This window comes from Glycine soja, chromosome 16, assembly GCF_004193775.1.
Source record: "Glycine soja cultivar W05 chromosome 16, ASM419377v2, whole genome shotgun sequence".
NCBI classification, from domain to species: domain Eukaryota; kingdom Viridiplantae; phylum Streptophyta; class Magnoliopsida; order Fabales; family Fabaceae; genus Glycine; species Glycine soja.
In genome coordinates this window covers 28,941,729-29,080,782 of record NC_041017.1, presented here as the reverse complement: position 1 = coordinate 29,080,782, position 139,054 = coordinate 28,941,729, and the positions used below count along the sequence as shown (strand labels likewise).

Below are 139,054 nucleotides of genomic sequence, written 5' to 3'. Positions count from 1 at the left end.
CCCAACCAAGTTCCCTCCTTTGCTGTGTTGAACTCGGCTGATCAAACATTTGTTATAATTTTTTTTTTCTGTTTTAACGAAGATAGAAAAAATATTATGTGCGCTAATCTAAAAGGCTAAATCTTACATGGAAAGCAAATGAGAAATTAAAACGCATATGAAAGAGAATTGAATTGTGTTTCAAACCATGCATTAATTGAAAGTTACATCTAGTTAAAAAACTTAACTAGTTTAAATCATTTATCGTCTATTACTATTATATTATGGTTTAAATGAAAACTTATATATGAACACATTTAATTCAAGCTTAATATATAGAATCACAATTCAAGCCCTCCCTCAATTAGTGGAAGAGATAGAGGGGGGGAAAAATATTAGTAGAGAATATTTTTAATAATTTAATTACATCTATTCAATTAGGATTGCGGTTAGTCCTTCATAAGTATCAAAGATTTTGTTAACAGTCGGTTCAAGTCGATAAAAAAAAGTCGGTTCAAATACATGACATAGAACCTTGCAAACTCAAGTATAATTGCATAAGACTTTCCAAACTAAAAAATTTAAGTATTTTTTTAACATACTCTTCAGATTATACACATTGATCTTCCGATACTTATAAATAAAAACTAGAAAACAATAAACATTATTGTTATTTTTGGAGGCTTTTTGGTGAGCTACAATAATAGCTATAATAAATGAATCTCTCAAAGAATAACTAGTCAATTAAGGCTGTACAATGAATAAAAGAGGAAACTGAATGTGAGTTGAGAAAGAAAAGTGAATGCAGTTTGTGTAAGCAGTAAAATTTACTTTTCTTTCTTTGCCGTTACAAACTCTTGACAAATGTTGGTCATATTTGCTTGGTGCAATGACTAAATTTTTAAATGTTGTCTCATGTATTTAATATAGATGATGCTTTTTAAATGCTTGATAACCAATGCAACACTTATAAGATTTATCCCATTTTTCTTTTCGCGTTGTTTTATCTTAAGAATATGACACACTTAAATACTATTTCCTCTGTTACATAATAAATAATAATTGTTGTAATTTTTTTTCCAAAATAATTATTATTTTAGTTTTTCAATATAATATTTTTTAATTTTTTATTAATATCCCTTATAATACCAATGATAGGAAACAATATAATGATAAAATCAATTTTGTAAGATTGTTATTTTCTTTCATTTATTTATTAATTTTTCTTGGTCTATGTAAAAAAATTAAGAACATAATAAATATTGTGTAATGGAGAAATTAAGTATTAGCTAATTTTTCTTTAAATTAATCTAATTATCATATATTAATTTGTTTTCTTCAAAATCAAAGGGTTAGACAATCATAGTCCTAACGTTTTATGTTAACCATGTTGATTGCAAATTATTCATGCTAAACATTATTTTTTTAATCTTAAATTAATCAACTTTAATTCAGGGGTGGAAACAAATTTAGACCAAGCTATTCATTTCCTTAAATAGGTCTAGTTCCTTACATATAAAATGTAAATCTACCTTATTTACATGATACGTGTCATTTTTCAAGGTTTAACATTGCTTCTTTTTTTTTTTTTGACAAATTAATATTGCTTTTTTAAAAGCTTGACTTGATGAAAGATCTTTTTAAATGCCTACCGTATAATAACATTTATAAATAGACTAACTAGCCTATCCCTAAGTAAGCCAACATTACTCAGAATGGGTTAATAAATAAGCCCATAAAAAGGCCAATATTATAATATAAGTATGTTAAAAGTAAAATTATATATAAATTAAATATATGTTTAAAAAATATTATTATTAAAATTTTAAATAAATACATAGCTCATTTCATCTAGACCTTTTTCAAAAGTTTAAAGCTCAACATGACAACATGTTTAATTAAATAAGCTCTCTAAAAAAACCTGACCTTTTAGTCTAGTAAGTTAAGTTTGATCTTAAATAACCGATGTCAAAGGCGCATCTTAGGCTGTCTAACTGATGTTTACCCTTGCCTAGAGTAAATAGTGCATGATGAACCATAATTGAAATAGTCCATGTTGTAATCACTATTCATGTTTGGTTATAGAAAACGAGTGTTATTAACAGGTTGCTTAAATTAAGATATTGGTGAAGAAACATTTGTCATTAGATGTTAAATATTTTTTAACTACTACTAATTAAAAGGAAAGAAATAAAATATTTATGTAGTATAATAAATATATTGATAAAAAAACTAATATAATAAATATTTTCCTTTAGATTAAATATTTTCTAAGAACGCACTCGTAATGCAAAAGATCATTTATGGATATAATGAATATAGAGGCAACCAATTAAAAGACCAAAATGTATTAAAATTATAGATAAAGTTTGTTATAGAATCCATGTTAATATTATTATAAGAGTAGTAGTGTTATATTCTTTTACAATATTATTGTAATACTTTACAGTTATATACTAACTAGTGGACTTAGCATAGTGGTTAAAGAAATAATAATAAAAATATTTTATTGAGAATCTAAGTATTTATTAATGTAAAAATAATTTAACACTTACTCTTTTAATTAAGTAATTAAAAGCTTTTGTAGTAAGTCCTTACTTCATAAAATGAGTATTACATGAAAGGTAAATTAAATATATTAAATAAACTATTTTAAAATATTTTATTCTTTTAATTTCTTTAGAAGAACACGCTAGATATAAAAAAAATCCTCTATAGTACTATTTCTATTTTGTATTAGGTCTCATTATAGTTTATTCTTATTAACACGGTGGTTAAGCAAAAATTACTGTGACTAACGGTTGCATAAAAAAAATGAGAATTTGAAAAAAAGAAGAGAAAAAGGTTCGATGACAATTTGGTGGCGCTGTGTTCCCCTGTATGAACGCATATTTATTTAAGGCAACATGATTATTATTTTCATGGAAATTCGATCTGGTTGCCTCTTTTTCACCGGTCCAAATCTCTACCTCAAAATAACTAATCACCCCCACTGTTTTATTAGTTAATTGTGACACACAAGACATAATCACGGATTAGAATCATCCCAAAAACAATTTTTTAAACTAAATGATCCATAAGTAATCAATGTTCTTAATTAATTATTTTTCAAATATACGAATATGTATATATATATATATATATAATGCAAATTATTTTTATTTCAAACGATATTTTGTAATTGATTTTCAAACATTTAATAGTTAATTTAATCTGTTATTGTGGATAACACTTTTGCTTTGATTTAAAATTCTTCAAAACGAACTAATTAATCTTAAAAATAATTTTAAAAAACACTACTAAAAATAAGATAATGTGAAATGTGAAATATTTGCGAGGAACAGTGAGGTAAATTGTGTGATAAGGATTAAGCAGGGGGACAGCGGAATTTTTATTTTAATGGAAGCGAAAACCATGAATTAATGGACACAAAAGGGGCAATGTGTCACGAAAAGCAGCGGGTTTTCCGGTGCAAAGGACGAGGGAACGCAGAATGCTGTTTCTTCGACACGTGGCATCGATCTCAGCCGTTGAAGGAACATGGGAAGAAGATCGCAGCACCGGTGGAGATGCCATGACATTACATTCATTCCGTTGCAATTGCATTGTTGAAGAGAGAGAGTACTACTTGCTTCTTGCTTACTGTGCAGTGTAATGTAGTGGTTTTGTCATTATGCCAAGTTAAACACGCAGGCTTCAGACACAAAAGGAGAAACTGCTCAGAACTAAAAAAAGAGCTCATAAACTCTGCAGAAAAATCAGAGAGAGAAAGAGAAAGAGAGTGAGTTAGTATTTATTAAATTGAAGGAAGCATCAGAAGGTTGCAGAGAGAAAGAGAGGGGCATGGCGGCGCTTGCAGTGCAGCGATAGCTGTAAATAACTGTGGTACTGTTGGTGCTGTGCTATGCTATGCTATTGCTATGTTCTCTTTTTTATTATTATTATTAATGCATAAATACACATGCCAGTAGTATATAATAATGCATGTATATTCACAAACGCTGAATTAGGAGAGTGACCAAAGAAAGAATTGAAACCGCGATTAACGCTGCGCGACACTGTTCGACGCCTGTCCTTAACCAACGAAGCTTCAATTACCCTTTCCCCAACCACAACGGCTAAACCATAACGAGATATAACAACACCAACACTACACCCAAAACACACTCTTTTTTGAAAAGAAAAAAACAACTTTAATTAAATAAAATAAAATAAAATCTGTTTTTGTTTTTTTTTTTTTTTTTTTTGTGTGTGTGAGAGCTTGTATTTTGTGTTTGATTTCTGTTTGTGGTTTTTGCTTGTATTTTTTCTGGAGACAACCCTATTGATGACTCTAGTTGCCATTACACAACACAAAATCCAACAGAACTACAGTGTTCATAATTTTTTCTCAACATAAATTCTACAAGCTCTAGCTAGCTGCTGCTGCTGCTGTTGTTCTTGTGCTCGTCCTCGTCTCACTCCCAAATCCCAATTCTAAACCCCACGCCTCATTCAAAGCTCAAAACCCAGAGAATTAATTCAACCAATAGTTACAACTTACAATTACTTCTTTATTTATTTTTTAATTTTCTTTCTTCTTCTTCTCTTTCTTTTGTTATTTTTTTTACATGCTTGCTTCTTTCTTCTTGTTTTTCTTCTTCTCAATATCCTACAACACACAGCGATCGAGTTTTCTGATATGGATTTTGGGCTACAATTGAAACCCGGGTCAGGTCCACAACAATGGCGGGGTTATTCTCATTAGGTGGAGGAGGGCGAGGAGGCGATAACCAAGAAGAAAACAACAACCAAAGCAGCGAGATTCCACCAGCGGAGACCCTATTCTGGTACAGCAAAAACGACGACGTTTCATCCTATCACCGAGGGTTTGAGCTATGGAACCAGCATCAGGAGCACCAGCACCATCACCACGCGATGCATCATCCACATGCGCGTCCACTCCTGCAGCGAGATCTTTACTCCTCCGGAGTGGGACCCAGCCGCGGCGGCATCTCCGATGATCACTCGTCGTCGAGATCGGCGGCGTTCGTGGCGATGCGCGCAGCCGGGGCCGAGGGAGGAGGAATAAGCTGTCAGGATTGCGGCAACCAGGCCAAAAAAGACTGCCCTCACATGCGGTGCAGGACGTGCTGCAAGAGCCGCGGCTATGACTGCCAAACCCATGTGAAAAGCACATGGGTTCCGGCTTCTAAACGCCGTGAGCGCCAACAGCAGCTCATGGCGTTACATCAGCAACAGCAAGAACAACAACAACAGAGAGACATCTCCAAGCGGCCGAGGGATTCTCGTTTGTCCTCGTCAGGTACATAATGACACACACTACTACTCACTCATAAATACATACATACATACATTACACTCCCAGTGCCTTTTTTGTTTTTGTCTTTGTCTTTGTTTGTTCACAGTGATGCACAGAAGAACTCGCAGTTTCTGTGTGATTGAGTGATGAATGAGAGTGGGGAAATAAAGGAAAGGAAAGGAAAAGAAAGGAAAAGGAAGAGAATCTTTAGCCAGGGAAATTCTCTGAAAAGATATCGAGGGACTGCTGAGAAAGTTTTGGAAGTATACCTGCAAACAATGGAACCGTATCGATTGCGTGTTAACCAAAATCCACCATTTTCATATATCAGCTTTTCTTTCTTTCTCTTTCTTTTTCTATTTTTTTTTTCTCTCTCCCTCTCCCTCTGACCCTTTCCCTTTCAATAAAACACTGTTATTTAGTAGCCCTGACGAATGGATTGACAGCAAGAAATTGTTTAATTTTTCCCTCCTCTTTCTTTGCACATTCTCTCTCTCGCTTCCACGCACTGCCATTCATCTCCACCACTTTCTTTCTTTGTTGATAATCAGATCACAAGAATCTAGTTTTTCATTTTTTTTCAGTAAAAAGCTTTTTTTTATATATATATATTTAAACCATGTAACTAACTCATAGTTCTTTATTTTTTTTCTTCATCTTTGTTTTTTTCTAAGGGTTAGAGGAAGAAGGGCATTTTCCTTCTGTGGTTAGTTCTCCAGCGGAATTCAGATGCGTGAGGGTTAGCTGCGTGGAGGACTCTGATGATAGATACGCATACCAAACCGCTGTGAGCATTGGAGGACATGTGTTCAAAGGAATCCTCTATGACTATGGTCCTGAGAATAGTAACAACAACAACAGTAATAATAATAGTAATAATTACATGGCTGGAGAAACCTCTGCTGTTGCTGCAACAGCTCAGCCCTTGAACCTTGCTGCTGCTGCTTCTTCAGCTGCACTTATTGATCCTTCGTCTTTGTATTCAGCTCCGGCTAACGCATTCATGGCTGGTAGTGGTACGCAATTCTTCCCTCACACAAGATCTTGAAAAAGGAAAAAAAAAAACAAAGAAAACGGGGATTGCGTGTTGGTTGTGTCTCACTCTCTCACAGTTCTTCTCTTTCACACCAACTTTGTGTTTCTAGTAGCATTTGATGATGATATTGTTGTTGTTGATGAGAATGAGGCCTTGTGGTAAATTTGACACTCATATTTTGAAGTGGGAGAGGAAAAAGAAAAGACAGGAGAGAAAAATATATATATATGGATGGATGTTTATTTTTATTTTTTTTGTGCAAATTATTAATGCTTAGTTCAAAGATAGATCATTCTTCTCCATGTTGAAAAACTAGCTCTAAAGTTTACTTGTTTCTTAGCTTTGTACGATATAAGGACACATCTGGTTCTAATGTTGTAGTTTGGTGTAGAGTGTGTCTTCTTTTGTTTGATCAGTTGTTGCATTATTATTATTATTATTATTTATTTCTTTATAAATCTTTTCGAGCCCCTCTTTCGTGTTGAATTATATATATATATACACACACACACTTTGTTTCCGGTGGATTTTGAACCTGGAAACTGTTTTTTTTTTCCTGTTTATATACCTATCTGCTATAGCTGGTTTGAAATTTAACTAGAAAACAAATTTTTTATCTTTATTTGGATTGGAAGTCTAACCCTCAAAGAATTAAAACTTGTTTAGTTCCTTCATATTTTGGATGGGGCGGGTGGAACCATGCACGAGCATATTCCAGTTTAAAAGGTGAAAGATCTCTCTCTCTTTTCCCTCTTCCCATGTGATGATACTGTAAATTCCATTATCTCACCCTTGCTCAGATCGTGACGTTGAATTTAAAATGGGGAATATTGCTTATCATTGTGCTCATATTTAATGCACATGCAGGAAAACTATACGTATATAGGGGAACACTGCATTTTATGTGTAAGGAATACAGCTTATGGCATAACCATATACTAGAGTATATATGTTGTTGATAAAAGGAAAAACTAAAACAAGTAAAACAAATATGCAAACTAAGATTTCTGAACTTTCCTTAAGCTTCTCATATGATCAATGCAGCATGCTCTCTCATCATGAATGACCCCAGTTATTTCCCATAAATCGATTTGGTTGTAAAATCTTTGAAATTTTGATATATACATTGTATAGACTCAATTATATAATGTATATAGATAATAACAACTGACACCAAAGTCAAAGTTTGTAAGAAATATTGTGAACCATACATTGTACTTTATCTGTATGAATATTTCATTTTGAGCAATTATTGTTATACAAATGAATTTTTATAACCATCATATAAAAAGAAAGAGAAGAGAGAGATGCCTAAAATATAATAAGTGATGTAACGAAGAAAAAAAATGTTATAAAAAAAATTCATGATATAAATATTTTTTAAGAATCATGCAGATTATAAATTTAGGGATTGACTGCTTGCGATAACTATGATGGAAAAATGGTTATATATATATATACATGGACAGTATGCATTCACTCTTAGGCACTTGTCTCTGCCCACTGCTAATGAAGAGCAAAAGCATAGATACATGTTAGATAGCCCAGCTGGCACAAATAATTGTGTATACTTCTAAATTTATCCCCAGTTGATCTATTAGAAGTTTCTGTTAGGATTTGACTAGTTATCATTATCATATAGGACTTACATTTCGTGGATTTGACACTTCATGTTGCATTTTTGGTCTTTTTGTTGGTTTTATATTAAAGATTAAAGTTTGAAAACTGTTTCTATATGTACGAGTTTTCAGCACTAGATCTACATTTTCATTTATATAAACTTGTTAAAAACTAAAAATAAATAATGGTTTCTCAAAAGAGGTTCATCAGCATGATGATGTCAGCACATATTATATATATTGGATTATATTATATTGTAGAATGATTGCTTCCATGTCTGTATGCAGAAGAGTGTGATCTAATAAAAGAATCTATCCGTTCGGATATTATCGTGCTTGCACTGTGATTTTATGGTGACTAGCTGGTTTTAGGTATATAGCCCTCATAAAGTTAATTTAGATGATAACGCGTTGAGAATTTCTTTGCAGCATAAAACATTGTTTTTCAATAGAAGGGCACGAGGCAATTTATTAGTATTGTATTATATTATATTATGCATTTTATCCAAGACAATCTTCGAACAATTTTCCATTTAATTAAATAATAATTTGCGTTTGTCTGCTTTCAAATACAGAATATTAATTTCCCCTTAGTCATGTGATGAAATTCCTACTGTCGTCATTCTTTTCTCTTCTATGATATTCTTGTGATTTTGAAGCCCATATAACCTAGGAGTCATGCTTTATCTCTCATTCACATGGTCCTATCCAAATTGTGAGGTCTGAGTTTTTATTAGTCAGAAGAATTTCATAACATAAATCACTCAGTTATTAACCATATGAAAAAATATATTTTGAAAACCAAATATTAGTATACACCTAGTACCTAGTGAGAGAAAGAGAAAAGAAAAAAATATATAAATATAATTGATAATATGATATGATAAGAAAAAATAAATAAAGAAAAATAAAAATTGACTAGATAATAAAAGGATGTAAAAATATCTAATCATACTATATAAAGTTAGTATAGTGTGCAGATCTAGCTTGCAGAGTTCTGAACATAAATATCTCAAAAATTGTTGCAAATTTGTCAATTCCCTATTTATATCACTACATATAAGTACATTCGAACAAAGTTAGGAAAATATATTTATATGATAGTTTATTTTTCTTTTTAACTTTCAAGAAAAGTACTTTTTTCCAAAAAGTTATCTGTTAAACAAATGTTTTAGACATTATTTTATGATTTATAAGTGCATTATTTAGTTGTCTGTCTCTTCTTATTCTTGCATCTGTTAACGCAATATTGTGTACAAAGTACGCTATTCGTGCTAGCTCCTCCAGTTAAACAAGCTGACAACCTAACCTAATATCACTAAAACTAGTTAGAGTTGTATTTGTCAACATCATCTAACTGAACGTTAGGTGCTTTTTAGCGAAAGTGTAATTCTATCTCAGAAATATACTGGCAGATTCATTTATTCATTCATGCCACCACGTTGTGTGTGTTGGCTAGGAAATACATGCTTTAATAATTTCTACAGTTGCTATTCAGAGATGCTACAACTTGGTGTTTACATTCAGTTTTTTGCTTTCCAAATTTTCTAGATTTTTTTTTCTTGTTAGAATTAATGGTTACACAGATGAAACCTTAACGTGGGTGCATGATGGTGGTGTTTTCATGTGGGGTGGTTCCATCTTTCCCAAGGTGAAAAAACACTCATATATTGGGAACAAAATTGGAGCCCCAGGAAACTAATAACAATTTCTGGGTTTTATTTTTTTTCCTTCCCAATGAAATTATTGAAAGCACTTTACCAATTTACCAGAGAAGTGGATGATGCTGACGATCACCATGTTCTCTCTGCTTTTAATAATTCGATTTCTATTCTTGCTACCGGCAAAGAGTAGTGTATTAACATTACTCTGGACTTGTTGGTGCTTGTTCTACGTTTGAAAAAGATGAAATTAACGTGAATTTACTTGCTCCTTTTGGACTTTCTATACTATTTATATTTGCTACGTGGCTTTGCTTCAGAAATTATTTTCTCTGATTCATTGTCTTTAATTGAACACTAGCATCCTCAAGTTGAGTAAGCCCTTATTTTTGTAAAGATAATATAAATATTAGTCATTTTAATTCTTATTTTATCTTAAATTTTAAATCCTAAAGCTTGGTTCATCTCATAAATTCTTTTCTATTATAGTCTTTAAAAAATTAAAGTCAACGATATTTTATAAAATAAAGTGGAAACTTTATAAAGTCAAAGTGATTGACATGTAATACTCTAGCTAATAAGGGTTTACTCTTATTAAAACTATTGCATCGGAGATTTGAAGGAGTGCATGCACACGTTTGATTTCATTGACATTGCTGGACCCCTGGCTCTGAAACTCTTAATAACGAATAATAGCTCACGGGTGTTGCTATCAGGTCAAACAGCAGCCTAGTTGTAGTGACAGTTTAAATTCTGATTGGTGCAAGCAAGACCTCTTTCATAGATGGGGTGCTTTGCTATTGCGGTCAAACAAGGTTTGGGCCATATTGATTAAATTTTTCATAAATACTCTTACAGAATTTTTGTTTTTATGTACTTCAAAGTTTAAAGAAGTTAGTTGAAGAAACTCCAATAAAAAAATTAATGCAAGTTGATTTTAACTTACAAGAAAAACTCAATTTATTTTATTTATTTATAAATGTCTATAGAAAAATTATTTAAATAAAGAATAATATTAACCGTGTTCTAAGCACATTATTTAATTTAATAAATTAAAAGTACAAAATTTATTAAAATGTGAAAAATTATGTTATTCATAATTTTTTTTCTTTATTATAATTTTTATAATAAATATTTTTTTAATTCTTTAATCGGTTAGGGCAGTGGTTAATAAAACCTTTAAAGAAAACCTTTGTGGTATATATATGAAGCTCAGGAATTAGGATTTGCTGACGGCGGAAACTCAAGGCTATAACTGTCTGAAACTTCACAGTTCGATCACATGTACCAAAAATAATGGCATTATAGTCTAAGAAAGAGAACTGTTTCAGATTAAAATAAGTATATATAGTGTTTATTACATATGTTATTGTGTAGGTTGATTTTGAAATTAACCATAGTAAATTAATGCAGTGGTCTGACGAGTCGCATAGGTAATTAAAAGAACATTATTATTAGGGCATGTAGCATAACAGAGAGCAAAGGTTGGAAGCTGGCATTCGTGAATGGGCTAAGCCCAGCATATATAATATAATTGTACGTTAGTTTCTGCAGTGTTGGCATAATGGTTTGTTGTGAGGGTGGTCCCAACAATGCCGTGTACACACAAATAGGGTTTCTGCCTTTAGCTCAGATCAGAGACAGACCAGGAAGAGCAGTGTCTGTCTTTGTGTCGGTGTCTACCTATCTATCTCTGAGGGTGTAACCCCAAGTGCGTGATGATGAAGAAAACAAGGTTGGTGTTCTCAGTTAGTATTAGTGAGCCGTGCACGTACCACTCAAGTGAGATCAACTTAAAGGGATATTGATGAAAAAAAATAAAAATCCAAAGTACCTCAAATTCTATGATAAACTCACCTAATTTGATATATGCGCATTAACATGAAAACATGCTATTTAAAGGTAAACTTATAAAGATTTATAATAATTCATATATCCTATTCAACTAACTAAGTTAAATTCCTTTAACATTATTAAAATAATTTAAATAAAATATTAAATTTAAATCTTATATGTCATTATTATCTGTAAACTAAATAAAAAAATTTATCTAAAGGTGTATATAATAACTCTTGATATTAGAATAAACATAACTCCAAACCCAAAATATTTTAAGTTCAAATATCAACTTGTTTTCTATAAATGCATTGAGCCCCAAGACTTTTTCTAGCTACTTTAAATTGGGATACCATCACTTTCTCCTAAATTTTAATCTACCAAAAACTTAACTCCAAAATAAATTTATGCATTTATTAACTAATACATATATAGTTATATATATATATAGTTATATACTTATAAGGTTAAATATCACTTTTGATTTATTATTTTTTATTAGATGTATTAAACTTTAAAAAATTTATTTTGATGGTAGTGATATTTCTCCTTGCAGTCGCAACAACAATTATGGAAGCCATCAAAGAAAGAGAGAATCACATATCTAAAATTTTTGAGAAAAGAGAAAAGAGAATGGAGAAGCTCTGAAAGGAATATTGTTACTATTATCGTTTTGTGTGATTATAGTTTATGAGGATTTGAGCGAGGGGTTGAAGCAAAGAAAATTAACGGGATTGCGGGAATGAAAAAGGGGTGTCTCTGGGTGGGACAAGAGATAAAAGAAAGCTATCATTGGTTTCAAACTAATGGGAAAAATTGACTCAATTCAAACTTTATTTTAATGTAATGTCGGTTTTGTATAACCGCCTCCAAATAAGTGTCATTGTCTTGCACTTTCTTTTTTTTTTGTATTGTAGAGACAATCTTACTTGAATAGGATAGAATCATTATAAATGACAAAAAAATTTCTCTAATTATTTAACGCAAGCGTATATATAAAACTCAAACTTAAGACTATTGATTAAATTAAAATAATTTTGCACTAATTTATTCACATGCTTCGTGGTATACATAAATATATGCTAATGATGCCTTATTAATAAATTAACTAAATGATTAATTGAATGTATATATAAATTTGAAATTTGCAACGCCCAACCTTGTTTAATTAATTTGACATATAGGAATCTTTGTCTCGAGTGCTTGAACTATTGTAAAGATTATTACAATTCATAAATAGAGAATTTTTCAAATTCTGCTATTTGTTCAATAAATCATGGTCACAAGAGCATTGTTTGCATCAAAAGTATCAAAAGAAAAGATTATGCTTCCTTAAAAATAGGAAGCAAAGTTGTACAAAAGTTTGGAATTCAAAATGCATAGTGGAAATTTGTTGGAGGTTACAAATCATGGCTAGAAAAAATGAGTAGCAATTGCAAGGCATGATCTAATAGGAGAGTTTACCACAACTTTATAAATTGTCCATTAACTTTAAGATGTATCTGATTTCTTAGTCTATAAATAAGTCCTGTACTTCAAATTTTAGAAAGACTTAATAACAAACCAAAATATTAATATGACATATACGGATGGTTAAATAGAAATCTTTTTATTACAACAAAACCTTTTGTTGCTAAAAGAGGATGATAGTAGTCGAGATTGGGGACCTAACCTAAGGGCAGACATCCATAACTCCGATGGAGCAGGATGATCCAAGTACCTCTGCGATGGCAGCACTGACACGGAGTGAAGAATTCCGACAATTATGGAAAAAATTAATCCTAGCATTAATTACCGTGATTACACAACATTAAATACAAATGAAGAGAATCACATTAGACAATTAGAATTCATGACTGAGCTATTCATGAATTCAAAACGGATACCCCTAACATTCATGCAACAATCAACACCAAAAACAGATACTATTAGTGATCCCATGAATGTGGAATCAAATGCCAATGATGATGATTATAGGAGATAAAAAGCGACGATTATCTAAAATGAGGATTCAACCTTTATTATTGCAAAATTATCTTCAAACGTCTTTAACCTTTCAATCTCATTTCCATGCTCAAACCCTAATCATATTCTTCCACACCCCATCCTTCCAATACCTAGCTCTCCAAAACCTACTGTCCCAAACGCGACCAACCTACCCAAAAGTCAACCCCTCACAAATAACCTAAACATTCCTAACCTTATCACCCAAACCACTCCAAACACGTCCACACAACTATCTCCTCACCTAAACCTATTCTCACAAACCAGAACCCTAACCTTGAAATCCAAAGTTAAAACATTCATTTTTTATTGGTGGACTCTGGAAGCCTGGAAGCCAGGCCCACTAGGGTCAATGAGTCTTAAACTCGAGCATAGTTCCTATTCTCAGGGATCTTCTTCGAGCATACCACCTTGATATTATTTTCCTCTGCGAAACCCTTGTTCGTTTTACTCGTATTAAAGGGATCAGAGTGCAATTGGGTTTTGATTCTTGTTTCTTCGTTGATTGTATTAGGAGGGGAGGAGTTATGGCCCTCATCTAGAAAAAATCCTTTGACTATCAACTCATCAATTTCTCCCAAAATTGCATTAATGTCTGAGCCCTCCAACCAAGCTTCGCAGTCTAGAGACTATCTGGTTTCTATGGATATCCAAAAAGAGAGAGAAGAATAGAGTCTTAGGACCTTTTGAGATCCTCAACTACCGATACATCTCTTCTTTAGTGCATTTTTAGGGATTTCAATGATTTACCGTCAAACAATGAAAAAATTAGATTAGTAGAACATCCAAATTGGCTCATCAATGACTTTCGTGAAGTTGTTAGTGATTGTAACCTCCATGACCTTCCTATTGAAGGTTATCAATATACTTGGGCTAGAAGAAAAGGAAAGCATGTTGAAATTCAAGAAAAGCTAGACAAAGGCCTTGCTACAATAGATTGGATAGACCTTTTCCCAAATTTTAAGCTTATAAACGAGATTGCAACAAAATCTGACCATTCTCCCATCCTTATATGTCTTAACACTGCTCATAGGAGAAGGTATAAAAGTCATTTCAAATTTGAAAATTCATTGCTCTTAGAACCTGAGTTACAAGATCCTGTTCAAAAAGGATGGTCCAAAAATTCGTTTGACAAGCTTTTAGCAAAATTTCAAAACTGTTTTGATGAAATGAACTCTTGGGGTAGGAAAATTAGGTGCTAATACTATGATCAAATTGAAGATTGTAGAAAGAAATTGGAGGCTATTCGTGAAAATGATGATGATATAGCAAAAAAGTATCATGAGACGAATCAGAAGCTAAAGTAATTGATAGCCCAAAAAGAAGCTTACCGAAGACAAAGAGCAAAAATGTTTTGGCTAAAGGATGGTGATCTCAACTCCACATTCTTCCACAATGCTGCAAATACAAGCAAGAAATCTAATTTTATTTCCTCTCTTGTTGGGGAAAATGGTGATGTGGTATATAACCATAATGATACGTGTGAAATTGCAATTTCTTATTTCAATAATTCGTTTTAATAGAAACATCTTTATAATTATCTTTTTCCTATTATCAGAAACATCCCTGTCTCTACTTCCACTTATGATAATGACTCCAGTCTATCCCTTTTTACTATTGATGAATTCAAAGATGCTTTTTTTTCCCAGATGAATTCAGACAAATCAAACGGCCTAAATGGTCTTAACCCTACTTTTTCCAAGAAATTTTGGCATCTATGTGGTGCTGAAATTTTCCAAAGTGGGACCACTTAGCAACTAGTGTCTTTCCTCCCCAATTAAATAGAACTGCCATTGATCTCATCCCAAAAATCACAAACCCTACTTCCATGAAAGACTCTAGACCCATTTCTTTGTGCAATGTCCTTTACAAGATCATCTCAAAAGTTTTGGCCAACTAACTAAAACCTCTTCTTCCCAAATGTATTTCCAATGAACAAGCTACTTTTGTTGAAAATAGATCCATCCTTGAGAATGTTTTCTTGGCCTCTGAAATTATTCATCACATGAGATGCAAGAAAAAAAGGAGATTCGAGGGAAGTTGCTCTGAAAATTGACATAAGCAAAACTTTTGATTGTGTTGACTATAATTATTTGCTTAGTGTCTTGAGAAAAATGGGATTCCATAAAAAATGGGTCGGTTGAATGAGTATGTGCCTAAAAATGTTCAATATTCCATTCTTGTAAATGGTGATCAATTAGGACAAATTTCTCTAGGGAGACAACTTAGGCAGGGGGACCCAATGTCTTCCTACCTTTTTATTTTATGTAGTGAGGGTATTTTCGTCTCTTATAAAACGGTGTGAATAGAGGGAACATTTATGTAGTGAAAATGTGTAAAGATACTTTAGCCCTCGTATATTTGATTACGACTATTTTTTTTTTGTTTTGCAAGGCAGATGAAAAAGAGACAAATACACTAAAGGAGATCCTTGACATGTATGGAAAATTTTCTAGTCAATCTATCAATTATAAAAAATTAGAATATTTTTTTTCAACAACACCAAGCAGCATATCAGGAACAACATTCCATCCTTTTTGGGTGTCACTCAAAGCATAGGTACAGGAAAATATTTGGGTGTTCCATCAATCATTGATAGAAGGAAGAAAGCAATTTTTGGTTTTCTAAAAGATTGGCTTTGGAAACGCATCAATTATTGGACCACAAAAAAATCTCTCAAAGGAGGGTAAAGAAACTCATAAAATCAACTCCTCAATCAATTCCTTCTTATTGTATGAGTGTGTTTTTATTTTCGTCTACACTTCAAGATGACCTGGAAAAACAATGATGAATTCCTTTTGGTGGGAAACTAACAACCAATCATCAAAAGGAATCCACTCGTTCAACTGGGAAAAGCTTTCTATGAAAAAAGAATTTGGAGGCTTAGGATTCAGACACTTGCATGCTTTTAATGTTACTAGGAAAGTAAGATTGGAGATTGATAACCAAGCATGATACTACTTTTGCAAAAAGTGTTCAAAGCAAAATATTTTTCATCAATGGAATTTTCTAGAGGCTCAACTTGGACATAATCCTAATTATATTTGGTGTTATTGTATCCATGTTTTAAGGGTGGTGGTAAGACAAAGCATGAAATGGTAAATTTGTAAATGTTTGGACTCAACCTTAGCTGCCAAATAAAGCCACTCCTTTTCTTATGTCTCCTATTGTTTCAGGTCTGGAAAATTTAACAGTAGAAAATCTTATCAACAATGACCGTCAAGAATGGAACAAGCAACTAATAGAGAACATCTTCTATGAGGAGGACGCTGCCAATATTCCGAAGTCTTGTTTGGAGCCATACAAATGATGGAGCATACACTGTTAGAAGCTAGCTCATATCACAACATAATGGAAGGTATCCTTGAAACAAATCACTTGAAGGTCCCAGGAAATTGGCTTGAAATCTAGAAGCTCAAAGTTCCCCTGAAGGTCAAACATTTCTTATGGAGAGTCTTGAGGTCCTGGCTACCAACTCGTGAAAGGTTGAAACATAAAGGTAGCATTTGTCCTCTGAATGCGTTTTCTGCCCAAATGATTTCGAAAACTCTTGGCACATTTTTGTTAGCTGTCGAAAAGCAAAGGAGATATGGCAGCAAGCTGGTCTCTGGAAGATCATAGATACTCAAATGCAATTGGCCGAAAGTTTCAATGAACTAGTCTTCAAGCTCCTGCAACAGTCCCATGAACACATAAAATTACGTTTTGCTACAACCCCGTGGTGTCTTTGGAACAGAAGAAATGAGAAATTGTGGGATCACTCAGAAAAACCTCCACTTATCTAAGTTGCATCATCTATGCAATATCTTTCAGGATAGCTATATCTGTCAGGATCCAACCAAAATTCAACTGCACCAGGAAACCGCTCCAAACGAAAGCTGGGTACCTCCACCGCAAGGCCACATAAAATGTAACATAGATGTAACACTTTTCAAGGATATAAACAGCTTTGGCATTGGCTTGTGTTTCAGGAATCATTATGGAGACTTCATAGTAGCAAAGAAAGCTCTCTTCGCAGGCATCCCCAAGGTCATTGAAGCAGAATCTTGGGCCCATTATCAAGCTATACAGCTACTATAGACCTCCATCTCAGCAATGTCCATTTCGAGGTGGACTCCAAAACAGTGGCGAAAATGTTCAATAACAGACGTACATCAGGGAATCATTTTCAAACAATCATTGATAAATGTCGTCTCTCTTTCAATTTCATTTTAAACTCAAGGGTGGGTTTTGAAGGGAACAAATCATGTAACTCATTCTTTAGCTACAGCTTCAAGGTTCAATGCTGGCAGCCAATTTTTCAATTATATTTCTAATTGTATTCATGCATTACTTATGAATGAAAAATCTTAGCCTTGTTTTCCTAAAAAAAAAAAAATGTTATCTGAGTAATGTTAATTTCATTTCTCATTAACCTTAAACTCTCAATGTCTTTTCAATTATTTAATTGAGGGATAAATGACCACTTACATATCTAAAAGTATAAAGTGGAAATAATTTAGCCTTTCAAAAACAAAATTCTAATTTTGTTCAAGAATAGGTGAAAAATAATTACGTGACTTTACATTAGTATTAAATTTATGTGGACTTTTGGTTATTAAATTTTAAATTCAAGAAGTGACAATGATCATGCTCACTTTAGCATACTTCTACGCTCGAATGCAAAGAAATGAAATGATAATTTGTATACATTTTACGCTCAAATTTATATATACATTGGTAACAAAAAAATTATTAATTAAATACTAAAAGGTTAAATTTGATTCCAGCATTTTAAAAGGTTCAATTTAGTCATTAAATCATTTTAAAATGAACCAATTTAGTCCTTTCCTCCAACTTCATCCCTTAAAGGATTTGTAGAGCACAATTTTTTTTTCAAAAATATACTTTACTAATTAATTTAAAATTAATGGTGCAAGCAAAAGTCAAACTTATCATTTTGTGTTACTAGCATGATGCTCTAATCAACTCAATTAATAGACCAATTATGTTATAAAATAAATAATATTACTATATATAACACTAAAATTTTTAATGTATATTTAATGCATATGTAAATTTAAATAATAAATTTTGTAACAATTAATTTTGATATAACTCATGAATTAGCTCATCCTTATGTTTTTTTATAAATAAAAAACATTTAATTTTAAAAAAATTAATTTATTAATAAAATAAAAAAGTATTAGGCGACAGCAACAAAAGTACAAAGCCAAAAGTGAAAAAGAAATATAAATTGTTTATTTTTTTTAAAATAATGATAAATATAGTAACAATTAAAAACCACCATCATTCATAAATAAAAGCCACTAAAATTCACTATCCTAACCGCATAAACTTAATTGGACAGTAAGGACCAAATTGATACGTTCTAAAATAATTTGAGAATTAAATTAAACCTTTTAAAAATTTAATGTCAAATTGAAACTGTTAATATAATTTGGGGATCAAATTAATAATTAAGCTTAATAATTGTCCAAAAATTAAGAAAAGTACAAGTCACAATTAGCTAACAATGTAAAAAAAGCTCTATACTAACGCGTTCTAATTAACTTGCATTCTAACATACGTGACAAAGAATGTGATTGCCATTTCGTCACAATAAAAATCATATCAGAATAATAAATTGTTCTTCATATTTTTGCAATTACTTTTAAAATCAATTCAGAATTATAACTTGCATTAGATGAATTTTTGTCAATCAGTATTTCGATAATAAAATGAGGTCCTCTTTGCTCTTCGAAACCTCTTTTCCACAAGGACATTATTTGATCCGATTTCTTTGACAATAATAGCAGAAATTTTTAACCTAAAAGACAACTTTACAAATTAGAGGTTGATAAACAAATTCAAGAGCTTTTAATAACATCAAAAGAAAAAATAAGTTTCCATAGATTCAGTTAATAGCAACTTTAAATAGAGAGTTTCCTCTAATTACTTGAATCAGTTCTACTATATGTGCAAAGTCTAGTATGCCTTTTCTTCCGAACCAGCCAGAGTGAGTTGTTCTAACAGAGGTGAACGAACATATACAAAACAGGTGTTCTAACTGGTAGGTGCATTCATTTACATTGTAAAGATTCTATGGGCATAACTTTGCCCCTACATGTTTGGTTGTAGTTTGGTCGTTTAGCCCTCCTGAGTACCCCAAAAAAAAAAAAAAACAGGTGCTTTTACACTCGGACATTACTTGAAAGGTAATCAACTTGTCTCTCATTGATGATATGATGCTTGCATAACGTAATTATCATCCCTTAACACTCTTCGCCTTCCTCTTAGTCTCTAAGAGTGAAGATAGAAGATCACATTTCTTCTTGATTTGTTTCAATTCCTCCTCTAAGTCCACAACCTATTTTACATCAGCAGCACTAAAAACAAATTAGAACACAACGACTATTTTAATCAAAATCATCAAACTTTGTTATTTGACTGATATTACCGTCTGTTTCAATTCTGTCTCCTTTTCCCTGTACTCCTCACACCTGCAGAAAAGGGTTTCAGTGGGATCGCATTTGATAATATAACGGGTAAACAAGAAGCAGCCCAGGCATCTCAAGCATATATATACACCAAAGTGATTGTCATGTTAACCTTGCATTGCCAAAAGTTTGTAAGAATTATACAAAGGTCTGCATGTCATGTCATAAGTATTAATGATTATTATTTGGAGCGTATTGAATAGTAAAATTAAGATATTGCAATGAAGTAGAAAATCTTGGATTTGAGCGAAATTTCAGGTATAAGATAGCAGGATATAAATATCCTATCCAACAAAGTATTAAAGTTGAGAACCATGCTATTCCTGAATCCTGGTATACAAAATTAGGAATGTTCTGATGTAAACCATTGTCAACGGAACCTAACCCATATACATGCAAAATTATTGAAGAGAATAATAAACAAGTAGAGTACAAGAGATTACATCCAAAAACAAAAAATAAGAAGATAACAGAACCAAGGTGGCTAAAAATTACACATCCTTGTCACAGTAGGTCAATATGCTTTTGTTTAATGTACAACAAACGGATCACAGGGAAAATGGTTGATCAAGCATTACATTGAAGGAAAAAGTATAACTAGTATACAGATGAAAATGACAAATAGTTAATTTGTCTTAAAGGCAATTAAAAAAAACGATTTACCTCTCGAAAAGTTTTATGTTTTCTGCACAGATTTCATCAGGAGATACAGACACTGGAGTTTCTAGCATCGTACCCTGTGAGAAAAAATACACGCTCAAGAACCCCAAATTGTTGCATACTTAAGAAAATAAAATAGAAATATTTTGTTCAATGGCTGCATAGTCAATGGTGTTTCTTGTGTACCATTCAACTGGTGCATACAAACCATACAGTCCTAATAGTAAAAAGATAGTGCCGAGCAGAAGTGTTACTGTTGATGATGAGAGCAAAGGTTGAGTTGGGAGACTATAACCGGAAAGTAATAAAGTGACTACCAATTCTACTTGATATGCAATCTAAAAATTGTGCAGAAACAATTCAGATTCAGTCACAGTCCTCAGATAACTAGACAACCACCTAGATGTTCAAAGACTGTACATCTATTCCTGATTTTACAATGACTGAAGGGGAACATGGTGCATCTAGCTCTAACAGAACTAGTGTCTCTTGAGCAATCAATCAAGGAATATGAACGCAAAGCAGCAATGGAGGAAGAATTAAGGGCTATGGAAGAACCACAGATGAGAGCCAGCCATATTGATATTACCTCGCAACAAAAGGTCTATTGGAGTGAAATGGGTCTACAGAGTGAAGGTAATATCAAGTGGAGAAGCTGCAAATTGCAAGGCTAAGCTGATTGCAAAGGGGTTCTTGCAAAACGTTGGTTCAGATAACAGTGAAGTGATTGCACCTGTGGCCAGAATTGAAACCATCAAACTAGAGGTTGCTACAGCCCTATTTAGAGGCTGGTCATAACATCAATTTGATGTAAATCAACCTCCTTGATTTTGAAGTGACACTGACTGGACAAGAAAACAAGGTGTAAATTAAAGAAGGCTTTTCCTATTGGGTTTCAACAAGTGTAGAGCAAATATGGAGTATATGAGAGCTACTGCAGGCGATCCAATAGTTGTTTGCATGTAGATGACTTACTGGTTACTAGGAGTAATGTAATGAGTTTAAAAGGAGAATAATGTTGGAGTTTTAAATGACTGATCTTGGATTATTATCCTATTTTTTGCACAAGGAATTTGTCACTACAAGTGATGGAATTTATATGCATTAAAAGAGGTATACAACTTACACTGAAAAGATTTCACATGTTGGATTGAAAATTCTACTCAAACACCATTGTGGTACGAAGTTGGAGAAACAAGGGACAAGTTGGTAAACGCAACCTTGTGCAAGCTGATTGTTGCTCCTTGAGATTTTTGTTTAGCAGCAGGTCTGACATAGCTTATAGAGTAGGGTTAATTAGTAGACTTATGAATCATCCAAGGCTGTCTCACTTGCTTGCAGCTAAGAGGATACTAAGATATGTGAAAGGATTTTGGGACTATGGGTTCTCAAACCATGGCAAAAATGTTTCTGGTGAAATATTTGGTAACTATGACTCAGTGATGATAAAATTAACAGAAAGAGTACAGCAAGGTATGTGTTTCAGATGTGTGGAGCATTTATTTCATGGTGTTCAAAGGAGTTGGTGGTGGGACTGTTCTCATGTGAGAATACGTTGAAGCCTCAATGAGAGCTTGTCAAGCCTTGTGGCTTGAGAACTTGATGTCAGAAATGAAGATTAGAAGGGAAGAGCCTTTGAAAATGCCAATAAACAAGCAATAAAGTCAACTATAAGCTTAGCTAAGCACCCTTTTGCTCATGGAAGGAGCAAGAATATTGAAACAAAATTCCACTTCCTCAAAAAGGGAAGTTGGAGTTGAAAAATTGCAATACCAATGAGTAGTTGGCTGATTTTTAACAAAATCTCTTAATACTGATCGATTCAAGCTAATAAGAGACACCATAGGGGTGCTGTCTATTGCTAATCTAAATTACACGGAAGTGTTGTATATAATTCAGTTAGTGGTTATATGTTAGTGAATTGTTAACAAACTACTTGTAAATGTGTACCATAAATAGTGATGCTCTGTATATGTGATAAAAAGAAGTAAGAAATAAAATTTTCTATTCAATACCATATCTCTTATCTTGTTCTCTCTCTTTTCTTCTCTGTTCATGTAAGTGATCTCATTCATTCTGAGTATATGCTCTAACAAATAATGATCATATTTCATTCCACATACAGAAGCAAGTATGATTTCAGGCCATACATCAGAAAAATACAATCTTTTGCAGATTACGACAATGACTTACAAGCTGCTCACGACTCGAACCTTGCATGCCAATCACTGCAAGACCCACAATTGGCTGACTCAGGTCGCTTTGATGCTCAGCTACCAAGCTAGTATCCTGTTGATCAGCAAGCAACTGATTCTGTGGATTAATTGAATGTTGAGCTGATTTTCGAATGTGGGCTTCTTTTACTACATTTTTTTGTGACTTGAAATTTAGTGGCTGATATCCAATCAAGTGACAGTGATCTCTCCTGTTTAGTCCAAAACAAATTTCACCAAATCAAACCCTGTCAACCCCATAATGTTGATGTTATGGAAAAGATGTATCAGGAAGCACTAATCAACTTTTCATTTGAAACAAAAATTAATTACAGGTAATTGCACAAAAATAATGCAGCAGAGGACAATGCTTCTGCTAATCTATATTTACTATGATTCTCATTCTAGCAAATTCTGTTTGCCTTTATGCTTGAAACTTGTGGCCAGTAAGTATAAATAAGGATCTACAATGGCAAATATAATCAACTTTCACGGCTAACTTAATCCACTGTGTTCTTTTAATGTATAGGGGCCCTGTTGTGAAGCAAAAGTAGCTACCCACTTATTGGAATGCATACAGCTTCCGGCTGCAGTTATTTACTTTTAAAGAAATTGCAACTTGAACTAAAGAGTAAAACTCCAAGGAATATTAATAGAAAATCAAAATCGAAAGCATCAATTGCAATCATCTTTTCAAATAAAACCAGAGTCGATAAGCTTGTTAGCTAACACATGAACAATCATTAGGACAATTTATTGATGGGTGCAAGTGAATTAAGAAATTAAGAAATATACAGCATTAAGGAGAAGATCCACGATCGTTTTTAGGAATTGACTCGTATGAAGGCTCGTCAGCTGTGAACTGAACTCAGATCTACCACGCTCAACACTAAATTGGTGTCAGAAATCTTACTATGAGTCAAACCCTAGCAGATTTGCTTGCTTCGGTTGGAGATCCAATTAAACCTCAAGAACACATTGATGTGATTTTTGAAGATTTGCCTCTGGAGTATGACTCAGTTATTTTGGTGATTGAAAGCAAATTCAAACCATTGCTGATTGAAGAGGTTGAAGCTCTTCTCCTTCCGCATCATCTCAACAAATACCACAAAAAGCTGGTCTCTAAGTCCACGACTAATAATCTCACCGAAGCGGTGAATACATCTTCATTGTCGCCGTCGCAGTCCAATTCCTCTATATTGCTCAACTTCATGGATCTCAGAGTTCTGAGATTGATACTTCTAGCTATGGATTTCATGGTTCAGGACATGGAGGTTTTTGCAGTGCCTGCAATGGTCGTGGTGGCCAATATTCCAATATCCAATGCCAAGTCTGCTTCAAGTAAAATACAACCCATTTATTCTAGGTATTTGCGGTATTTGCGTGGAGGCTAATAAGAGACAGACTGCCGACAAGACAAAATTTGCGGAGGAGACAAGTACAGCTCACAGATATACTATGTCCTTTCTTCAAAATTCAAGAGGAGGGTGCATCCCATTTATTCTTCCACTGCAGTAAAATACAACCCATTTGGTGGGAAACTATGACATGGCTGCACATTAAAGGTGTTTTCCCATTAAGTTCAAAGCAGCATTTCCTTCAACATTTGGGTGTTCAAGCTGCCGGAGTAAGGATTAACAGATGGCAATACTGGTGGTTAGCATTAACATGGTCCATTTGGAAGCTTAGAAACAGCATAGTGTTTTCTAATGCAACTTTCAATGCTAATAAACTGTTTGAAGATGCAACATTCCTACTTTGGTCTTGGCTTAGGAGTTTTGAGAAAGATTTCACAGTCCATTTTAATCAATGGTCAAGTAGCTTTACACAAAGTTTTATGTATCATCAGAGGATTGCATAGTTACGGGCCTAATACATGTAAATTTCATATGCAAACTGTATCCATAGATTGGTTCCCTTTCAGAATATGAATGTCTGATTGTGGAACCATTTGTATGGTACTTTTATGTATTATCAGTACCTCTGGTACTCCATTCTATATCTATAATACTATCTTTGCTGATAAAAAAAAAAAGTCTGCTTCAAGTATGGGCATATTGCTATGAATTGTTATCATTGATTTGATCAAGCCTATCAACCTACAATGCCTCAGTCTTTCCAAGGCTTTCAGAGTTTTCAAAATTTCAACAATAATTCACCATTTCCTCCAAACAATTATACACTGCCAAACCAGCTAATGTCTCCAACTTTGCCTCTCTTTCCTGTAATCTGCAACATACTCAGCCATGCCCTCAGTTCCAACATCAACCTAGTGCTATGATCACTGATGCCACTCTAGTCTCCTATGGTGCTTGGTGCCTCCTTCCATGTTAATGGTGATTCTCAAAATATCCCAGCAGCTGAGTCCATTGGAAGGTCCAGGTCAGATATTCATTGGTAATGGCCAAGGTTTGGCTATTCATTCTTTGGGTTCCTCTCAATTTACTTTTCTAAACTCATGAGAGTGAAGAGGAGGGGGGGTGGGGTGAATATTGTACTTAGAGCAGTCTATTACTGCATCTCTTGGGTGTTAGTGAGCGAGTGATCTTGACAGCTGTCTTAAGCTTAGAGGTAGTTAGTTAGTTGTAACTAACCTCTGTATAAATACCTATCAGTTGTACAGTTACTATTGGGAATGAAATCATTTTTCAATTCTTCTTCTCTAAACTCTCACTGAATCATTAACAATGTCAAATATCCATATAAAGAAATTCAACACTAAAGTATGTACAAAATTCGTAGAAACCAAAAAATATAATTCTACAACAAAATAAAAGAAAACTGTTCAAGACAAACTATGTAATACAGTAACAAACCAGTAATCCATTGTCATTTGTTTCAGCTTGTTTTCCAACCGAATGAACAGCACCGATCTCTCAAAATCCTGCTTGTCATGCGCTGGTTCTATGAAATTGGCTTCAAGAACCCCTAAATATGTACCAGTAAATTAAAAAACCTGGGAAGGAGTAAAGCATATGCAGAGAAAATGTGTAGAAGAAGAATAAAATTATACCAACAACACAACGCCCTTTTGAAGAACCATCAGCTACTACTTTCCAAAAGGGCTGCAGCCTCACAAAAAGGTTAACCACATCAGAATTATAATTGGGAGCAAATAATACATTTAGAAACAAATTCCTATTGCACTACTACCAATAAAGCAATGTGTAGGTCCCTAAACTTCCATGTTTCAATTGACATTCTAAATGTTCAAATTAGAGTTTTAGAGAGGGGGGAGAGGAGATCAAAGAGATCGAACACACCAAGTTTGTAGACATGACTTTATGTAATGTGTTACAATATGATGCAATACATAAAAAACTAACCTTATTTCTATTATCAATACTAGATCATAATTAATAGGCTTAAATATGTTTCTCGTTTCTGTGAGTCAGAGTTTTTTTCATTTTTTGGTGCCTGTAAGTTCATTTTTTTAATTTTAGTTCTCCTATATGATATTTTGCTCATTTTTTATTCCTGTAAGTTTACATTTTTTCAATTTTGATTCTTGTAAGATTCTAATTTTTTCATTTATAGTTCCCATAAGTTTGCGCTTACAGGGACCAAATTGGAAAACACAAACTTATAGGGACTAAAATGAGCAAAATATCTTGCAGGGATCAAAATTGAAAAAGCGCAAACTTACAAGAACTAAAATTAGAAAAATAAACTTTCAGAGACCAAATATGAAAAAATGCTAACTTACAAGGACCAAACACATATTTAAGCCTAAATAATAAACCAAACTAAATAAGGAAACAAATTATGAGATAGTAAGGAAATATAGAAACTAATCCTAGGAAATAAAAAGAAATATGGAAAGTAATCCTAAAAGATAATCTAAAATACTCTAAATTATTCTAAAATATAAGGGATGGAAAGTAATCCTAAAAGATAATCTAAAAAACTACATATATCTTCCCTATTTTTATGTGCTGACCATACACATAGTTCTCTTAAAAATAACAAAGCAACGTGCAAGGGAGTAGGTGTAACTTTTCAATTGAGAAGGGTATAAATGTATTAAGCACCAACCTCAAGGGAGGTAAATGTAATTATTATCCCTTATATTTTAGAATAATTTAGAGTATTTTAGATTATCTTTTAGGATTACTTTCCATATTTCTTTTTATTTCCTAGGATTAGTTTCTATATTTCCTTACTATCTCATAATTTGTTTCCTTATTTAGTTTGGTTTATTATTTAGGCTTAAATATGTGTTTGGTCCTAAAAGATAATCTAAAATACTCTAAATTATTCTAAAATAATAAATAAAATAAGCGGCAGGTAAAAAATTCAGTAAAAAAAAGGTGCAAGTGTAATTAGCACTCAATTCAAGGGAGAGGTCAATGTAATTATCCCTAAGTACAATTAAAATAAGATTGGATATTTTTCATATATTACACTCCCCCTCAAGCTGAAGCTTATTAATCTTTATGTTTGATACAAATAAACCCTTTAAATATATGGCTCACCAGATATGGATGGAATTATCAACATGCAAGAGAGGTTGTTGGCATGAGTCACCACTGAGATAGGGGAAATTACCATTAGCATGTATCACAACAGGAGGATGGAAGAATAATGAATTACAGCCAATTCATTATAAATATTGATGAAAAGAAGTCCCCGAAGTGATCATTTGATGAAAAGAAAACATTACGACAAACATTGGATGGTTTGCAATGGAAATAATGACATATTTGGTTTTATGCCAGGGAGATCTACAAGAGAGTCTTACATATGTTTTTCGTTGACTTGGAAAAAGCTTATGACCGTATCTGATACCTCTAGATGGGATAAGCCCTTCAAGGTTTATCAGCAAAGGCCCAAATCCAATTAAGTGTTAGCAGCACTGGCGTTTATGCCTGAAGGGTAGAAGGGGAAATTGTAATTAGCTTGGTTAGTAAGTGGGGGGCGGTGTGTGCATTATGTTATAAAGGATACTGTAATAATCATTGGGGATCATCTTTGGGATCAGTTAGGGGAATTTGGAGCAGAGAGGTTCTCTCTCTTGCTTGGGGGAGCCTTGGCTCTCAGTTATCTCTCACTTCTTTCTTTCTTTTCTATCATTCTTACCTTGTTTTGCAGGCACCATTGATACAAAACGTATCAGTATCCCAAGAGATATGTTCTGGAAGACTTTGGAGAAAAAAGGTGTGCTCATGGCTTATATCCGAACCATTCAAGACATGTATGAAGGGCTACTAGAGTGAGAATTCCAAGAGGTGAAACTAAGGACTTTCCTATTGGGATAGGATTACATCAAGGTTCAGCCTTAAGTCCTTACTTGTTTAACCTAGTCTTGGATGTGCTTATCAAGGACATACAAAAGGTTATCCCTAATAGCATGCATTTTGCTGATGATACAGTCTAAAGGCAGACTTTGACAACAAAAGGTTTTTGCTTAAATAGGAGTAGGACAGAGTATATGCAATGCAATTTTAGCAATAGACAAGAGGATTTTGGCTCAAAAGTAAAATTGGGAGAGGATGTCATACCACAGGTTTCAAAGTTTAAATATCTGGGATCAATCATACAAGATGATGGTGAAATTGATGAGGATGTCACACATAGGATACAAGCAGGATAGCAAGCATCAAGGTTTATTTGTGATCGCAAAGCACCAACCATACTCAAAAGCAAGTTTTATGGTACAATTATATGTCTAACTATAGTATATGGTTGTAAATGTTGGGCTTTAAAGGGAAACATGAGAGAAAAGCGGGAGTAGTAGAAATGAGAATGTTAAGATGAATGTATGATCATATAAGAAAAGATAGAATACGAAATGACGTTATATGAGAAAAGGTGGTTTGGGCGAAGGCCACAAGAGGCGCCAGTTAGAAGAGTAGACCGTAAGATTTTTAGCCTGGAGAAAAGGAGAAGAGGGTGACTGAAAAGGATGTTGGAGGAAATAATCAAGGGAGATCTTAGACTTAATAATATTTTTGAAACTTTGCTTTTTAACCGTGTCAAACGGCGTCGTGTGATTCATGTAGCCGACCTCACATAGTGGGATAAGGCTTTGTTGTAGTTGTTGTAGCTTATATGGCATGTACTATATATTTTAAATTCTCAAAAAAGGATAAAAATTACACAAAATTCAAGGCATTCATAATTAACAATAAAAAGTCATGGGCACCTTAAGCAAAACCCACAAGTTAATACAAAGTTAAATCAAATACAAGCTTCCTAGTTGTTGCCCTAACTAATAACAAGTGGCAACAGTTGTCACAAAAATAGTCAGCCAAACAAGCCCTAGTGTTTCAAGGGCTTTAGTGAAATGAAGAGATAGTGCCACTATCCCGTCCTCTGAAGCCACTATTTCATTTACAACGGACACCACACTTTGCTTTGCTATGGCAGCACCTCTGCTACATGGCGATAGGCGCTATTTAAAACCCTATCCAAGATATATCAAATTATTTCAGGAAAAAAATAAGATACTATTGAATACTTCTCATATTCTAACACCGAATAATCAAAGTTTTTTTAGGAAAAAAATTGAAAAAAAAAAAGAAGCTAAAATAGAAAATGAGATTCAATTGTCTTAGAATGTGGGTTTTGGGCCTAACTCAATCCCAAAAACTAACTCAAAGGCTAAGGGTTGTCCCCCACTTATATACTCTATCTTGACATTAACTCTCTAATATGGGACGGATTTTTCCCAATATACCCTCTCACACCCAGCACTTTGGAGCTTGGTACATGGATAATATGGTTTGTGGCCCGCTTAATGAATCTAGCATAGGCTCTAACTCTGATACCATCTCAGAAAGTGAGTTTAGGCCTAACTCAATCTCAAAAGCTAACTCAAAGGGTGAGGGTGCCCCCCAGTTATATATTTGAGCCTAATTCAACCCCTAAAGTTAGCTCAAAGGGTAAGTGCAACAGTTATTCAACTACTCACACTAAGTAGTTATAGATATTTTGTTCTGTTATGACAGCTGTTATGATAGTTGTCTTAACATCTAAGTCTATATAAAGTCATTAATATACTCTTTACTTGGTTAATGAAAATCCCTATTTACATCTACTTAGAAATATATTAAATTGCACATGGAAATTCAATATTGAGCATTTCACACATTTATATCTAAAACTGGTGGTTTGCTGAATGAGAATATAAACAAAATGAAGATACTTGAAAAACCAACTGAAATAAACATTATTTGAGATAAGACATTTCAAGCATTCATTACATACCTTGATTAGGCGATTTTTGTGGTACACATTAAATCCAGTAACCTTAATTTCTGCAGCCTCCTTTATAAATCCAATGGTTGTCTTTGTCTCCGCTATAGCCTATAACATACCAAATTCATTAGTTTGAAAATCTAAGAAAAAAATCATATTCAAATGTCCACGAGTGATGATTGAATAAACAGTTATTTATAAAACATTATCTCTTTTTGTGATACTGATACGGAAGAAAATCAATAGAAGAAAGAAAAAGATACACTCAAGAAATGAAGGGGAAAACAAGGAAAAAAATGCAAATCTTCAAGGGTCTGCTTTTCCTAATCCTTTCAGCCTTCTCTCTCTGTCAACTTATCAAATATCCATTATCCTCCACTCTTGCTGTAATGCTAGTCTCCCACACACTCAGCAGATTTTGATAACCATCTATCACATATAAATCTAACACTCCCCCTCAAGCTGAAACATATAAATTGTATGCTCCAAGCTTGGAACTTATGAACTAGATTCGAGGCCCTCTCTAAGATTTGGTCAAATTATCTGCATGCTGATCATTTGAGCTGACAAATTGAGTACTAATCTCCTTAGACAGAAGCTTTTATTTGACAAAATGACAGTCAATTTCTATAGGTTTAGTTCTTTCATGAAACACGGGATTAGAAGCAATACGGAGAGCTACCTCAATACAACTTCATTTGTTTGACTTCACAAAACTTCAACTCTTGAAGTTCTTTTATACATACTAACTCACAAGTGGTTGTGGCCATAGCTCTATATTCTGCTTCTGCACTAGACCGAGCAAATGGTGTTTTGCTTCTTACTCTTACAAGAGATAATATTGCCTCCAATGGTTACACAATATCCGGTAGTACCTTCTGTCTATGGAGCATCCAGCTCAATCAGCATAACAATACCCAGAGAGTTGGGTATTTCCTTTATCCTCATATAACAATTCTTGTCCTGGAGCTTTTTTAATATAATTGAGAATGCGAATCACAACATTCCAATGACCAACATGAGGAGCCTGCATGAATTGACTAACCACACTGACCGCAAAAGAGATGTCAGGTCTTGTAATTGTGAGATAAATGAGCTTTCCAACCAGTGTTTTATATCTTTCTGAATTCGACTATGGTTCACCTTGATAAGGTGCTGATTGAATAAACATTGTTATTTATAAAACATTAACTCTTTTTGCGATACTGATAAATCAATAAAAGAAAGAAAAAGATACATTCAAGAAATGAAGGGGAAAACAGGGAAAAAAATGCAAATCTTCAAGGGTCTACTTTTCCTAATCCTTTCAGCCTTCTCTCTCTGTCAACTTATCAAATATCCATTATCCTCCACTCTTGCATGAATTGACTAACCACACTAACCGCAAAAGAGATGTCAGGTCTTGTAATTGTGAAATAAATGAGCTTTCCAACCAGTCTTTTATATCTTTCTGAATCCGACTATGGTTCACCTTGATCTGTCATTAACTTTTGATTTGGGTCCATAAGACTATTAATGGGTTTACAATTAGTCATGCCTGTTTCTTCTAAAATATCAAGAGTATACTTCCTTTGTGAGACCACAATGCCTTCCTTTGACTGAGCTACCTCAATACCAAGAAAGTATTTAAGACTTCCAAGGTCTTTAGTCTGAAAATGACTAGACAAGTACTTTTTTAGTTGAGAAATTTTAGTTGTATCATTTCCTATGATAACTATGTCATCCACATAGACAACAATATAGACACATTTCCCAAGAGATGTATGGCAATAAAAAATTGAATTATCTACTTCACTTAGTTTCAGCCCAAGACTTTGAATAAATTTTCCAAACCAAGCTCATGGAGATTGCTTGGGCTCGTAGAGGGACCGCCAAAGCTTACAAACTAGACCAGACTCCCCCTGAGCAACAAATCCAGGCGGTTGCTCCTTGTAAATTTCCTCATCTAGTAACCATGAAGAAAGGCATTTTTAATATCCAGCTAATATAGGGGCCAATGAACCAATAGCAGCCACGGAAAAGAAGAGCCAAGTAGTAGTGATTTTGGACATGAGAGAAAGTATCACCATAGTGAAGACCCTATATCTGGATGTATCCTTTGGCCACTAATCGAGCCTTAAGACAACCAACTTCACCATTAGGACCAACTTTAATAGCATATACCCATCTACAACCAACCGCCTTCTTCCTAGGAGGAAAAGGAACCAACTCTCATGTACCACTATGTTCAAGAGCCTGCATTTCAACAATCATGACTTGTTGCCGTTCAGGATGGTCAAAAGAAGATAAAGAGGAAACAAAAGAGAAATATATAAGAGATAAATGATGATAACTCAGAAAATCATAAATAGGATGAGGATTTCGAGTAGACCGAATACCTTTCCTAAGAGCAATGGACCACCCTAAGTCATCATCATGAGGAGGTCATGAAGGACAAGGATTCATCGTAGGGGAAGCTAATGGAGAAGGACATGAATCAGAAGACTCTTCATGTAATGTAAGACTAGTTCCTTATGCCTTGTGTTGGGATATCAAAAGAGGTGATGAAGATAACTCGACTAGACGATTGGTTGGAGGGAGAGAATGATTGATGTGAAACCTTGCTTGGCACTGAGTAGTTGCCAAAACCTTGTGACGGACCGAAATTAGGCTTTGTCAATGGAGCTTGGGTGATGTTAATCGCCAACGAGTTAGCAAGCTTCTTGCGAAACTTTTGCAATTGAGACTCAAGCGCAAGTAGCAATGCTTCAACCTCTTCGATAGGAAAGGTTCAAACTTGCTCTCGATGACAGTGATCACAAAGCTATAATCTTGTGGAAGTTCTTCAAGAATCACATCAATGTGTTCTTGGAGTGATATCAGATCTCCAACAGAGGCAAAAGCATCAACTAAAGTTTTGATGCGAAGGAGAAACTCAAGCATGGTGTTATCTTCAAGATTCGTTGTGCGCAACTCTGTTTGAAGCTATCGAGCCTTCCTGCGGGTTTGTTTATGAAATACTCATGAATTTTCTCCCGAACTTGATAAAAGTGATTATTTCCAAGAACACGAGATAAAATTGACAAAGAGAGCATCGATTGAAGCCATGTCAATAGGACTTGATATTGTCGTTCCCAAACACAATATGCATGGTTTTCATTTCTTGCTTCATAATCAGCCTTCGTGAGAATTTTGCGGAAGTCAAAGGATTTGCAACAAATCTCTGAAGCCGATGAGATTTGACCACCAGTTATACTTGTTGCCTCCATAGCAGAAAGTTTGAATCATCAAGTTTCTCGAGGATTGGATGGAAAGAGGGAGAGGAAGAGGAGGGAACAAAATTGGATTAAGTTGTGGAAGAATTGGTTTCAGCCATTGTTGATTGCTTTGAAGCTCTGGATCGTCATTGAGCTCTAGATACCATAATAGAATAACTAGATAAGAACAAAGAAAAAGATCTCTTGATATTATTTCCCACTTAATCAAGAAGTACAGTTAGGTGTATACAGTGTCCTGTTGTTTCAATGATAGTTGGCACTAGCTTAACTACTTAATAACTAAACTAACTAACCAAGGTTGAAGTTGAGTAACTTCACCTTTACAATATACTCTAATAGTTTTGGTTGTCATATACATGTTCTTCATACCAATAATGCTAAAGAATACTTTTATACACCATTTACTACTTTCATGAATGAAAATGGCATATTGCATCAATCTTCTTGCATTGTCCCTCCAAAACAAAATGGAGTTGTTTAGCTTAAAAATTGTCATCTTATGGAGGTTGTCTGAGCCCTATTGTTTGTGACAAAGCTTCAGAATTTTTTTGGATAGATGCAGTCCTTAATGCTACATATTAATTTTTTGTATGTCATCTTTTGTATTAAATGTTGAAATTCCCATTGTTTCCTTTTTCCTTATCAATCTCTGTTCCCCTTACCCCATAAAATATTTGGTTGAACATGTTTTGTGTATGATGGTTGTCCCCAAGTAATCAAGTTGGACTCAAAGTCATTGAAATGTGTGTTCTCATGTTACTCTAGGACCCATAAAGGGTATTGTTGCTTTCCTTCGGACCTTGGTTGACACCTCATTTTTGCATGTGACTTTTGTTGAAGATTTTCATTTTTTGTAGAGTTTGAATCCTTTGTGCCTATGTATGAGTCGGGTGATTCTCTCTTAAATTACAATCTTATCGACTTTGTTCCTCTGACTCCTCTTGATACAGATTTCCAGTTCTTTGAGTAGACATTCTTGTCATCCCAAACAGATGTCACTTGAAGGTCCACCAGAGGATACTCAACCTCTATTAGTACCTCTCCAGCTTCTGCAAATACTCAACAGATGTCACATTTGTAAATGTACTTATCCTATTTCTTCAAATGTCTTTTGCTCATTTGTCACACACCTCTAAGTCTTTTGTTGTTGACCTAGATTCTATTTCTATCCCTAAATATCTTTCAGATGCCCTTAGTCATGGTGGCTCAAGACAAGAAATGGAGGAGAATATGATGGCTCCTGAGAAATGAAATTTAGAATTTTATTTCCCACCCTGCAAGGAAGCAAGCTATTCGTTGCAAGTGGGTTTATACTATCAAGATGAACCCTAATGGCTTTGTGGCCCGTTTAAAGGCTCACCAATTGGAAATGCCTACTATTGAGGTTGAAGGTTGGGAGCAATAGAGAATCAAAGGACGCTACACAAAGAGGCATCAATTTGCTTCCAACAAGCTCGACCTTCGGAAGGGATGTCCATAGCCAAAGTGGTCGGCATGACCTTAACCACAGAACCATGGTTGGTCAATAGCTGCCCAGATACTTTAACCGACTAATCCTCTCAGCTTTCACATGGGAATAGAGGTATGTTCGTAAATGTCATTGCTAAGCCAAGATCCAAAGGGGTGTCACTGGAAGCACGAAAAGGCAGCCAAACAATGGCAACGGTTGTCAGAGGTAGATGAGTGTTAGGGAGAAATCATCGACAAGTGGATTTGTCGAAAAAATGCACGCGCTGAAAAAAGAGGGTGTATGGTGGTGTGTCTACCAATGAAGGGCAGCACGTCCAACGACAACAGGCAGTAGGTCAAGTGGCATAGGGGTTACTAGAGTACGACAACTCCAATCTCAGAGTCGTGATGGAGAAAAGATGGCATGGCAACGGCCAAATAAGTTTAGTGGGAACATTGAGACGAGCACTATGTGCTTGGGGAAAAAGGCACCCATTGTTTGAGAAAGAAAGACGGAGAATCAAACCCTAAAACACTTCCAGATACCGTATAAGATTTACAGGAATTGTGTGTTATTCCACATGTGCTGATTTTATTTACAATTAGAGAATGAAAAATAATTAAGCATACTATGAATAAGAGTCACTACAAATGAGCCATACAATACTTTCCAACTTTCCCTATATACAATAAATCAAATCAGATCTCTAACATTCTCCAAACTCATTTTCAAACTTAAAGACTTGGGGACCTTTTAGTACTCCTTGGGTATCGAAGTTATCAACTCAAAGAAAGGGATATTCCCATCACAAAAAAAAAGTATGTTTTGGACCTGTTGAATAAGATTGGTTTAGCGGGAGTCAAACCACGTGAAGCCCGTATTGAGTCAAGAGTCAAGCTAATAGTAGATGGAGTTCCATTCTCTAATCCACTGAGATACAAATGAATGGTGGGAAAGTTGAACTATCACTGTTACCAAGCCTAATATTGCCTTTCTAGTAAGAGTTGTAAGTCAATTGATGTCTTCTTCGGCTAACACACAATGGGAGGTACTTATCCGCATTGTTAAGTACTTGAAGAAAGCTCCAAACCAGGGGATTGTATATCAAGATCATGGACATATGCAAGTGGGGGCTTTCTCTGATGTGGATTGGGCAATGTCTCCTACAGTCCGTAAATCTACCACATGCTACTATGTATTTCTTGGAGGTAATTTGATCTCTTGGACGAGATCTAGTGTAGAGGCAGAACATAGGGTTATGGCTCAAAAGATTTGGGAGTTGATATGGGTGACAAATTTTGGAGATGGGATTTGCTAATATTTGTCCTATGAAACTGTGGTGTGACAACCAAGCTACCATATATATCATATCAAATTCAATCTTTCATGAAAGAACAAAGCATGTTGAGGTAGATTGTCACTTCATTCGAGAGAAGGTCCAATAGAATCTTATATCTACCTCTTATGTCAAGACATGCGACCAAATAGCAGATGGGTTTGCAAAAGCTTTGAATGGGTGAAGCATGATTTTATTTAAAACAAGCTGAACATGATTATTTATACTCTAGCTTAAGGGAGAGTGTTAAGAATTGTTAAGAATAAAAGGGTTTTACCATGTATACGGACTTCCCCAATGTGCTTGTATATATTTAACCTAGTAATATAAAGACGAGGGTAGCTACACATGTAGAATACTTAATTACAGCTTACTTTCTCTTCCTTAAGCTATGAATATTCTCCAAAATTCCACCTTACCCGTGTGAGACATTATGCTACTTCTTTTCTTGGTCCTTCTCTACATACTATAGTATTAGGAGGTTTATCAAAATTTAAAAAATATTATCAGATAAAATATTGCAAGTTTAACATATAAAAACCACTCTGCTGGTTATTGATTACAATTTCTTTATTTAATACTTGGAGCATAAGATCCACACAAACAGGTTTTATGTCAAGCAGACTTATATTCATGTATATCCATACTATGCAGAAAATGTAGCAAGTTTCATGGAAGTGCCATATAAAAAATTGCTTTCAACAATTTTTAATTGCTACTCCACATCATGGATCTAACCTCATTTGTTGCCATGGCTAGCTGAGGCTTATATGGAATTACTTTTGAATATATTAAATCGTCCGCAATGTTAAATTGATCCACAAGTTTCCCCCTTAGTATGATTGAGAAGTTAGAAAATTTTCTAAGGTACAACATCGAAACATATGCCTGAAACATTTAAAGGAGCAATCAGAAAACAAGATAAAAATTAGCAAACGGAAACAATAAATACAATTGAAATCTAAAGTATTACCCGTAAAGAAAAACGAAGGCGGTAAGAAATATGTGACTGAAGCTGAACAGTTTTTTTCCTCAAATTTTTCTCAGCTCCATGGTTGGCCTCATCTCTCAGCATAATATCCTATGCAAAAGACCAATGAAGATCATGACTGCTATCACAGATACACTAATGTGCTTGCTACATCATATACACTATAATAGATAAGCCAACCGCACTGATTATCTTAAACAAGACTTGTGACAGGAGCAGAAAATTGACCAAATATGATAGTTGGTACGAAGCAATTTGTAAGCATTGACATAGGTGACTAAGATGTAACAAAATAGTTCACAATAACAAATGAACAAAAAACGTGTTGAAATTGTAACTAATAGAGGTTATTTCTTTCATAGTCTATTAATATTCAGTTAGTTGTAACAGTGTAACTGACGGTTGAGTCAGCAGTCAGTCCTTAGTAGTCTATAATAATACCTATACATTCTCAACAATGAATCATTTATCAATTTCAAAAATCCTTTTTTCAGATCTTTCTCTCTTGAAACCCTATCTCTATTTCTACTAGGGTACCATGAGTTGCTGAGATCCTCGCCAATTTACCGTTGAATCCTGAAACTTGTGTAACTAGTGAAAACTTAACATACTACGAGCAATAGTATTGAAAGGGTTTACAGTATGTGTCTTGGATGTGACCACACTTAGTCTTTATTTATAGTAAGCAAATAGAATTAGTATTGATTACATAATACATAGGATCCACTAAAAATGAGTAATAAGGATGAAATCCCTACTTGCTTTCTAATAATAAATTAGAGAATAAAACGTAATCTCAAATAGAATACTATATCTCTAATATCCCCTCTGCTAATTCAAAGCGAGTGAATGGTAGAAAGCAGATCATAGAGAAATTACAACTAGCAGAAAACCGAGACTAATTTATTGTGAAAATGAAATTTATAAAATTGATATAAGAGAATTTGAGAGACCTGTACTCTCCTACTTTTCCAATAATTTTTTATTGCCCCATCCTCCATACAATTCCATTTTTTATTCCCTTTGTCCCAATCTAACTAACCAATGTTAGTTATTAGTTACAACAATCATAGTAGTTAGTATCATGATTTGCAATACGATCCATACAATACAATATAATATGAGTCACGAAGTTGGAAATACGAATTATTGAACAACTCATTTTTGTGCCTATATCACAGAGCAAATCGCACGAATTGGTATGAAATTGTAAGAATCACAATTTGTTTTTGAATCGCATGATTCTTGGGACACAGGTCAGGACACCTTGTCGTCCAAGGGCCATCACATCACACCAGGCAGCCACAGCTGGTGTGGCAATTTTTTAAGCCAAAATCACCAAAAAAAAAAGGCCATTGGGGTAGGCAAATCACACAGCACTGTAGATCTACAGCTTTTGTTCCACTCATGGTTGTATTTGCTGCTAGTGGATCGAGAAGAGAGATGACCCCCTTCACAGCCCTAAACCTAAACGACAAGGTACTTTGGTTTTTTTATGTTAGGCACTTTTCTGTTTTAGTTCCAAGACAAAGATGTGTTTCAACTTTTGACTGTCAATTATCTATTGAACCCTTTTATTCATAAGATTTTCCAATCTCTTTTAATCAAAATATAGAGGAAAAAAAATAAAAAATAAAATCAAGAATCATTATAAATTTATAATCAATAAAGATAATTTCAAATCAAGATTTTTGGAAACTAATAAAAATTATTTTGAAGCTTATAAGACATTTTGTTATTTGACTTCATAATGTTAATATGTGTGTATATATATATAGTATTTGTTTCTTTATGTTAATTGCTCTTAAAGTTATTTTTTTAGTTATTAATCATGAATTTATGCTTCTATATGTCTTTTATGAATATGTATATATTGTCAATGGAATTGATTAGCAGAATATTTGTTATTATTGACACAGATTTGTTGGTCATTCAAAACAACAGATCTTACATGATTATATAGCTGTAATTATCTCCTTAATTAGTTATTCCAGGTATAGGATAGCATTTTTTTGCAGATTGACTTGACTATTTAATGCACAGATGTAGAAATCAAATTATATGAGCACTATTTAATGTAAAATTCTCCACAGGAGAACACAATTTTTCATCTGCAATTTTCTTAGTCTAATATATATGTTATGTTTTATTATTGTCTGTGAATCTTAAGATTCACATTAAGATTCATGATACGATACAATTCAATTAGCAATTCGGAAAATGGCCATTCCAATTCATGATTTGCACCTTGATTCAACTACCATGGTAAATAATACCAGGCCTAGGCCCATTTTCTTAATCCTTCTTAGATATACCTTTTTAATAGGAAGTTGCTTTCAATCAATACCTCCTATAAGAACCACCTTGTCCTCAAGGTAGAGCGAAGAAAGATTTGCTTAAGTGTTGCTACTGGTTCCCATCTACTTTTGCATGCTGGTAGGTTCTGCCAATGAATGAGTACCTCTACCACTGATGTTTCTTCTCATTAGAATATGCTGTCAATCAACTGTGAAAACAGTTCTATAAACTAATTGTAAGGGCTGTTAGCTTTTGCTAACAGCACCTATCTTAGAGTTGGTTAGAATCAGTTAAGAGTTAGTTAGGTTCTGTTAGTTAGTTACAATCTGTTACAACAACAAAACAGAGGTCTATCTATACTTCTTTTGTAACCTTCTGTAATTAACTTTGATAATCAATAAAATCAACTTTTTGTTCAACAAGTTTTCTCTTCCTTCTCTCTCAGTTTGTTCAACATGGTATCTAGAGCCATTTTTTCGAATTCCTAGTTCCTTCGCAAGGTCCAATGTTTTGTGTTCATGGCTTCTACTCCTTCCAGTTCAGTTCCTCAATCATTTCCCAACTTTGTGCCTGAAAAACTTGATGATTCCAACTATCTTCACTGGCGTCAACACGATGAACCGGTTATTAAATCACACAGATTGCAACGTTTCGTGGTTATCCGATTATTCCTTCTCATTATCTCACAGAGGATGATCGTGTTGTTGATCGTACCAACCCTGATTTTGAAGCCTGGGAGGTCCAAGATCAAACACTCTTGGTATGGCTGCAGTCAACTCTTTCTAAATCAGTATTGTCGCGTGTTCTTGGTTCAAATCATTCATATCAGGTTTGGGATAAAATTCATGAGCATTTTAGCCTTCACACAAAAACTCGAGCACGACAGCTCCGCACTGCTATGAGAGCAGTTACTCTTGACGGCAAACAATTGAGGAGTACTTGCAAAAAATCAAAGGGTTCATGGATGAACTTGCTGGTGTTGGTGTCCCAATTCGTCACAAGGAATATGCTGACGCGTTACTTGAAGGACTGCCCTCAGATTACACGTCGGTGGTTTCTGTTATCGAAAGCAAAAAGCGAACTCCGTCTCTCGCAGAGATTGAAGCGTTGCTCTACGGACATGAAACTCAACTCATGCGCTACAACAAAGAAGCGCAAGTGATGAACTCTACTTCGAAAAACTACACGCAAGGCTGTTTGTATCCAAACGCCTATAAAACTGGTAATTCTGGAGGTTCTCGCGGTGCGTATGGTCGTGGTGGTTGTCGTGGTGCCTTTCCCGACCATGGCGTGGGTCGTGGTGGTGGTAGCTCCAGCCGAGGTCGTGGTGGTGGACGATTTGCAAATTTTCAATGTCAAATCTGTCTTAAATTTGGACACACGGCTAATGTTTGCCATTTTCAGTCTGATGTGACCTTCCATCCTCATGAATCTTTAGCCTTCATTGATCCCACTACATTACAGCCTATCTGATATCTATTGGTTCAATCGGAACCTCAAACACCTGGGTTAATCCAAATTCTAAGAATCCTGGTCCAAATCATAGTCAACCCAGTGCCAACCTTTCAAGGGAATGGACAAGCTGGTACCATCTGGATTCCAAATTCTAGAGCCAGTTTTCATGTGACTAGAGACTCACAAAATATTAAACAACTCATCCACTTTGATGGACCAAATCAGATATTCATAGGCAATGGTGAAGGTTTAAGTATTTCTAACATCGGTTCATCATTTATATCTCCTAATGATGTTGGCATAACCTTTAAACTTTTACAAGTTACTACATGTTCCTTCAATTTCGAAAAATTTGTTAAAAGTGTTAGTCAATTTGTCAAAGATAACTTTGTTTTCTTTAAATTTCACCCTCATGTGTGTCTTGTAAAATCTCAGGAGACCAATAAGATCCTTCTTAAAGGAGTTGTTGGTGTTGATGGACTTTACTCTTTTCATAATCTCAAGCTTAAAGATAGTCCTTCACTGCTGATGTGCATCTGCTGTTTCAAGTGTTGCCTCTCCTAGTTCAGCTCTCACTATTAATAATAATAGTTTTACTGTAATGTCTGATTTTGTTTCTTCTTCTCTCAGTATTGCTAATCTCTGGCATGCTAGGGCATCCTATTGACCATGTAACGAAACTTGTTCTCACTAATTGTAATATTTCTTCATCAAATAAAAATTCCACAAGATTTTATGCTTCTTGTTGTATGGGTAAATCTCATAGATTACTTTCTCATACTTCTACTTCTGTTTATTCTCCTTTAGAGCTCATTTTTACAGATTTGTGGGGACCTTCTCATATTACCTCATATTCTGGTTATAAATATTATGTGGGGACCTTCTCATATTACCTCATATTCTGGTTATAAATATTATGTCTCTTTCATTGATGCTTTCTCTAGGTATACTTGGATATATCCTATAAAGTCCAAAGCTGAAACCATGTCTATTTTTCAAACTTTCAAGTCCATGGTTAAACTACAGCTTAACCTCAAAATTAAAAGTTTCCAGTCTTGGGGAGGTGAATATAGACCCTTTTTCTACACTTCTAGTCCCTTTTGGCATTTCTCCCAGACTTACCTATCCTCACACTAATCATCAGAATGGTGTGGTTGAGAGAGAGAATAGACATATAATTGATTTGGGTCTCACATTGTTGCATCATGCATCTTTACCTTTGCAATTTTGGGATTATGCTTTTACTACATTTGTTTATCTCATTAACAGGCTTCCCACTACTTCTCTAAAACTTGTCACTCCCTTTGTTTTTTTTTTTTGGAAGGCATAAAATATAATATATTATTGAAATAATCAAAGCAGTACAAGGGGTACTGAATGAAAAGGAAATACAAAGCACCTTTGGTGCTGCCTCCCGAAAGAAAACCCAAACTAGCCCATCAGGAAAGACATCTCTACATAGGTTAACCAAAGGATTCCGATATGTTGGAGGACCAATGGTTGAAACTAGTGTTGAAGCCTTTCTCTCTAGCTTTTAGCCAAGACCAAACTAAAAACATAGCCTCTTCCATGACTTTAGAGGAATCAAAAGGGTTTCCTTGAAAGATCAGGATATTCCTATGGTGCCATATAGTACTAGTTAGAGCCACCCACCACCCACACCATCTGCTATGGTTTAAATTAGCTCCAAACCCTTCACAAAATTGTGCTAAATGGCTTGCTGGGGAAACTGGAAGAGGTCCTACAGCCTGGATCCATCTCATGGATTCCCACCACAGGGGCATTGTCCTTTTGCAATGAAAAAGGAGGTGACCCACTTCCTCCTGCACTTGACCACAGAGAGGGCAACCAGCATCTTGGATAAGCACATTTCTTCTTAATAAATTACCCTTAGTGGGTAACCTGTCCTTGAGGAGCCTCCAAGTGAAGACTGCTGCCCATGGGGGGATTTCCATCTTCCATATTAATTTGAAATTCCTGACATCTAAACCTGGGGCATTGGTGTTCAGCATTAGTCTATAAGCTGACTTGGTGGAATACACACCACTAGATTCCGCTTTCCACATCATAGTGTCCTTCACATATTTCTGAATAGAGATAGAAGTAATATCCTCCATAAAGTTCACTGCCAAATCATTTTCATGGTCAAATAGATTCCTCCTCCACTTGAAGTCCCATCTCCAACTATCTTCAGAGAAGGTCCCCATCTTTGAAATGAGACTGTGTTGCTGTCTACTGATCATAAAAAGTGGATTATACTTTTGCTGAAGAGTGCATTCTTCCCCTAACCATCTGTCTGTCCAGAAATGAATTCTATCACCCCCACCAACCTTCCAAGCCATGTTTTGATGAAAGATGTTGTGGTCAGACTGATGATAAATCTTTCTCAGGTCCCTCCACCAATATGAACATCCCCTTTTATCTCTGCCCAACTGAAACTCTTTCCAACCTCCATATTTGGAGTTAATGATTCTAGCCCATAACTGCTGCTGGTCAGAAGCTAAGGCCCATATCCATTAGCCCAGCAAAGCTTCATTGAATTTAGATATTTCTTTAATCCCCAAACCTCCTTCATCCTTAGGTAGGCAAATAACCTCCCATTTTACCCAGGGAAGTTTCTTTTAGTCCTTATCTCCCCCCCACAAAAAGTTTCTTTGCAATGCTACCAATCTATGAGCTACCTTTTGGGGAATTTTGAAGAAGGATAGGAGATATATTGGTAAAGCATAGAGGACCGAATTGATTAGAGTCACCTTCCCTGCCATGGATATATTCTTCTGTGCCCACTTGGATAATTTGGATTCTCATTTACTGATCAGAGGCTCCCACACCAACCTGCTTGAGGGTTTAGCCCCAATAGGGATACCCAAATAACAGAAAGGGGTTTCCAGTTGCCTACAGTTCAGGATTTGGGCAGCCTGACTTACCCAATTGACCCTACCTCCTATAATCCCAAACTGACTTTTAGCATAATTAATCTTCAGACCTGAGGTCAATTCAAATCCTCTGAGCATAGCCTTCAAAACAACAACATTCTCCCAAGCAGCCTCTCCCACAAATACTGTGTCATCTGCATACTGCAAAATATTAGTGGGTTCCTTTTTCTTTCCAACCATGTAACTTCTATATAAATTTTTCTAAACTGCTTCCCTCATCAATCTTGTGATGCCTTCTCCAACTATGTTGAAAAGCAAGGGGGCTAAAGGATCCCCTTGCCTCAAGCCTCTAGTAGGAGCAAACTCCTTTGTAGGGATGCCATTAACAAGAATTGATATGGTTGCTGAATTGAGGCTGGCAGAAATCCATTGTCTTCATTTGGGACAAAAGCCCATGAGACTGAGTCATAGGCCTTTTCAAAATCCACCTTGAAGACCATAACTGGCCTTTTGCTTCTACAAGCTTCCTTAATCACCTCATTGAGAATTAGTATGCCATGAAGGATGTGTCTGTCTTTGATGAAGGCTGTCTGTCTCTCATCAATAAGGACAGATATAACATGCCTCAATCTGTTTGCTAATAACTTAGCTATCACCTTGTACATACACTCAATCAAGGAGATTGGTCTGTAATCATCAAAGGACTAAGGGTGTTTAACTTTGGGAATTAGAGCCAAAAAGGAAGCATTATTGCCTCTAGGGAAGCTTCCATGCACATGAAATTCATCTACAAATCTTCTGAAATCAGTTTTCAACACTCCCCAAAATTCTTTAATGAAATTGAAGTTAAATCCATCAGGTCCAGGACATTTGTTCCCACCACAGCTCCACACTGCTTCTTTGATCTCATGATCCGAGAAAGGAGCAATCAATTCCTCCCTCTGCCTCTGGTTAATTGAAGAGAATTGTACTCCATCAAGGGTGGGTCTGAAAAACTGTTGTTCAGTGAATCTGTTGAGGAAAAAATTCACAGCTTCATTCTTAACTTCATTGGGTTCTGGATCCATACACCATGAATGAGAATTCCTTGAAGACCATTATAATGTCTTCTGAAATTTATGACTTTATGGAAATAAGCTGAGTTTCTGTCCCCTTCTTTTAACCACTTAGCTCTAGATTTCTGCCTTAAAAGAGATTCATAGGCATTTGAGGCCTCCCACAACTCTTGCTGCAAATCTCTCTTAGCCTTAATTTCATCCTCGGATAGACTTCTATTAGATGCTAGATCCTCCACTTCATTTAGCTTCTTCTGGATTTTGTGAATCCCCTTATCATTTATGAACCCATAATCTTTACTCCACTGCCTTATGACCTCTTTCAAGTACTTCAGCTTATTTTTGAGAACAACTCCCCCCCAGCCCCCCTGCTGAGCACTACTCCAAGCCTCCCTCACCACTCTTTGATAACCTTTTTGATGTATCCACCAATCAGCTACCCTAAAAGGCTTAGGGCCCCAATCCAGCATCTTAGTTTGCAAAATGGTTGGGCAATGATCAGAAAAGTCCCTTGGGAGGACATGTTGACAGCTGTCAGGCCAATTAGACATCCACTGGTCTGAAACCAGGAATCTATCAAGCCTGCTCTTCACACTTCCATTAGGCCTAATGCAGGTGAAGCTACTACCAACACATTTAATCTCCTGGAGCTCCATCTCTGATATCCATTGGTTGAAATCTGAGATACCCGAGGGATCAGCAATTCGATTAGAGGAACTAATTCTTTCCTCTTGGCTTCTAATACTGTTAAAATCCCCCAAAAAGCACCAGGCACCAGGGGGATTAGAAGCTCTAAGCTGTTTCAGATCATCCCAAAGAACTCTCTTCCTAGCAAGGTCACAAGGGGCATAAACATTCACGAGGAACATCCTCTGATTATTATTAAGCCACCTACCTTCAAGCATTAGAAAGTTTCTACCTTTCTCCCTCCTTTCCACCTCATAAACAGAATTATTCCATAGACATAGTAACCCACCAGCAGCCTGTACTGAAGGGACATTGTCCCAAGATGCATATGAATCTCCCCATATGGACTGACATATTCCTTTATTAAAGCTCTCTTTTTTAGTTTCTTGGATACAAACAATATCCACCTTATGTTTTGAGATGATCCTTCAAATAGCTGTCCATTTAATCCCCCTCCCCAAACCTCTAGAATTGTAAGAAAGAATGATCATATTATCTGTTTTTTAATTCCCATCTCAGTTGTCACCATATTGTCTCTTTTATCCATGTCTAGCATAATCTCCTTGATCTTCATATCATCACCCCCGAAACTCAGGCCCATTTCTCTTACTAAAGCACACTTCTTTTCTATTTTATCCCCTTGAATTGTTGGCATGCAATCCGTTTTTGGAACTGGATCTGATTCCACACTTGGTCCTTGAAGATATTGGGCCTTTCCATTACTTAGCAGCACCTCCTTTCTTCTAACATATACCTTTGTGGCTGACTTAATTGGGCCCTTTAGCTTCTGGCCCATTTCCCCTGTATCTTCCATTACATCTTGTTGACCAGATTGTAAGTTGACTGTGCATTTCTTCAATGTAGGCATGTCAGTCCTATGTGGTTGGTCATCCTCAAAAGGCCGAACCTCCTCCTTGTCCCCCTCCCCTCTGTAACTATGTCTGAGCTTCCCATATTATCCATATAAAGTTGTCCCGTCTGCCCCTCCTCTACTCCTTTTATTTTCTCGGGTGATTTTGCTATTTGCATGCTAGCCCAATTTTGTCTTTCCCCCTTAGTAATAAAAGCATTACCATTGTGGGTAATGTGACCGTTATGGGGTTCGGAACTCACACCACAAGAGGCGCCTGGGTATCTCCCTCCATTGACCACCTTGGAATGGTCCTCGTCATCCGTGTCATTGGTGGACCGGTCCGAAGGGGAACGACCAAGGGATTTTACCCAATGGTCACGGCGAGCTTGGGACGAACGGAGATTGTTCCAGTGGTTAGGAAAACCATCGTCCATGTCGTCAAAGCCACCGTCGCTGTCGTCAGTGCCGGAGTTGTGCCCAGGAGTTTCGTCGCCGGGGAAAACTGAGGTGTTTGGCTGAGTCGAAATTGGTGATGGAGGGAACCAGCTATTGTTTCGGTAGCTCTTCGTTTGCGCGCCCATGCTGCTCGTATCCTCCACCACAATGAGCTCATAATCCTCCCCGTAATGGTGGTCCAGACATTCTCCTGGAAGCCCAATCTCCGATTTGTCCGGATGAGAATTCGTGCTACGTCCATCCGTTTGTGTTCCTCCACGTACTCATCGACCTCCACCGTCTCACCGATATCCTCCAACACCTTCTGCATATATTATGGTTTCCACACGACCGGCGGGAGACCCCATAGAAGGACCCACGTGAGCCTATGATTTGGTCTGATGTCCGGAAACCATTTCTGAAGCTGCGTTATGGGTGTAGATCCATTCTTCAACTCTTGGTTTATGTTTTTATTTATTTGTTGGGAATATATTTACTTGTAACAAGCTAAGAGCTTAATAGCTTCAGCTTGAGGGGGAGGTTGAAAATCATAATATTATATTCTGATTTTATTAATAATAGCAATTTATAGAAACATAATCTTTAATTTAGAAGAAACAAATTATCCTCTATATATGTGTAAATCCTAAAGAATTTATATTTAGATAGATTAATGTAATTCACCTATATAAGCATGCATCCGTTGTGTACTTAGTCACACGGTTTTCTGTCCATTTGTTTTGGAACATGCCTTTCCTACTCAAACCTTGCCATTTTTCAAGAAATACTAACCAACATATTTGAATATTTCCTCCATCAATAAAGAATATCTCAAAATGCATTTCCAAAACAAACCTGCAAAGGAAAAAGTTCATATAACAGTGAAGAAATACAACATACCTCAGCATCATCATCAAAACTCAATTCATATATCCCTTCATCATTCAACCACAAATTGTATATTACAACTTTGGTTCCATGTGATCCTATATCATCAAACTGAAAAGTATAAACAAACTGGTCAATGAAAGGAGTCCACAACTTACCAACTTTTTAAGTGTAGAAAGAAGAGTTATCAATGGCTCTCTACAATACACTCAACTTATTGCATACATCATTTGGAGGTGGTTTGCATGCTAGTGTTAGATTACGGTATTATAATGAGAATTGATGTTAGCATAACAGAAAAGGTTAAGAATATATATAGACCTCAGTAATGGTAAATTATTTCTCTTCCTAAAATGGAAAAAAAAATCTGCTTTTAACTTGTTACTTCAACAAACCTCATGGACATGCATAAGAACGAAATTCCACAACTAATGTCAGAATGTGAGCTATGAACCTAACTCAACCCTACAAAATCAGTTTGTAAGGTAACAATTGTTCCCCAACTATATAGTCTATCTTAACACTATCTTTAGTCAACGCGGGACTTCAACATGTCCCCCTTTTCACACGACTACCTATCATGTAGGACTTTCAACACACCCCTATATCAAGGGGTGACCATAATTTAAGTGGTTTTTTTCAACACCCTCCCTACATGACAAACACAGGATGCCCATCAATGGTCTAGGAAAGGTTCTGATACCATGTTAGATTTCATCTTAAAATCAATTAACATTAAGTGAAATTGTCCAACACATATATAAAAGTGTTTACAGAAGTTGTGTTTTTATCATACGCACACTGATTTATTTATAATCATATGTAGTAGTACAAGATAAATAAGAAAACAAAGGATAATGAAAATCCCTACATATTTGAACAGATATACCCAAATTCCCTATTTACATTCAATCATATCAAATCATATATTTAACATTCCCCCTCAAACTGGGGCATATATGTCATATCCACCAAGCTTGTTACAAATATAATCAATACGAGACTGCTTGAGAGATTTAGTGAACACATCCATTAGTTGGTCACTAGAGCTGACAAAGACAGTGGTGATTTCTCCTGAGAGTACTTTCTCTCACAAAATGACAAACTATCTCTATGTGTTTAGTCCATTCATGGAAGACTAGATTGGATGAATGTGAAGAGCAGCTTGATTATCACAAATAAGCTTAGTGTCCTAGGTGTCTCCAAATTGTTGTTGCAAGAGAAGTTGTCGTAACCATGTAATTTCACTTGCAGCTGCAGCCATGGCACGGTATTCAGCTTCAACACTGGATCTAGCAACTGCATTTTACTTCTTGCTTCTCCATGAAATCAAGTCACCTCCAACAAGAACACAATAGCCAGAGGTAGATCTTCTATCTGATGGTGATCCTGCCCAATCAGCATTAGAGTAACAGAATTTTGGAATTGCCTTTGTCCTCATAAAATAGTTTGCGACCCAGTGCATTCTTGATATTGGAGGATGCACATGACAGCATGCCAATGACTATCACAAAGGGCATTGAGGAATTGGCTTACCACACTTACGGCAAATGGGATGCCTAGCCTGGTGGTTGAACTATAAGAGGTCATCGGAGAATGGGTCACCAAAAAATAGTGTCACACGCCAAAATGGAGGAAGCGCATGAAATGCATGTGCCAGAAAGGAATCGTGTGTGGAAGCACGTGTGACAGTTTCCGAGGGTGCTCTAGGCACTGTTGCGGTCACCGAAGGTGGGATAAGATGGTCAGAGGTCCCACGTCAAAAAAGGAGCAACGATGGCTTTGCCAAACAATGACAGAGAGCGTGGCACTGTTCACAGCGGGGCTGTGTGCAAGAAGCGAAAGGGAGTAAAGAACCCTAATCTATTGATACCATATTGAAGTGTTTACAAAAGTTGTGTTATCATACTCATAGTGATTTATTTATAATCATAGGTACAAGATAATTAAGGAAACAAAGGATAATGAAATCCATACATATATAGATATACCTAAATTTCCTATTTACATTCAATCATATCAAATCATATATTTAACAAGATATATAAGTTGCACCCCGAGAATTCAAGCGATGTTAGGATATAAGGAGAAGGGAGAGCTGGTTAAGATAGACTATTAATGAGCAAGTTAGTTAGAGGGATTTATTAGATATAAATAGGAGAAAAAGGATAAGAGAGAGAAAGAAGGAAAAAGATTTGTTGTCATTGTAAATTGAGCATTAGCTCTTTCTGAAACGAGAAATCCTTTCGAAGGAAAAACCCTCGGTGGAGAGTTTTGTCTCCTATTTTCTATTCTTTTCATACTAGTCAATAAAATTCTTTCTTTTCTTTTTCATTTCAATTCTTGGTTCCTAATAATTGGTCCGACCTGCTAGATCTCTTCAAGGGAGAGCCAGTGTCAGAGATGGAGGAAGCACAAATTTGGTCTAAAAAGGTGGAGCTTCTAGCATTCATGGGGATATACCCAATCAGTTGGATTGCTACGGCTGAAAAATTCTGAGGTACAAGAAATTCCTTCATTCCATAAGTTGTAGTATGCATTCATAAGCATGGAGGGTGTTGCGACACATTGGTTCTACATTTGGAGCCAAAAGAACCTAGATTCAGATTGGTTCTACATTTTCCACAGCTTCGATCAAAAGATTCGTAGATCGCTATGATAACCCACATCAAAAAAGATTGAGTATCTCGAAGCAAGAAGACAAAATTGAGACGAAAACCCACATAAAAAAAAGGGAGACTTCCATAGAGTTCTTGAAAGAGAGAACCAGATGTTGAAACACATGTTGCGCAAGATATTGAATGAAGTGATTGATCCTTATTCGACTTAGCAAGACATAAATAGCATGGAGGAAAGTGGCTCTGAATGCAGTGAAGCAAAGGCTAGTTCTTGGACACGAAAGGTGGAACTACCCACCTTTGATGGAAGCACAAAACAGAGAACTAACTTGAAGGGTAGCAGTTTTGAGTGTGATGATGATCCATTGCAATTCTTAAAATCAAAAAATAGAAGTAAAGAAGGTTCAGTAATCAAGAACCATGCACTTTGTGGTGGAGAAGAAACCAACAATGATGAAGCAAAATTAGCAAGAGAAACAACAAATGGAAAAGTTATGATGAAGGAAGAAGTTGATCCTTTGATCAAGAAGGAGAAACACAAGGAAAATAGAGTGAAGAATATGGGTTGCAAAAACCATTTTCTTGATAACCCTATACCAAAGTTGATCAAGAAGGAAATCGAAGCTGGTGATGCAGCTAAGCCTCATTCTTTTCAAGATTCAGATTTCCATAAAAAGATTGTTAAGAAGAAACGTAAATTATGTTGGACCAAAATTCGATCATGAAGGTGGTTGGAACATCAATGGAGTAGGAATCTTGGAATGTCAACTTGTTAGGTAAGCCTTTAGCATTAAACTTTGTTGTGTCTATGGATGACAACTCACAATGAGGCAAGGCAGAAGGGTTGTACAGAGGCAGTCATGATGATTCAAGTTATACGGCGTCCACCCTTGTCCCCACCACAACCGAAGCTGTCGGACCTGAGTTTGCATAAAGTGGTCAGCGGCTGAATCCCCATGGAGGGACACCAAAGAGGCAAATCTTGTTAGTGTTAATGATTCATTTCTGAAGGATGAGAAAGAGGAAGGGGAAGTTTTTGGAATTCTACAAAGCAGGTCCAACTTTTTACATATTTGGTCATGCTCAAATGGGCTGTAGAAATGAGATTCATAAAAGAGGAGCAGAAACTTGGAGTTCAAACAAGGTGATAAGATTTATACTGCTAAACTTGGATGCATGTGAAGCTGATGACATGTTAATAGAGAAAAGGTGAAAAAAGATTGCAGAAGTACTCATGGAGGTCCAAATTAATCAGAATTTGCTTTCATCCTGACCTCCACTGAAGCCACCAAACTCAACCCTACATGCAAGGGCAGTGGGTCATTCCCAGCTAAGCCACAATGGGTGATGATGTCTTCCGGCAATTGAGAAAACTTGAGGAAATGTGTCATTTCAGTGTACAATTCCAATTTTCAAATTTCAACTTTGAGGACAAGGTTGATTTTTAGGAGAGATGTATTGTTAGGGTATAAGGAGAAGGGAGTTAGTTGAGATAGACTATTAATGAGTTAGTTAGAAAGGTTTATTAGATATAAATAAGGAAAAAAGGATAGGAGAGAGAGATTTATTGTCATTGTAAATTGAGTATTAACTCTTTATGAATGGAGAAATCCTAAGAGGAGAGTTTTCTCTCCTATTTTCTATTCTTTTCTTACTAGTCAATAAAATCTTTTATTTTCTTTCTCATTTCAATTCTTGATTCCTAGGCAAGTGATGTGGGACTTCTTTCCTAACACCCATCCTTCACATATGCCTGCCAAAACAAGCGAGCCTACTAGAATAAGCGATTTACCCAGATGGGCTATAAGGAAAAGGAAGAAGAAACACACTATTAGTTACTAACATGAAGACCGCAGAGGGGTGGGTAGACAGTTAAATGGGAGTCAGGTATCTGAGCCACATTAGGGCTTTAGTTTCATCCATGCCCCTACTCTTGGATGATATGCATTCCTTTCACTTGAATTTCCCTAACCCTTTCCTGTGTCCAAGAAGAACCAACTTCATCTCTAGCTTCAGATATTGTTCCCACGACATGACTATGCTCCGGAGAAGGGAGTACCCAACCTTTGCACCTGGCCTGCTCAACTTGTCCATTACTACCACTAGCTTCAACACTCCCAATCCATTCAGGTAAATACTTTTGACCTTTTTCCTTCCATTCTTCTTCAAAGCTAAAAGGTTCATCTTCATTTAAATTGTACAAAGTCTACCTAGTATCCGCCCTAGCACCTAAATTCAGATTTCTTTAGAGGGAATGTCCCTAACCATGAATGCCTCTAGTAATCTATCATTCTTTCACGTCCACTTTTGTTTTCTCCCTCTCTACTCTCATATTCCTTCTCAGTGAAAAGTGCATCTAAAGAGACAAAATGCAAGGACCTGAGGGTGGCAGGGATCCTTTCTTCAATTTTGGTGATCTTTTTGTTGGTTTTGGAGGCTTCGATTCCTTTGGACCTCCAAGAGTTTAATCTGAAGCTTTTTGGGGGGTAGGGACCCATTTAATGATCCTTTCTTCGTCCGACCTTTTGGAGGGATGTTTGAGTCTAGTCCTTTTGGTGGTTCTACTAGATTTTCTTTCCCCCTAGTATGAATCTATCTTGGTTCCTTGAGCATCCAACCCCAGGTTTGAATCCATTTGGGTTCCTTGAGCATCCGACCCCAGGTATCCATCCATCTAGTTTACTTGTGCGTCAAGCTCCAAAGCCTAGTAGACAAAGGAGGGGATCGATCATTCAGGAATTGCACTCTGATGAGGAAAATGAAAACACGACAGAGGAGAAGAAAGGAAATTCAAGAAAGCATGGTAGATCAAATGGTGAACCCTTTGTTGAACATCCAGATAATAAAATAGAAAGGAAGAAGATCAGATAGGCTGGAAATGAGAACAAAATCAATATATTTGGGTCTCAACCTCACACCTATATTATTGGGCCCCAACCTCAATCTCACAGCTTCTGCTTCCAAAGCTCAACAGTCAACTATGGTTGTCCAAATGGAAAGTATTATACTTCCTCAAGGACAAGGAGGAGTGGAAGGGATGGATTGAACTTTGAAGAGAGGAAGGAGGCTGATAGTTCGACAAGGCAAGCTTCTCACCTAATTTCTAGAGGCATTCATGGCAAGGGACATTCTTTCTCAAGAAATCTGAATTCAGATGGTAGGGTGGATACTAGACAGACTTTTCACAATATAAATGAAGAAAAGCTTGCCTTGTTGAACTATCAGCCTCCTTCCTCTCTTCAAAGGTCACTCCATCACTTCCACTTCTTCTTGTTCTTTAGAAAGTATTATACAATCCATTTGGACCATCATATCTGATTGTTCAGCTTTAGAAGCAGAAGCTGTGAGATTGAGGCTGGGGCCCAGTAGTATAGTTGTGAGATTGAGGCTGGGGCCCAATTATATTGATTTTGTTCTCATTTCCAGCCTATTTGATCTTCTTCCCTTCAATTTTATCATTTGGATGTTCAACAGAGCGTTCACCGTTTGACCTACCATGCTTTCTCGGATTTCCTTTCTTCTCCTCCATTGTGTCCTCATTTTCTTCATCAAGCTCAATTTTATAGCTATGAGATTGAGACCAAGGCCCAATTGTATAATCTAATACCATCTTAGAATATGGGTTTGGATCTGACTTAACCCCAAAAGTTAGCTCATAGAATGAGGGTTGTCCCCCACTTGTATACTCTATCTTAGTCTTATCTCTAGGATATGTGGGACTTGAGATTTTTCCAATACACCCCCTCACGCCCAGCACTTTTGAACTTGGTGCATGGATAATATGGTGAGTGACCCTTTGAATGGATCTAGCATAGGCTCTAATACCATGTCAGAATGTGAGTTATGAGCCTAACTCAACCCTACAAAACCGACTTGTAAGGTAAGGATTGTCCCCCACTTATATAGTCTATTTCGATACTATCCTTAGTCAATGTGGGACTTCAACATGTTTCCCTTTTGTCCACGGCTACTCATCATGTGAAACTTTCAACACACCCCTCTATCTAAAAGTGGCCACAATTTAGGTGGCTTTTTCCAACAACTAACAAAGCCATAGTGTCAAAGTGTAGCACGCAAAAGAAAGTTGTATATGGTTGGTAGAAGATGCTAACGTCTTGTGGCAATATGCAATTCAAAATAGAAATTGGTGCATAAGCTTGGAGCATAACTAATCATTAATGAGGCTTTTATGGCACAAAAATTGATTTGTGATAAAGTTAGACATTTCAGCTTCTATTTGATACACACTGAATTGAACGAGTGAATAATTTAGGCAATGTATCTGAAAAATTACCCAATGACATTTCTAAAGGATAAGCTCTTTTCTACAGGCAAATAACTACTTGAAACACTACCAACAAAACGATAAGTGAATCCAAAAATAATTATTTCTGATGTTTCCAAATGATAAGTTTTTGTGAATATACAATCAAATGAAATGAACCTGAAGCATGAGCTCCTCCTTTGATGTGAAGGGAGACCAATCAAGAATTGTTTTCAAGTTGGCTGACCATTCATCCTGTGAGCTATAAATAATTGGCTCAGCCCAATGACCAGATATGTCAAAATCTATCTGCAAAGAAAAGGAAACTAAATAAAAATATGAAAGCAGAACACATCCATTGTTACGTATGTAAACATTAAAGGAAGGAAATGTCACCATTGGAACAACTACATCATCTTGCCCAGTTCTACGCAAAAAGGTATAGGATAGTAGACCCACACTTTGCGTTGCCCGGCTGAAAAATGAGAAGAATTTAAACGAATAAAATTTTATCCACAACTAAAAGTTACAAGTTGAATTCCAGAAAATGAACTTCACATATAAAACCCAAAAGGAAAAAGGCCAGAATGGAAAATATGCCATCAAGAATAATACTAACACACTACTCATAACACAACCATGGGAAGCATGGAAAACAAAGAGGCATTTACAAAGAGAAAATGGAAAAGGAGAAAATTTTAAACATAGTATTAGAGTAGTTAGTTTGTTAGAGGATATTTCAATTCCATAAATAGAGGAAAATAAAGATGGAAGGCATATTCAAAGAATTAGAAGATAGTAGAATGCCTTGGAGGAGAATTTTTTCTCCTATTCTCAAATATCCAATAAAATTGTTCATTTCCTTGTATCTATCAAATTCCCTTTTATCTTTCCTAGGTTCATACTTCATAGTTCATAATAGGAAATATGTGGGAGAAGTCAGTTAGGGAGAAGTCTAACAGAATTGACAGGTGGTAGCATGACATAGGTGAAGCGGGCATGGGCAAGCATTGGATGGAGGTAATAAGATGGATTGGAGAGAGCTTAAGTAGAAGAGGGCACTGAATCTATGAAGGGCATTTTGGGAGGCTTCAACCTCAGAGACAGGGTAGCTATCTATGCTTCTCTGTGTCTATTTTTATTTTCTTTTTTTATTTGCTATTTTTTCCTGTTATTTGTTACACTAATTAAAGCAGTGCTCTTCTTTCTCTATAATTCCAATGTGCTTAACATGATATATCAAGTACTGATACAATGAATTGAGAGCTGTACTAGCTCTTCATAAGCCTATATACACTAGCTGGTTACTACTAATAGAGTTCAGAGAGAGAGAGAGACATGAAAGAGGAAAATATTATTGATATCTTGAGTTGTTACAAACAGAGAGATCTATTTATATAATACAATGTAGCTTGTCCACAAGTTATACAATCCTAACTAACTGCTAACTCAGCATATAACCAACAGAAAGAGCTACACTAACAGAACTTTACAATACTCTATTATCTACTGATCATAATAGGTGAATTTTTCAGCAGTCACTAAACATTAAGATATTTTTCTCTGTTTAGTAGCCAGCCTTTCTATAACATTAGGAAGAAAACAGTGTATAATTGCAGCTTAAGCAAGTCTGCCAAGAGAATCAGGAATTTATTCAACAGAAAAAACAAGAAAACATGAGAAACCACACCTACACTACCATATCAAAAAATGCCTGAACCAAACCCCTATTATACTATAAGTAGTCATCTAAAATTAATGCAAATCATGTCAAATATGGCCTGCAGCACAAAGAATAAAAATATTAGGTAATTATACTAATTAGTAACATAAACCTTTAACACTTATGTTTGTCAACACCGTACTTGTTCACCTTCATGGTTACCATTTCACCCGCACATACTCTCCCATACAGTTCAAGTTAATAGTTAACATCCAAAGGATAAAGCAAGTAAGATCAATTCAACAAGAAAATGAAATAGAAAATTTGAGATAATTAAAATTGAATTACACAAACTAATATAAAAAATGTACCCTGAATGCATTGCCCGACTGAAAACAATAACATCAGCACCCAGTCTCATGGTACTAGTCTTGAATCCATTGCCATCTAGAATAAAACATGATGTTACTTGGAAAGTGAAGAATTTCTGAGAGAAAGAGAAATTTCAGAGAGAGAGAAATTTTATTGATCTGAAAATATGATAAAAGTCACTTATGTACTGTTACAGATATGTGATATTTATACAGGCAACTGAAACTTCTAGGAAGCTAAAGCTCTATGTTACAGCTGTGGTAGCATGGCGACAGCTGTCATAACAGAATGTAATATAGTCCATACTGGATCACCACTAAACCATATTCACCACAAAAAAAGGCTTAATTATATACTTTTGGCTCCTTTAATTTGGAATATGTATGATTTTGGTCTCAACTTTTTTTAGTCAATTAAGTCCCTCTATTTTTAAAATTTGTGAGAATGTAAAATTTCAGTGTTCAAATTCCTGCATTAGTTAGTGTGAGTGTGTGACAGCTGTAACTTTGTACATGATAGTGTGATTAGGGTTGCCTTTGATACACTCTACGATACAGCACAAGTAGAACAGCACAGCACAATTACTTAAGTCACAGGACAACTTTTTTTATTATACATCGTTTGACAACTAATGGACAACACAAGTCTAATAACACAAAATTTACTGGAATACCCTTTTTAATTTATCTTAATAATATGTTTGCAGTAACGGTTTATGGCATCAACATCATGCTGCTGTGCCACTCCTATGGCAACAATGCAGGAGAAAGAACAAAACAAGATTCACTAGAGAAAATGGCCATTTCGTGTAGATTATGTTCTTCGAGTGCAGTTTCAATAATTCTGACCATATGCAACTTTTTTTTCTTTTTGCATAAAAAAAAGTGTGAAAGAAATTCCAACCTGCACATGGAGAATTAACTTGTTCAAGAAAAATTTGTGTGCATCATCGCAAAAGTTATGCAAGACAGTGGTGGTGTTATTTTTTTTATCCCCAAATAACGTGAATAAGTTAATTAACAGGAGGAAGACGTGCAAATGGCAGAGAAAAGGGTGATAGATGTGCGGACTGGGAAGGATACTTTTGTGCTTTTAGTTTTGTTACCACCGGACAAAAAATTGTCCCATGCATTTGTGAGTTACAAATTTTTAGAGTTTTGTCCAGTGCTGCACTCCTTATTTTGTGCTGTCCACTAACTCTTATTTAAAACAAACACTGGACAAATATTGTTGTACTGCCCAGTCCTCTAAAATTTAACAAAACAAACACACCCTAGTAGTTATGCTAAGTGGTCTAGAGTTAAATTGTCTGATATGCTGGGCGGTCAGTTAGTTATGCTGAGCTGTTCCCTAGCTTAGTTTGTTTAGCTTCCTCAGGAAGCCACTGTAATCTGTATAAATACAGATGGTACTATCTCATCCCAATGTAATCAAAAACATAACTTTCCGTTCTCTCAAATGTTATCTCTTTCTCTGACTTTATTTTCATACGATAGCCTTCATTATATATATATACATACATATATATATATATATATATATATATATATATATATATATATATATATATATATAATTCTAAAAATCTTCCACCGCCGCCTCCTTCTCACAAAGGCTGCGGTGGTCATTAGGGCTGTGGACATGGTCGTGGTGATCACTCAATGTCAAATGTAGTTCAAATTTGGGAAGACCACTGCCACTTGCTACCACTGTTTTGAAAAGCACTACCAACCAGTTCTCCTCAGCCAAATTATTATCAGCAACCTGACAATACTCTCCCCCATTACATCGTCCCACAGTTTCCAATACTACAGTTAACTTGGGGCACACTTTGTTAAGTCAAGCATTTATGCCTCTCAAGTTTTGGCATCATGCCTTTGTCACATCTGCCTACTTCATCAACAGACTTCCCACTTGCAGTACCTTACACCACACATCCCAACACCCAACCTGATTATCAAATCCTTAAGGATTTTAGGTGTGCTTGCTTCACCCTCCTTACACCTTACACCATTCAAAAACTTAGCTTTTGGTCCCAAGATGTCTTTTTCTCATGTATTCAACCTCTCACAAGGGCTACAAGTGTCTCTCTTCTGACAGCTGGCTATATATCTATAGATGTCTTGTTCAATGTGTCCAGAACTCCAGATTCACCTATCCTCACCTTTTCCCTCCATCATCTCCTATCTCTGGGCCCACACCTTCCTCTCTACCCCTAGTCTTGATACCTACCATCTCTCCCAACCCATCTCAGTCACTTCTCAATTCTGCACCTTCCCCTCCCCAACCAGAAACTTCCTCACATACCACTATTGTACCTCAAGCTGATTCTACTTCACCTCCTCCATCCAGACCTACCAATATTTACCTCATGGTTATAAGGTCCAAAGCTGGAATTTTCAAAGCTCGAATTCACCCTACACTTCTACTCACACATGTGGAACCAAAGAGTGTCAAACAAGCCCTACAAGACCCTTAATGGCTTGCTGCAATGCATGAACAATATGCAACACTAAAGAAGAATAATGCTTAGAGTTTGATCCCTCTGCCCCCAAACAAACTTCCCATTGGCTGCAAATGGGTCTTTTGGATAATTGGATCAAATTTGCTTGATTATAAAAATAGAAGAACTTAATTGGCTCAAAAAAATTTGGGGACAGAAATCACACAGTCCAAACTAAAGGTACTAAAAATGCAATTAATCCAAAAAAATTTAAAGGAAACACTTCATAGAATAAGGAAACAATAATGACAAGCAACTTAATAGCAAAGGTATATCTTCTACGATTTGTAGTCAGGATAAAATTGGCTTTCTTTTAAAGAGAAAAAGAGAGATAAATGTGTTTAAGTTCCTGTGTAAATATTTTCATCATTGTTCTTATCCTAAAATACATTAATTTCTTTGACATATAGGTGACTGGTTCACAAACTTACAGATTGGACTAAATGATCGAGAAGTAGAAAAGAATAAAATAATTATGTAAAAATACAACTAAAAAAGATAACTTGTTATCTCACCAAAAACATGTGTCCTTTTAGAGTGTCTAGTTCTTTTCTATTCTTTTTTTCATTTTAAAATGGCACTCATCATTGCAAAAATGCCACCTTGTTTCTTATTTTGTGTCCTTCATAAAATCTTGAATATGGGAAATGGAATGAAAACAAGGCAAAGTTTTGGTAATTATTAGTGAAAATATATCAACTAAAAATTAAACAGAAAACAAATTGAGCATGTTTTAAGAAGATATTAATGTATATGCAAATATTAACTATGGAAGAGTTCTTTAAGACACATGCAGAAAAAGAAATGAATAAAATAAATTCAGATACACTGTCCAATTGTTGTCTTTGACTTCTTTGATGAATAACCCAAGCTCATGCATTTTCGAATTGCATTAGGGTTCATTCCACCACCATCATCTGCACAGGAAACATGTGCTCCAATAAGCCTTTGTTGCCAATAACTTGAATATCAAACCAAAAAAATTACTATAACAGTAAAGATTAGGCTAAAATATATGAATGGTCGCTTAACTTGTTTATTGTTTCTAAATTGGTCCCCTAAAGTTTAAAAGTTCTAAAATGGTCCCCTTATTTATCTAATTATTGACACATTAGTCCTTGTAAAACTTTTCCTTTTCAATTTTCGGGCATGATTTTTAACTCCTTTTTTGTTGATTTAAGACGTAAAATCTCCCCCATTAGATTCACCTAATTGAAAACTAAGCGAACCAACTAATGTTCGACACAAAAAGGACTATAAAAGTGGTGAAAACCTCATGCAATAAGAAAAGTGAGCCTTGTTTTCAGTTTTCTGGTTGCTCATGAGATGCACATTTCATGCAATTTTCACCTTATTTATGTATCTTTCTAGTATGAACTCCAAACAATAGGTGGTTCACATAGTTTTCATGTAGATGAATCTAATGGGACAAATTTCATGTCTTGAACCAATCAAAAAATGTTCAAAAATTGTGCCCAAAAATAAAAAAACGATAAGTTATACAAAAGGACTAACGCATCATTAATTAAATGAATAAGGGGATCATTTTAGAACTTCTAAAAATTAGGGGACCAATTTAGAAACAAAAAAAAAAGGGTTAAGGGACCATTCGTATATTTTAGCCTAACGATTATGCATGTTTGGAATTGGATACCTAGAAAACATAATGCTGGTGAATTATCCTTCTTGACATCAAACTTATCAATCTTCACGAAAGTTGCACCATTTTGAATCTAAAAGTATAAGGAAAATTCAGTATTCAGTAATAGTCATACTCTAAAAAAACAATTCTTAAATAGCTTATTAGAAGTTCCACATTGGCAGACCTTAGTAGAAGGTAAGTTTTTTATTTATGTAAAGGACATGACTAAAAAGAACTACACAGAACCATCCTTAAAAAGAAGGTTGAGGGGTGTCCAAAATACAAAGAGGAGTGGAACCACAAACACCTCTGTTCGCAAGGGAATGAGCCACAGAATTAGCCTCTCTTCCTTAGTGCATGGATAATATGGTGGGGGGGCCCTTTAATGGATCTAGAATAGGCTCTAATACCATCTTAAAATCTGAGTTTGGGCCTAACTCAACCCCCAAAGCTAGCTCATAGAGTGAGGGTTGTCCCCCACTTATGGCCTTATCTCTAGCCAAGGTAGGACTTGGGTTTTTCCCAATAAAGGGAGTTCAAACCCATGCACATGGAGAACAATTTTTAATCCCCATCAACCAGGTGACCCAACCCTTCTTGGCACACCAACTTTGAAATGACATAGTATAAAGCCAATCAAGGGAGCACTTAAAGCATACAACAAAGCTCAAGTACTCAACGATATTTTTTCAAACTTTTTTTTTTTTTGATCAGCAAAACTAAATATATTATATATATAAATGATCAAAAGTACCAGAGGTACTAGTACATAGAGGTATACATCCTGATATCTAGACACCGAAACTAAGGTATTCTAGATATTAGGAGAACATGTCTTTTGTTCTAATTGTAACACCCATTACATGAGAAAACCCTGACTAATATTGCTTGCCCATTGGTTTAGATGAGTTGAGAAATGTTTCTCAAAATGTCTAAGCCAAGTCCAAGTCAAGAAAACAGCTTCATCAAACAATCTGTTAGCATCAAATTCTGCATTTGAAAACAGAATTCTGCATTTGAAAATGATATTTTTTCAAACTGACTAGGATTATCTTATCTCACTGCCTAGAAAAGAGTAAATTAGTTTTTACTTGAACCATACCTCGTCAACAGCATTATCCACAAGCTCAGCAATTGCTGCCAATAATGAAAGGCGCATATTATGAATGACCAACATATTCACAAAATATTTAAAACAACTCTTCATTTAACATTTAAAAGAAACATTAAGATATCCCAAATAATCTTCTTGCTATCCAAAATTGTCTTAGAAACGTGTTATTTTTATTACTAAAGAAAACCCACCTAAGTCATAGAAACAAACACAAACAAAAATTTGAAAGTTCAAATCAATAAGATATGTACACAACAAGGTTCTTCAAATGTTTTCTATTTGCCCGGTTAACACTTAATATAGCCTGAGAGCATAAGTTGCATCAGGCTCTAGCTTTGTCAAGAATTTTGCAGCAGTAGCATGAAAGAGCTAATCAGTACCACTATATTCCAACTAAACAAAATTACAAAAGCAACCATGTGTATCTTGGTAAAGAGACAATTACATTCCAAACCAGGAACAAAATCATGTCAGGGAGGAAATTTCCCAGTCACTCAATAAAAGTAAATTACACATCAAACCAGACCAAAAAAAAAGTAACATTGTTTTTGGAGAGTACAAATAAAAATTTGCACTAAAATTTAAAAAGACTTTGCAAACCAAATTTCATGTTTGGAACAACAATCCAATATTTCTTATTTATAATATTTATTTGATATTTTAGTGCATAGCATAAAGTGCAAGATAGGGATTAATAATTAATATTAATATAATAAATTTCGATCAATTTATCAAATAGATATCCATATCTATTTGATTATTTCAAAAATATAAATGAAGTTATTTGCTTTATTACATTTACTTGGAATATGTACAACAGTTAAACTAATAAGAGAAAAGTTAACTATTCAGATTACTAAAACTAAAAGCAAACCAGATTTATACACACAATTTGAATCAAAAGGGTTTCAAAAGCAAATGAATTTTTATCTCAGAACTTTCAAACAAAGAACTTCTTTTACAAATCAAATCAAATCCCAAAATTTGTTCAAACACAAGAGAGCCAGAGAAACCACACCTCCAAAAGCCCATTTATGGGAAGTTGCATTAGAATGCAAAAACTTGGGGTGCACCCGAGCATGTTCCAAGTGACCTGCAATTGGAGTGAAAACAGTTACGGGTATGCTTGAATAGCAGGGTTTGGAGGAGAAAGAAGAATAAGGGTTAACTTTTGGGCCTGAATCAATAATTTATTAACAAAGCCATAACTCATCAGGTATTATGAAGGAACCAAATGACCGTTAGTCAGTAGCCACTTTTCACTTCTTAAGTTCTACTTTTTAGTTATGGTTGTTATACAGTGATATCATCAAAAGTGTGGTTCACAAACCATTATGCATACATAAATACACACTGATCAAGCACTGTTGTAATTCAGTTATTGACACTCCATAGAGATTTCCCTTTCTCTCTCCACTCAATTATTCACAACTTCTACAGGTAAAAACATTTTTCAAATGAAACCAAGGTTTTCAAAGCCAATTCAGGACCGCAATTCTGGCCGCAAAAACAGGGTTTTACCGAAATTGTGGCATATCTGCCACATTTATCCACAATTTCCCGCAATATCAAGGAACACGACGAGCACCTCGACCGCAATTTAAAACCTTGAATGAAACATTAGCATGCAACTTTCCAACCATCAATCATTCATTTTTCTTAAAACATTATATAACTCTATCTACCCTTTCCGTCCAAACTCATTCATCAAAACATAACCTAAGAGAAATCTGTGAACTTTGAAATTAAATTTTAAAGGAATTAAAAAAAATATAACTTTGTAGGGCTAAATGTGCAAAACCTTGGAAGGGAGTGGGCTTTGAGGAGGGACCAACAACGTAGTCCCCGGCTTTCCAGAAGCTTCGAGACAGACCGTCGGAGGCAGACAGAGCGGAACCCGACGCAGGGGTTTCTTGCTGCACAAGCTCAACTTGTGGCGACGGAGTCTTGTGCGACGACGCGTCGTTTTTTGCAGGAGCTACGGCGGCGACGCCGTTTTCGTCGCTGTCAATGTCGACGACGGGGACGTCGTTTTGCTCTGTTTTGGGAAGCAGGGACATGGGAGCGGAATCGAGGACACTCGGGAATGAACTCTAGTCAAGTACCCGGGTTTTTATATAGTGAAATGCGGAAAATGAGCGTGTTTTTGTGAGAGGTAATAGTAAAATTTAAAATAGATATAATGCCAAATTTAGTTTCTTGGAAGGAGTATGGATTTGAATTTTAAAAAAATATAAAAAAAAAATTGTGATATTTAATTAGAATTTTTAAATAATATAAATAAATTTTATTGTATTTAATTAAGATTTTTAAGAGTTTTTAAGGAAGATAACAAAATTTAATTATATTCAATTAGGATTTTTTTAAGAAAGATTTCAATCGACTTTATTATTTTTTCTTATAAAACATCTATCCAATAATTTCATTCAAATCCTTAAGATTTTACTAGAGTTTTTTTCTTTTTTTATTGATTATCATACTTTTTTTTTCTCATCACATATTATCTTCTTTCTTTAATATTCTTCAAGGCATGTATGTCATACATATTTTTTCTATTCTTTTGGATTAAAAAGAATATCAAGTATATTCTTCTCTTATGCATTTTTCTCTTTGTTTTCTAAATTAAATTAATGTGTGTCTTATGTGTTAACCATACTTTTTTAATATTGATTATGCTCATCACTTGATTGCAATATTTTTGTGATTGTCACCTTTAATTTCGTCATCTGTATAGCTGAATAATTCTTCTATCAATTTTTCACCATCACTACTCCCTTTTAGTATATGTTTATTATTACATCTCATTTAAATATGTCATTCGATTCATCATGAAATAATTATAGTAATTAAAAAATCAGAAAATCAACCTATAATTTTAAATATATTGTTCAAATCCAAAGTGAAAATAAGAATATGTTATTGCAAGAAAGATTAGTATAAGAAGCTAAAATCAATATAGCTATAAAAATATTAAAAAAATATATTGATTTTACTTTTTTTTATTCAAACCTCATTATTTTTTATTATTTTCCACTAACTCTTGTAATTTTGAATGTGTCTTTAAAAATTCACGTAATCCTTTCAAAACTTGTAAATATATAAAGTCTTTTCAAATTCTTTAAATTCTTATAAAATAAATTCATTAAAATTCAAATTATCATAAAAAGTCTTGTAAGGAAATCATAATATTCCTACATAATCTTTTAAATTCACAAGACTTTTTTATGCTAAATTAGTCTTTTAAAATCTTAATACAATACACCCTCATTAGTCTATTATCTCTATAAGAATCAAAACTTCAAGAAAAATTACATTTATAACTTGTTTTACTTTTTTTTACACTTGCTCATTTATTAGAATATTTTAGTCTTTTATTTTATTCCAATATTTTATTAGAACAAACAAATGATATCCTTAATTCTTCTCTTTCAAAATTCAAATTTAGAACCCAAAATCCTCATGTCATACATCTTCACTCTTACTCGAAACCCTCTATCTCGATCACACAGTCTCACTCCCTTTTCCTTTTTCCATCTTCTCTCCATCACTCTCCTTCTTCGTTCTTGCAAATTCACACCTCCTTCCTCATTTGTGTGAACCTGCACCTTCTCTAACATTGTCGCTAAATATCGCCACCCCATTTATTGTCGTTTCACAACCTTCGATGACCACCCCTTATCTATTGGATGCAAGTCTAGTGTTTGGTGGTGGTTTGGGGGTGCGGTAGAGACTATGATAGGTTTTGGAGGTGGCCTTTCTCTCAAGCAAACCATCTCTTACACCACCCCAAATCCCAAATCCATTCGTTGATTGCTCTGATGACTCGAAGAGTAAGCTTTGGAGTGATTAAGGAACTCTTTCCCCTATATATAAGCACAAACAGCTTGGGTTAGTCAAGTAGCACCATCACCACCTTAGCCGACAACAAGGCATTCAACACCAATATTTAATCATCAAAATAGTACCCCTACAATAGGCACTGGATAAGATTAAGATACCAAAGCAAGAATGATGCATCAAATCCCTTTTGTTTGCTTTTTAACCAAGACCAAGTTGTGGCACATGTATTGATGTTTCAGCATTTCACAATCAAAAGTTTTACCCTCAAAGACACACATATATTTTATGGTTCCAAATGCACCATATTAATGCACTCCACACAATCAGTCGACCATGATCCAAGGATGCATTATCTCGACACCTAGAATGTTGCATGAAATATGTAGCAGGTTGTTGCAGTAAGGTTATTGTTATCTTTTTTCTTCTCTTTGAGATCAATATTGTATGACCTTGAAGTCTAAGAGATGCTCGTATTTGGACACTTTTTTTTAGATCACCAATGATTTGGCTTTCAGAATGGTTCTTTCTAATGATGCGCGCAGTTGGTTCCATTATCTCTTCTTAGGGACTGTCCAATGGTGGATTGGGCGTTGTAATTTTCATGTTGTGATTGGATGACACATTGTTTTTTATTCCAAGATCTAGTATTAAATCTGCAAAGGACTCATCCAACTTTGATAATTCCTTATCAAGCTTAGTGCAATTAAACTTCACATGGATAATTTCTTCAACTACCAAGGTTCTAGAGTTGTATACTCTAAATGCCTTAGATGTCTCAAAATACCCAAGCAATATTCCATTGTCACTTTTAGAATCAAACTTTTCCAAGTTATCCTTAGTGTTTAGAATGAAACATTGACATCCAAAATGATGGAAGTATAAGATGTTGGATTTTTTTCCCTAGCCAAGCCATGAATTAGCCAAAGTCGCAAAGTCAATTGGAGGCCAAAAATTGAGTCAACAACTTGCCAAGACTTAGCCAGAAACGGGTGATTGAGCCAAAACTGAGCATGATAGTGGTGGTTCATGGTGATAAGTGGTGTTTGGGTGGTGGTGGTGTTTGGTAGTGGTTGTGGGTGATGATGGTATTTGGTGTTAATGGAGGTTGCGGCCAAAAAAAAAGGATGAAGGAGGGTGAAAAAGCTACACTGCACAAAATAAATGAGTGCATAGTTATTTAGCTTCTGAGGATTGGTATTTGTTATTTGGTTATTTTATTGTTTTGCTTAAATGCCACCTGTGTTTAGTTATCTTTGGTTATTTTGTTGTTTTGCTTGGTCAAATTTATGAATCACTTTGTGTTCGGTTATGTTGTTAGTGGTGTTGGTAAGATTCTTCTCCTTTCTTTTTATTTTTTTTTCTCAAATCTAATTGTAAACACTAAATATGTTATGTTTGATTATTTTGTTATATTGGTTGGGGAAATTTATGTGTAATGTATTGTTTTTATTTATTTTATTATTTTGTGTGATTAAGTGCTTAATTTATTTTAGTTTGCAAGATAAAAACTTGAGTGTGTAATTATGTTAATTGGTGTACTAGTTGACTGCATATTTACATTATTTTTTTTAGTGTTACATAGGTGTTAATGGGTTGAGGTAATTCTGGGCCCAAGGTCTAAGCACAAAAACATGAAGCTAAAGGGTGGGAATAGAAGAAAAAGGGGTTAGATAAGAAAGTGAAATTAGTCATCCCTTTCCATTAATCCATTCAATGTTCAAAACTTCAAATCCTTTCCATCTTTTTTCTTTTTTTTTTCTCTTCATTCCCAATTGTGCTCAAAACCCTTTCCCTTAAAGAGCTAACAATGCTTAGATTCACTCCATGGAAGCCTTGTTGCTTTGAATCCTAGAATCCTATAGCCTTTTGTTTCATTTCCAGTTGGTAAGTAACACCCCTCTAATCCTTTTGGTTTTCTTGAGCTCAATTCATCGCTTTTCAAGAGCTCTAATTTGGGAACTTTGTTAGAATCTTGATTTGGATTTGTTTTGATGACTGATCTAGGTTACATTAGCTACTTTCGAATCCTAAGTTGAGAAAGATCCCAGAGAACCACCAAGGTCATCCTTGCACCCTTATCCTTCAAGACCTTGGAACCCTAGGGGATTATTTTTTGTAAGGGAAGCTCTTATTGTGTAATTTATTATTACATGGAGTTTTGATATTTTTTTCTTGTGATGCTTGTTTGATGAGTATTGATTGTTTAAACTGATTTGGTCATTTTTGGTGTCGGTGTGGGTTTGGGGGTTGGATTACTCTTTTTTAAGGCTAAATCTTGAACCGTAGAATTTTGAAGTCTCGCTGAGCTAGCAAGCCTCACTACCTCGAGAAATTGAGAGAAAAAAGTTATTTAATTTCTAAGTTTCACTGGACAAGTGATTCTCACTGGGCAAACAAGTCCATTTTTGTTGAATCTCGTTAGGCGAGCGAATCTCACTGCCATGTAAATAAAAGGAAAAAATTAGGAGTTTTGTAAGACTCACTAAGTGAGACCTAGCAATTCATGAGAACTTGTTGGGTGAGAAGGGTAGGTATATTGTTCTAAAATTAAATAGTTTTCTAATGAGCAATGAATATGATCAATAGTGAAATTGATAGAGAAGTACATGTGTTGTTGAAGTTATGGAATGACTAGATGGATTCCTAAGTGTGTGTAATAAATGAGAATGGACTTGTACAACATGTTTGGCTTTTGCATACATGTCATATGCATATGGGTCGACACGTAATGCGAGAGTGCTTGGTAGGCTCTAAACCTAGTGTTGGGATTTTTTGTTGTGACTAACGGAAATGAGCCTATACATTAGACGAGTGGGCGAAATCTTATATATGTAAGGTCATGCTAACCTTACAGAGGTAAGCCATTACCCACACTTGTCTGATTTCAATAAAACCACATTACCTCCACAAGATTAGCTCAAGGGACTCCCTGAATAATCAGAACATGTTGTCATGGTAAGGGATGAAGCATATGGGGACTACCCAAAAGTTGTAATAAATCTCTAGGAGTCGTGTCAACATAACATATGCATATGGGATTAATGTGTCATATGAGTGTTTTATTTAAAATTATTTTTATTCCTTTATCTCTTTGTTAGTATGATTTCTCTTTTTATATAAGTTTACTCTTACATTTGTGTCTATGTTTTGTGACTGTGATGATCATGTTTGACACAGGAGCATATGATACTAATGTTGCAGGAGATCAAGCCGCTTCTTGAAGATATAGAACCAAAAGATAGACTAGGAATCAAGTTCCTTGTCTTTGCTAATTATGTATATAATGTTAGAGGGGACCAGCTTAGGGCTTTATTATAACGTTTTTGGTTGTTATGTTTATATATTTCCCTTGAAAGGGACTCTTTTGAAACTTGTAGTTATGTTCACTAATAATATTTGGTTCCTTTCTAAGACATGTGGATCTGATGATGTCATCTTGGATAATACTTGAATAGTGTAGTTGTATGTATTGTATGAGAAAAAAATACATATTCTAGTTTTTGCATGAAAAGACTATACTAGAGTTACATATGCTATAATATTCTAGAACAATACCATAGGTGGGTCTTTACATTACAAATCCTATTATCTTTGGTTATGTTGTTACTTGTGTTGCTAAGATTCTTCTCATTTGTTTTTTTTTTCCTGCAATAATCTTATGATTTTTTTTATCAAATCACCTATGTTTGGTTTTTTCTATTATTTGGCTCTTATTTGGGTTGATGGTGGGAATTTGTCTATGGCATGTTAGGGAATTGGGAGAGACATTGTTGGTATTTAAAGTTTGTCTAACATGGTCAACTTTTTTCCATGCTTTATGAAAACTGAGTGAAGGAAGTCCTTAGAGCATGCCAAAGTATGGAGTTATAGTGTATCCATTATTTCATTGATGTTTTAGAAAAATGATTCCAATTGAACATTATTAAATTGGAAATGATGTTTTACCTTTTTTGCATTTTTATTTTTTACCAATTATATTTGTTTACGTACTTGCTCAAAGGTTTCCACTAAATAAGACTCAATAATCTTTCTATCTTTGGTTATTTTTCTTAAACAAAATCAACCCCTTATCTTTCTTTTGTTTGAGTTTCTTATGTATCAAACAGTGGCATGCGAAAATCAAATCCTAAGGCATGACTCCAAAATAATAAATTATCACACTATCTAGTCCTATTTATAAGCCCTAATTACCTACTTCATACTGAATAAGAGAAGTACTTCATTTAGTTAATATTCTTTTCTCTTAATTGTTTGCAATTATAACCTCTATTTTAATTAGGAGTATTTTACTCTAAAAATAATTAATACAAGAAACATTATGAATTGTATCTTATAGAAAGGACAACAAAACTTTTAATTCGAGTCTTATAAATAAGATGGAAATCAATTGAAACACTTTCTTTCCTATGTGCAATGGTGATAATGAGACTTAAAGGTAGGCCCATTCTAAACATTCTTAGATAAAAAAATAAAAAAAGTTAGACCAAAATCTTTTCCTTTTCTCCTTCTTGCTTCCTTGCTTAAAAAATATTCACGTGTAACAGTGTCTTCATTGAGTTTAATGAAAAAATTCACGACCCGTTATCACCTTATGCATAAATTTCTCTTGGGCCTACTTATTAAAATTGGGATTTAATTCCTCATCACTCATGAACCATGGGTAGGGAGTCATGCATCATCAATCATATTATGTGCATGGGTTGACATCTTTAAATTCTGAATTTCTTGATTTTAGAAGTGTTGTTGTTTGTCACATCATTAAATTTGATTGTGAAAGTTTATGAATGTGGATGTAGATATTGAATAAGAGTAATTAATTTTGAACCCAACTCTATTTCAATTAATTTTTTTTATAATGACAATATTAGTATATGAATTAAATGTTTTTTAGGTCACATTATTGCATTTTGCATGACCATCGTGGTTGAACGAAGAATAAAGAGTATTTTTTTAGTCTTGAATATAAGCAACAAAAATTTATTATTTTTTGTTTTGAATATAAAAAAATTTCAATTTACTATTTCTAAAATACCTTTCATGTAATAAGGTTAAAAACTTTTTTTATGTTGAATATCAAGTTGAAATGAAAGATAGCTTAAGAAAAATATTTATTGATTAATTGAAAATAACACAATTTAATAGAGTTAACTAGTTTTCTTAAGAATTTTGTTAATCAATGCACTTAGGACATGAATTAAAAAAGTAAAAGAGAAAAATATTTATTGTGTAAATCATAAGAGATCATGAGTAGCATAATTTTTTATCTTCCAATAAAAATATATTTCTTTAACTTTTTTAATTAATGTCCTTTAGACCTTGGTTAACATCTGTCTTTACTTAATACATGCTAAGTATGCTTTTTTTTTCTTTTTATAATCGACACCCGAGCGAGTACCATAGTTACTTGGGGAGGGAAAGTAGACAAAACAGTGAAATTCTATAAACCTCATCAGACAATGGTTACAGTAGGGTCCACTCCCAACTTTGAACCTGAATTGTGGCATGACTCAATCCATTAATTAATTAATACAAAGTTACAAAAAAGAAACACAAATCACACCAACATAAATGCCTCGCTTACCAGTGCCCATATCCGGTTAAAAAGGAAAGGGACAGGTACTCTAAATTCACACACAAGGGTCCAAATTTCAGACCCGTGGTTTCACATTGACCTATCTAACTATGAAAAATTTATACATGCAAGCCCCATTAACCCCACCACCACCATTTCGTTACATAGCTACTACTTTCACACTATGGCACTCAACCTATTCAACTAGACAACAACCTTTAACTATGCTCCTTTTATTATTGTGTTGTTCCCTTTTTCTTGCGGTCTAACTTAAGTCACTGCACACTAAACGTAAACGGGTGCTTCCTTGCCCTTATCAACCCCTCCAATTTGCAGCAGTTGGAGCACAAACAGCTTCAACTGATAACCGCTTCAACACCTTTGGACACGGGTCTTGCCCGAAGTTGCTGTTTGATACAGTGACTGTGCATCTTGGTTTTCCTATACATCTCTGAAATATATGAAACAGAAAAAGAGGACAGGTTAAGAATATGTTCCTAGGAAGCAATTATTAGAAGGTAATGTAATGCATTGTGACCAATGGATCAAATACATTTACCTTAAAAATGATTGCTTCCGAAAGATGATGCATGTAAGAAACAAAAAAAATGTAGTGCATTGTGAAATGAAGAGTATGATCTATCACCTTCTCTAATATGGCATAAGATGCTGGGGAATGGCAAGCTCCTTGCTCATAGTTCCCACAAGTACCCAAAGGAGTTCCAAAGCTGGCAAATTTAATGGAAGAGATGGTTTGACCAGGGCTGCAATGCAAGTGAACCTTCGGCGGATGGAACTCTTCTGACTTACCATAGCTCTCAATGTGCCAGTTCTTAATATTTGGGTGGTACTCTGACACATCAGCACAAACACTGCTTACTGATCTCTTCACAAGTGAAATTTTTGAAGGATTCCCCCCAAGTTCCTCGAAAATTACCAAAAGATTCTGAGTTGGCTTCAACCAAGATCTAGGGACATGGTACCTGAAACATTTTGTGCAATATGTAATGTAAGATATGCAAAGCCTTATACTGTATTCACCAATAGGATAATGTTGCAGAAGCTACAATGTTAGTAATTGTTACCATCTCTGAGTTGGTTGGCCACAACCAAGTTGGCACTTTGGAGGTCTAAATGAGCCAGCATAGTTACAGTCATTGCAATTACCGGTAGCAAAAGTAGTCCAGTATCTTCCAATACTCTGTCCATTAATCCATATTTGACCTTTGCCCATACCCTCCATATCCAATGCCAATGGTTCGTCTCCTTCGGGAGCATCGAAATGAGTCTGCACAGTTTACAGATTAACTTCATCAGTTTTAAAGCTAGTGTTTATTGTTTTCAGTCTAAGTTAGCACATTCCTCTGTAATTTTACCTTGTGCCATGTCAATGGTTGATTTCTTTGTACAACTATTGCTGATTGCATCCACGCGACACTGGAGATACCATTTGGAGAGGCAAGATCCATGGCCTCTCCTTTCAACCCAACCTGTTTAAAAGCATATGTTAGTGAAATTTTCTTCTTGGGAAGTGAACCAACTTAAGTATCTAAAGTAAGAGTATGCAACCTGATAAGTCCATTTCTGCCCTGACAAGTCCCATTTTCCCTGGTCAAGTCCATGGAGTGCAACTGGACCAAGGATTCCTGTGCTCCATGACTCAAAATGTTCTCCCACATTCTTTGACAACAACATACAATAATATTAGTTATTAGAAGGAAAAGAATTGAGACATTATTAATGTTTTTATTTCTTGCCAAAATTAGCTGACATAGTTAGTTACAAGGCTTTCATAATCATAGAAAGAGGGAAAAAAGGGGGAAAAAACTTACAGGAAGTCCAATGGCAACACTGAGCAGAGCGATTCTGTTTATTCCAGCACGAAGGTTTACCTTGCCAGTATACATGAATCTCCTATACTCCCTTGTTCCATAGGCAGAACCTGGTTTGAAACATACATCATGCTTACTTTTACTAATAAACTAAAAAGGCCTAATTGAAAAACAAGAAAATTTACCTACCAGAAAGTTGACCATTGATGAAAACATGCACAGCATGGCCTCTAGACTGAACAATGAGAGTGGGGAGTTCACCTCCACGTAGAAAGGATTCGGACGAACCTATATCAACGCTGCAGAAACATATACATAAAATGAATTACAGAATAAATATATTCAAAATGGTTTCTAAAACTATTTCACTTAGCTGCAGATCAGGCTTACCTAGTTATATACCAAAGATAATCACTTGCATCCTTTGTTACATTTATCTGTTCCAGGAGACCAGGAGCCGTGATTGCTGAGCTGTCATCCACAGAATAAACATCTTCATCAAAACTTTCCCATGAGAACAACTGAGTATTTGTTGGCAACATTTGCATCTGAGACGTTTGCACTCCAACCTAAACAAGGGAAAAGAGTTCATCGGTTTGACTAAATTTTCACTTATTAAATCATGTTGAATGGACATGTTGAAGGTGAAAGTGTTGTGTCATAAGAGGCATGGGTACAATAGCTGAATACAATACAGGATGATTTCAAACTAAAGTCTAAATTTTACTGCATACTTTTGCTGTATTGAAGACAACATTTCTACAATCTGGGAGGACGCTGACAGACCAAGGAGGCAAGTTATAGTGCATATTGTTGAACATCACTCTAGCAGAGGATTTTGAATCATAGTTGGAGAGAAAAGCAGCACAATCTCCAGATTCCGTAGTGTATACATGTGCCTGGAAATGTTGAATGTTAGCTAGGATCAGTAGACAAGCTATGCACATGTCAAAATCAAAATAACTTTGAACTGAGTCAAAACCTGTTGGGATTCCCCCAATGAAGTAATAATTGGGTCAGTTGAAACCAAAGCTCGCTCACACATCTTGATAGCCCTATGAAGTTCCTTTAGATGACCATATTTTGGTTGCCTAATCAAACCTTCAATGTTTTATTGCAGAAATAGTCAGTTACAAAGAAATAACGTTTTGGGTTACTGTTCTAACAAACACATACCCAAAAGTGTAAGCATTATAGGAAAACATAAGTTGCTTTCAATGTAGTGAAGGGTGATAAGTTTTTGGGCATATCAAAATTCATGCATATAAAGTTTCTAAGAAAAATAATGGTAGTGACTGGTGTTACTTAATTAGCATACTACTACTATCTGCCAGAATTCATGAAGAATTTTGGTTTAGTTGTTATGAGGTCAATAAATTGTACAGATGGCATAGAAGGTAAAGAATTTTCAGTTCTCACCATATTCATCCAGTGGAGCATCATAGTCATAGCTGGTAGCGATGAAAGGGCCTCCAGCTGTTCGTCCAAAATTGGTTCCTCCATGATACTATAGGTAAATGCAAGACTAGTTAGGCTGGTTACAAGAGTAGGTGCCACTGTCATCAGTTTTTAAAATCATTTTAAGCCAGCTAACCATGTAGTAGTTTACAAAGGACCCTCCTCTTATTATAAATCGAGCAACTGCAAATGCCAAATCCTGGACAGGTCTTTTGTGAATTGGACCTCCAAATTCTGTAAACCTTCATATTTAACAGAAAGTCATGCCATCCATATTTCACTTCCTCATTTCTAAATTTTAGTGTCATAGTAAAAAAAAAGCTTACCAGCCACTCCAAGCTTCTGTCCAAATCATAGGCTTATAGGGTCTATTTGGAGTAAACTTATCACAATAGAAGCCATTACAAGTGTTTATCTGTTACCCCGCAGATGAAACAAATTAGTTTAATAAAAGAAATGAAGTAAAGACAACTGTCTGAGTGCTGCATTTAATTTTCTATAGTTTTTTAAAGTTACATGTCACTGAAAATTAAAATAATCATAATATTCATAGAATAACCAAAAAGAAAACCAAGGCATGCTATCAGAAGATTGCATTTTCTATTATACAGCTTTCAAGATAAAGAGTGAGAATGCTTACAACTGGATCTGGTGCATCATCTTCCTTGCACATCACCCAAGGGACTCCAGTTCCCATCTCCACAGCCATTTTTGCAGCCCAATTCACATAGTTTTGACCAGCATCTCCTTGCAACTTACTCTGAGCCCCATATTCATTCTCAATCTAAAATAACAAACACATGGTGAATGCATCGGTATTCAAACTAGATCTAGAGGGAAAAGCTCATAAGTCATAGCCACTAGTGGTATGAAGAGAAAGCAATGAAGATTAAATGCTATGAAATGAAAGACCTCAGATGTTCACCTGAGAGAGTATGATGGGGCCACCCTGAGACTCAAATAGCCGCTCACTCTTCATCATTCCCACAATCTTCTCAGTGAACCCTTGCATCGCCGTCTGAAACATGGTTCATGACTCATCAATAAAATTCAAAAGGACCAAATAGTCTAATAAAAAAACCTTTTTGGAAATTAAAAAAATGAGACCTTGAAAGGTTCATTGTCTGTTCTAAAGCTTATCCCCGGAACATACTTAAGCCAAACAGGAAATCCACTGCACATAACAACAGCATTCCAAATAGATAAATATTAAGATAAAAAACTTTAACAAAATGTTAAGCAAAGAGAAAAATACATCTAAAAGAAAAATGACAAGAAAGGGCTTGACTTCAGCCGCAACATCAAGGTTTTTAGAGTCTCTGGCCGAATTATGACTGCATCAACCGCATTTATAATGCAACAAAACCACGACTGCGACCGTAATTTAAGACCTTAATTGCATTGGCATGTTAGAAAATGAGAAGGTTACCCGAAATTCCATTCTGCACAGACATAAGGTCCAATGCGGAGATGAGCGTAGAGCCCTGCTTTCTGTATTGTCTTCACGAATCTCACCAGATCATACCTCCCTTCGAAATTGTACTGAATTGAGTTACATGCAGAAACAAACACATTGGACAAAAGCTAAAATTAGAGGTCCAAAAACCAAAGAAAAAAAACGAAGAGAGTGAAGATGAAGAAGCACATTGCCAGGAGAAGGCTCATGAACGTTCCAGAAGACGTAGGTTTCAACCACATCAAGCCCTCCCTCTTTGGCCTTCAGAATCAGATCCTCCCACATCTGCACCGACACGGTTTCACAGTTACAAATCATAAACAGCACTTAGAAAATCAAATCAAACCTCGTAAAGTTCAATGCTTTTTTTTTTAAGGCTTACATCAGGGGTGCTTCTGGGGTAATGTATGGACCCGGAGAAGAGGATTCTCCTTTGTCCATTGATGAGAATGGCCTTTCTGTCGTAGGTGACAGAAGCGTGAGAAGACAGACACGAAGCGAAGAAGCAGAAGAACAAGAACAACAATTTGGAAAACGAGGTTGTTTCCATGTTGGGCTATGTGGTCGGAAAAGAAAGAAATTGAAAATGTCGAATGTGGGGTGATTGATATTCTAAGAGAGGGTGACAGCAGTAATAGTAGTAGTAAGAGGAACAGGGTCCATTCCTGAGAAGTGTTGTTCGGTTCCAGCTGGGAGAAGAAGGCAATTTATTTATAACTAGCTAGTGTCAAGTGTCATACTGCGACGACACTAAAAAGTACACTGACACCTGCAAGACAGTAACAGTGGTAAGAGAGAGTAGCGGTAAAACGAGTAAAATGGTTTGTAGAGTAGTTGTCTGAACATAGTAACAATAATACCAAATTCCTCGGTAGCTGATTTGCATTTTGCAAGCTAGTTCCAGCAATTTCATTATTATTATTATTATATAAAAAGAATCATAATACTATTGTATATAATTTTGTGTTTGTTATTAAGAGGTGTTTGGATCTTCCGCAAAATTACTCTCACAAGAAATATGAGACAACCTCAACGTAAAAGCAAGGAATGAGATATTTTCTGAAAACGAAGATTGAACATAAACATAGATTAGAACCCACAATTCAAACACTATATATATATTATTTTATTTATTTTAATCAAAAGTCTCAACTTCAAATTATAAATATACAATTATGTTAATTACTGTCAAAAGAGCTTTATCCTCTACATTAATTCTATCCTGCTCAAATATAAATTACTTCGTCTAAAAGATACATGAAATCTTAAAAAAAGTATTATTTTCTGGGGTTGAATGCATTTTTCTTTGTATAAATATATCAGTGTTTAGTTTTTATTTATTTTTCTCTCTATAAACTTTTTTCCTTTCTATTAATTTCTTTAAAGAAAAAAAAACCTAGGTGACTTTATTTTCTGTTACCACGTAAGTGTTTTTTGTACTACCGGACTATGCTACATGACAATACTTACAATTACAAAGTCATATTGACGATTTTTTAATGAAAAGATAAAAAAAATCAAGACATTATAAGAATCATAAATTAATAAATAAAAATTGATATAATTACAGGACAAAAAGGTTTTTAAACCTGATTTCTTTTATGCGCGCGTCTCAAAATAAAATTTTATTATATAATTCTATTTTGATCTTTACCAAATATTTTTCTCTTTAGAATATGTTTAAGGAATAGTCAAAGGAAAATGTGGACACGAGGTGTCCTTAGTTTACATTCATACTGAGGAAGTATGATTTGGCAACTCGTGAGTAGTTCTAAAGTGCATAATAGATAATTAAGTGTATTTATTACAGTATAAAAAATATACAAAGAAAGAAACAGTATAAAAAAAAAGTGTATCTATTATTAAATTTAGTGAATTGCACTTTAATTTGTTTTTGGTGAATTAATTACACTTTAAATTAAATAAGTTTAATCTATTTTTATTTATTTTTCAGAATCAAGTTTATTCAAATGAATACTGTTCCACCGGTATTACTTATTAGTTTCTTTCATATTTTTGTTATTTTTATTAGTAAAGATTATTTTTTTAATTTTATTAAAAATGTGCCAGTGAAAAAATTGAACTCATAATTTTTTTTTTGTTTTTTTCCTTCATTCTTAAGCTTTTTATTTTCATCATTAGATTTATCTTGTATCTCATATTTTTGTTACGTTACGTAATAATACGAGAGAACAAAAATTACAATCTGCTCATCTTAGTTGGCACAGGTTGAATGAAACTTAGTCAGCAACACTAGAATTTAGAACGTCTCTGCTGTGCGTGCATGCATACACGTTACTGTTAATTGATTGATTATGATTCAAAATTAATTTTTTGGAATCTTTTAGCAGCCGGCACCTGATGAAATCCTGAAATAAAGGCAATCAAATACGGCTATAATACTACAGTACAAAATAAACAATTCGTTTTCAGGGGCTGACTGAGTACATAGTGAATTCCAATATAACGGAAGGGGGAATTTTTTTTTTCTTAACTATTGTTTTCTCATTAAAATGAGATTTTAATTAATTTAAAATTTAATTGGAAAATAAGTAAAATTTAATTAAAAGTTATTTTTGTCAAGGATCGAACTTAAATATTATTTAAATAATTTAACCTTAACTTTAATATATTAATCACTTGTGTTCAATCATTTGATTTGGATGGAAAAATATAATAATATGAACTAATGTATATATGTATAATTAGATCAAGATATATACATAAAATAATAAAAGTAGTAGTATAAGATAAAGTTAGGGTGTTACTTGTGCACCTACTTACAATGTTTATTTTTTTAATCACTATAATTAGAGTTTTTGACGTTTTGGTGGATCTTGGGATATCTTCATAAGCTATGTTCTTTGGACCGATTATGAGATGATAAACATCAAATTTATCGTATTTTCATATACAATTGAGACATTTATTTGATATTATAATACACTTTAGGTCTTGTTTTGAATCAAATTCGTTATGTTTTCAGTTTTTAATATATTTTAGATGGAAATTATGATTTTAAATGTTTTTAATATGATTTTGTGAGTTTTTACATAGGACTTGAACAATTTTACAAGATAGCCTTGCTCAAGCGATGTATAGGCTGCTTAAGCCAACTCAAACAGAGGAGCTTAAAAACTGAATTAATTTAAAACATAAATAATTATGAAGATATTGTTCGAAAATAAATAAAGAAAATCACTTGGAAGATAATTGCAACAATTAAAACAGATTAGATTAGCTGAAGAGATAATTTTCTTATATAGATTATATTATTTTGTAAATTAAGAAGATTATTTGTTTCTATTAAATACATTTATGATTCTATAAATAGAGAGATATAGACAACAACAAAAAAATACCTCTACACACCATCCTTTACTGAAAAATCCTCTTCTCTTCTCTCTTCTTGTATTTCATGAGTGATCAGTCTTTCTTAGCTAGGAGGCAAAAGGATTGAACCATGTTTGATGTAATTTCTCACATTAATATATTATTTGAGTTCATTATTCACCTTCTATACTTAATGCTTTGTGAGCATGCACACCTCATAGATGATTTCAAGAATTGACGTGCACTTTAGTGAGTTCGTTGAAACCCAAACTAAATCGGATACTTAATTGGAGTTATCTTTAAGGATATAATAATCTTAATTAAGCCTCACTATTTCCCAAACGATAATGCTGATTGTTTGTGTTGATTTGCTAAGGAATTGGGAATCAAGACAAGTGATTTAGGGTCTATCACTTAAGTGATTAGGAATAGAATACATTAGTGAATTGGAGATAAATGATATAATGACATAGAAGTGTGATGAATTGCAGCAAATAGGGAGGTTCCGAGTACAATCTTAGCATCTCAACGATATTGTTTCCATCTATAATTATTATCACATCAACAAGTAACTTCTTACCTTTTATTTTAATTTCTGTTATTAAATTTTTAGCACATTAATCTCTCTAGGAAAATATATATTTTATTTTTTGTTTTGATTAGTTTTAGTTTTAGGTAGTTTAAAATATAAAAACACAAAAATATATTTATCCGAAATGTTTTAATTTGAATATTCATCCTTGCACCATTCCCTTGGAAGATGACTTGAGTTTCAATTCAATACTACAACTATGATTCGGTTACACTTAATCAACGTAAATCCTAACATAATTAAAACGCAAACATAAGACTAAATTATCCGTTTTAAAATTTAGTCACACTTAAAGTTTTATCCCCTTTTCAAAAATGTATTATCTAAGAATCTAACTTAAACATTCCCTACAAACTCAACATGTGTTGGCAATTAAGCTATACTCATTAGGCCTACAATGCTTATTTTATATAGAAAGAACTCCATAAAGTTTATAAATAATGCTGAAGCTCTTCATCAATCAAAATCTACAATATAGCATCTTAACTTATTTTTTTATCCTTAATCAGGGACCAAAGAATTTTTGCATATGAAAAAAATGAAACACAAATTCTCTCAATAAATAAATCATTTCTACAACTACAACAAAATCATACTCTCCTGTATCAACACAATCGCATCTTAACTTGGTTTTCAAATGTTAATTTTCTAATTTATAGCAAAGGACATCGCACAAGCAGTCGAGTGTTTTAGTAGCAACATTCGCTCGTACTTACATTTTGGGTTAGAATTTATGAGAATTCTTAAATGCATTACACCAATAAGAAGATGTTCCTTTAAGTTGGTAGAAAATTCAATTCAAACATACCTTATTGCTCAGCACAATTCATATTGCTCGGAATTTTGCTTTAAAATAAAGAAAGAGAAATGAAGAGGGATGAATTAGTGTAAAGAACCACCAACACAATCAAGCCCAACTTTTTTGAGCTTTAAATAACACCAAACTCTTACCTCCTTTTTTTTTGTCCTCATAATTTTCTAACACCTATCACCATAATAATAATAACAAAGGGAAAAAGTTAAATAAGGGAAATTCCTTGTTTATTCTTGTGTGTTTCGGAGTACGTACTATAGGATCTATCTTTACTCAAGTACGCAAGTGGTAGTTGTTTGTCTTATTGTTTTTTATTTGGCTACTTCTATTCGTCTGTGTATAAGGTAAAATTCAAGCAAGATACAACGCATAGATTCGTCCCCTAATATTAATATAGTCAAAAGCTCATTTATTTTCCGCTATATTTGTTCGAAATGTTAAGTGCTGGATAAAAGAAATTATTTTATTTTAAATGGTAAATGGCATTTAAAATTAGCATTTAATGTTCAATACAATAGAACAAATATATTAGATAAGTTTTATTTATTAAGTGACTGGAAACAAGTTGAAGTAAAAAAAAAGTTATTGAGTAAAAATGGTTAATGCATTTGAATCGTTCGCATAATGTCACATTATTGGTAGAAATAATTTTTTATTAGATTTTAATTACTTTTCTGCTGAATTTTAAATTAGTCAGGGTTCTTTACTTCTAATAAACTAGAGGGTTAGAAAAAAAAATTTAAATACAATTTATTACTTTTGTTAACATTTCATTTGCTGAATTGTTTTTTCTTTTTTTAAGAAGCTGTGTTTTTAGCGTTTTGTTTTTTGTTGATTGAATGGGGGCCAAAAAGGGTTTTGTGTTTTTAGCGTTGAAATAAGTTTTCAAACCAAATTTTATTCTTTATGTGCTTTTATTTTACTATCTTCATTGAAATTTATGTATAAACGATTTGTCTCTATTTCTCCTTTATGTTTTTTTTGTCTTTATCTATTTTAATCTATTTAACCTTATTCTATTTTAGTTTTCTCATTTAAATCGTTGATTAATTAATTAACTCACAAAATTTTATTGGCTGATTAATATTACAAGAATATTGGAAATGAATGTAAAATTAACTGCACGTTGAGTTACCGACATTACCTATTAAATAAATAAATAAATAACTCTAAAATTGAGTATCCGTGCTTCACCTTCACGCAGGCACACACTCGGTACAATACAATTACGCCACTTAACTAATTAATTAAGTATAGTTTTAGTTATAGTATATGATTCTTGATTTCAATCGTCATTGTCATTTTATTCTTCTAGGTAGGTTGTGGTGAGTACTGAGTATCTTGGCTCGAGGTAAAGATAGACGAAGACGAATCTTCACTTTTACAAAAAACAGTAAAAAGCCAAAAATAAGAAAGGCTAAAGTATGGTGCGGTCGTACATGTGCCTGCAAATTACCCTATAATTTAATTAGTTATATTATCATATTTTGCGTTATAATTATCCATTACGGCTTGAATAATCACTTTTCACATGCTTCTACGCGTTTGGGGTGACAATAAGGTGAAACAAATAGTGGCCAATCTCATGGTAAAGCATAAATAATACAGTTGTTTCTCAAAATTCACGATGATAACTCAATTTTTAGACTCAAATCGATTATTTGATGTATCCAAACACACGTTAAATTATGATCACTAGAAAATTCCCTAATAGTATGTAAATTAATTGGTGTAAAATTATTTAAATTTAATTAATAATTTTGGATTTAACTTTTAATATGTAATCGTATTAAATATTTAGAAAAAAATTATCGTTTATAATAATCTACACAACTCAAGTAGAATTAGTTTTAATATAAAGAAAAAAAATTACTATATATGATCTTAAACAAAAAAAGAAAAGTCAACCAATGTGGTAGGATACTGTGGTTGCTTGGTTGGTCATAATATCCATCAAGAAGCCCCCACTTGGGACCATGTTTGCTTGTCTCAAGGAAACCACCCAGTTAGTTCCGCTCCACTAATGGTGTTCAGAATTCTATTTAGTACATTATTTTTTATTAGATTTCTTTCACTTTTTTTTTGCCTCTTATTTTCAACTTTATACATTGTTCAAAGGCGGGAACAGCGGAAGAAGATTAGAATTTGGATCCCAAATGAAGTGGGGGCTTTAATTAGGTTTTAGTCTAACATACTCTCTATCTGATTGTTGGTCACCCACTTTATGACTAGCTATCAATTTCTCATTTTCATGCATGTATATGTTGATTATTATGTCTATTTGAGCAATGTTCACATAACTTTTAAATTAATTAATTGGATGAAATGCTTTTCATATCATATAATCTCACCTATAAATATAATTCTCCACCAATAAGACATTTGAATTATCATTTTTTGTCTTAATATGTTTTAGGTTCTATAAATGTTGGGAAAATTAATTTTAGTTCCTCATTTATTTTTACTTTAGTTCTTGTCTTCTTTTTTATATTATGAAAATTGACCAACTTTGGTCTCTGTTATGAATGCTGTTAAATATTCTCTATTAAGTAAAAATGGAAAACCACGTTATTAGTCGTAAGTGCCATAGTAATTGCTAATTTGTATAATAGAAGGCCAATAAAAGTTTTGCTGATGTGTAAATAGGTTTTCTAAAATAATTCAATGAATAATAAAATATTAAATGAATTTCGGGAAGGGAAAAATACCATTTTCCCCAAAGAATTAAAGAGTAAATCTAGGAGGAAAACGAGATTGGGCGCGTAAAGGAAAGTTTCCCAAAACTGTGGTGGCCATCAATATGTAAGGGGCGAGTGTGATTTTCCCTTGCTTGTGCATGGTGGACAAAGCAAGCTTCCAAAGGAATGTGCGCTTCCATTTTCTGAATGCTTGTAGCGTGTTTGGAAATGGATTGCTATTGTGGGTCACAGACACAAGCAATTCTAGCATAAGGCCTAGAACCTCCAGAGCAAAGTAAAGAAAAGAAAGGAAATTTTGTATTATTATGTGTTGATTGAATTACATCCCTCTCATATTTATAGATGTTCTTATATAATTCTGGATGAAAATTTTTAACACATTTTGGCAGTGCCTTGGAGGAAAAACAAAATGCTACCAGGAGACAATATCTAACGGCACAAAGATTTGGGATATTTTGTTTTTAGAAGACTATTGTCAGTGCATCCTTACTTCAGTGCATAGTCCTCCAGGTACTGAGGCTTGTTCATTTCCCTTTTTGACTTTCTGCATTCTTCCTTGTTTGGTTCTTCTGCATGTTCTGTTTTTGCTGCCTCTTCTGCATCTTTCGATTTTGTATTTTGTTTTGTTGCTACATAATGTTCCATGTTCTGCTCCCCTTCCATAACATCCCCACGAACATCCAAAACAACCTTGTCCTCAAGGTTGTAGTTCTCCTTAAGCTCCTCCCACTTCTTCCATGTAGTATCTTCCAGAAATAATCCCTTCCATTGAACTAGTACTAATAATTGTTTTCCCGAAGCTGTCTTCTCCCACTTAGTATCGAGAATGGAGAGGGGTGTGATGAGGGGTTAAGCATCGGAGATAAGCGACTGCGAGGACCTTTACGACCTTCAAGGAGTTTCTCCTCCTGTAGGCGAGCCAAACCCGTTGCATGCACCAGAGACATGGGTTGAAGTGCTTGCACTTCACGGCGAATCTCGGGGTCAAGACCCGATACAAAGCAGCTCAAAAGAAAAGGAGGGGGCAATCCTACGATTCTATTGGTGAGGGCTTCAAATTGGTTCAAGTAATCTCTAACGGTCTCTTTTTGTGTGAGCTTGAAGAGGAGTCCAGTAGGATCCTTGTATGGTGAGTGGGCAAAACAAGCTTCGATGGATTATAGAAAACCAGGCCAAGTGGTTAATTGATGATTTAGCATCATCCACTGAAACCACGCCAAGGCCGGCCCCTCCATGTAAAACAAAGAGATTGTAAGCCTCTCAAGTTCAGGTTTAGCGTGGTATTCAAAAAATTGTGTAATTTTGAATACCTAACCTGAGGGGTTTGAACCATCGAATTGTGGGACGTTGAGCTTCATTTTGGGTTGGCTAAGTGTTTGTGGATTTGGTGTAGGGATAGCGGAGGAAGATGAAAGAGATGGTGAATGATGAGTATTGGTTTCAAGGGAAGCAACACGAAGGAGAAAGTCATCAAGTTTCTTAGTAACATTTGATGCCAATTTGGCTAGAGCTTCCTCCAATCGTTCCATGGCTGATTTGGAGCAAGTGGATTCGGCCATCAATTCAATGAAAGCACCAAGTTGTTGTGGGTTACAGACACAAGCAATTCTAGGATTCGAGGCCTAGAACCTACAAAGCAAAGTAAAGAAAGGAAAGGAAATTTTGTATTATTGTTTGTTGATTGAATTACATTCCTCTCATATTTATAGATGTTCTTATACAATTCTGGATGAAAATTCTTAACAGATTTTGGCAGCTTATGCCTTTGAGGAAAAACAAAATGCTACCAGGAGACAATATCTAACGACACAAAGATTTGGGATATTCTATTTCTAGAAGACTACTGCCAGGGCATCCTTACTTCAGTGCATAGTCCTTCAGGTACTGAGGCTTGTTCATTTCCCTTTTTGACCTCTGCATGCTCTATTTTTGCTGCCTCTTCTACATCTTTCGATTTTGTATTTTGTTTTGTTGCTGCATAATGTTCCTTGTTCTGCTCCCCTTCCATAACAATTGCAAACGTGATTTTCACATAAGAACCAAAGTTACTGGTTGTAGTGTGTGTTTAGATTACAGTTGAAAAAGTAAAATTTGATTAAACTTAAATTTAGTTAAAAATAAGTTTAATATAACTTGATTTATATTTAATTTTTTTTACGTTTATCAGAAAAGTCACTTTAAAAATAATTTTCAATTCAATTTAACTGATTTTATTTTTCCAAACAAGCAAGTGTAACTTTCCACGAAGAATAAACCTGACTTTGGTTCTTCAAACATCAAATCAAACACACCCCTAGCTTTTATAATTTTCACATGAGGGATGTGAGTTTTGACTACAAAACATGTAGTTGGTAGTTGTATCTACATCTTAATACACATGTAATTTTTTTTAAGTTACTAATGTTTATTTTATGATACATTGTTTTTTGCTTTCTAGTTGGACCCTATTGGACTTGAGTTGGGAATCTAAATCTAAAATCTGGTCAAAGTATGTGTATAATTCGATTAAGATCCTAGGACTAACGAAAAATCCTTGCTATCTTCTTCTACAATTTTTACTTTAAATCAAGAGATTAAACTCTCCCAAACTTGGATTGAGAGCCTAAATCAGAAGTCCAACCCAAGTATAAGTATAATTTGGCTAAGATTTTAAGTCTATAAAAAAACTCTAGTTATATTCCTTTTGAGCTCTCACCAAGAATAAGGAATTTTTATCTTCCTTTAGCGTCTAGGGCAACCATTCTTCAAGTGTAAATACCTAGGGCAAACACTCAAGGAGGAATAACTTAACCGCTTGCTTCAGCCGCAAGTTATCTTTGGGATCAATTTCTTGAGGTTCTATTACACAATGTTTGGTACACATGAAAATAAAGAGAAAAAAAAGAAAAAAAATGCATGCTCTTTTGTTTGGTTTCTCTATAAAAAAAAAAGGAAATAATGTTTAGGTCCACAAAAAAATCCTTTCTGCCCAAATTTGAGAAAAAAAAATGGGAACAAGAATCTACATTTGTTGCAAAAAGGCAATTATTTTTGTGAATTGAATTTCAGATTTTTTTTATCTCTATTGCTCACAACTAGTCATTATGTGGTTGAATTTTTGCCTTTTGTTATCCATTTTTCGTCTTTGTCAAGAACTAATTATGAACTATAAAAATAAACGAGAGCTTAAAAATGAGCAATTATTTTAAAAAGACTAAAACTCAAATATAAAATTAAATAGGGACAAAAAATTTATTTAACCTAAAATTTATGATTTTTCTTTTTTCTTTTTAGCAGAAAAGAGAGTGAGTTGTGGCTAGATGGATTTTGATATTATTCCAACTATGTTGGACCCCAAAATTGAGTTACACACAAAAAAGGAGTAAAGAATGCTGAAAATTTCAATAGTTTTATTTTAATCTGAAGTAAATGAGATTAAGCGATATAAACAATATCAAGTGAAATAAATATAGTTTTTTATTTGATAAAAATAGAGTTAGAAAGTATAAAGCTAGAGGGGGTATACTAAGATTTACCCTAATTATTTGGTAGGCTTTCTACTCATAACATTTTTATAATTTGTGTTTGAATTGAAGTTATTTTAATTGATATAGGATTTGTCTTTCCATGGCAAATCTTCACTCAAGAATAAATATTAGAAGAGTCTCCCTTCAATTTAAATGATTTTATATAGAAAATATAAGATTAATCATTTCTTCTAGATGAAAAAGGTAGATATTAATACTATTAAGATACATTTTCCCCCATTTTTAAGGTATATTTAGTTAACTAAGTACGTGTAGCTCTTGGTGTGTTCCTTGGGATTTTTAATTCTTGCAATGTCAACCTAATTGAAATATGTTATATATATATATATATATATAGCTTAAAGTGTATATTCAAATTCAAATTTGAGGAGTAAGCAAAGTCTTACATCTCCCCAAATGTACTAGTCACTTTGTCTCTCTCTACAAGAGTGTAGAGAGATGTCGATGAGACCACTGCAGAATAGGATTAGTCACTTCACGGTCAACTACAGACAACTACCTTACTGCTTATTTTCTTTCTAAGATCACATGCAGACACTGATGTAGGGGTGACCGGGTGAGTATGGTGGAACCTAACCCTGCTAACTCTGCCATGGTTGATTAATTTGGACGGATTTTGATTTTAAAAATAAAATTGGTGTAATTTTTAGAACGAATCGGGGTTATGTTTGAGTCGTCCAACCTAACTTAGTATCCAATGCTTTCTTAAAAACTAGTATTTTTTTTAATAAAGTGTGTATTGATAATAAAAAATTTATTTAATTGTTAATATTTTATATAACATGATATTGTATTTATTATAAAATTGTTTATTTTAAAACATAATATTATAAAATATATCTTAATTTAAATTATGTACTTTTATTCTACCATTTAATTACTATACATAATGTTAAAGATGAGTATATTGTGTTAAAAATCGGTCCAATCCGATATTTTGTCATATATTTCGGGTCAGGTTGAATTAAGTCTAATGACCTTGATAATATGATAATATTTTGAGTCAGGTATGAACAATGATCCATTCAGTTTCACTCAATTCATACTCATCCCGACACTAATTTATCAAAATATTTTTAGATAGAGTTACACTTATATTCTCTAAAATTTTGTCAAATTTCTCTCAACATTGCTCATTTTTCTATTCATGTATTAGCATTCTTTAACTTTTTAAAAAAATATTACTTTGATATCATTTATTCATTGTATATTAACCTTTTTAATTATTTGAAAAAATAGATGATATATCCTTATAATTAAAGAAGATTTCTATAAGCCTATAAGCATTTAAAAACAAGGAGATTGTGTATAATTTCCAGAAATCACATAGAATGTGAATGTAATAAGACCAAAATAGAAATCCTTGTTCTACAATTTTAAGATTCCCCGTGATGTGCAGTAGGCATGCTTCATACTCAATAAATACTCATTTGTATGCGTTTACATATCTGCGCATTGGTGATGATGGATGGGACACTACCATTTCTTTGTCATTGACACTCTTTGCCGTGGGCGATTTTAACAAGTTACTGTCAGTATTTTTATCCAAACCCCTTCCAACGTAAAGCAGAGGTTATTTTATCCAAATTATTGAAAAATAACGATACTTACAGAAAAGGATTATCACATAGATAATGAATTAGTTAGTGTAACACTATCAAAATTCTAAGTAATGTTAAAATATACCTCTTCCTTTTGGTTAATGAAAATTTTGTAGTTAAGATTATTGTATTTTAAGAACCAAGACGTGCCACAAAATTTAACAAACATTTATAATGATAGTGATAGAAACAAATGTGACGAATGATTATATAAATGTTATACAAGACATATTTATATAATTAAGAAGCATAACCCCAAAAGATAAGCCCTAAATCAATTGCTTTTTTTTTTTTTTCTTTTTTCTCTGCACTCGAGTAATATACTTCAGGCTCTTTGTTCTTTGATATCAATAGTCAGAGACGCGGGGTTAGGAGAGGTCTCTCAATATCTGAGAGACAGACTATTGTAATATTGGGTGAGTATTGAGAATTTATCTCAAAACAAGTGTGTCAGTGCTATAGAGATTTTTTTGAATAAAAAATCAATTAAATAGAATGAATATAGCATTAATAAAATGATTGAATCTTCATTTTTTTCTTTTTCTTCAACTATCACAATTGGAATTTAATGACATTTAAAACTGTTCACCCCTTTCTAAGAATATATTTCACAAGAATCAAATTCAAGTTCATCCTACATATTCTTATCAACTAACCTACATCTATTGGATTGAATCTTCATATTTGATTAAAACCCAAATTCAAATTCAAATATAGGTACATTATTATTTATTAAATTTCAAGATTCTTCACTTAAAACATATCTTGGAGCTTATGACACTAACTTTTAATTTGGCCCTTATTTGAAAACATTTTAGTTTTGTTTTTAATTTTCATATCTATGTAATAATTTTGGGGTTGAATATGTTTTATTATTTTCATATATATCACAAATTTTGAAAAATCACATTTTATATAAAATTATAAATGATATGTAATAGTTGAAATAAATTATAGTAGTGTAATTTGATCCCTCCTCAATGTAAGAATGGATCAAATTATACTAATATAAATTATACTAACTCTACAATATTTAATATTTTTTATTAAATAATTTTATCTCAAAATCTAATATTAGATTTGAAGTTCATACCATAAATTATATTTTCAAAAATTTATATCAATGTAAAATTATTAAAAACTTCATTGATATGCCTTAAAATTGAGCGTAGTATATGTTTTAAAAATATATATAGTAATAAATTTTTTATTATGTATTTGTAACTATTCAAGTTTTTGAAAATCTAATATAAATAACTAAAACAACTATATATATATATATATTTATAATTCTATAGTTAAATTGATAGAAAAACACATTTTAAAAAGAAATTACTAATAAGCTAAGAACTGATGTAATTTTAAATAGTATAATTTGATTCCTTCTTTCCATATATAGAGTAAAATGACTTTGATAACTTTTGTCATTATAAAATAGGGGGTTTATTTTAATACTTTAAAATTCTTTTTAGTTTTCATATTTTTTAGTTATTAAATAATAAGGTTAATTGGCAACGTAACAACATGTTGATCTTACGGGAGACTTACGTGTTTGTTTTTTCGTTAAGTTATATTTTTAAATGTCTCATTAATTAGTTTGACATTATCATTATTCTAAATAGATGACGATTTTAAAGTATAACTTATCAAAGTAGAATTATATATTATATGCGACTGCCCTTGTGAGATTCATGAAAAACATGACAAGTCATTCAACGATCAACATTATCATTATCATGTTATTAATTAATGTTAATAATTGATAGTAGAAATTAAAGAAAAATAATAATAATTATAGAAACTAAAATAAAACAAAAATCTTTAAAGAACTAAAAAAAAATCTAATTTTATATGATCAAAATTCAAAAGGTTATTTAAGCCGAATATAAAAAGTATATTATTTTGATTAAAAATGAAAAAAGTATATGATAAGAAAAAATAAATAATTACATGATACTCAATAATGAATGAGTTTCTTTAAATTAAAAATAAATATTTTTTTAAAAAGTAGATGGAGTTTATTTCTTAAAATAAATATTTTTCGTATAAGCAGTTTTTATATATCGGTGTATGGGCTATGGTTCTACGGAGGTACGACCAATAGATTTGTTGTTGTCGTACACGAGTTTTAAATATCAGTGCTAGCTGTGTATTATACAGATTTATTATTATTTTTTTTAAAAAAATAATTACTTGCCACGTTTCTATGAAAATATAAAATAAAGTGTCTTTTTATTTTATCTTTAGATGATCAAATTATTAAAGAACTTACTCTTTACAAGAATCCAAAATATGTTTTGATCAATAAATGATTTGACGATACAAAAATATCCAAACGCGTATGGGTCGTGTTTGAAGAAGTACGGCCTATAGATTTGTAGTTGTCGTACACAAGTTTTCAAGATCTCTATTATTAAGGATTGATTATTAAACCATTTTTTTAAAAAAAGAAACTTAGTACCTGCCCTGCCCAGTCGCTTTAAAAATATAAATAAACTATTCTCTTAGTATTTTTAATTAATTGTGTAAAATTAATTTGATTCTTTCAAAGTGATATCAGCTTGTATCATTTAAAAAACATATATCTTTATTCTCTTTTAAAAAATTAACATTATATTTAAGGGTTTTTTTTAGAATTTCAACATTTTTATTATTTATAATAATAATTTCTATTCATTTATTTATTTTTATTTTTTATGTTTCCAAGCATTTAGAATGTTGATTTCATTATTTTATAAATATTTAAAATTTTTTGCAATACTTTGTATTTATAATTTAACATAATATATATATATATATATATATATATATATATATATATATATATATATATGTATGTATATATTCAGCTAAACCATCTAAAATTACTTTTCTTACTATATATAAATATGTAAGCTTTGTATACATGGGTAGAATAAACTTAGCAAATCCTCTCTTATCTCTTGTATATTAATTTTTTTTATTCAGAAAATCTTTTGAAAACTTATATTTTATCTAAGAGCTCGTTTCTTTCATGGATAATTTTTTTAGTCTTGAGAATATTTTTTTCTGGGAATATAACATGAGAATGTTATTTCCAAGTATTATTAAAAAATGTGTTTGGTTAACTATTAAAATTTGTTGAGATTATTTTTTATATTCTTAGTGATAATTAAAGCATGTGTTTGATTGAGTTATTTTTTCTTGAAAATGTATATATTATAATTACTAAAATATCTTTATTATAAAAATTCTTGTCATATTTCTCATCTCTTCTGCATGTGTTTGACTATTACTACAATTGAAAGAAGAGTAAGAATTGCCAATTAAAAAAACAACATGGGAGGAAAAGGAAAAACCATGCAAAAGGTAGGAGTGAAATTTACACTAAATCAAATTGTAGGAAACATTAATTAGATATGAACAAAATTTGTGAGATTCTCATGAAAGAACAAAGAGAGAAGTGAGATAATGATTAATAAGAGATATATATATATGAATTTTTACTCATGAACATGTATTCATGTTTCATGGAAATAGTTTTTTCCCCGCCTCCTCGACCAGTATTAAATATTGATAAAATATGTGATAATATCTTTCCCAAAAATAAAATATACATAAAATTATTATTTTATGACCTCATAACAAAAGTATTGATAATTTTTTCAAAGAGTCATGTATTTCCAGAAATAACAAACGTCGCCTAAATTTTTATGTCTTTAAGATCATTACAACTTATTATTTTAAACCTATAAGTGAATTTCATATTTTCATTTTTCATATTCATCTTTCATCCCGTATTAAAAAAATATTCAGCTTTCATCACTATTATCAACATTATAATATATATATATATATACTTGAATAATTTTGTGGGTTTTGTTTGCGGCTATTGGCCTGTAATGGAATCCCTGGGGGAATACTTTGGCGGTTGCTTTGAAAGGATTCTTGTCCCAATATTCTGGTTCCATTTGTAAAACATTGAAAAATTTGTTTTTTGAAATGTAACTGTTACCGGGTTGTGGTGTTGATTCTTATTGAGTCAACGATTGTCTTGGTTTTTGGTTACAGACGGTTTTGGTCTGTTTGGCTTTTTGGATTTGTTTTTGCAGATCTGTTTCAGAATCATCGTCTGATTCTGAGGCCATTTCTGCCCAGGTCTTTTTGGCTAATTTTGGTATTTTGGTGAGGCCTATATCCTCTAAGGCCAGGAGAGTTTGTATTGACCAGGCATAGTCAGCCACGGTCTGTTTGGTTGTTGTTGGTTTTGGAGATTCCTGAGTTGATGACTCAGATTTGACGGTAGTTGTTTGGGTCAATGACCCTTCAAGTTTTCCTTTCTGGGTTGATGACCCAGTCTGGGTAGGTGACCCAGAAGATGTTGTAGTTGCCTTTTTGGTTATTGGCTCTGGTAGAGCCAGTAGAACTTCTTTACCTTTCGTACTGGATCTTTCTCCTCTGCCGGAGGAACTAGACACCTTAGGAGGCATCGAGAATTTTCTGTAAAAATTCACGGGTGAGGTAGTCAGGTAGAGAGTTGGAAGAGCCCTTGATATATTCTATATTAAAATCAAAGACACTTAAAATTGCTTGCCTTCTTGCAAAAATCTGTTTTGAGGCAAGGTTTTTTACATCCTTCTGTAAAATATCTTTGGCTGATTTGCAGTCAACTCTTACTAAAAATTTTTGATTTAATAAATCAGATTGAAATTTGGAAATGCACAAAACAATTGCTAAAACTTCTTTTTTAACAGTTGAATACTTTAATTGTGCAGGATTCCAGTGTTTTGAAGTATATGCGATGACATGTTCTTGACCATGTACTTGTTGTTTGAGGATGCCACCGTAACCGATGTCTGATGCATCAGTTTCGACAATTTTGAATGCCTGTGGAATGGGAAGATACAAACATTTTATGGTTTGGACTTTGACTTTGATTTCTTTAACTGTTTGGGTATGGAGGTCAGACCAAGGAGGCGGATTTTTCTTTAGCCTATCATGCAATGGTTTGACAATATTGTTTAAGTAGGGGACAAATTCACCTACGTAATTTAGACAACCTAGAAATCTTTGTAACTGGGCTTTGTCTAAGATTTGGTTGGGGAATTTGCTAGCAAACTCAATTGACCTTTCGATTGGAACAATTGTACCTTGATAAATATTGTGACCAAGGAATCGAATTCGTGTTTGGAAAAGATTGTTTTTGATTTGGAGACTGCCAAACCATTTTGTTTGATGATATGGATGAAGGTTTGGAGATGTTTGAAATGCTGGTCAATGTTTTGGGAAAAGATTAAAACATCATCTATGTAGACAATGACAAATTTTGAATAGGGATTAAAAATATCATTCATAATTTTTTGAAATTCTGAAGGGGCATTCTTCAGTCCGAATGGCATTACGTTCCACTCATATTGCCCGAAAGGTACAGTAAACGCTGTTTTGTACCTATCTGATTCTTGGATTTGGATTTGTCAAAATCCAGATTTCATATCAAATTTTGAAAATATCTTTGCAGAATTTAATCTGTTAAGCAAATCTCTTTTGTTTGGAATAGGATATCTAATCCATTGTAATGCTTGATTTAGTGGTTTGTAATTTATGACTAAGCGAGGTGTTCCACGCTCAATCTCAGATTGTTTGTTGACATAAAAAGCCGCACAAGACCATGGGCTTTTGCTTTTCCGGATTAGGCCTTTATCAAGCAAATCCTTGATTTCCTTTTGACAGTATTGAAGAAGTTCTTCATTCATTTGGATCGGTCTGGCTTTTGTGGGAATTTGTTTTTCTCTAAAGTCTTTCTCATAGGGGAGATCAACAATATGTTTCTTTCTGTCCCAAAATGCATGTGGCAAATCAGAACAGACAGTTGATTCAATATGATTTAGTAAAGATTGAATTTTATCTTTTACTTGGGGTTTTCCTAGTTGTATCTGAATATTATTAAAAGATACTTCTTCTTTTAAGAAGTTAATTTGATTAATCTTATTCTCTATGAAATTTATATTTCTGGAAATTGGTTTAGTAGAAAAATTAAATATAATCTTTCTTCCTAAATAATTTGTGGTTATTCCTTCATTAGATATTTGGATGGGAAACAGGGCTCTAATGAAGGACGTTCCTAAGATTACTTCATTCTTAAGGTTTTTTACCAGAAGAAAGTTTGTGTTGATCCTAAGACCTTGGTTTTCAATGATTGCATTTGATAGCTTAAAATTAATTTTTAATTTTGAGCCGTTTGCCATACTTAGTTTTTCTGAGGTTTTCTCAAAGAATTTTGTAGGAATTAATCCTTCTAAAATGCAGTTTGAATCAGCCCCTGTGTCAAATAGGGCCATTGTTTCTAAAATAAAATCATTAATAATTATCTTTATGTTTATGTAAAATTTTTGGATTTTAATCTTGTTGATTAATCCCATAAACATATCATCTTCTAAATTTTCTGGTTGATTTTCTTCACTGTTGTTGGCACTTTCAGAATCACTATCTTCCTCAAGCTGAGAAAGAATGATCTGATGAATTTCTTGTTGTTGGCGAAGTTCTTTTACCTCTCTTTTTAGATTGTTTATCTCTGTTTGGAGATCTTGAATTGTCGTTGGCTTTGTTGAGGAATTTTCTAGTCTCTTGAGTATGTTACTTACATCAAGTTTGTTGTTTGTGATAAAATCCTTTTGTCTAGGTTTTACCTCTAATGTTTTCTTGAGTTTTTCCAGGAAAACCTTCTTTTCCTGGGGGTCAGGTATGGAATTGATTGCTTCAAACAAGAGATCTTGTTCTCTTGTTAGAGTATTGATTTGCCCATCATCATCTGTTGATGATAGTTGGTCATCTTGTTGGATTAGGTTTAGGTTTTCATCGGAAAGTACAGAGGATGAAGTTTCTGTTTCTGTTTCCTCTTCCGAGGTTTCTATGAGCAAATTGTTTATTTGCTCTTCAATTGAGGGTTCTAGGTTAAGGTTTCTTAACTTCTTCTTTAGTCTACAATATTTGCTAATGTGGCCTTGTTTTCCACAATTGTAGCACGTTATTTTTGATTTTATTTTTAGTTTAGGATTTTCTATTTCTCTACTGGTTGAGGGTTTTTGAGAGTATCTTCGTTTTGAAAATCTTCTGTTATTGGCTGGCTTATGATCGTGGGCTTCTTTCCTAGAGGCTTGTTTTTTCTTTTGTTTTGGACAGGCTGGTAAGCCAAATTGTTCACAGAAGGAACCTAAATCTCTCTTTGTTTGAGCTTTTTCTTTGGCTAATTGCCTCTGAATCTTGTCGTCCTGGCAGATTTTTAAGGCTACCTTTTGGACATAGGAAATTAATTGACCATAACTTAAGTTTTCATATGGAATGTCTCCATTGGCAGATTGACTACGGATTTTATCTCTAACTTTGTCTCCTAATGATCTGGAAAGACCAGCTAGAAATTTTTCTTTCCAAAAAGGTTGTTGACTGTCTTCTCTTGTGTAAACCCTAGTTAGGAAAGTATCTCTGTACCACCTAAAATCTACTAAGGTTCTACACTTAAGATTTGATAATAATTCTGCGGATCTGTCTTTCCACAAGGATGGGTCTCCAATGAAATGTTGGGCTATTGTAAATATTAATGTGTTAACAGCGTCAGGAATCTCTTTATCATCGTCATTAGTAATGAATTTTCCATTGAGATCCGTCTTAACTGCACTGTAAATTTTTGATTTCTCTTCATTAGTGAGATAATTATCCCACCATCCTTTTAGCTGGCCAGAAAATCCTGCCACTAAGATATCTATAATGGTTTCTTCTGAACATTCATGGGAGGTTTGGTAAGCCGTGGCTACCATGGTCATATGTTGGAGTGTATTCATGATGTTATACTCCGTTTGTGCATCTATGTTCCATTCGTAGATGTTATTTGCACTAAAACTTTTAAAATTGTTTTCACCTCTTTCTTCTAATAGAAGGTCAGGGGCAGTTGGACGTTGGTAATATAATTTGGAGGGTGTTTTCCAGTGTTTGGAATTAATTGGATTTATATTCTTTTCTGACACTGATCCTATCTCAGTTGTGTTATCTGAGGTTTGGTCACTATCTTCATTTATAACATTAATTAATTTGGAGGTACTTCTTGTTACCATTTTGAAAGTATTTTCCGAGGTTTGGGGAGTATCTGGAATGACCTTAAGTAAACTACCAATCTTGTTTAGTAATTCACTATGATTGTCACCTACGCCCTCAGTTAAGGATTTAGTTTTTCTAAGTTCCCTAATTTTCCGTTTAACCTTCTCACTAACTTTGAAAGGTTTGAATAAAGGTTTTTCAATTTCGATGGGGACACTTGGCGGAGCTCCCTCAATTGATTTTTGTTTAGGAACTACTTTAGTTTTAATGGTTTCTCCTAAAGCTTGTAAGTATTTATTGGTATAATTTGCTTGTTCCATTAGGCTTTTAATGTCTTTTGAGGTTACTTCCTCGTTGACATCTTTTGTTTTGAATGGAATTGCCATGACAGGTTTATTACTACTGTCTTTGATATTTGGTAGTTGATATTGTGTTGTGGGAGGTAATTCCGATTGGATTAACTCACCATCTCTCACTTGCCAGTTTGTTATGACATTTGTTGTTGGATCACCTATGATTTCTTGTTTCCAAGGGTAATCTATATCCTTTCTGATGGCATAAGCATGAAACCAATCAAAGAAAATGACATTAATTTTGACTCTTTTGACAAATTCGTAGAACTTGTCTTGGATTTGTTTTCTGTTTGTTCCCTTGTAATGTTGGAAAAACCATCTCCTTTGAGGTTCATTCTCCGGAGAATAGAAATCTTTCCTAAGGGTTTCCTTATCAATGCTAAAATTGTCAAATAACATCATAAGGTTCCATAGAAGAGTATGTTGGGGATTGGATCGACTTTTGGTCGTCCTCCTCTTCTTGGTTGTAAGTTGTTCTAGGTATGCTAGAAGTAGTGTCTAATCCTTGGAGGTTTACAGTAGGGAACTGGTTATGTGACTCAGATCTGGTTAGTCCTACTGGAATTGAACGGGTTCTAACCGAAAAAGACCTTCTGGCTGACTCATATTCAGACCTAGAGGCTTCTATCCTTGATGAAAAAGAATTTCTCCTATTGAAGGTTATCTCTACCTTTCCGGAGTTATCTTGCTTAATATACTCTATGGTTGGAGCGGGTCGGGGAATAGACGGTGTTGCCTTATCCATAACCCATCTTTCGGGAAGAGTTACTTCATCCCATTTTATTTTTCTTGGAAGAGAAACATTAGCCTTCGTCATATCAGTGATAAACAAAGTTGTTTCTCCTCTTTGAGGTTTTAACAGGACTCTAGATGCACAAGTATTCATGACCTTGTACTGGATCCTATATATTAAGGCTGCTGGGATTGATCCTTCTTTCATGTCAAGGCCATGAAAGTGGATGTTTAAGAACAGAGAGTCAAGAATGTTTCTGTCCATCAGACTCACTGTTTTGTTTGGATAACAATTAAAATATATTGGACCTTGTCCTAGGCTGGTTTCGACTGTTCCAATTAGGGAGTCTTCAAATTGGTTATGCCTAATGTCTCTTAGACACATTAAAACTGCTGCATCTATGCCCATATCAATTAAGGGCTTGATGGCTACTTGTACACAACCGATGTGTAGATATTTATACTTACGGCTATGTTCATAAATTGAATTTTTTGAAAGTAAATGAAATTCTTCCCCTACTTCTTGTCCTAGAGGAATATTGTTTTCTACTGTTTTGATTATGTAATCAAAGTTGTGTTTGTCTTTTATTGTCTCAGGAACGTATAGTTGATCCTGAGGGATTTCTGGAATGTTCCAGTCATCCATATTTTGATTGATATCTTCGAATCGGACTTCCTCATCGAAGAGATTGTGTTTTGGGGCGACCTCTTGGGTCTTGTTGTCTTGATCATTTAATAGATTGGAGTTTCTTGAAGAAGATGATAAGGAGGAGTTTGAGCGAAAAGAGATACGAGAAAAAGATCGTAAGAGTCTAGACATGATTATGATATTCTCTAATATCTTTGCCCTCATTTGGTTCCATAGAAATATCTCCGTAAGTAAATATGTTACAAAATTTTTCTGGATCTGAATTATGATATTAAAGACATACTTGAATATATATATATATATATATATATATATATATATATATATATATATATATATATATATATTCAAGTATGTCTTTAATATTCTCTTTCCAATACTTTGATAGTACCAGAGGATATATTGAGAGATAGATTTAGTTAGATCGATATTGGTATTAACTTAGAATTTAATTAGATTTGCATAGAAGTTTAATAATATCTAATTCGATTCAGTCCTTTTATCACTGAAGATGTATTAATTAATAAGTCATTGATTAGTCTTAAATTAAAAAGACTGACTAAGATCTAATAACTTAAATAAGAAGATATAGAAATGTTTAAGGTAAACAAAAAATGACATTTTCTTCCAGAGACATCAAGACTAATGGTCATGTTAGCCTTAAAAATATCATTTCAAGAGTGATTAAATAATTTTTTTGACAGAAAGTGATTAAACATGTTATAGCAACATTTATGATTTGCTTGGTTCAAGAGGATAATATCTTTAACTTTGGCTTCTAAAACAGTTCATCAAATGGTTTTATAACTTTGGTTTCAATAATAAAACTTTTCCCGTTAATACGTCAGAGAGGCTAATTAATATTTGAAGAAAAAAACTAATTTTGATTCACGTTACATTCTCGTCTCCTTTACATTAGATGTTCAATAAGTATTTGGTTATAACTTAGAACTACTAGTATTAAAAGTTCCCTTAAAAAAAGTATTAAAAGTTAAATGGGGTGAAGGAAACATTACTTGCATAGTTAATAAATTCTATAATTTACGCATAAAGAATAGGAGTATCATTTTAAAATGAAGTCAAAACAAAACAACCTTAATTAATTTTATCGATCATAATAAGATGTTTAGTCAACCATGTACATTAAACAAGTTCCAAAGCTGAAGACACTAAACAAACAGAATAAAAAAATTAAAGGATAATTAACAATGTCTCATAATAATGGGAGGAGTGTGGTAAACTCAAATTCAAGATGTATATTATGAAAGGTACACGAAGTTGCGACAAGGCATGGATCTATGTGGAACAGAGTGGTGGTGTGCTCCTTCCTTGTGGACTCCACCACCAATGGCGTCGGTGCACGTGCCGTGCATGATTGCTCCCGTGACGGAAATTGGTAATGTGCACCCTACACAAAGAAAAAACCTACGTAAAATATATTTGTCCATTATATTCCATAATTTGTAGACTAGTTGAATGTGCATTTTTTCAGAGATTGATTTGTATGTATTGCTAGCGTAAATTTTTTTATGTTACTAATTATTTAAAAATTATAATATAGATACATTTTAGAATATTAGTAATTATAAAATCAATAATTTTATTTTATATGATAATTACATAATATTATAACTTTTTTAACTAGTAATATATTTTGGAGATATAAGATTTGTCTGGTAGTTACAAAAATGTGAAGGCAGAAGGAAGGGAGAATAGGTCTTTCAATTAATATTTTTAATAAAACTAACAAATTAATATTTACAGATAATAAATAAAATATATTTTTAATCCCTTAATTATTTAATATTTTTGTTTTTAGTCCATTGACTAATTATTGATTGATATTGATCTCCAAATTATTTTTACTTTTGATTTTTAATACACGCCGTCAAATTTTTACGTAACATAATAACTAATTTGTGATAATTTTTTTCTGACATTTTTTTAGCTACCAATAATTGTTTATAGAAATATTTTAAATGTGCTGAAACATTTTCTGATGCTTAAAAGCTGCAAGAAATGAGTTTTCTTTCTTCAACTTGAAGGACAAAAGTATCGTCTACCAAATAAATCAACTCGCACGCTATAACACACATTGTTCAATTACAACAATTGTGCCACTGCTCTTCTTATTGTCTACAACAATAGTTTAATTGCAAATTATTTTTTGAACAATAACACTTTAATTTTTTTGAAAAATGACACTTCAAACGCGAATTAAGAAACTCTAGGCGAGATTGCAGCAAAAGTGGAATTGCGATTTGTGAGATTGTTCCACCGCTTCAAGCCTTCAGCCTATATTTTTGCACGATTCAATTTATTTTTTGTTTTAGCTTGTTATAAATCTTGTTACTTATTTTTTGTTTTGTTTGCAATGTTTTTTTTTTTGGTTCTTTTACCTTCCAATACCAAAAACAATTATCGTTACTTATTTCTTGTTTGAGATATTTCCATAATTTTTTCAATATCTGTTTATAAAAATGACAAATGAAACACTTTAAAATTTGTTAGTTGTTTTACGCATATGATTGAGGTTTAGTTTGGTGCGTCCGACTATGGTGTTATTGTTTTGAAAACAGTTTTTGGCAGCTTTTAACGGTTAGAAAATGGTTCGGCACATTTAAAATATTTTCATCAAACATTTGCTGATAACTACGAACTGTAAAAAAAAAAAAAAAAAAACCAGTCAAATTTTTTTTTTGAAAACTAATACCAGTCAACATTTAATTAAAGGATTAAAAATAAAAACCTTAAATAATTAAGGGACTAAAAACATATTTTATTCAAATAGAATTAGGAGTATATTTAAATTAAACTTTACATTTTATTGAATATTTAAATTCTATATTATTAAATATAATTTTATAAAATTTATTCAGTAATAAAAATACATAAAAATTTATTAAAGAATAAGTTAACCATAGGTCTGTTTAATATAACTTCTTCTTTTGTAATAGAATGACTTCTCTTAAAGAATAATCACATCTTTTAGTTTAATTTATAGGCGATTGGTCTAGCTTTTAAAGTAAATAGACATCGAAAAGAATATAAAATTTGATTAAAATCATAAACAATTTTAAATAATGATATTCTAATGATAGTTTTCTCTGATCGATATAATTATTATCTTGAGATCTCAAGGTATATATCCATCTTAGGCAGTTACGTCAACAACATTGACATGACTTTGTGATAAGAACAAAATATTTAATTATCTTGAGATCTTAGGATATGCATCTTAGATAGTTACATCAACAATAATAATATAACTTTGTGATAAGGATAAAATGTTTAATCTTATATATTGATGAGATTACCATTTGAATAAGAACTCGATCGACGATCTAATATTTGTGATTAACATATCATTCAGTCCGAGAGGATACAATTATAAACAAACATAAATTGATTATATTTTTAAAATCTCTTAAAAATAATTATTAAATTGTTTTATAGTATAATTAGTTCTTTTTTTAATCTTAATATGTCTCTCAAAGTGAAATTTCAGTTGATGACAAGGGTGGTGAGACATGAACAGTCGCGATTTTCCCGTCCCACCCACAAGTCATTGACAACATAAATCTTTGAAGAAATACTCATTTTGGTCCCCAGTATGTGGCGGTGAGAGATTGATCCAGCACACGAGTTAATTAATATAAAATTGTTTTAATTTAATCAATAATTTTTAAATTTAAATTTTATAAAATTACGTTAAATAATTATAATCTATAAAATAAATAAAATATTTTTAAAATTTATATGAACTAAAATTTTAATAAATAAAGTCAAATTTAGTCATATTTCTATAAATTTAAACATTTGGAAACTTTATTTTATATTTGTTGCAGTTTCTAGAATATGAATTTAGTTACTTTTATCTTATCTTCCATATACTTGCATTCCGATTTCATCAGCTTACACATATTTACGGTAATGTGTTCAACAATACCAAATATTATTTATATGTGACGCGCCATGCACACTGCGGGATAGTGAGCTAGAGAATACTAAGATATGGGATTCAAAGGTGATTATAAGAGTTTCAATAATACCAACAAAATTTAGTACAATTGATTAATGCTGAATTCGTTAAGCATATTATTATAGGAGTTTAATTTTATGATGGTACGTAGAGAGAAATTTTTATTAAGAGAGACAAAATTCATTTTAGTAATCTTTACGTTTCGAGATTAGTTATATGACTTTTGATTGTGGAAGATACCTTGCTTTCGGAAAAAAGAAAAAAAAAAAGAGTTACAATAATCATAACAATAAGTGTGAGTTCTACTGTGGTAGCTTACTATAAGAAGTGGTGGGATACATAAATTTTTATTAATAAAATCAGGAAATAATTATAATTTGGTTAAAAAAGAGTAAAATATATTTTTAGTTTCAGATAAATTAATGAATCTGGTTTTGAGTCTTTACTAATTTTTAAATATTGGGCCCCTAATAAAACAATCTATTTTTTTAAAATTTTATTTTAATACTTCTAATATATCTTTTTCTTTTTCATTTTAATCTTGCTTCCAGGACCAAAAAAAAAAAAAAAGAGTTACAATGATAATAATAATAAGTGTGAGTTCTACTGGTAGGTTACTGTAAGACGTGGTAGATGCAGAAATTTGTATTAATGGACTCAAGAAATAATTCTAATTTTGTTAATAAAAATTTAAATATATTTTGAGTCAGATAAATTAGTGGAAATTTTATTTTGAGTCTTTAATAATTTTTTTTATTCGGTCCCTAATAAAAAAAATTAGTTTTTAGTTCTTATTATTTTGTTTTAGTATTTCTAATATATTCTTCTTCATTTTATTCTTATAATTTTTTATATATTGTATTAGTCCTTTTGAAAAATATTTGATAGGGACTAATAACAAATGATCTACATAAGGACAAAAAAATAGATATATTAGAAGGACTATAATAAAATAACAAGAATAAAAAAAATTATTTATTAAAGACTCAAAATAAAATTTGTTAATTTATCAGAGTTCAAAAACATACTTAATTTAAACAAAAGTTCTAATTTGATCGATAAATTTTCCTTAATTCATTTATTAGGTTCAATTTTGTCACTTTTCTTTTAAATGTTCTAATTAGGTTATTTATATTTTATAATATATTCAATTTGGTGTCCTTTAAAATTAATTTTGATCTCATCTTTTTAGATAAATGATGAAAATGAGAACAAATTGAACCAATTTTAAAAAATAAAGAGACCAAATTAAACCTAACAAATAAATTAAGAAATCAAATTAAACCTAAAAAATAAACTAAATAACCAAACCAGTAATTAAACATAAAACTTAAAAGGATATAGCAATAAATTTAGAATCAATTTATTCTCTTTTTTTTTTATAATTTATTTTAAAAAAATTATCTTATGGAGACAACACCTATTTTTTAATGGGGCAAATTTATTATTACACATACAAATAAAAATAAATTAAAATTCTTGGGGTCTATTGCCCTCATACCTTCACACGTGCATCCACCACTGACTATAAGTGTAATGCAGATGTTGCTCTCTTCACCTTCAACAAAAAATATGATACATCTTTTAAGGTTTGTACATAGTTTGAACAATATGTGTCATTTTTAAATAAAATTTTGTGTTTATTAATTATTTCATCTTGAAGCAAAACAAAAAAAAAAAAAAACATCTTAGCTCCATAAAATATCAGATCGGCCCTAGAGAATGGTAGCTAGTTTCTATGCTGCAAAATCTGCTTAGACTTGCATGTTCATAAAATTTGCTAGAGTATTGATTTGGGTTTAGGTATAGTTTTTTAGATAAATTTTAAGGAGGTAGTTGCCAGAATTCACAAGTTTATTATGAATGTGTCTGAGTGAGTTTGAAGTATTTTCGATAATTATAAGAAAATACTTTCTATATATAAAAAATTTAAGTTTAAGTTTATTAAGAGATAAGTCAACGCAGTTATTCTCTTTTTTAGCATGGGCATCTATGTCTTTAGCTAGCCGAAAAATTTGATGAACCCTAAAAATTTATTCAACATTTAGAGAGAGAAAAAAGAAAAAAAAATGTAAATATGATAGAAATTATGATATAATAGGAAGATAACAATAAAGAAAAATAAAAAATATTAATAGAATATTTAAAATAAACAATGATTCATGTATCTTTACTCTAAACTAACTCATGTTTTTTCATCATGTTCCCAATACAATTGAAAGTTATTAATGCAATGATATAAGTTTATTCTTGTAAAAAAAAAAAAAGTATGTGATGCGCCAAATTTGTTGTGCCACTAAACGAGTAATTAAGAAAAGAAACAAGAAAAATGTTGCTTTATAACTGGTGTATTTGAAAATAAAATATAAAAGGCACCCAAAACTTTTAAGCAGATAATTTTTTTTATATCACCAGATAAAATTTCTTAATACAATGATTGATTAGCACATGGATCGAAAAACCGTTAAAGAAATGATAGTAACCACTTATTGCTGCCCAGTAGAAATTAGAAAAAGTGTCAAGTGTGATAGTAAACCCCATGAACAAGCTTCGAAGAAAAAGATAGAATTGGATTCGTTAGCATCTTGCATTGCTCATGCTTCTCGAAACATTTCTTCATCCACAAGGCTAGTATAAAATACAAGTGAACCTGTTGTTTTAGTTCGTCACTATCCAATTGCCAATTCTTGCCACATACATTTAAATGTTGGCCCATCTTCTCTTTGATGATGTTCATTGGTCTAAGATTTTATACTTCTACAGCGTAACGTGACTCATCCCGAAATTAAGGAGTGCCTTTGGTCCATAGAATTCATGTCTTCTCTTTCAATAATTAGACCGTTCTAAAAAGTGCATGGGTTTACAACTTTAGCCACTTTCTCGTTTTGACGTACGGGACCATGATGAAATTGCTTTCACTAAACCGTTAGATGAATTAGCACATGGCACCACAAAAGAAGGGTTTCCCTGTTTCTAATTGGTAGTTTGTCACTTTGTAACTTTGCTTGCGGTAGTTAGGTAAATGTCGTGCTTTCTTTCTTTCTTTCTTTTTTTCTCTTTCAAAGTGTGGTGGCTGATATCATCATGATATCATAACCGGAAATTTGTTTTGTCATTGAAAAAACATATTGAATCACACTTTGTTAATGTTATATGAATAAATTTAAAATTTAGGATAAATTATACTTATCATCTTTGAAGTTTCATGAAATTACATAAATATATCCTATATTTTAAATCATTACAAAGGGGTATGGGTGTAATACATAAGAGGTGTAAGTATAATATTTTTAAACACTAAGGGGTGCTAGTATAATAAATAAGGGGTGTTAGTATAATGTTTTCTAACATAAAGAGGGGTTAGTGTAGGAATAGAAAAAAAATAGTTATGTGTAATTTGAAAAAAAAAACTTAAGGAATGTGAGTATAATTTGCTCTAAAATTTATTTAAAAATTAAAATTTTATAGATCATCAATGTAAAGACATATATACCATTAGCTAAATGAAAACCATCCTATTTTTTTTAAAAGTAGTTGATATAAAAATAAATAATCTTCCTGCACATGATATTTTATGGTTGAATGACATTGTAAAAAAAAAAAACGTCCATTTGATGATGAAAATATAATGAAATATAAAGACAAGATAATTACATGAAAAGGGTAAGATTAGGATAAACTTTAATTCTATTCAATGTTTGATGCATATCAAATAACATTATTCTATTATCATGTATGTATTCATTAAGCAAATAATGATAGGTGACTATGATAGTGACGATAATAATGATAGTGATGATAGTTGTGGTGGTGCTAGTAGTTGCAATCATAGTGACAAGAATAAAGTGGTGGTGATAGCTATAATCGTGACAATAGCAGCAGCAATGGTTGCAAAGGTGACGGTGGGAGTGCTAGTGACAATGATAATGACAGTAACAATGACAACGATAATAATAATAGTGTTAGTGATGATGATAAAAACAATGACAGTCATAAGGATGACAATGATGGTAAAAACAATGCAGGGTGTGGTTAAAGGAAAAGAGGAAGAACAATTATCTTATCTTGTATTTTTCTAATGCAAATATCCCCTTAGGATACAATATAAAAACATGATAGAAATGGTAATAATATAAGCAAGTATCATCGTATTAGTGTAAGGTGTACCACACAATTGATTATAGTATGATAAGATGGATATTTTATTCTATCTTGGTCACCAAACCAACCATTATACTATTAGTGTGTTTAATTTAATTTTGAAAAATGCTAGCTAGAGTTGTTCACGGTTTTGTGTTTGGCCAAATCCATAATCAAATCCAATCAATATTCTAAAGGTTAGGTTGGATTAGGCTGAGTTTGTGTATATTTTTAAACCTAGCCCAAATTAATCTATTCATAAACGGGTTGGTTGAGGTTGGATTAATGGATTTAAAAATTTATATATATTTTAAATTTCAAAATAGTTTAATAAAAGAGAAATAAAAATAAACAATGATACATAATACATAAGTCAATATTCACAATTTATTATGCGTGAGTTTGTTTAAATTTATATTTTAAAATAAGTATTTTTTTTAATAAAACAAGCATTTTCTAATATATTTTCCTAAACTGTTTTTACTTAAAATAAACACTTTTTTCTTTTTTTAAATTTAAACAAATGATTTTTTTAAAAAAACTCTTATTTTAAAATTGCTTCTTTTAAGTTTAAACAAACTCATTTTATGTGTGATTTTGTTTAAACTTATTTTTTAAAATAAGTGTTTTTTGTTTATCTGATCTGTGTTTTCTTTTTTTTACTTAAAATAAGTCGTTCTTATTTCTTTTTTAAAGAAGCAACTCATATATGCTTCTTAAAAAAGTACTTTTTAAAAAATATTTATTTTAAAATTACTTTTAAGTTTAATCAAACTCATCATATATCCCAACACCTGAAAATTCAACTAACACATGACCATCCTAACACAATAAATAAATAAATAAATAAATAAATATATATATATATATATATATATATATATATATATATATATATATATATATATATATATATATATATATATATATATATATATATACCCAAATACCTTTTAGTTATACCATCATTACTACCACCAACAACAATAATAATCAATGAGTCAAGTTCACCCGTCAACATGTTTAAAAATTAAAACTCTACATGAACGAGTTCAAATGCCTTGGGTTAGGTTGAAGCAAACAATAAAAAATTTAATATGATTTTTGGACCGATTTTATTCAAATTGGATTTGCGGGTAACATATATCTTGACACTTCTAATGCTAGTAACACTCTTTATTATTGATTAAATTTTATTAAAAGTACAATTTTTATTAAATTTTACTTCTCATTTAATGATACTTTCTTTTCTTATTTAAAAGTAAGATCCGTCAAAATTTGTGAATTAAATCTCTAAATAGTTTTCTGCAACAACTTTAGAACTTTGTTATCCATATCTTATAGAGTTATTCTCATAACATTTTGATTGACAAGTTCGATCATAATATGTCACTAGTATTAACAGTTACTATAAATTATTTAGGTTGCATTAGTATCATGTTATCGCGGTAACTTAATTAATAATATACTTGTAGAAATTACCTTTTATTCTTCATTATGATTCCTAAGTAAATTTCATTCTACTATAACAATTTCAGTATTTCCTTCCGTAGACTACATCAATATAATGCACCCTTGGGTCATTGCTTTGCCTTTTGGCATTTAACGGCCTCAATATTACCCCGTGCCATATATTTTTACATAGTACAGCTTCTCATCATTGAAATTTATTTTCTAATCCAAAACAAAGTTCTTAATGTAAACATATCTTTTTTTGGTTACATTATAATGTAAACATATCTATTTTCTTTCTTAAGAGGCAAATCATGTTGTCATAGTCTGTCAAGAAAAAGAGCAACATAAAACAGAAAGAATAACAAAAGAGGTAGTTGCGGTTTCTACGTACATTATAATTAGAGTACTCCCCAAATCGAAGCAAGGAGAAGGAGCAATCATTTTCCATTTCAAATGCTAAAAAAAGTCAGAACATTTAAAAGGATAGAGAGCACGGCAATCTTGTAAGACATCACGAATTCCCCGTAAACTTGAACAATTATTAGTTCACTTCATGCTTTGTTAGTGTTTCTTCTTTTTTTCGCTATTAAATTTTGATGGTGGAGCAGCAATTTAACTACACCAAATAGATAAGTACATAAAGCATGCAATGATATCTATGGAAACAAGATGAGTCCACTCAACGTGTATGTGTTCAAACCCAAGGCTATTTACATATTTTAACTTGTAAACGATTGATGCGTGAGGCTCTTTAAATTTTAAGTCGTAAGTATTTTTTTTTTTTAACTAGTACCTTTCTAAAGCTATTTGACCATAGAATAGTATTATGATCTCAAAACAAAACAAGAGCTAGTATTTATAATATATTCAAATGTTTTTTTTAATGGCCTACTTGTTCGTGAATGGACAATGGTTTCATCCCAAAAGTAAAAGGATGTCAATTCAGCTTGTTGAAAACAAAAACGAAGTTACTATTTGCATCCTCTTATTTACCAGTACACTCCTTTTATTTTTCTTTTCCAAAATTACCCCGAAAATACACTCCCCTTTGTGAATCTGGGTAAGTCTCTCTACAACAGCAGAATGCGATCATCGACCCAATGACTGCAGCACTGCGGTGGAGTTGTGATAGCTTCCATAGTCCATATACAAAGAGTGAAAGAATTGAATGGCTGGTTAGGTGTGCAAATATACAAGAAACACCAACACGTGTGGCTTGGAAGTTGGAACCCTTAGGATAAAAACGAGGTCGAGAAGGCTTACGACATTTCCGTGCAACGTTTCTAGGTCAAGAAATATCGTAACATCCCATTTTTTTATATATAATTATAAAAATATATTAATTTTTATTAAATATTTTATGTTATTTGTTTTTTTAAATAGTAATAATAATAACAAAATTATGTTGGGTTAAATATTGTTGAACCTTTAGTCTTGGGAAATCCAATTCAACTCTATAAGCTGATACTAACAAGTCGTTGGTCTGAGTGGTACTGAATTCGGTCCCCTTAAGCAAGGTCTTGGGTTCGAGTCTTATGGATGGAGAAAATGTGATTGGGAGGGGAGGATCGCACTAAAGGTGGCCAACCAGGTTTCCCGATGAAAATCATCGGTAAAGCCGGTGGATATTACATACCAATAACATGATTAAAAAACTCTATAAGCTAATAGGTTCTCTAAAAACTTAGTATGTTTCTTATACTGCCTTTCTTTCCCTCTTTTTGGGGACGGTGTTGTCAGAATCATGATTGGAGGAGGGAGAGGAAACAAGGTAAAGGAGGAGTGAGGTTATCTCGTAGGTATGATTAATTATATTAGTGTTTGGAAGTGATTTAGGAATTTTTTCCTTTGTGTCTCGATTAGGAATTTTGATGAATTATACTTAATCGATACAAATATGTGTTTGGCTTGTGTCGTGTATGCACTTGATGATTTTCTCTGTAGAATAAAAGGAAGGTAGAGATATGAAGAATGAATAATTTTATTATGAATAATATGATGCCTTTTATGGGCAAACATTACATCAAATTATCATAAAAGAGAGAAACCAAACAGTTGTAACATATATTCTAATAATAAATTTGATTATTAGTCATTAAAAGAGCGGTTACAAAGTTTATAGAATATAAAAAGCCAACAAACCCTCCCTTAAACTGAAAGTTTGCAAACTATCCGTTTAATGAGATTCATTAAGCATGCAGACTCCAAGCAAATTCCTTAGCTTCTGAAATGCAGACAACTTCAATGGTTTGGTCATGATGTTAGCAATTTGCTCTTCACTCTTGCAGTAGATAAGATCAATAATTCCTTTATTTGATAGGTCCCTTAAAAAATGAAATCTCACATCTATGTGCTTGCTTCTTCCATGCATAATAGGATTTTTTGACAAATTTATGGTGAAACTATTATCACAATAGATGAGTTGGACCTTGTTGCTTGAAGTGAACTTCTTCAAGAATATTCCTTAGCCAAATTGCTTGGCAAGCACATGCTAAAGCTGCTACAAATTCTGCTTCTGTTGTGGATAAAGTGATAATGGGCTGCTTCGTGATGACCAACAGATTGTTGCTGACCCCATCATAAAAACATAGCCAGAAGTACTTTTTTTGTCATCTGAATCTCCAGCATAATCACTATCAGTGAATCCCAACAAATTGAACTTTTCACCTTTTTTAATAAAAAAACTCAAATTCTCTTGTTCCTTGCAAGTAACGAAGGATTCTTTTAGCAGCAAGTAAATGCATTTATGTAGGATTCTCCATGTACCTGCTAATCAAACTTACAAAATACATTATATCAGGCCTAGTTGCAGTTAGATACATTAAGCTTCCCACAATCTATTTATAAAGTGTATTGTTTATTTTCTTCCCTTCAGGATCTTTGTGCAACTTTAAACCACACTCAATTGGAGTGTTTATAGAATTGCAATCATGCATCTGAAATCTGTCCAAAATATTTCTCACATATTTCTTTTGAGAAAGAAAAATTCCAACATCTGATTGCACTATTTCTATACCCAGAAAGTAATGCATCATGCCAAGATCAGCCATTTCAAACTCATTCATCATAGACTTCTTGGATTCATCAAACATGAGAGTACAATTTCCAGTAAATATAAGATCATCAACATATAAGCATACTATGAGCATTTTTCCTTTTTCATTAAATTTAATAAACAATGAATGCTCATAGGGGCATTTTGTAAAACCAGCTTTTATGAAATAAGACTCAATGCGACTATACCAAGCTCGAAGGGCTTGTTTTAGTCCATAAAGAGCCTTTTTTAATCTGTAAACTTTGTGCTCATTTCCAATTTTCACATAACCAGGGGATTGATCAATAAATACCTGTTCCTCCAAATAACCATGTAAGAATGCTGACTTTACATCTAGTTGAAATATAGGCCATGCATTTTGTGCTGCTAGTACAACTACTAACCTGATTGTATCATGTCTTGCAACTGGTGAAAACACTTCTGTGTAATCAACCCCATACTGTTGCTTGTAACCCTTAGCCACCAAGCGTGCCTTATATTTATCCACTTCACCATTTTCTTTCAGTTTTGTTTTGAAAACCCATTTCACTCTTATGATATTATGTCCATTTGGAAGATCACACAAATTCCAAGTATCATTTCTTTTAATGGAATCAATTTCATCATCCATCGCTTTTCTCCGTTTTTCTTCTTTGACAGCACTTTCAAAGGTTGTAGGGTCACAATATGAAAACAAAGCAAAATAAGTAATCGGATCTTCAATTTCTGTTACCTTATAATCAGACATCCATGCATGCCTTCTTCTTGCTCGTTGAGGTCTTTCATCTTCAACTGTGATTGCTGAAATTTGTTGCTCTTCTAGCAACCTTGTCCGCAACTCTTCATCAAAGTTTGCAAGATTTTGATTTGTTTCATCTATGTTATTTTCCCAAAATCTTTCTTCATAAAAAACAACATCACGACTAATAATGATCTTTTTAGTGGTAGGATTATACAATTTATATGCTTTTGACTGATCACTAACACCAAGAAAGATACATTTTTCACCTTTATCATCAAGCTTTGATCTTTTTATCTAGAATATGGGCATAAGCAATGCATCCAAATATCCTGAAGTGGTCCACTACTGGTTTTCTTCCGCTCCATGCCTCCTCTAGTGTCATATTTTTCACAACAAATGTAGGACTTCTATTTAGAATATGCACGCTCCAATTAACAACTTCAAGCCAACATTCTTTTGAAATGCCACTCTTAGTCAAGAGGCACCGTACCATGTTGAAAATCATCTGTGAAAGTAATGGAGTATTTTTTACCTCCACTGGAAGAAGGATTTATTGGACCACATATATATGAATGAATCAATTCCAAAACACATTTTGCTTTCCATGACTTTCCATTAGGGAACTGAGAATGATGTTGTTTGCTAACAACACATTCTTCACAAACTTGAGAAGGAGCAGTAATTTGTGGAAGGCCTATCACCATGTTTTTTTGTTCAAGGGTCTTCAATCCACTAATACTCAAATGACCATAACGATAATGCCACAACCAAGTAGAAATAGTATCTTTGGCCATTAAACTAGAATGAATGCTTTCAATTTTTAGTGGGAATAACCTGTTTGAATTCATTTTTATAACTGCAATGGCACCTCAAACAGGATAAAAAATTTCACAAGTACCTTTGCTAATAAAAATTTCATAACCTTTTTCTTGCAATTGACCAGCACTTAACAAGTTGCTTTTCAAGTCAGGGACATAGAGCACATTAGAAATTGTTTCTGCAAAACCATTCCTGGTTTTTATTTTAATATCACCTTTTCCCATCACTTTTACAATAGAACAATCACCAAAGCTAACAGTGGAATGAAAATCTTCATTTGAATATGAGAAAGAGGACTTACTTACACTCATGTGATTACTACAACCAGTGTCTACATACCAGATTTCTGCCTCGCTGTCTTTTGCATCTTCAACAACCATCAATAAGGTTTCCACTTCTTTCTCCTTGATAAAATTTGAACTTTCCCCTTTTTCCTTAAGATTAGGCAATCTAGTATAACAATTAGAGGCATAATGACCAAATTTTTGACATCTATAACATTGTACCTTTAATTTATCATGATCTCTTCCTCTACCATTGCCTTGAGATTGATCATTATTGTCTTTAGAATTATTACTGAAATCTCTATTTCCTCGATCTCCACGCCCTCTTCCTCTACCTCTACCTCTACCCCTTCCTCTAGAGTTGTTCGAATGAGTATTGGTAGAAGCCTTCAATGCGTGCTCCTCCATTGCTGATCTTTTGTTCATGCACTAATAAAGAACTTTGAAGCTCATCAAGAGAAAGATCATCAATATCATTTGACTCTTCAATTGAGCATACAACATAATTAAATTTTGGTGTTAATGAGCGTAGAATTTTTTCTACAATGGCTGTGTCAGTCATTTCCTCACCATGAAATCGCATGTTGTTAGCAATACCCATGGTTCTTGAACAATAATCAGTTACTGACTCACTTTCTTTCATTTGAAGGACTTCAAAGTCTCTTCTCAACGCTTGAAGTTGAGCACGTTTCACTTGTGAGGAGCCTTGATATTTTTTCTTCATTGAATCCCAAATGTCCTTAGAAGTATCTTTGCAAAGAATAGTTTCAAGGCTAGAACGATCAATGGCTTGAAACAAATAATTTTTGGCTTTTAAGTCTTTCAATTTCATCACTTCATACTCTTTTTGTTGTGCCTCTGTAAGAGCTACGTCATCACTTGGTGCTGCCACACCATATGCAACAACCTGTCAGAACTCCTTAGATCGCAAGAGATTCTCCATCAACATGCTCCAATGATCATGGTGACCATCAAAACGTGGAATAGCCGGTTGAACAAAATTTTAAGAAGACATTGGTGGGACAATTATTTTATTTTCTCTTTCTCTCCCTTTTTTCTCTCACACTTTTGGACTACTGTCTCTCTCACTCCCTTGGACTGTTCCCTTTCTCTTAACCTAGCTCTTGATACCACTGTAGAATAAAAGGAAGGTAGAGATATGAAGAGTGGATAATTTTATTCTGAATAATATGATGCCTTTTATAGGCAAACATTACATCAAATTACCATAAAAGAGAGAAACCAAACAGTTGTAACATATATTCTAATAATAAATATGATTATTAGCCATTAAAAGAGTGGTTACAAAGTTTATAGAATATAAAAAGCCAACATTCTCCTTCCTAGAATGCTAACAATTATTCTAATATTACAATTGTGCTCTATACCTAAATTGCATATGCATAAAGCAAGTAAAGGAAGTAATAATTCGTGGTAGTTAAATTGCTTGATTATAAAGCCTTTCATTTTTTTATATATGCATTTCGCATATATGACAGTGCGCGCTATTTTCCATGGATGTTATTTGATCCTTAGATATTCATTTCGACATTTCAATTTTATGTATTAATATGCCTAGCTATATACACGTGCCTTGATAATGAATTCACTTGGTAATTATGCTTCCAACATGTTGCATATAGTATTTATTTATATATATTTATGAATTAGTTATAGTCTTATATTGGTATACATAAAATATGATAATATACGTAAATATGAATACATGTTTTTGTTAACGTATGTGTGTGTATGTGTTATATTTTATATTGATAACTAATATCTATATTGCTATAATATTATTATGGCAGGATTCCAAAAAATTATCATTGTGTTGAAATTGAGAGCATTATATGATGCATAAAATATGTTCGCTTGGGCTAAGTGTATCTTACTAGTAGTGAACCTAAGTTTAAATATCGTATTTAAAAGACTAGTTATATTTTCAAAATATTTTAATTTGTAATCAACTAAATAATTTAGTTTTTTTATTTTCAAAAGTTGTTGAAGGATTTTTGTTCAATTACTTTGTAGAAAATAGTACTCTAGAATGATCAAAGGTAGTGTAAGGGAAATTATAATATAAGGAGGTCTAGGATTATGATTATATCTCATAATTGAATCCCCCGAATTTCACGTTAATCGAATGTCTCATTGTTATCAATTAATGACTTCTCTTATAGTTGCTCAAAGGTTTTGGTCAAACACCTTGAACAATTTTTCTCTTAATTCAGTTCTAATTTGATTAATTGGAAAATAAATTACAAGAAAGCATAAGTGCATAAAGAATGACAATCAGAAATTCCTATAATACGTTCGGTCAATTGTTATTCTAAAGGGTCCAATTTTTCTATAATTCCATTATTCACACGAAGCTAATCACAAACACAAATAACTAAAATATAGATTGATCAAGTTTAATGAGAAAATAGGTACAATAGAACAACATAATTGATTGAATAAAGGTAATTTTAAGTAAGTAAAATTGGGGTTCATCTGTAGATTACATCACAACCATAGAAAGAAGGGTTTAGCTAGTCATAGGCACAAACAAACAAAACAATAACCTCAGATACATGAGAAAGATGAGGGAGTAAGAAAAGTTACATTCAGAAGCGCTCGCAATCTTCCTCACATTCTTCTCAATCCTAAAGAGCTCTCACTGTGCCTAGTTCAGTCATAGAGTCAAATTTCCTACACCAAGAAAAAAAAATACCCCCCCTTTTCCCTTCCTATTTATAAATAAAATGCAAAAGCTTTTGACGTGGAAGGGAGCACGACCATGTTGAATAGGAACGTGACCATTCTCGAAAAATAGTGACGTTGATGACCCTTTTATGAAATTTGGAGAACAACTATCCTGAGGGTGTTTTGGATGAGCACAACCATGCTCTAAGGAGCACGGTCATTCTCAGAAAATTTGATGTTGTTTCTCAATTCCATTGTTACTTCTAAATTGACACTTTGTTATCTTAGATATCCCTTTCTCTCTTCTCTCACTTTATCTAATCACTTTCTCATTCCATTGTGATTGTGGTCAATTATCATATTTAGCACTGTAAGCAAGAATATTGCTAAAATACCAATAGCCAAGGGCTTTAGAAATGCAATTATATTGACACAAAATTTGTCCAATAATGCATTAATCTATTTTGGGTAAACATAGGGATTGCAAAACTGCAAATTACCAAGGGCTTCAAAATCATTTGAAGTGTCCTCTTGAGCTATGGTGGTGCCTCCGTAGTCGTCTCCATCTCCTTCTAGTGCTTAAATCATACAAAAGATGAGTTTTAACCTAAATGTTGGTTGTTTCCCTCCATCAACATAGCTATGGTTAGGTTAGGTCAACATAGATATTGTTAAGGTTCATTATTTTCAATTTTTTTTTCAAATTAAGAATTTTGGAAGAACAATTATGGAAATAGAATTTGGAAGAATTAATACTTCATTGGGTTCAAGTTTAGAGTCTTTTGGGCATTTTTGCAACATTTTTTTAATCTTTAGAATGTCTCTAAATTTGAATTCATTGAACATATGTAAATTACCACTCAAATAATTTGAATGAGATCATGTAAACTTTGAACTACTTTTACCTATTTCAATTAATGTTGGTCGTTTCATGTAAGGAATATATTTGAATTTGGTTCTCCTTCGAATAAAATGAATTCCATCAGTACCACTCATTAACATTTTTCCCCTTATCTTTGCCCTAATATTTCCTAGGTTGGTTATCAAGTCGTGAGCTAACTTTTCGACACACCAAACCTTTCTTTGTTTCAATACATTTAGGGTATTTTTTCAACAATGTTGTTGCTCACAATGTTATTTCTTGTGGCAACATCTTCATAATTACAATCATTTTGTTGAATAATATATTGGACCACAATCAACACTTGTGTTCACACACACATATGTGTGTGTGTTTATGTATGTATTCTAGTTTTGAAAGTTGGTCTTGATATTTCATGGTGTTGTTAACTATTCAATAAAATGGTGAAGATGTTGCGACAAGCAATGACACCACGAGCAACAATTGAATAGTATCCTCGATATATTGAAACAAAAAAAACTTTGGTACATTGAAGAGTTAGATCACATCTACAAAACCAACCTATGAAATACAATGGCAAAGATAAAAAGAAAATGATAATGAGAAGAATTGAAGGGGACCATTTTATTTGAAAAAAAAACTAATCTCACAAATATTCTTTTTGTGCAACAACGAGCATTAGTTGAAGTATGTAAGAGTGATGGAAAGAATTCATGCTCTAATTATAAATATTCATGTGACAGTTTACTTGTGTTTAATGAACTAGACTTTAAAGGTGTTTTATGGATAAGAAAATCATTGAGACATTCAAATGTCTTTAAATTTCAATCTAATGTGGTGTTAATTCTAACATAAACTACATCAATACATAGATGCATGCACCTTTTTTCTTCTGATATGACCTATCACAACTCGCTTGAAACTAATATCTCAATCATGACTCAATTCTAATATATACATTTAGTCTGTTATTTTCAGCATGCTATATTAGAATTGAGTCATGATTGAGGGTCTAGTTTCAAGTGAGTTGTGATAGGTCAAATAATATTTTGGGTGCATTGATGCATGTATTTACTATGCTTCTATTAGAATTAATACTTCATTAGATTAAAGTTTAGAGTCTTTTTTCATATCATTACAACTTTTTTTTATCTTTAGAATGACTCTATTTTTGAATTCATTGGACACATGTAAACTAGAACTTGAATAATTTAAATGAGATCATGTATTGCTTGAACTGCTTTCACCTACTTTGACTAATGTTCATCATTTAATGTAGGGAATATTTGTTAATTTGATTCTCTTTCAGATAAAATGATTCTCATTAGTATCACTCATTAACCTATTTTCTTATCATTGCCCAGTATTTCCTAGGTTGATTTTGAAGTCGTGTACTAACTCTTCGACACACCAAACCTTTCGTGCATTGAAGAGTTAGTTCATGTTTACAAAACAAACCTAGGAAATACTTGGGAAAAGAAAAAAAAATATGTTAATGTGCATAACTTAAGAGAACCATTTAATTTAAAAGAAAACTAAAGTCACAAGTATTCCTTCCTTGCAACGAAAAACATTAGTTGAAGTATGTGAGAGAAATGGTAGCAATACATGTTCTAATTATAAACACTCATGTGGAAGTTTACTTGTGTTTAATAAGCTAAAATTTAAAGGCATTTTAAAGATAAGAAAGTCATTGAGACACACAAATGTCTTTAAACTTTAATTCAATGAGGTGTTAATTCTAATATAAACTACATCAATACATAGATGCATGCATCTTTTTGATTTGATCTAACCTATCAAACCTCACTTGAAACTAATATCTCAATCATAACTCAATACTAGTATCCACATTTGGTTTGTTATTTTCTCCTTACTATACTAGAATTGAGTCATGATTGAAGGTCTAATTTCAAGTAAGTTGTGATGGGTCAAATAAGATTTGGGCGCATTGATTGATGAATGTTTCTATTAGAATTAATACTTCAATGGATTTTAGATTAGAGTCTTTTGCACATCTCTATAACTTTTTTTTATCTTTAGAATTACCCTAAATTTGAACTCATTGAACACATATAAACTACCACTTGAATAGTTTTAATGAGATAATGTATTGTTTGAATTGCTTTCACCTACTTCAACTAACATTCATCGTTTCACATTGGGAATATTTGTTAATTTTGTTCTCTTTCAGATAAAATGATTTCCGTTACTACCACTCACTAACCTATTTTCTTAAATTTGCACCAATATTTCCTAGGTTGGTTTTGAAGTTGTCAACTAACTCTTCGATACACCAAACTTTCCTTCATTTCAATATGTTTAGGGTAATTATCAACTATATGGTATGAGAATGCAGAAAAATAACAGTGTCACTACTACAAAAATTGCATTCTACATCAGTTATATGGGTCATTCTACATCGGTTATGGATCGATGTTGTAGAAGACGACGTTAAAGGGGGGCAGGTGTTCTACGACGGTCGCCACGACTGATGTAAATTGTCAGTTATTCTACTGCGATCTGTTGGCCACGACCATTGTAGAATGACGTTAATTCTACTACGATCCCTTAGCATGGACCGATGTAGAATTCCAAAATTTAACATCAGTTGTCTAACTGACAGATGTAGAATGTACGTCATTCTACATCGGTTTTGGCTATCAAACGCCGTTGAATAGGCAACCAAGGTCAGGCATTCTACATCGGTTTTCCAATTAATTGATGTAGGATATTGGGCAATTCAACATCGATTATCCTGATAATCGATGTTGAATTAATTTTTTTTATTTTTTTTTTCGTTTTTCTTCATGAGTGACTAACAATATTGAAAATAATTGAACCAAATGTCACGTATGAGACTTATTACTTTATAAACCCTGGTCAAAATTCAACATTGAAAATAGTAAAATCACATCATTCAAACAAGGTATATAATAACAACCATATATGGAATTTGAATGTATGACATTCAAATCTGAATCCCATTCCCATTCACATGCATTAGAGATTAAACATGATATGGTGATCAGAATATTTTACACAGATTACACACCAAGAAATTTCTTTGTAGACTATATTTGATTTTCTGGATTGTCTGAATATTGTTAACATCTTTAGATTTTATTCATCATTTAAATATCCTTGGACTATTATAATTCTTCTTTTGGCCTAAAACATCAATGAGTAGTAGCAAATTATAACTTATTGTTGTTGAAGTTGAAGATAACAATGAGGAAATGAGATTTACTGGATGTACTAAATTCCATATTGCTTCAAAGGCATCTTGAATTGCTTTGATAGCCATCCTTGTAACCAATCTAAGGAATATCGATAAAACATCTCTCTGTTAACATCTCTCTTCCTACTATCTATATATACACTCCAAAAATGGAAAAAAATGGGATGTAGGTTTGATAATTTTCCTACATATACAATTTTTGCATGTGTATCATAAATTGATAGTGGATATTAATGCACTTGATTCAACTAATTAGTGCAAACATTTAGAAGAAAATAACATACACGCTCACAAATACCACACATTTAAATATAGATATGGTTAAAATATCATAATTAAAATTTAAGAGTATAATCAAACATATGCATATAAGAAACAAAGGTTTCTTAAGTAATTTTATTTTTTTAATGCTGGGAAAGAAAGGTTGCTCAAGTATTTGAGAAAGTGTGGGCTTGAATATAAGGGCATTCATTCAGTTATATTTTTATTAAATATAAAAGAAAAAATCTGCAATTCAAAATTTAGTAATTTAATTTTTTACTCGTACTAAACCATCCATAATTATATCTTTTACGCACACAAGGAATTAAATATATATTGATGTGCACATTTTAAATACTCAAGAATTAAATATATATTGATGTACACAAGGAATTAAATATATATTGTTCTTTATCATAGAAAATACTGTACTTATATTGAATAACATTTTGCACATTAGAAGAAAATGTCTATATGTTTCAATAAAATAAAGTCCTCAGAAAATGATCCAAATAGAATTTGCTATAAAGTAGAACATATCAAATTGATTGATTACCAAGATAATACCAACAATATTTGTCTGTTTTTCAGAGTAGACTGGTATTCGGCTGTGACCTTTGCTAATTATTAAGCCCCTTGTATGCCAAGATAATACCAGCATTATTGTAGTTTCATGAAGTGACAACTCTCCACCTTTCCCTACCTGATAATGAACTTGAGCATATCATAATAAAATGTTACTTAAATTCTTGAACCAATAAAATCAACTAACCTCATTAGCATGTAAATGGACTAAAGTCTTCAGCTCTGGTTTATCTTTTTTACATTGTCATACTTGCCCTGCTCTATCTAGCAAGTGTAAAGCTTGCTTGACTTTAGTTCTCAGATCTATACATCAATTTGCCGCTTCTAATCTAATTTATAACAAACAAGAGCCTAATGAAGTCCATTACCCTGTTCCTTGCAATCATATATCATATCCAAAGGGGTGTTCAGTGTTGACAAAGACAACAACAACTAAGAAGGTTGCCAATTGTTAGTATAGTCAGATAGCACCGATCCAACATTGACTACAAGTTGAATTAAATGTTTTTAATTTATAAATAAATACATTTAAATCATGTAATTGTAAATATTATCTAAATTTATTTAAAAATATAATTCTAATTTCTGTGTTAAAATTTACCATCACTATATTCCAAATCATATCATTACTTTGCACACTCTACTTACCATATTTTAATTTAGAATATGTGCTCAAGGTAATCTTAATTATAAATTTTATATTAGAATATTCTTGGTGAGTAAGAGGAATGAATACATAAATATTTAGAGGAAACTAGAAGTGTGAGTAAGAGGAATGAATGGAAAGCATACTTGCACAATGAACCAAGCTGTGTATGACAAGCAGCTTCCAAGCAAAAAGAGAGTGCCACGAAGCATGTTGGTTTTTGATGCCTCAACTGTACTGTGAGTTTGATGACTACTTTGACCAATATAGAATTCGCTGCAACATTTCAATTCCACATAACCAAAAACTAACAAAAAAAGAAAAAAGAATGCAATCTACATTGTGCAGCCATTTACTCAATAGGTGAATATTTTTAAAATAACATAAGAAACTATTGCGGCCATTTTAATCAATAAATGGGCTTATACCCAAAAATGCAGATTACAGTATTGAAACTAATTACATGAATCCAGATGCCATGAAATGGTAGTTGCACAATGAAGGATAGAATGACATGGCAATCAAACTACTGAAGAAACGATAAAACTTTAAATCAAGTGAAGCAAAATATCAAGTATAGACCAGTAGTAAACTTAAAAATAGAGATGTTGTTGATCTTACTTGATCCTTCAGGATGGATATTAACTTAAATTATTGCTTTAGCAACTGAAACTCTGCTCTTTTGGCTCTAACGGATTCTCGTAGATTCTACATAGCAATCCATGCATCATAGAGGCTTTTCTGATACAATAAATAATATTTAGAAAAAAAAATGTAAAACATAAACAAAAGAAAACTAAGTGGAAAACAAAACAATCACTAGCAAACAAACTGATAAATATAATATTAATAACCTTTCTCTACTAAGTTAAAATAACACTGGTGTTCGTGATCATACGCTAAAATGAAACTAATATCAAAACTCGGAGTTTCCGTTTGGCGCCGTATACGGTTATTATGCTCTTGCCAAAACCTCGCTGGAACCATGAGTCCTCGAGAACCTTGAATTCCTTCTCCAGAGGAACTTCCAGAAGTTACACACTCAGTATCAAAAGCAATAGACTCAGCCTCGTGCTGAAACTCAAATCCGTTAGTTTTGTAGCTCTCCGATCTCAATGTCGTCATGTCGAGAGAACCTCAAACATCCACCATGACATTCTGCAACGACCTAGCCACGCTCGCCGGCGCGTCAGTTTGTTTTGGCACAAAACTTCTTCACAGAGGAAGGATCTATGATTTTCTTCCTCATCTCACACACAGCCAAATGCGGAACGCCAAACACACACATGTGAGAAGAATGCAACATAAAGGATAGATTAGGGATTTTGAAATTGTGTGAAGAGTGAAGGAGGGTGTGAGCGTGAGAAGAAAGAGAGAGAGACCAGTCACAGAAGTCAAGGCGACAAAGCACACTGCCCAATAAAAGAGAGAAAATGAAAAGGTGTAAACGTTCGAAGACGGTTTTGTACAAAACTGCCTTTGTACAGAACTCAATTACTATGGGTTTTTCATAACTGTACTTAAACTCAGAATTTTAATGTACTTAATTACCATACTGCCACTATATCATTTTCAAAGACGGTCTATGCCGACCATAGTTATTAGCGCATTGTAATAAACTATTATTGTAGTAGTGTGTAACAAACAACAACAAAGTCTTATCTCATTTATTAAGGGAGATTGACTACATGAATCACACATATCGTTGGATACTGTTAAATGTGTAATAACAAAAAGAATTATAAATTGAAACCAATAGAAGAGAGTCTTAGTTTCTTACAGAGACTTGTGCTTTTCCATGAAGCTAACAGGGTTGGAGGTGCAGTCACAAGCAATGAACTCAAGGGTCTCTCCAAGCAAAGGCCAACCCGTGTTCCCTTTCGGAACCTTACCCTTCCTTCTTTTTCTTCTTCACCCTATTACTATTCTGATTCTCCTTTCTCACACACAGAAACCACCAACATAAGAGGATAATACCCATCAGAGTCCATAGTCCAATAATCCATTCCATGCTACCGAAAAGAAAATTACTCAGACTCTTATTTCCCTCTTTCTTTGATGATGACTCTGAAACTAACCCGTCTTGTTCAGCATTCTCTGTATCAGTTTGAGTTATGGCACTCTGGGGTAATTTCTCAGTCTCTTCAGTTCATGCAACTAGCTGTTAGGTCGTACATATCACTGTTTCGGTGCTGTTGGTGAAAAAAGAAAGGTAGAGAGAAAGGGGGGGGGGTTGAACTTGAATGTTGGATACACATATTGAGAGGGAGATTATGAAGATCTAGGGCTTCAAGGCAATCATTTATTGTGATGGCCTTATTGGGTTCACCTAATCAACCGTGATAGTTTATTTTGTCTTCACTCAATTTAGATGGTTATTAATAGGAGTTCTTTTCCATCTCCTAATAACCCCATCGTACCCTTCCTACTTGCTCTGTAATTATTTATCTTTCTATCTCTTTTTTTTATTTATCTGTCTCTTTTTTTTTTATTTACAATAATTGTATTCTTACACTCACATTATATCAATAATTTATTTATTAAATGATACTGACCTTGATTTCTTTAAATAAAGTCTCAATTTAAAACCTACTAATGAAAAATATAATTAAGAGAAAAGAATTCACTAAAAGTACCAATTAAATTTTCTGATAGAAATTAATTATTAATAAAGTCGGTGAATATTCTGTATAATAATATAAAAAACACTTATATTCTTTTCATTCAAGTTTTCATTTTATTTTTTTCTTCTATAACACCATTTATCACATTTGTGGTTTTCTCTCTTATTTTTTTTTTTAAAAGAAAAATCAAGTTACTCCAAAAATAACTCTAAAAAGAGTTATTTTTCATTAGCATCGTCTGTTTTTTTAATCTAATAGTTAAAATTAATTAATCATCAAAAGTATTAGATTTTTAAAAAATAAATAATAATAATTACTTTCAGAGTAACTTATCCTTCAATTTTTTTATTTTTTGTTTTCGCTCATATACGCCAAAAAATGAGGTGCGTTTTAACAAATGCTTTTCATTTACATAGGATTTGAATGCTCAAATAATACAAACACCTATGGATATTCATAATTTTTTTTCTCTTTTTTCTTGATGTTTAACTAATTATATTAATTATTTATCTTTTATGTCTTTTTATATTAATTATGTTTTGTTTGGTTGGTCAGAAATAAGTGAAAAAGGAAGGGAGAACGAGGAAGAGAGGAGAAGTACCTTATTCACATTGGTTTGATTGAGTAGAAAAGAGGGAATGTTGTTAAAGTTTTAAGTGGGGTCCAAAAGTATGAAATTGCTCCTAATCCAAAAGGAAAAGAAAAGAAAAACTATTCACAGAGCTTTCTCACTCATGTGCAGCTAGTCTTCGATCTATTCCATAGTAATAGTTATGAAGAGGTCTTGTTGGGCATACTCAAAAGGTCATGCTCTGAGGTCATATAATCGATTATGGCCTAGTCTATCATCAATTATATGACTCAAAAACTAGTATATGAGAGAAAACAAAAAAACATGTTTATAATCGATAAAATGGTCATATATTTTAATTATAATTTTTTTTCCTTTTAAACTAACAACTTTCTTCCTTTATTTTTGCTATATTTCTCTTAAAGCAAACAACTTCTATTTTTTTATTTCTAACTTCTCTACCAAATATAGTAAGTGTCAAAATATTTTTTTTCCTTCGTTTACTTGTGCTTCATAAAGAGTGTATAATTTTTTATTTTCTAGATAAAAGTTACTTGAGAGAATAATTTAAGATAGGATCTTGTTACATTTGTTTTATTTAATTGAAAAAGATTATTGGGCATAGAAAGTGAGCTTAAACCTTATAACCGACACATAAAAAATATATAAACAAAAAAAAAATTATAACCGAAGTGATTTGGTTCTTTTTTAGGCCAGATTACTGATATATTATTCAAACTGTGGAAGTGGGTTGATTCTTATTAACTCAACAACTGCGTTTATGATTTTTCAACATTTTATCTGTATCAAAATATAGTTTGTTTCATTTCATCTATTGCTAAGGAAATAGAAAATTATTAATTGGTTTTGACTTTTTTTCTTTCTTGTACACCTTCTCAATCATGGAATCCCACATCTCATACACCAAGTGAAGGCATGACCTATCGGTTTCACAAACCCGAATCATGTCATAGATTGGTCTTGTGAAATCAATGATGTAGTCTATCTTATCCCACCAATCATCATTCACAATCTTCTCTTTCACAAAGTTTTCCTTCCTCATGTCATCATCTCTATAAGAACTCCATTCTTGACAAGACCATAGCTTGAAGACCTCTCTTGATTAGCTTAAACCTCTTTAGCATCACGATAATGGAGGCAAAATGGGTATCTGCAATTGAAAACAATCTAAGAGGAGTAAATCGATTGAAGATCGACAATCTTGTGTTATGGTTCACGATGAAATTCTTGATTTGTATGGCATCTCCATGAATGTTGGTGATCCAATTACATAATTCAAATGTTTCCTCATTGCCCTCCGTATTCTTAACAGCACAAATGCTTTTCAAAGCAAGGTTAAGAGTGTAGATGTAACACCCCATTTTTCATAAAATAAATTAAAAAGGTTTTTTAGTTAAAAATAAATAGAGTTTTAGAAAAATGGTGAGGTTTTTATAATTAAATAAATAAGGAGAAATAACTATTAAAATAATGGTTTGAAGGAAATTAAAAAAATTGATTTATTCATTTGATATGAAATAAAATAGAATATTTTTTTATAAAATAATAAATAAAAAATAGATTAACTAATAGGTTGAGAGTATCCTATCTATAAATAGAGACATGTTATGTCAGTTTTCAGACTCACGATAGTCTTTGTGGTTCCTCTTCCTCTCAATTTTTTTTTTGCTTCACCTCCTCCTAAAACCTTTTTTTTTCCTGCATATACTTAAACCTGTCTAAGTAAAACGAAGATTTTGGACTCGATAACCGTTGGATCATCATAAAATTTGAGCATAAGTTTCGGAACTCATTTTCGAACATTCTCATTGTTGGAATTTGCAAAACAATGTCAAAGGTGAGAGAAATTACCTTCGTATTGTGACTTTCTCTTTTCCCACAGAGACCCAAAACCTATCCCAGTAAAACTACGATCCCAGATTCGTTAAATGTTGGATCGTTGTGAAATGTGGACACTACCTTTGGAATTCATTTTCACACATCTCCACCATTGGGATTTGTGAAATAATGTCTACACAGAGAGAAACGTCCCTTGCACATTGATAGTAAAATGGAGGCTATAATCTCTTCTCCCTTTCTCTAACGCTTGGAAACCCTAACAGAGCAAACAAAGGAAAAGATTGAGGAATCTTAAGAAACTGCTGGAGAGGCAACTGTCATTGCCAGACTACACACGTGAGCCCGTATAGAGGTAAAGGGTGAGTTTATAACAATTGGGGTTAGAATGAACATGTGTAGGAATCCTTAGAGGATTAAATTGGATTTATTTTGGGATGTTTATTAAATTATAATTTTTCCTTTATGATTATAAATATGATATTATTGTGTTTGACAAACCAATTGATGTCCTAATGCGAATTGGTTGATAAATTAAGTGCTCTTGGTGTTTTTGTGTTTTTTTACCTATGATTTTGATTCCTTGATTTTGATCATTATGTGAAATTGTTTGAGGGGTTTTACTCCCCATGTTGTGAGAAACCTTTTTGTATAAATTGTTTGTATTTTGGATAAGATTTACTAGGTGGGCATGATAAATTGTAAAATTGAGTTCATGAAATTGTGATTAAAATTGTGTGTAAATGATAAATTGAATATGCGATGAATTGCAGGATAACATGTTGCTTTGAGATTATAATATTGTTATTGAGATTGAGTATAAGTGTAAAGTTGAACATGTATTAATTTGTGAGATACACGTAAACATGTGATGATGGATTGTAACATTATGAGATGTTAACTTATGGACATGAGATTTGATTGTGAATAAGTGTGTGGTTAACACTTGATGTGACAATACTTGTATTGTGAGCTGTGAATTATACAATAACCTGACTAGTGTTTACCTTGAGAAAAATGTTTATGCGCAATGTCGAAGGAAAAGTGTAGGATTCCTAGTTAGGAACCTAAAGTGTTAAATTGTAGCACAATATGTTAAACGTGTTTGAAACACAAGTGTGAGGTTGTGGGTATTGTATAATTCATGAGTAGTGTCTGCGTGCAAGAATTGTTTTAGGGGTTGGACCTGAATCAGGAAGGTGAGACCCTAACGGATTCTTCGGAGTCTAGGCCTTGGGGGTAAAAACACTCGGTTTGAGTGCTCCTTTAAACCTATGTTGATCCCATATGATTGGAGTATTCTCGCAAAACAGAGTGACCTTGACTGGTCACCTTATGATTTTACTTAGTGAGAGTTACCTAACATACCCATTGTGTGGTGTGTCTTGTTATGTACTCCTAGCACCCCAGGGTGGTTTTTCACTGACATGGTATCACATTGTATATAGGTTTGATGATGTCAAAAAGAATTTGATTGATAATGATTGTCATCATCAAAAAGGGGGAGAATGTGAATGTATGAATACATGAATTTTGATGATGCCAAAGAAGAATCAAATAAGGCTGCTTCAAAGGATAAACATTGCTTCAAGATTAATACAAGATTGCTTCAACAAACAAAGCCTTGCTTCAAGATTACTTTAAGATCAAGTCTTGCCTCAAAACAAAGTGATTCCAAGACATGCAAGGCTCTGGTAATCGATTACCAGAAGACAAGTTTGAGAAATAGTTGTTAAAAAGGGTTTTGAATTTGAATTTTGAACATGTAATTGATTACCAGTTGTTTGTAATTGATTACCAGCAACAAAAATCTTGAAATTCAAATTCAAAAGTCATGACCCTTCAAAATATAACTGTGTAATCGATTATGAGAAACCTGTAATCGATTACCAATGAAGAATTTCAGAAAAAGCTTCTTGAAAAGACACATCTCTTCAAACCATTTTGAAAAGGCATGAAGGGCCTATATATATGTTTGTGTCTGACTTCAAAAAGCAAGAGAGAGATATTCCAATAGAACTTCATTGCCAAATGCTCTCTCAAAAACTCTTGGACAAACACTTGCAAATATATAGTTTTACAAAGATAGTGGAAAATCTCAAGTGGGTTTCTTGAGGATTGGACGTAGGCACGGGAAGTGGCCGAACCAGTATAAATTGACTTTGCATTTCTCTCTTCCCTTATCTCATTTATTTTATTGCAATCAATTTTGTCATGCATGTTTAAAGTGTTAGACAAGTGGCCTCAGATATCTTAAGAAGGGGGGGTTGAATTAAGATATTCCAAACTACTTCCCCAATTAAAAATCTATTTCACTTTTTATTCAAGTTATAAATTCCCTTAATAATGAACTTCTTAAATATTGATTCAAATAAAACAATTTGAATATGAATATAAAGCAATAATAAACAAAGGAGATTAAGGGAAGAGAAAGTGCAAACTCAGATTTATACTGGTTCGGCCACACCCTTGTGCCTATGTCCAGTCCCCAAGCAACCCGCTTGAGAGTTCCACTATCTTGTAAATTCCTTTTACAAGTTCTAAACACACAAGGACAATCCTTCCTTTGTGTCTAGAATTCCTTTACAACAAGAGACTCACGGTCTCTTAATCCCTTAGAGAATGAGGAGAAGAAGGAGAATGAATCTCTCTAGAAAGAGATAGATTTTACAGATTGAGCACTCAAATAGTTCCTTAATGAATTGCAATTGAATTGGCCAATGAATTCTTAAGATGATAAAATGATTTTGCTCTTTGAGAGGATAAACACTTGTTGTTCTGAAAAACTCTAAGCAAATTCGTGTTATAAGTCACATATATATAGACCAATGGTGGTCATGAAAAAGCCCTTTGAGAAGTTGTGACTTTTAGAAAGATTTTTCTGAAAATCCTGTCTGGTAATCGATTACAGGAATTGTGTAATCGATTACAACTTTTAAAATTTGAATTAAAACGTTTATAAACTGCTGGTAATCGATTACCAAAATTGTGTAATCGATTACCAAAATTGTGTAATCGATTACACTGTCTAAAATTTCGAATTCAAATTTTAGTAGCTGTTATAAAACATATTTGGCCACTGGTAATCGATTACATCCTCTGGTAATTGATTACCAGAGAATAAATTCTTTGAAAAACACTTTTTAGTTTAAATTACTTGGCCAAACCTTTGCTAATTCAATTAGAAATTCCCTTCCCAATATACTAGTGATCATCTTGATGTTGTGACTTGTAATCTTGAAGTATTGTCTTGAATTTAATCTTGAAAAGCCCATTTATATCAATTGCATCATATCATCATGATTATCATCAAAACATCAAAGGCAATTGCATCTACAATCTCCCCCTTTTTGATGATGACAATACAATACCTGAAATCAAGATTCAAGCAAGCAACAAACAATTGTATATAGATAAAATGTGCGTTTACTCCCCCTATATTTCGGAATTTATGATCACTTGATTTCTAAGGTTGTTAAGCTTTTCTACAACCTTTTCTCCCCCTTTGGCAACATCAAAAAGCCAAAGAACTCGGGAATCAACACAAATATAATAATGGAGTAGAAAGATATAACAATGGAATATAAGGCATAACCATCCAAATTCACAAACAAGAAATAATCAACCAAAATCCACATAACTTAAAACGTCAACAACCACATAATGTCAAAGCAGAAAAAGGCTGAAATCCAAATAACCACAAGATAAATAAATAAAGTACTTATCGTAATAATTTAAACTCTAAGAAACTAAACAGCCAAAACACACGGCTTATTAAAGACATATAATCAGAAACTAAAGTCTAAGAAGACGGAGGTGGAGGTGGAAGATCGAAACTCTGATGAATGTATCAGACATCCTCTTCAAGCTGTGTGAGGCGAATGTCCATACCGGCAAAGCGTGTATCTAACGAGTCGAAGCGGTCACCAACATAAGAACGAAGACCCCGTAATTCGGAGAGGACTTCATTCATGAGTGCAGAATCTTCGCGTGGAGGAGGAGGTGAAGGAGTACGTTCATCTTAAGGAGGAAGTGCATCCTTCTTCAGCCATTGACCATTCCGATCTTTACGGTACCTAAAGGAGGTCATTGCACTAGCACCAATTGCAAAGGAACGCTTGACTTGAACAAAGGGTTCATCATCAAGCGGAATTTGAAAATGACGCAAAAACAGAGTAATCAAATATGGATAAGGAAGAGGTGCATTGGCCCGTAGTGCCTTATGCATTCGGTACCGAACCAAATGGGCCCAGTCGATCTGACGACCGGTAAGAAAAGCCCATACAAGAATCAAATCCTCCTCAGAGGCTTGTGCTAAATTTGAAGACCGAGGAAGCAAAATCCTAACAATTATATAGTGCATGATGCGATTATCAAATGTTAATGACCTGGCCAGCAATCTGCCGATCATTTCAGCTTGATCATTGCAGACCATGCGACGAGCATCATGACTCGAATAATCAAACTTCCAGTCATCAACAATGGTGCCCTCAAAAGGTGCACCTTGACTGGGTAAATGAGTCAAAGAAAAGAATAGTGACTGATCAATGACCATAGAAATACCATGCACCTCAGAAATAATAATGCCATCCTGAATTTTTAAATTGCAGTAGAAGACCTTTACAAGTTCAGGATAATATGACAATTTTAATGACATGAAATCAACAAGACCAGAATTTTGAAACACTTGATAGCAATCAAACGTTTCATCATTAAAGAATTCTACGTCTAGGTACTTAGGGTCTAAGATTATTCTAGAAGAAAACTGAGAAAGGTACCGTAGACGCTGATCATCGGATGAAAATAATGTTGATGATCTTGGAGATGACAAAGAAGGATGAATAGGTGCTGTGGGTGCTCCGGATGGGCCGTGGCGGCGATGGGCAGCAGCAGCAGCGGTGGAGGATGATCCCTTTCGCTTCTTCGATGGCTCTGCCATTTGATGAAGTTTTTGTGGATTTTAATCGGTGGAAGTGAAAGAGGAGTGAAAAAGAGGAAGATTGGGCTTTACGGGACGTAATTTGGTGAAGAATTGAGTGAGATTCGAAGATTTGAAGTTTTAGGTATGGAGGAAATGTGGAGAAGGCTTTGGCTGCGCAACAGCTCTGATTTCGTGAGTATTTATAGAAGAGGACGTATTGTAATCGATTACAGGGATTGGTAATCGATTACAGGACCAATAAGCCTACTGGTAATCGATTACAGGATGTTGTAATCGATTACAGGCTGCCTGTTCATGTGTAATCGATTACACTGGATGGTAATCGATTACCAGAGCCTATCCTAGGCTATTTTCTTAAGAGAATATCTATATTTATGCTAAAACACATCCAATATGATTAATTATCACTACTAAAGCACTTAATTCAATCATTCAATTATTACATACACAAGAAATCATAAATTCTTTCATAATAACAAGAATTCAAACAAGATCAAACAAAATAATCTACAAACAATAAATAAGAGTAAGTCACTCACTCAATCAATCAATCAATCAATCTCTATTTTTCTAAATCTCTTACATCTAAGAGACCTAATTCTCTTCTAATAGAGAAGAACACTTCCTTGGGGAGAGGTTTTGTGAAAATATCAGCAAGTTGATTCTTAGTATCAACAAACTCTAATACACAATCTCCCTTTAGGACATGATCTCTAAGAAAGTGGTGTCTAATCTCTATATGTTTAGTTCTAGAGTGTTGAACTGGGTTTTTGGATAGATTTATGGCACTAGTATTATCACACTTAATAGGTATGCGATCAAGAATGATGCCATAGTCGGATAATTGTTGCTTCATCCATAAAATCTGTGCACAACAACTACCGGCAGAGATATACTCCGCTTCAGCAGTAGATAAAGCAACACTGTTTTGTTTCTTACTATGCCATGAGACAAGAGCCGATCCAATGAATTGACAAGTTCCACTTGTACTTTTTCTATCAGCTTTAGATCCGGCAAAATCAGAATCAGAATATCCTATTAAGTTACATGTTGAATTCTTAGGATACCATAATCCTAAATTGATTGTTCCTAATAGATATCTCATGATTCTCTTTACTGCACTTAAATGTGATTGTTTGGGGTTGGATTGAAACCTAGCACACATACATACACTAAACATAATATCAGGTCTACTAGCAGATAAATAAAGAAGAGATCCGATCATACCTCGATATTGTTTTATGTCTATAGACTGACCAGATTCATCTTTATCTAAGTAACAACTAGTGCTCATCGGTGTAGACATGTGTTTTGCACTATCCATCCCAAATCTTTTGATCAATTCCTTGCAGTACTTGGATTGATTGATGAATATACCTTCTTGAGTTTGCTTGATTTGTAATCCCAGAAAGTACTTTAGTTCTCCCATCATTGACATTTCAAATTCACTTTGCATATCAAGGGAAAACTCCTTGCACAATGAATCATTAGTGGATCCAAAAATTATATCATCAACATATATTTGAACCAACAAAATATCATTATGCTTTCTCTTTATGAAAAATGTGGTATCCACTTTACCTCTAGAGAATTCTTTTTCTAGAAGAAAATTGCTTAAGCGTTCATACCATGCCCTAGGGGCTTGTTTCAAACCATAAAGAGCCTTTTGTAATTTATAAACATGGTTTGGTTTATCAGGAATTTCAAAACCAGGGGGTTGTTCAACATATACCTCTTCTTGAATTAAACCATTTAGAAAGGCACTCTTAACATCCATTTGATAAAGTTTAAAATCCATTATGGATGCATATGCCAAAAGCATTCTAATGGCTTCTAATCTTGCAATAGGAGCATATGTTTCTTCATAGTCTATTCCTTCTTCTTGATTATACCTTTTTGCTACTAACCTGGCTTTATTTCTAATAATTATACCATGTTCATCTAATTTATTTCTAAAAACCCATTTTGTTCCTATGACAGAATAATTTTCAGGTTTTTCTACTAATTTCCACACATTGTTTCTTTCAAATTGGTTCAGTTCTTCTTGCATGGCAATGATCCAATTATCATCTACTATAGCTTCTTTTATATTTTTAGGTTCAATCATAGATACAAAAGCCATATTATTGCATAAATCTTTAAGAGAATGTCTAGTTGTTACCCCTTTTGAGATATCACCAATAATGTTGTCGAGGGGATGATTTCTTGAAGCTTTCCATTCTCTTGGAAGTTCATCATTGGATTTTACTTCTTCTGGAGGATCTTCATTGTTTCCTTTATCATTTCCTTTGGAATCTTGTTCATGAATATTCATATGTTCTAAAGAATCTGCAATATCATCTAGCATATTCTTTCTTGACAAGATAGCATTAGATTCATCAAAGGTAACATGAATGGATTCCTCGATATTCATAGTTCTTTTATTATATATCCTATATGCTTTGCTTTGTAATGAATATCCAAGAAAAATACCTTCATCAGATTTTGCATCGAAATTTCCTAGATTATCTTTACCATTATTAAGCACAAAGCATTTGCAACCAAAAACATGTAGATGAGAAATATTAGGTTTTCTACCATTATATAACTCATATGGGGTTTTCTTTAAAATGGGTCTTATTAAGGCCCTATTCATGATGTAACATGCAGTATTGATCGCTTCAGCCCAAAAATACTTTGGAAGAGAAGTATCATTTAATAAAGTTCTTGCAATTTCTTCCAATGACCTATTTTCCCTCTCAACAACTCCATTTTGTTGAGGGGTCTAGGTGCAGAAAAATTGTGTTCAATACCATGTTCATCACAGAATAATTCAAAATCTTTATTTTCAAATTCACCCCATGATCACTTCTAATGGATGCAATCTTAAGATTTTTCTTGTTTTGTATGACTTTAGCAAGTTTTCTAAATGCTTGGAATGAATCACTTTTATGTGTAATAAATAATGTCCAAGTATATCTAGAGAAATCATCAACTATAACTAGAGCATAGTAATTTCCTCCAAAACTCATGGTTCTAGATGGACCAAATAAATCCATATGCAATAATTGTAAGGGTTGAGTGGTTGAAACAACATTTTTAGATTTGAATGAGACTCTTGTTTGTTTGCCCTTTTGACATGCATCACATAGTTTATCTTTTTCAAATTTCAATTTAGGCAAACCAACTACTAAATCTTTTGAAATTAATTTATTTAAGTGATCCATGTTTATGTGAGCAATTCTTTTATGACATAACCATGGATCATCATCTTTACTGAGAAAGCAATGATTGTTTTCTTGTTTTATGCTTAAGTCTATCATGTAAACATTATTGACTCTATGTCCTACATGCTTTATATTAATGTCATGCTTATGTTCTATAAGACATTTTTGAGAATCAAATGATACTAGATAGCCTTTGTCGCATAATTGACTAACACTAAGCAGGCTGTGCTTAAGGCCTTCTACAAGTAGAACATTTTCAATGGAGTTTGAAGAATTTGTACCTATTTTACCCACTCCAAGGATTCTACCTTTGTTGTTGTCACCATATGTTACATGCCCGCTTTTCTTTGGAGAGATATGTGTAAAATTTGATGCATCTCCAGTCATATGTTTTGAGCATCCGCTATCTATGTACCACTTCTTTCTCAAAGATACCTGCATAATCAAGTTTTTGACTTAGGTACGCAAATTTTATTGGATCCTTGCATGTTAGTATAAACTGAGGATCCTTTTGGGACCCATATCATTTTAATGTTACTGTAATTTTTCTTGAAGTAGCAAGTTGATATGCCATGTCCTCTTCTTCCACAGTAAAAACAAGTGATAGAATTAGAATTACATTTTTGTGTGGAAGTGGAAAAGTTTTTATGAAACTTTTGTTGTTTTTCAGATTTATACCCTAGTCCATTTTTATTAGACACATATCTTTGTTTACTTAATATAACATCTAAATTATTTTTACTATATAAAAATTTTGCAAGTGAATTTTTCAACTCTTTAATTTCTTTTACATATTTATCACAACAACTACAAGAATCTGTTATTTTCTTGTCATTAATAGTGGAGATATTAACTTTTTCATTTGTTTTAGAAATTGAGACTTCATTTCTAAGAAGATCTAATTCTTTTTTTAATTTCGAAATTTCATTTTCTAAATTTGAAATTGTTTTCTTTGATGATGAAACTAATTTTGCAAGTTTAATTGATTCTTTATGCAGATCAGCAAATGCATCTTGCAATTCATCAAAAGAAATAGATAAGTTATTTGAAGATGTTACCTCTTCATCACTTTCGTAACTTTTAGCCATAAGGCAGAGATTTATCTCTTCATTTTCAGAATCTTCAGAAGATTCCATATCATTTTCATCCCATGTGATGTGTGCTTTCTTTAGTTTCTTTTCACTATGATTTTTCTTTTCATATTTTTCCATCTTTTTCTTGAAGATGGGACAATCAACCCTCAGATGTCCAGGTTGATTGCATTCAAAGCATTTTAGAGTAGAGGATGAATTTTCTGTCCTTCTCTTTGATTTAAAATTGGGTCGCCTCTGATTTCCTCTTACTTTGAGAAACTTGTTGAATCTTCTTACAAACAAACTTAGATCATCATCATTATCCTGATCACTTTCTTCTTGAATTGAGGATGATGCTTTAAGAGCAATTCCTTTCTTTTTCTTGTCATTTTCTTCGTGTTGATGTAATCTCAATAGTTCCATCTCGTGTTCCTGCAACTTTCCAAATAAAGTGGCAAGGGACATATTAGACAAATCTCTTGACTCAGTAATGGCCGTTACTTTGGGTTTCCATTCTCTACTTAAACATCTTAACACCTTGTTTATGAGATCCTCATTTTGAAATTCTTTGCCTAAGGCTGCTAGATGATTTACTATATATGTAAATCTCTTTTGCATGCTTTGAATATTTTCATTTGCATTCATTCTAAATAATTCATACTCATGAGTTAGTGCATTTATCCTAGATCTTTTAACATCTGTAGTTCCTTCATGTGTTAATCGAAGAGTGTCCCATATTTTCTTAGCACTCTTACAATTTGAAACCCTGAAATATTCATCCATTCCCAGGGCAGGTGTTATTATGTTTTTGGCTTTTAAGTTGTATTGTACTCGTTTTCTATCCTCTTCAGACCATCTATCTCTAGGTTTTTCTATGGTTATGCTTTCACTTGATGAACTACCATCTATTGAAACTCTTTCTACTGTGGTGGGTATATAAGGCCTTATTTCTATGGCTTCCCAAATATTTAGATCTATTGCCTCAATAAAAATTTGCATTCGGGTTTTCCAGTAGTGGTAACCCTCTCCATTAAAGATTGGAGGTCTATTGATAGAATTCCCTTCTGGAAATAAGGAATTTGCTGAGGCCATCTTTTTCTTGAAGCTTCTAAACTTTATACAAGAATGAAGCTCTGATACCACTTGTTAGACAAGTGGCCTCAGATATCTTAAGAAGGGGGGGGGGGGTTGAATTAAGATATTCCAAACTACTTCCCCAATTAAAAATCTATTTCACTTTTTATTCAAGTTATAAATTCCCTTAATAATGAACTTCTTAAATATTGATTCAAATAAAACAATTTGAATATGAATATAAAGCAATAATAAACAAAGGAGATTAAGGGAAGAGAAAGTGCAAACTCAGATTTATACTGGTTCGGCCACACCCTTGTGCCTACGTCCAGTCCCCAAGCAACCCGCTTGAGAGTTCCACTATCTTGTAAATTCCTTTTACAAGTTCTAAACACACAAGGACAATCCTTCCTTTGTGTCTAGAATTCCTTTACAACAAGAGACTCACGGTCTCTTAATCCCTTAGAGAATGAGGAGAAGAAGGAGAATGAATCTCTCTAGAAAGAGATAAATTTTACAGATTGAGCACTCAAATAATTCCTTAATGAATTGCAATTGAATTGGCCAAGGAATTCTTAAGAGGATAAAATGATTTTGCTCTTTGAGAGGATAAACACTTGTTGTTCTGAAAAACTCTAAGCAAATTCGTGTTATAAGTCACATATATATAGACCAATGGTGGTCATGAAAAAGCCCTTTGAGAAGTTGTGACTCTTAGAAAGATTTTTCTGAAAATCTTGTCTGGTAATCGATAACAGGAATTGTGTAATCGATTACAGCTTTTAAAATTTGAATTAAAACGTTTATAAACTGCTGGTAATCGATTACCAAAATTGTGTAATCGATTACACTGTCTAAAATTTCGAATTCAAATTTTAGTAGCTGTTATAAAACATATTTGGCCACTGGTAATCGATTACATCCTCTGGTAATTGATTACCAGAGAATAAATTCTTTGAAAAACACTTTTTAGTTTAAATTTCTTGGCCAAACCTTTGCTAATTCAATTAGGAATTCCCTTCCCAATATACTGGTGATCATCTTGATGTTGTGACTTGTAATCTTGAAGTATTGTCTTGAATTTAATCTTGAAAAGCCCATTTACATCAATTGCATCATATCATCATGATCATCATCAAAACATCCAAGGCAATTGCATCTACATAAAGAACATTATTAAATTTATTGTTGCTTCTTTTTCTGTATTCTGAGCCTATCATTTAGAAGGGGGTTAAAAGTTTGTTAGTGGAAAATTAATTCACCCATTCTTAAGATAACTGAGGCCATTTTTCCAACAGCATAATGCTTGCTAATTGTTTATTATGAAATTGATGAGTGTTATTACGTCTTCACCCGAGTGTGTGATTCATGTGTAATGTAATTGGTGATTGAAAAATGAATTTTAAATGATGAAGTGGTGAAGTGAAGTGGATTGTATTAAGTTGAGTGATGTTATAAATACTTCCATAATTTATTTTGATTACATCTATATCTATTTATATTTTTTTAGAAATATGATAACTCACTCCCTGTGTGTTATTTGTGTTTGGATCCTGTAATGATCTCGAACCTTGTGTTCGTGGGAGCAAATGACTAGGTGGATGACTTTAAAGAATCTCGTGCTAGAGGATCCTGGAACACAATGCTCTGATAGGATGTGACATTGGGGGCATAAGTTTCTATATTAATTGCATGAAGTCTTAGACGACCTTATTTTGAGCCGAGATGATTTTATTATTTATTTGGACACATTCTATTATGATGTTAGAAAAATGAATGTGAGCCTTTTACCCTTTTGAAATGCTTTTATTTAAATATATTTTAAAAACTTTTAATTAAATTCCGCATTCTTATTCCTTTTATTATTAGTACATATATGTGTGGGGTAGAGGGTGTGACAATGGACAACACATGGTGTCCAATATATGTGAGGTATATGCTTTCAGTTATCTCTCATACCCCCTTACAATTAGCTGCATTGTCAGTTATAATTTGCATCACATTTTGATGACCCGCCTCATCAATCACTTATTTCATCAAATTGGCAATGAAAAATTTATCTTTCACTTGCCCAAAACAATTCACAGCTTTAAGAAACATTGGACCTTTTTTGCAAGTTTCCATGAAATTAATGAGAGGCTTTTAAGTAGGATCACTCCAACCATCAGTCACAATTGTAACCTTTATCTTTCCAAGTTGCTTTGATTGGTTGTAACAACTCAACATTGGTTTTTTCTTGATGAAATAATGTGGTGCACAATTTATTGTAACCAAGAGGAATAGAACCTGACAAGCTATTGATAGTAGCAAAAGAATAAGACCTCAAATAGTGTGGATTTCTTGCAAGATTAAATGGCTAAGCACTTGTAAAAAAAAATTCTTGCAATTTCTTGATCTTGGTTCCTAGTAGAAATGTCTAATGCTGTCAAAATATGTGGAAAATCATATTTTTGCTTTTTATAGGGGGAATCAAGTTCCAATTGAGATTGAGATTGACATAGTAAAGGAACATCTTTAGCTCTCAACTCCTTCTTTTTTCTTTCAATCTCTTCTGCCCTCATCATTTCAATTTCTGTCTTGTCAGGTCACTTTTTTACAAATAGCAATTTATTGACCTTTAACTTGAAGTAAATGAGCCTTCACCCTAGAATAACTTCCATTTCTAGATTCACCACAAAAATTACATTTAAAATTCCA

At 33.3% G+C, this 139,054-nt stretch overlaps 4 protein-coding genes across 6 annotated transcripts; 1 reads left to right on the top strand and 3 right to left on the bottom strand.

Annotated features, from left to right (window-relative positions):
* Positions 1–3,596: 3,596 nt before the first annotated feature.
* On the top strand, positions 3,597–6,718 carry LOC114389697 (protein SHI RELATED SEQUENCE 1-like). Of its 3 annotated transcripts, none has more exons than XM_028350439.1 (3): positions 3,597–3,864; positions 4,695–5,284; positions 5,956–6,718. In XM_028350439.1, the coding sequence occupies exons 2-3, from the start codon at positions 4,705–4,707 to the stop codon at positions 6,327–6,329; spliced, it is 954 nt and encodes a 317-aa protein (XP_028206240.1). In that variant the 5' UTR covers positions 3,597–3,864; positions 4,695–4,704; the 3' UTR covers positions 6,330–6,718. The 3 variants fall into 3 exon arrangements, with proteins under 3 accessions (XP_028206240.1, XP_028206238.1, XP_028206239.1); XM_028350437.1 differs by having other exon boundaries at positions 3,598–3,864; positions 4,644–5,284; XM_028350438.1 differs by lacking the exon at positions 3,597–3,864 and adding an exon at positions 4,209–4,510 and having other exon boundaries at positions 4,644–5,284.
* Positions 6,719–19,273: 12,555 nt separating this feature from the next.
* Positions 19,274–63,850, bottom strand: LOC114390521 (protein MICRORCHIDIA 1-like). The gene is made up of 18 exons (XM_028351268.1): positions 63,548–63,850; positions 62,765–62,839; positions 61,735–61,769; positions 60,645–60,723; positions 59,818–59,907; positions 56,487–56,562; positions 54,849–54,927; positions 54,633–54,761; positions 47,583–47,681; positions 37,006–37,113; positions 36,771–36,920; positions 29,999–30,097; positions 25,803–25,854; positions 25,606–25,717; positions 22,770–23,001; positions 20,580–20,653; positions 19,877–19,919; positions 19,274–19,786 (listed from the first exon to the last, which is right to left on the bottom strand). Exons 1-18 carry the CDS (start codon positions 63,804–63,806, stop codon positions 19,685–19,687), a joined length of 1,893 nt encoding a protein of 630 aa, XP_028207069.1. The 5' UTR covers positions 63,807–63,850; the 3' UTR covers positions 19,274–19,684.
* On the bottom strand, positions 38,938–47,572 carry LOC114390522. Its single transcript, XM_028351269.1, has 2 exons — positions 41,670–47,572; positions 38,938–41,623 (listed from the first exon to the last, which is right to left on the bottom strand). Exon 1 carries the CDS (start codon positions 45,610–45,612, stop codon positions 44,680–44,682), a length of 933 nt encoding a protein of 310 aa, XP_028207070.1. The 5' UTR covers positions 45,613–47,572; the 3' UTR covers positions 38,938–41,623; positions 41,670–44,679.
* Positions 63,851–71,026: 7,176 nt separating the features above from the next.
* On the bottom strand, positions 71,027–76,606 carry LOC114391218 (beta-galactosidase 3-like). The gene is made up of 19 exons (XM_028352258.1): positions 76,287–76,606; positions 76,094–76,189; positions 75,878–75,990; positions 75,556–75,622; positions 75,374–75,466; positions 75,089–75,232; positions 74,775–74,863; positions 74,585–74,690; positions 74,410–74,497; positions 73,973–74,091; positions 73,725–73,889; positions 73,381–73,559; positions 73,180–73,289; positions 72,991–73,100; positions 72,728–72,838; positions 72,535–72,648; positions 72,244–72,446; positions 71,805–72,141; positions 71,027–71,609 (listed from the first exon to the last, which is right to left on the bottom strand). The coding sequence occupies exons 1-19, from the start codon at positions 76,452–76,454 to the stop codon at positions 71,475–71,477; spliced, it is 2,547 nt and encodes an 848-aa protein (XP_028208059.1). The 5' UTR covers positions 76,455–76,606; the 3' UTR covers positions 71,027–71,474.
* Between the last annotated feature and the right edge of the window lie 62,448 nt (positions 76,607–139,054).

Excerpts from the sequence above, each read along its gene's own strand:
- LOC114390522 (XM_028351269.1), bottom strand. The coding sequence starts at position 45,612 with ATGCTTGAAGGTAGGTGGCTTAATAATAATCAGAGGATGTTCCTCGTG.
- LOC114390521 (XM_028351268.1), bottom strand. The coding sequence starts at position 63,806 with ATGTCCCTGCTTCCCAAAACAGAGCAAAACGACGTCCCCGTCGTCGAC. Across the intron at positions 59,908-60,644 it reads ACCAGCATTATGTTTTCTAG|ATGATGGTGGTGGAATGAAC; the intron begins GTATCCAATTCC and ends TTTCCTGTGCAG. Across the intron at positions 54,762-54,848 it reads ATGATGTAGTTGTTCCAATG|ATAGATTTTGACATATCTGG; the intron begins GTGACATTTCCT and ends TTTTCTTTGCAG.
- LOC114389697 (XM_028350439.1), top strand. The coding sequence starts at position 4,705 with ATGGCGGGGTTATTCTCATTAGGTGGAGGAGGGCGAGGAGGCGATAAC. Across the intron at positions 5,285-5,955 it reads TTCTCGTTTGTCCTCGTCAG|GGTTAGAGGAAGAAGGGCAT; the intron begins GTACATAATGAC and ends TTTTTTTCTAAG.
- LOC114391218 (XM_028352258.1), bottom strand. The coding sequence starts at position 76,454 with ATGGAAACAACCTCGTTTTCCAAATTGTTGTTCTTGTTCTTCTGCTTC. Across the intron at positions 73,890-73,972 it reads CATTGGGGGAATCCCAACAG|GCACATGTATACACTACGGA; the intron begins GTTTTGACTCAG and ends CAACATTTCCAG. Across the intron at positions 72,649-72,727 it reads GGCAGAAATGGACTTATCAG|GTTGGGTTGAAAGGAGAGGC; the intron begins GTTGCATACTCT and ends GCTTTTAAACAG.